Source organism: Bubalus bubalis, chromosome 9 (assembly GCF_019923935.1).
Source record: "Bubalus bubalis isolate 160015118507 breed Murrah chromosome 9, NDDB_SH_1, whole genome shotgun sequence".
NCBI classification, from domain to species: domain Eukaryota; kingdom Metazoa; phylum Chordata; class Mammalia; order Artiodactyla; family Bovidae; genus Bubalus; species Bubalus bubalis.
Genome location: NC_059165.1, coordinates 101,349,089 through 101,493,267, shown reverse-complemented (window position 1 = coordinate 101,493,267; position 144,179 = coordinate 101,349,089). Strand labels below are relative to the sequence as shown.

The 144,179-nt window shown below is 39.1% G+C and overlaps 5 protein-coding genes, 2 long non-coding RNA genes and 1 pseudogene across 8 annotated transcripts; 6 read left to right on the top strand and 2 right to left on the bottom strand.

The window, feature by feature from the left end:
* Window positions 1-3,552: 3,552 nt before the first annotated feature.
* Window positions 3,553-4,527, top strand: LOC123464582 (olfactory receptor 7A10-like). The gene has a single exon (XM_045161895.1). The coding sequence runs from the start codon at window positions 3,580-3,582 to the stop codon at window positions 4,525-4,527; it is 948 nt and encodes a 315-aa protein (XP_045017830.1). The 5' UTR covers window positions 3,553-3,579.
* Window positions 4,528-12,323: 7,796 nt separating this feature from the next.
* LOC123464574 lies at window positions 12,324-15,118 on the bottom strand. Its single transcript, XR_006639606.1, has 3 exons — window positions 15,045-15,118; window positions 13,587-13,697; window positions 12,324-12,373 (listed from the first exon to the last, which is right to left on the bottom strand). It is a non-coding gene; the product is annotated as an uncharacterized LOC123464574 (long non-coding RNA).
* A 33,029-nt stretch (window positions 15,119-48,147) lies between these two features.
* LOC123466190 (olfactory receptor 7A17-like) lies at window positions 48,148-50,804 on the top strand. The gene has a single exon (XM_045166744.1). It carries the CDS (start codon window positions 49,674-49,676, stop codon window positions 50,703-50,705), a length of 1,032 nt encoding a protein of 343 aa, XP_045022679.1. The 5' UTR covers window positions 48,148-49,673; the 3' UTR covers window positions 50,706-50,804.
* Window positions 50,805-61,414: 10,610 nt separating this feature from the next.
* Window positions 61,415-62,563, top strand: LOC102412016 (annotated as a pseudogene).
* Window positions 62,564-68,783: 6,220 nt separating this feature from the next.
* LOC123464581 (olfactory receptor 7A10-like) lies at window positions 68,784-69,758 on the top strand. The gene has a single exon (XM_045161894.1). It carries the CDS (start codon window positions 68,811-68,813, stop codon window positions 69,756-69,758), a length of 948 nt encoding a protein of 315 aa, XP_045017829.1. The 5' UTR covers window positions 68,784-68,810.
* Window positions 69,759-77,538: 7,780 nt separating this feature from the next.
* On the bottom strand, window positions 77,539-92,421 carry LOC123464573. Of its 2 annotated transcripts, none has more exons than XR_006639605.1 (3): window positions 92,375-92,421; window positions 78,802-78,912; window positions 77,539-77,588 (listed from the first exon to the last, which is right to left on the bottom strand). It is a non-coding gene; the product is annotated as an uncharacterized LOC123464573 (long non-coding RNA). The 2 variants fall into 2 exon arrangements; XR_006639604.1 differs by lacking the exon at window positions 92,375-92,421 and adding an exon at window positions 80,254-80,393.
* A 22,982-nt stretch (window positions 92,422-115,403) lies between these two features.
* LOC102411023 (olfactory receptor 7A17-like) lies at window positions 115,404-127,130 on the top strand. Its single transcript, XM_025294164.3, has 3 exons — window positions 115,404-115,857; window positions 116,143-116,328; window positions 126,907-127,130. The coding sequence occupies exons 1-3, from the start codon at window positions 115,404-115,406 to the stop codon at window positions 127,128-127,130; spliced, it is 864 nt and encodes a 287-aa protein (XP_025149949.3).
* A 2,132-nt stretch (window positions 127,131-129,262) lies between these two features.
* On the top strand, window positions 129,263-130,210 carry LOC102410689 (olfactory receptor 7A5-like). The gene has a single exon (XM_006073520.4). It carries the CDS (start codon window positions 129,263-129,265, stop codon window positions 130,208-130,210), a length of 948 nt encoding a protein of 315 aa, XP_006073582.4.
* Window positions 130,211-144,179: the final 13,969 nt, after the last annotated feature.

The following is a 144,179-nucleotide window of genomic DNA, read 5'->3' as shown; positions in this document are numbered from 1 at the left end:
GTGGGAACAGGCATGTACAGTTGATGTGTGCCCAGTGGCTTTACCGGAAGAGCTAGATCTGGTGTTATCACAATTCATGACTTTCTTTGGGGTGTGCTGTTTGCAACCATCTTTCTAGGAGGTATGGAGGGCTTGGGCTTGAGTCATGTATGAGATATGGTTTCCTCTTTGTTTAGGGCCAGAAGGAAATGGCATCCCACTCCAGTACTCTTGCCTGGAAAATTCCATTGGGTCACAAAGACTCAGATGTGTCTGAGCACAGCACACACACACGTACACACATATAATACACTAAGATAGTTTATGGTGCATATCAACATATAAATATCTCTCTTTATATATGTGCAAACATTAGTAATGAGGGATTAAACAATAGCTCTTAACTGTTGATATAATGGGAAACTTCTAATTGACTTGGAGAAACTATCATGCAACCAAAGAGTATATTAACTGTGGTTTTATTCTAAAGTAGCAAAGTCATCCCCATTTTGAAGAGGAGAATAGTAATGTTTTAGAGATTTCAGTGGTTCTTTCCCTGCCCCAAACCAAAGCATTAAAGACCCAAGGGACCTGGTTAAGACAAACCTGAATGTTACAATGTAAAGAAAATCTTGTGCTCAGGGACATATTGACATGCTGGGGACCTTAGGGTTTTGGATGCAAGAGAATTAAGAAGAAAGAGTAATAAAAAATGAATTCACCTAACTTATAATGCAGTGCCTTAGGAACAGAAAATCAGCAGGGGGAAAAAAAATCCAGAAAGGTGTCCCCATAGGAAATCATGTAGTTACAGATTGGAGTAACTGGAGGAAACACACCTAATGAGCTGACACAGGAAGCTGCAAATATCTCCTTTGCTGCAGTCGCTCAGCCTCTGCCACTTTTGTCGGGAAGGACCTGGTTCTTGCTTTTGAAGTTCTGCATCTGTCTGGCAACCAATGCCTGATTTAGTCACTTTCAGTTTTTTTATTTTGTGGCAAAGTTTCTGTCTGCCTCAGTAATCATTTAGGGAGGAATTTTGACTTCTACAGGGAAAGCCTTCTCTCTCAATCTGTAGGCAGGTGAGTCTGAGAATGCCACAGACCTTGCAGGAGAGTGTCAGTGATGATGGAAGCCCAGAATGTGGACCTGAGGTCACCTGAGCACCAATCTTGCATAGCCCAGAGGCCAGAGGTCATTGTGGTTGTTTTCTGGTTTTCCTAATATTAATGTACTTATTTATGGTCTAAAAATAAAGTGAACATTGCACTTGAAAATGCAAGTGTCAATCTTGACAATTAAATGGTTATAGTAGAAGCTCAGAAGGAATGATGCTAGTGGTTTAGTTGCTAAGTTGCTCCAACTCTTGTGTCCCCATGTACAGTAACCCACCCAGCTCCTCTGTCCATGGGATTTCTCAGGCAAGAATGCTGGAGTGAGTTGCTATTTCCTTCTCCAGGGGATCTTCTAGACCCAGGGATGGAACCTATGTGTCCCACATTGACAAGCAGGTTCTTTACTTTCTGAGCCACCAAGAAAATCCCTTTAGAAGGAATAGAGGCATAAAATGCTTCCAGTAAAAGTAGAAAATAAGTATAAGGATCTTATTTATGAACAAGAGGAAACAAATAGGAGGAAGTCCTTAAGAAAAAGAAATCTGCTTTATATGCTGCATATAAAACATATCCAACTTCTGTTGTATTTCATCTATATCTGATATTGAATTGGTAGCTTATATTCCAATTTTTTCTTTTCCTCTTGGGATATTCAAACTGTAAGATGTTCCATGTCATACATATATCATTTTTTTTATGTTCTTGGACAAAAGATATTTTTCTTTATTATGTTTCCAGACATCAAGAAGATGTCACTGGAGTTGGAATGTTGATGGAAAAAGGAAACCTGGTTTATTGCATTGTCTCAGGGGTCATTGAGTATATTGGATATTATGTTCCCTAATGACTATATATCTATTTCATTTCTCTCTATTTTCTTCACTCTCAAACATTTTATTTTTTTTTAATTTTATTTTATTTTTAAACTTTACATAACTGTATTAGTTTTGCCAAATATCAGAATGAATCCGCCACAGGTATTTCACTAAATACCAAGCAGAAAGTGACTATACCAAAAATGAACCCCACATTTATTGTTCCATGAGAAGTTTATAAACTGGAATTTCACAATAAAAATTACATATTCTTTTGGAGAATAATTACTTGACCTTACCAGCTGAGCTGTAACTACTCACAGCCTAAAAAGGGTGAATCTGGGTGACCAATGTATGATGGTGACACAACATAGAACATGTTGTGTGTGTGTGTGTGTGTGTGTGTGTGTGTGTGTATGCGTGTGTGTGTGTGTGTGTGTGTCTTTGTCTTGAAAGGGAGAACAGTTCTTAACATTAGAGGCACCTGAACCCATATGCTAAATGACTTATATACACTGATCAGAGCAACAGATTGAACCAAGAAGCAAATTGGATATAATTCATAGGATGGTTTTATAGCTAAATTGATAATGTGTAAGGAACCACATGGAAGGAGGGATTCTCTATGGACTGAAGGTTCAGCTGTAGAGGGAAGCCACCTTGTTCCTCAGCATGCCTGACACTATCTCTAATCACTCCCCCTCCTGCTTATCCCTCTGCCCCACTGGTTTCCGTGTTTGCTATTGAACATGTGGAACAAGCATCTTCCTTAGGTCTTTAGCAGTGGCAGGTCCCTCTTCCAGGCACACAATTCTGACATCACACTATCTCCTTGTCTCTCTTTCTTTAAGAATCTGTTCTAATACAGTTATGTAAAGTTTAAAAATAAAATAAAATTAATTAATTAGAAAAAAAAAAAAAGAAAAAAAAAAAAAGAATCTGTTCAAACATCACCTAGTTTGTTGGACTTTCCTGAATGCTCAGGACAAAATAACACCTCCTACCACTTTCTTTTATACCTGGCTTTGTTTCGTCATAGCATCTATCACATTCTGACATATTCTATCATATTTTATTAGCATAATCTCATTCACCATTCTTGGATTGCTAGAGGTTTGCTTTTCAGCATTTTCTATGTCTTGTCTCCATGTTCTTGGAACATGGTTAGCACTAAATATGTATTTCTCTAAAGAATGACAGAACATCACATTAAAACTCTAGAATATATGACCTCTTAGCAAATGTGATGAGAATGGGACAAAAATTTCTAGTCAGAAATGAAATGAAGTATAGCTTCAAGGGGCTTCTGCAGTGACTCAGTGGTTTAGAATCTGCCTGCAATGCAGTACCCATTCATGAGATGCAGGATCAATCCCTGTGTTGGAAATAACTACTGGAGGAGGACATGGCAACCCACACCAGAATTCTTTCTTGGGAAATCCCATAGACAGTGGAGGCTGGTGTGCTATGGTCCTTGAGGTTGCACAGAGTTGGACACAATTGAAGAGGCTCAACATACACACATACTCTAAAAGAGAACTTATCTGCAAATAAAATATTAACATCAACTTCTTGAGGGCTAAATAGAAATTGCAGTATTTCAGTTATGTGAATTAGTATGAGTAAAAATTGTCATTATTTTCCTTTTTCCTGGTAGTCACCTGCACGCCATGGAACCAAGTAACATTACACAAATTTCACGATTTCTTCTTCTGGGACTTTCAAAGGAAGCAGAAATACAGTCCTTCATATTTGGGCTTTTTCTCTCCATGTACCTGATCACTGTGTTTGGAAACCTGCTCATCATCTTGGCTGTCAGCTTAGACTCCCACCTCCACACTCCCATGTACTTCTTCCTCTCCAACCTGTCCTTTGTAGACATCTGCTTCACCTCCACCACCATCCCAAAGATGCTGTGGAACATCCAGACACAGAGCCAAGTAATCACCTATGAAGGCTGTATCACCCAGATGTACTTTTACATTCTCTTTGCAGAATTAGATGACATTCTCCTGACAGTGATGGCCTATGATCGGTATGTGGCCATCTGCCACCCTCTGCACTACATGGTCATCATGAGCCCCCGGCTCTGTGGACTGCTGGTTCTCATATCCTGGGTGCTGATTGCCTTGCATTCCTTGCTACACAGCTTAATGGCACTGCAATTGTCCTTCAATCCAGATGTACAAATCCCCCACTTTTTCTGTGAACTCAGTCAGGTAGTACAACTTGCAAGTTCTGACAACTTTCTTAATAACATAGTGATGTATTTTTCAGCTTTCCTGATGGGTGGTGGTCCTTTTGCTGGTATCCTTTACTCTTACTCTAAAATAGTTTCCTGCATGGGTAAAATCACATCAGCTCAAGGGAAATACAAAGCATTTTCCACCTGTGTGTCCCACCTCTTGGTTGTCTCTCTGTTTTATTTTACAGCCTTAGGAGTTTACCTTAGCTCTGCTGCTACCCACACCTCACATTCAAGTACAATTGCCTCGGTGATGTACACTGTGGTCACACCCCTGCTGAACCCCTTCATCTATAGTCTGAGAAATCAAGATATAAAAGGGGCCCTAAAGAGATTCCACTTTATGCCAAGTTTAAAACACCAAATACTCTAGTCCCCTGGATTGCATAACTTGAAGCCTCACAACCAGAAATTGTGATTCTTTGATCATTATGGAATAAAATTTTCTCCTATTTGTTTCTTGGGATTTCCATTTTTCTTTTCATTTTTGGATTCAGCATCTTAATGCAATTTTAGGAACTCTCCTTATTAAGTTTTTTCCTTAGTCTTATGCATAAACAGTTTTTATATTTTCCTACTTGAAAATTTTCCTACCTTTCAGTCAAAACATTTGGAGGTTCTATTATTTGATGGGATATTATAGATTTATTAACAATAATTACTTATTAAATGACACATGCCATCCCAAGCAATATTTCTCCTATTTCCCTGAAGTAATAGTTTCTAGTTGCATTAATCATTTAAAAATACACTTAACAACCAAGAGAATTTATATTATTTTTATTACAACTGGTTGTATAAGTGATATAGAAAAATAACTGTCAGGTTACAGGAGGATTTCTGACTATGAAAAGTTAGAACCCTTAACTCTCTTGTTCAAGTGTCAACTTGTGTGTGTCTCTCTCTATATATAGATACATGTATAAATGTGTGTGTATACACACACACACACACACATATATATATATATATAGTCTTTTTGCCCAAAAGATCTTTTAGGTGGCATATTGTGTGTGTGTGTGTGTGTGTGTGTGTGTAGAGTATTATATAGGGTACAGTAGTACTCTACATTTATTTCAAGCCCAGGATGTCTGGAAGAAAGCATAAAAGCAGTGGTGATATTGCTGGTACAGCTAAAAAGCACCAAGTAATAATGATGGAAACAAAAATAACTGAGACAGTGGAGCGAGGTGAAAAGAAGGAATTGGAGAACCAGCAAAACTAATAAGAGAGGCAAGAGGAAAAAGATGTAAGTGAAGAACAGGAGAGATCCAGAACACAGGAAATAGCCAGGGAATTTCTTTATTTGAGAGGGCACTTGATGAGAAGAGTCAACTCATTGGAAAAGATCCTGATGATGGGAAAGATTGAGGGCAGGAGAAGGGGCGACAGATGATGAGATGGTTGGATGGCATCACTGACTCAACAGACATGAGTCTGAGCAAACTGGGAGATGGTGATGGATGGGAAAACCTGGTGTGCTGCAATCCATGGGGTCTCACAGAATTGGACATGGCTGAGCAACTGAACAACAACAAATGAGTTTTTGAGGCATAGGACCTGATTGCAGAGTGGCACACGAAGGTTGCAGCAGCTGTTCAAAATGCAAACCAGTGCTGCTGTGTCATCTCTGATAGGAGAAAAAGCTACATCAAGACATCAGTAGATTGTTTTTTCAAGTGTTTAGTAACTCACTCATGTCCAACTCTTTGTGACCACATGCACTGTAGCCACCAGGCTCCACTGTCCATGGAAATCTCCAGGCAAGAATACTGGAATGGGTCGCCAAGCCCTCCTCCAGGGGATCTTCCCAACCCAGGGATCGAACCCAGGTTTCCTGCATTGCAGGTGGATTTTTTTTTTTTAACCATCTGAGCCACCAGGGAAGGCAGAGAATACTGGAATGGGTAGCCTATCCTGTCTCCTGGGGAACTTCCTGACTCAGGAACTGAACCAGGGTCTCTTGCATTGCAGGTGTATTATTTACCAACTAAGCTACCAGAGTATCCCAGGAGCTACTGGGAAGTTTTTTCAAGAGGGTAGATCAAATAAATCCAGCAAAGAACCAGAACCTGTGCCATTAACATCAGGCATGAGTGAAATTTCAGCTTCCATCTTCTACTGTTAATGACCCTTCATCTCTGCCTTCTCCCATCTCCTCTCCCTCCTCCATTCAATAATTTTGTCTCTTTACTCAATGCCAACCTCTATGTGCCAGCTGCTGTACTCTACCACTGTACTTTTCAAGGCACTGTAAAATTAAGAAGGTTTTCTTTATGTTTTGTACTTATTTTTTTTGTGTTATTTGTGTGATGGCTTTGGTTTAATCGCTCAGTCATGTTCAACTCTTTGTTCTCTCCATGGGATTTCCCAGGCAAGAATACTGGAATGGGTTGCCATTTCACCAGGGAAAGTGATTATAGTGCTATGTAACTGATGGTGCTAGTTGGGTACCTAGGCCACCTTTGTTGGACTTATGAACAAATTGGACTAAAGAATACACTCTTGGAAAGGAACTCATTTATATCGAGGAGACGTGCTGTATTATATTCCTGTTTCCCCTTGAAATTTTAGAGTACTTCCCACTCACGCATCTTTCCATAGCTCTAAATTGAGTATCTCATTTTTTTTTACTAAAGTTAGCCATAATAATAAAAGAATTAATGAATGTACATTTGAATATCATCCATTATAAATCCTCATTATAATCAGAGCTCTCTTCCATTATTATGATCAAAGGGCAACTGACAAGAAAGGTTGAATTCTTACCCAGTCTGTAATTCCAGGCTTACCTATTTTTCTCCACAAGTATTTATTTTATTACAATTTTCCCTGGTTTCCTGTAAAGTAACCTCAATAGGATCACATTTTAATACAGTTTTTTGAAGTTACTTGAAAAATAGAATAAGCATGAATGCTGTCTCAAATATTGATGCAAGTACCCAAAGCAAGAAGTAGCAGATTTTTACAATTGCCTTCACATTTGCTTATTTTGATTGTTGTATCATTAAGCTCTCAGTGGCTTTCTGTGTTTTGCAAAAGCTTTCAAGTATAATTAGGTCACATTTGTTTATTTTTGCTTTCATTTCCTTTGCTTTGGTAGACTGACCCAAAAAATATTGCTATTATTTAGCTCAAAGACTGTTCTACTACGGTATCTCCTATGATTTTTATGGTTTCCAGTCACATTTAATTCTTTAATCCATTTTTGTTTATTTTTGCATATGGTGTGAGAAATATTTTAATTTAATTTTCTATACATAGCTGTCCAGTTTTACTAGCACCACTTGTGAAAGACTCTTTTTTGTTTCTTATTATTATTCTTACTTTCTCTGTCGTGGGTTAGTCGGCCATAAGTGTGTGGTTTATTTCTTGGCTCTCTATTCTGCTCCATTGTGTCTGTTCCATGCCATTTTGATGACTGTAGCTTTGCAGTATAGTCTGAAGTTTAGGAGAATGATAAGCCCAGCTTTGTTGTCATGGCAGGGGTGGGGGGTTGTTTGGTTGGTTGGTTGATTTTCTTTCACAATTGCTTTGGCTATTCAGGCTCTTTTGTGGTTCCATATGAATTTTAGGCATGTATATGTGTTAGTCCCTCAGTTGTGTCCATCTCTTTGAGACCCCATGTACCGTAGCCTGCCAGGGCTCCTCTATCTAGACATGGATACTGGAGTGGGTAGCCATCCCCTTCTCCAGAGGATCTTCCTGACCTAGGGGTTGATGAATCTGCAATACAGCCTGCAATCACCATTGCAGGCTGATTCTTTACCATCTGAGCCACCAGGGAAGCCCTGAATTTTAGGAATATTAATTCTATTTCTGTGGGAAATGTTGTAAGTATTTTGAAGTATTAGCAGTGAATATTGGAAGTAGAGAGATTAGACATCCTTGTCTTTTTCCTAAATTTATATGAAGTGCTTTCAACTTGTCACTGTAGAATATGACATCGGAAGGGGGAACACATGTATACCTGTGGTGGATTCATTTTGATATTTGGCAAAACTAATACAATTATGTGAAGTTTAAAAAAAACTGGCATAATGTCTTCAAAAAAAAAAAAGAATATGACGTTGGTTGTGTTTATGTCATAAATGCCATTATTATTTTTGAGATATGTTCCCTCTATACCCACTTTGATGAGGATTGTTATATCATGAATAGATGTTGAACTTTATCACATGTTTTAATTTCTGCAACTACTTTTTAAAAACTTTTACTATGCTATAATTGATTTACATTGCTGGGTTAGTTTCAGGAGTTCAGAGAAGTGAAACTGTAATAAATATAGGTATATCTGCTCTTTTTAGCTTCTTTTCCCATGTAAGCCATTACAGAATATTGAATAGAGTTCCCTGTCCTGTACAATAGGTCCTTATTAGTTATCTATTTTAAACTCAGTGTGTGTATGTGTCACGTGTAGATTATTTTTGATGTGTTTGTGGGCAAGGTGGACTCCACATCCTCTCACTCTGCCATCTTAGTCTCCTCCTTCAAGATTTCATCATTTTTGTATAACTGTGTAGCATTACATTTTATATCCATATATGCCTTCTTCATTATCCATTTATTCATTGATAGGCACTTAGGTTGTTTCCATATTTGGCTATTGAAAATAATGTTGTGATGGACTTAGGGTTGCATATATCTTTTCAATTTGTGTTTTTGTATTTTTAGGATAAATTCTCAAATTGGAATAGCTGGATCATAAGGTAATTTTATGCTTAATTTTTTGAGCAGTCTCCCTACTCTTTTACGTGATAGCTGCACCAATTTACATTCCTATCAAGATTATGCGTATAAATGGACAATTAATTTACAGTATAGAAGTAAACCACTCCAGTATTCTTGCCTGGGAAATCCCATGAACAGAGGAATGTGGCAGGCTACAGTCCAAGGGGTTGCAAAGAGTCAGAAATGACATAACAACTAAACAACAATAATACCTTTTAATTTATTAAATAACTTTTAATTTGTCTTGATTTTAAAATTAAAAAAATATTTTATATATTTGAAAATATCAATTTTATTTGAAAATACCAATTCTAACTTTTTCAGATGTATATTATTTGGTGTGATTCATGAGTCCTTATATAAAAAAAATTAAAATTGATCACACTTCTGGAAAGAATGCATACACTTCCTTTCAAAAGTTCAGGTGAAGACAATTTGGTGTGCAGAAATTGTAAAACTATATACTCTGTTTCCTAAACACAGAGTATGAGCAGGAAACTGTTCCTATCTGACCAGACCAGTGTCCCTCAGGGAAATCAGTTATTAGAGGTGGTAGTTACAAAAGAGAATCATGCTAATGAGCAGACATAAAGATCCATAAATATTTCCTGTGCTGCAGTCCCTCTGCCTGTGCAGCCTTGGACTAGATTGGGGCATGGTTGATGCTTGCAGAGTCAAAACTGTAGTTGGGGGACCAATGCTTAACTCCATCCCACTGTCTTATCTGTAGACAGATATCTCCATCATCAACCATCCAAGAGGAGTTGGGACATCTATGTTGAGACTTTTCTCTCAGAAACTCTACCCAGGTGAGTCCAGGATCCCAGTAAATACTGCAAGATATGGTCAAAGGGGATGGCAGCCAAGAACATTCACCTGAGTTCATATGAGAACCAATTCAGACTAAACAAGAGCCATGAACACTGAGTTTTTTTTTGTTGTCTTGACTGATAAATTAATGTATTATTTCATGATGCTGAGCTTGACAATGCAAGGGTCAATGTTGACCATTAAATGATGGACAGAGAAGCCCAGTTAGAAGAGGGAGTGGGATGTGCAAAGTGCTTTCAGTCAAAGTAGAACCTAAGTCCAAGTACGTTTGTCGTTAACTGAAGTAGAGTATTAGTGTATTAGCTGTGGAGGGATGTACAGTGATGTAGCACGTTTTTCTAGCAGAAGCATATTTAACTATGATGAATAAGATCCAGACCTAGAATGCTGGCAAACATTTCCCCTGCAACAGTCCTTGATGAGGCATACATTTCAGTGTCTCCATCCTCTTAAATTTCAAAAAAAAAAAAAAAAAAAACAACACTATATCAAAATTGTATGCCAAAGAGCTTACCCTGCAATTATTTCATTTTGTATAATATTAAATATAGGTGTAGAATCATTCAGTTCAGTTCAGTTGCTCAGTCGTGTCCATGAGACCACATGGACTGCAGCATGCCAGTCTTCCCTGTCCATCACCAACTCCTGGAGCTTGCTCAGACTCATGTCCATCAAGTTGGTGATGCCATCCAACCATCTCATCTTCTGTCATTCCCTTCTCCTGCCTCAGTCTTTCCCAGCATAGTGGTCTTTTCCAGTGAGTCAGCTCTTTGCAGGTGGCCAAAGTAGTGGAGCTCCAGCTTCAGCATCAGTCTTTCCAATGAATATTCACAACTGATTTCCTTTAGGATCGCCTGTTTGATCTGATAGAATCGTTAGCCCATTACTGCCACCTTTAAAAACTGACCAGTCAAGTTCTTTGCTTTTGTATAGGAAATTAAGGATATTTTTGCTCCTTTTTTTTTTAATTATTACATGCTTTCAAACTAGGAAATGGATTTTTATGATCAAGATTGCTGTTTGCCCTTTGATATGTCATAATGTATACAATTATTTGTGCAGAATTTCTGAGAATTAAAATTTTGTGTGGTAAAATCTGTGTCATCTCTCATGCTCTCTCCAATATTTTTTTAACTGAAGGAATTGAGCCATCACTCAAATATCCTTCACTTGCCTATCCTTGCCTTAAACAAAAATGAAAAGGAATGTTCTTCATACGTGGTGCAAATACATCACACTTTTGCATATTTTGAACTACTTCCACATCTCTTATTCCTCATGGTCCTTTCATTCTAAATCTATTATAAAAGTTGTGTCATGTTCAGCCTCCATTTGAAAACTTCTCTTCTTTACATTTGAATAAATGTCATCCTTATCTTCCACATGCATATCGGAATCCATATGTTTCTAACTAAGAGGAAATTTTAACTCAGACAGTGCTTCCATCTCATATTATAACAACTTGCTGTCATATTATCTCTTTCAATGTCTTTGTTATAAAAAATTGAATTAGTGACATAAGTTATAACTATCATAACATTTTCTTTAGAATTTGGTTTTGGATTTTCCATCAATTGTCTCACATATGGCTTTATTAGTACTGAATTTCACAAATTGAAGAAGGTAAAAAACATGGATGAAGAACCCCTTGTGACCTGAATTTTCAACAGCAGGAGGGAGAACACCTCATTCCCCAACATCCTCTGACACCATCTCTCCTCACTATCCCTCCTGCTTATATCCCTCACCAGACTGGCTTCCTTTTCTGGACTGGAACATCTTAAACAAACACCTTCCTCAGGACCTTCAAATTAGCTGCTGCCTTGCCAAGATGCACTGCCCCAGGTATGTTCATGGCCCTAGTTCTTTTATCCTTAATGTCTCTTTTCAAATATCACCTTGTTCTCAGCCCTTACCTAAATATACATGAAAAATCATACTCCCTTTTGACTTTCTACATCAGACCTCTTTTTTTTTTCCTTCATACCACTTGCCACCATCTGACACGCTATATAATTTTTGTTGGCTTATATTCTGTCACCAAAATGGGATCTTAGGAGCTTTTGTTTTCAGCACCCTGCATTCCCTGCAATGACAATATTGAGACTTTGTCACTATTCAATTTATATTTTTAAGATGCATGAAAAATTTTTTCATTAAAACATGAATACAAGACATCTTGTTGAAAACACTGGTAGTTACACAGGTTTGCTAAGTAGAGATGACTCAAGTGGTTCCCCAAAGTGCACAAAATCTAGTGTGCACAAAGTGCACAAAAAAAGTGAGCAAAATTTTGAAGTTAATATCTTTATGGCAAAATATACAAGACAGCAATTCAACCATGTGAGTATTGCCCATTTGTGTGAAAATTAGTCATGTTCCTTTGACCCTTACCTGGTAGTCACCTTCACCAAATGGAACCAAAAAACCTAACAAGGGTTCCCGAATTTCAGCTTCTGGGATTTTCAGAGGAACCAGAACTGCAGCCTCTCATATTTGGGCTTTTCATCTCCATGTACTTGATCACTGTGTTTGGAAACCTGCTCATCATCCTGGCCATCAACTCACACTCTCAACTCCACACCCCCATGTACTTCTTCCTCTCCAACCTGTCGCTTGTAGACATCTGCTTCACCTCCACCACCATCCGAAAGATGCTGTGGAATATCGAGACACAGAACAAAGTTATAACATTTGAAGGCTGCATCACCCAGGTACATTTTTTCACACGTTTTGTAGTACTAGACATTTTACTGCTGACCGCGATGGCCTATGATTGCTTCATGGCCACCTGTCACCCCCTATACTATACGGTTATCATGAACCCCCAGCTCTGTGAACTGCTGGTGCTGGTGTCCTGGATCATCAGTGTCCCACATTCCTTGTTATAAAGCTTAATGGTGTTGCATCTGGCTTTCTGCAGTCTTAGAAACCCCCCACTTTTTCTGTGAACTCAGTCAGATGATTTAACTTGCCTGTTCTGACGCCTTTCTCAATAATATGGTGATGTATTCTGTAGCTCTACTGCTGGCTGGTGGTCCTCTCACTGGTATCTTTTACACTTGTTCTAAGATAGTTTCCTCCATACAAGGAATGTCATCAGCTCAGGGGAAGTATAAAGCATTTTCCACCTGTGCATCTCACCTCTAAGTTGTCTCCTTATTTTATTGTATGAGTTGAGGAGTGTGCCTTAGCTCTGCTGTTACCCACAGCTCACACTCAAGTGCAAGAGGCTCGGTGATGTACACTGTGGTCACACCAATGCTGAACCACTTCATCCACAGCCTGAGAAATAGAGAATTAAAGAGGGGTCTGAAAATACTCTTTGAAAAGGTGACTGTAAAATGCCCTATTGTTCTAGGGCCCATGATAGCAGAGCTCAAAGCCTGAGGTCAATGCTGTCAGTCTTTGATCAAATTATGGAAGTAGAGCATTGCCTTTCTATTTTCTTTGGCATTTCTATTTTGATTTTGACTTTATACAATTTATGTATTTTGTGATATTTCTGATATCCTTGATTTTTCCCTTTTTCATTTTCCTACTCTCACAATTACATTTCCAATCTTGGAGGTGAAATATTTGAAAATACACACATTTATTTCAGGAGTCTACATGGATCACTTAATAATTATTTCCTGTAAAATAAAATAGGCCATACTGAGTATTTTTCATTTTGTTTGACTAAAAGAGATAGTCATGAGATGTACCATTTCCATAAGTTTGGAAAATACTTCCTGGCAAGAAAATCTGAGACCACAGTTTCTCACTTTTGTGAAAATCTTTCTTTACATATCACTACCTTAATGCTGTTTTTGGTAATTCAAACTTAACATACTGCTTGTTGTCACTAGTCAAGGGTATTTCACTCACTAGGCTGTTGGTCTTCTGTACACCCTTGTGTCCACTTGGTCTACCACAGTCATTAGCAATTAGTCATTGACAATAAAATACATCTCCAAGTGGAATCTATTCTGAAGTCACCTATAAAGAAATAAATAGATATAGTATGCCTTTAGAGTGGACTTTCCAGGTGATACTAGTTATAAAGAACCCACATGCCAATGCAGGAGATGAGATGGGGGTTTGATTCCTGGGTCTGGAAGATCCTCTGGAGAAGTAAATGGCAACACACTCCAATATTCTTACCCGGAAAATCCCATGGACAGAGGAGCCTGGTGGGTAGGTCCATAGGGTCACAAAGAGTAGGACATGATAGAGGAACTAAACACACAAGGCCCTAGAGTAGGGTTAAACCTAAGTATGGTGAGATAAAACATTAAATCTATCAGAAAGACGTGTTTTTCAGGCAGTTCATATACTCATAAACATGTGAACACATAAACATGTGTTCATTTATAAGGTATATTTATTGAACTGAAGGACTGTAGGCATGTTTTGGTTTTTATTAAATTATTTTCTTGTGTCTGTATGAAATTTCCACTGCCTCCAAAAAATATGATTCCTTCCATTCCTCAAAATGAAATATCTTCCACTCCTCAGAATTTTCTCAAAACCACTAAAAGGTAGAGAGTGAAAAATATTAATATCAACCATTATATATCATCCTCATAATTAAAGGATGAGTCCCTGGGAAGCTTGGAATCCTGTTGTGCAAACACATATATTCTTCCACCCTCTCCACATGACCTCAAAAGGATACCAATGAAGTCACTGTTTCATTTATTATTTCATATTTTATATAAAATAAAGTTGAAGAGCAAAGTAGTTATGACAGTTATCTTCATGTATAAAAACAAATGCTTCAAACAAGCAGGACGAGACTATTACAATTACCTTCAATTCAATTCGATTTTATTATTTTATCAGTTAGTTGTTGTGAAACTTAGCAGGACCTTGTGGGGTCTTCCTAGAGACCTAACTGAGTGTGTGTGTGTGTGTGTGTGTGTGTGTGTACACAAACATGGATCTTCTTTGAAAAATAGCATTTCAGACTTTTCAGAAGTATATTATTTGGTGTGATACATGGGTCCTTGTAAAAAAAAAAAATAGAACTGATCATACATCTGGAGTGAATGCTTACACTTTTCATTCAAAAGCTCAGGTGAAGACAATTTGGAGTGGAGAAAATGTAAAACTACGTGCATGATTACAAAATATATGAACACAGCCTTGCTTACTCAAAAATGGCCACAGTACAGTACTTGCACCATGAACACCATCCAGGAACCTCTTGACTCACCAGGCAAGACCAGGCAAGACCTGCTGATCAGAAACTACATACGAACTAGTATCTGGGTGACTGGTATGCACAGTGATGAGGGGAAAGTCCTGGTCTAGAATAGGTTTACTTATTTTCTCACTGTTGACCTTTTGTAGCAGGATCATTCTTTGAGCTGGGTGTTGGCCTGGGCATTGTAGATGTTTAGCAGCATCCCTTCAACAGGACCAAATATCACGTCTGGCAAAGGCATTTCTGAGAACTGCTGGGCCAGAGTTTGAAAACCGGAAACAAACTGAGAGAGTTCCAAAGAAAAGTCCCTTGCCTTATTCAGATTATAATGTTCAGATTGCTAATTTCCATGAGCCCATTTCTGCAATGAGAATGGAGTTTGGAATAGTATCAGCTCCTAGAATGGAGTTTTGTTATAGCTTCTGCTTGCTGGTCTCTTCAGTGTCTGATTTCCGCCCTGATACAAAGAGGGTGGTGGTGGACATTTATTTATTTATTTATTTATTTATTTATTTTTAATAACAGAGGGAACCACCTTGGAAGTGACAGGCAATAGATTAAAACCCTGTCGTTAGTACCGACTACATAGGAAGGGGCCTATAGGTCTTGAGAAATATAAGGCTGACCAAGGAACTAGCTGAAAATGAGCTGACCCCACAATACCCACAACACCACCAGAGAAAGCCCTAGATATATTTTTACTATTTTTATGATCATTCTTTCTTTCTTTTTTTAATTTTTTTTAAAATTTTAAGTCCTCTATTAATCCTTTAATTTTCACTTTTATAACTTACTATTACTGTGCAAAAAAAAAAAAAAAAACCCTATTTTTTTTAAAGCAAACTTCATATATATATATATATATTTTATAATTTTTGTGACCTTGTTTTTTTTTTCCCCTTCATTTCTTTAACATTGTATTTCAGAAATTCCAAACTCTACTCTAGATTTTGAATTTATGCTTTTTGGTATTTGTTATCAATTTTATACCTATATTTTCTTTATACTTTTGGTGACTTTTTTTTTTCTCTTTCATTTTCTTCTTCTTATCTTTAATATTGTATTTCTGAAATTCCAAACTCTTCTCTAGATTTTTAATTTTTGACTTTTGGTATTTGTTATCAATTTATGAAAAGGCAAAATGATAGGATACTGAAAGAGAAACTCCCCATGTCGATAGGTGCCCAATATGCTACTGGAGATCAGTGGAGAAATAACTCCAGAAAGAATGAAGGGATGGAGCCAAAGCAAAAAGGATACACAGCTGCGGATGTGACTGGTGATAGAAGCAAGGTCCGATGCTGTAAAGAGCAATATTGCATAGGAACCTGGAATGTCAGGTCCATGAATCAAAGCAAACTGGAAGTGGTCAAACAAGAGATGACAAGAGTGAATGTCAACATTCTAGGAATCAGCGAACTGAAATGGACTGGAATGGGTGAATTTAACTCAGATGACCATTATATCTACTACTGCTGGCAGGAATCCCTCAGAAGAAATGGAGTAGCCATCATGGTCAACAAAAGAGTCTGAAATGCAGTACGTGGATGCAATCTCAAAAATGACAGAATGATCTCTGTTCATTTCCAAGGCAAACCATTCAATATCACAGTAGTCCAAGTCTATGCCCCAACGAGTAACACTGAAGAAGCTGAAGTTGAACGGTTCTATGAAGACCTACAAGACCTTTTAGAACACCCCGAAAGATGTCCTTTTCATTATAGGGGACTGGAATGCAAAAGTAAGAAGTCAAGAAACACCTGGAGTGACAGGTAAATTTAGCCTTGGAATACAGAATGAAGCAGGGCAAAGACTAATAGAGTTTTGCCAAGAAAATGCACTGATCATAACAAACACCCTCTTCCAACAACACAAGAGAAGACTCTGTACATGGACATCACCAGATGGTCAACACTGAAATCAGATTGATTATATTCTTTGCAGCCAAAGATGGAGAAGCTCTATACAGTCAGCAAAAACAAGACCAGGAGCTGACTGTGGCTCAGACCATGAACTCCTGATTCCAAACTTAAATTGAAATTGAAGAAAGTAGGGAAAACCACTAGACCATTCAGGTATGACCTAAATCAAATCCCTTATGATTATACAGTGGAAGTGAGAAATAGATTTAAGGGCCTAGATCTGATTGATAGAGTGCCTGATAAACTATGGAATGAGGTTTGTGACATTGTACAGGAGACAGGGATCAAGATCATCCCCATGGAAAAGAAATGCAAAAAAGCAAAATGTCTGTCTGGGGAGGCATTACAAATAGCTGTGAAAAGAAGAGAGGCCAAAAGAAAAGGAGAAAAGGAAAGACATAAATATCTGAATGCAGAGTTCTAAAGAATAGAAAGAAGAGATAAGAAAGCCTTCCTCAGGGATCAATGCGAAGAAATAAAGGAAAACAACAGAATGGGAAAGACTAGGAATCTCTTCAAGAAGTCAGAGATACCAAAGGAACATTTCATGCAATGATGGGTTCGATAAAGGACAGAAATGGTATGGACCTAACAGAAGCAGAAGATATTAAGAAGAGATGGCAAGAATACACAGAAGAACTGTACAAAAAAGACCTTCACGACCCATATCATCACAAAGGTGGGATCACTGACCTAGAGCCAGACATCCTGGAATGTGAAGTCAAGTGGGCCTTAGAAAGCATCACTATGAACAAAGCTAGTGGAGGTGATGGAATTCCAGTTGAGCTAATCCAAATTCTGAAACATGATGCTGTGAAAGTGCTGCACTCAGTATGCCAGCAAATTTGAAAAACTCAGCAGTGGCCACAAGACTGCAAAAGGTCAGTTTTCATTCAAATCCCAAAGAAAGGCAATGCCAAAGAATGCTCAAACTACCGCACAATTGCACTCATCTCACACACTAGTAAAGTAATGCTCAAAATTCTCCAAGCCAGGCTTCAGCAATATGTGAACCCTGAACGTCCTGATTTTCAAACTGGTTTTAGAAAAGGCAGAGGAACCAGAGATCAAATTGCCAACAACTGCTGGATCATGGAAAAAGCAAGAGAGTTCCAAAAAAGCATCTATTTCTGCTTTATTGACTATGCCAAAGCCTTTGACTGTGTGGATCACAATAAACTGTGGAAAATTCTTCAAGAGATGGGAATACCAGACCACCTGACCTGCCTATAGAGAAATTTGTATGCAGGTCAGGAAGCAACTGTTAGAACTGGACATGGAACCACAGACTGGTTCCAAATAGGAAAATGAGTACGTCAAGGCTGTATATTGTCACCCTGTTTATTTAACTTATATGCAGAGTACATCATGAGAAATGCTGGACTGGAAGAAAAACAAGCCAGAATCAAGATTGCCAGGAGAAATATCAATAACCTCAGATATGCAGATGGCACCACCCTTATGGCAGAAAGTGAAGAGGAACTAAAAAGCCTCTTGATGACAGCGAAAGAGGAGAGTGAAAAAGTTGTCTTAAAGTTCAACATTCAGAAAACGATCATGGGATCCAGTCCCATCACTTCATGGGAAATAGATGGGGAAACAGTGGAAACAGTGTCAGACTTTATTTTTCTGGGCTCCAAAATCACTACAGATGGTGAATGCAGCCATGAAATTAAAAGACGCTTACTCCTTGGAAAGAAAGTTTTGACCAACCTAGATAGCATATTCAAAAGCAGAGACATTACTTTGCCAACAAAGGTCCGTCTAGTCAAGGCTATGGTTTTTCCTGTGGTCGTGTATGGATGTCAGAGTTGGACTGTGAAGAAGGCTGAGTACCAAAGAATTGATGCTTTTGAACTGTGGTGTTGAAGAAGACTCTTGAGAGTCCCTTGGACTACAAGGAGATCCAACCAGTCAATTCTGAAGGAGATCAGCCCTGGGTGTTCTTTGGAAGGCATGATGCTAAAGCTGAAACTCCAGTACTTTGGCCACCTCATGCGAAAAGTTGACTCATTGGAAAAGACTCTGATGCTGGGAAAGATTGGGGGTAGGAGGAGAAGGGGACGACAGAGGATGAGATGGCTGGATGGCATCACTGACTCGATGGACGTGAGTCTGAGTGAACTCTGGGAGTTGGTGATGGACAAGGAGGCCTGGTGTGCTGCGATTCATGGGGTCGCAAAGAGTCGGACACACCTGAGTGACTGATCTGTTCTGATTTTCTTTATAATCTTTGTGACTTTGTGTTTTTTTTTTCTTTCTTTCTTTTTCTCTCTTTATTTGCCTTCTTCTTTTCTTTAACATTGTATTTTTGAAATTCCAAACTCTACTCTAGATTTTTAATTTTTGCTTTTACCTATCTGTTACAAATTTTTTACCTTTAAGAATCCAATCTTCAGTACCCATTTTTTACTTGGGAGCGAGATTACTGGCTTGACTGCTCTCTCCCGCTTTGGACTCTCCTTTCTCCACCAGGTCGCCTGTGTCTCCTCCCTAACCCCTCTCTACTCTACCCAACTCTGTGAATTTCTGTGTGTTCCAGATGGTGGAGAACACTTAGGGAACTGATTACTGGCTGGATCTGTCTCTCTCCTTTTCATCACCCCCCCCTTTATCCTCCTGGCCACCTCTGTCTCTTTCCTCACTCTTCTCTTCTCTGTATAACTCCATGAACATCTCTGAGTGGTCCAGTTGTGAGTGCACATAAGGAAGTGATTACTGGCTAGCCCGCTCTCTCCTCTATTGATTCCACCTCATCTCATTCGGGTCACATCTAACTCCCTCCTCCCTCTTCTCTTCTCCATGTAACACTGTGAACCTCTCTGGGTGACCCTCACGGTGGAGAAACTTTTCATCTTTAACCTAGATGTTTTATCAATGATGCTGTATAGAAGGATAAGTTTTGAGACTACTGTAAAAATAAGTCCAATAACTGGAAACAGGAGGCTTAAGTTCAAACTCTGACTCCAGGGAACTCCTGACTCCAGGGAACATTAATTGACAGGAGCTTATCAAATGCCTCCATACCTACACTGAAACCAAGCACCACACAAGAGCCAACAAGTTCCAGGGAAAGATATACCAAGCAAATTCTCCAGCAACACAGGCACACAGCTGTGAGCTCCAATATACAGACTGCCCAAAGTTACTACAAAACAATAGATATCTCATAACTCATTACTGGACACTTCATTACACTCCAGAGAGAAGAAATCCAGCTCCACCCAGCAGAACACCGACACAAGCTTCCCTAACTAAGAAACCTTGACAAGCCACCTGTACAAACTGACACACAGTGAGGAAACTCCACAATAAAGAGAACTTCACAAACTGCCAGATTACAGAAAGGACACCCCAAACTCAGCAATATAAACAAGATGAAGAGACAGAGGAATACCCAGCAGGTAAAGGAACAGGAAAAATGTCCACCAAACCAAACAAAGAGGAAGAGATAGGGAATCTCCCTGATAAAGAATTCCAAATAATGATAGTGAAATTGATCCAAAATCTTGAAATCAAAATGGAATCACAGATAAATAGCCTGGTAACAAGGATTGAGAAGATGCAAGAAAGGTTAACAAGGACCTAGAAGAAATAAAAAAGGGTCAATATATAATGAATAATGCAATAAATGAGATAAAAACACTCTGGAGGCAACAAATAGTAGAATAACAGAGGCAGATGATAGGATTAGTGAAGTAGAAGATGGAATGGTTGAAATAAATGAATCAGAGAGGAAAAAAGAAAAACAAATTAAACGAAATGAGGACAACCCCAGAGACCTCCAGGACAGTATTAAACGCTCCAATATTCGAATCATAGGGGTCCCAGAAGAAGAAGACAAAAAGAAAGACCATGAGAAAATACTTGAAGAGATAATAGTTGAAAACTTCCCTAAAATGGAGAAGGAAATAATTACTCAAGTCCAAAAAAGCCAGAGAGTCCCAAACAGGATAAACCCAAGGCAAAACACCCAAAGACACATATTAATCAAATTAACAAAGATCAAACACAATGAACAAATATTAAAAGCAGCAAGGGAAAAACAACAAATAACACACAAGTGTATTCTCGTAAGGATAATAGCTGATATTTCAATAGAAACTCTTCAAGCCAGGAGGGAATGGCAAGACATTTTTAAAGTAATGAAAGAAAATAACCTACAGCCCAGATTATTGTACCCAGCAAGGATCTCATTTAAATATGTAGGAGAAATCAAAAGCTTTACAGACAAGCAAAAGCTGAGAGAATTCAGCACCACCAAACCAGCTCTCTAACAAATACTAAAGGATATTCTCTAGACAGGAAACACAAAAACGGTGTATAAATTCGAACCCAAAACAATAAAGTAAATGGCAAGGGGATCCTACTTACCAATAATTACCTTAAACGTAAATGGGTTGAATGTCCCAACCAAAGACAAAGACTGGCTGAATGGTTGCAAAAACAACACCCCTACATATGTTGTCTACAAGAGACCCACCTCAAACCAGGGGACACATACAGACTGAAAGTGAAGGGCTGGAAAAAGTTATTCCATGCAAAGAGAGACCAAAAAAAAAAAAAAAAAGCAGAGGTAGCAATACTCATATCAGATAACATAGACTTTAAAACAAAGGCTGTGAAAAGAGACAAAGAAGGTCACTACATAATGATCAAAAGATCAATCCAAGAAGAAGATATAACAATTATAAATATATATGCACCCAACATAGGAGCACCGCAATATGTAAGAAAAATGCTAACAAGTATAAAAGGGGAAATTAATAAAAACACAATAATAGTGGGAGACTTTATACCCCACTCACACCTATGGATAGATCAACTAAGCAGAAAATTAACAAGGAAACACAAACTTTAAACGATACAATAGACCAGTTAGACATAATTGATATCTATAGGACATTTCATCCCAAAACAATGAATTTCACCTTTTGCTCAAGTGCACACGGAACCTTCTCCAGGATTGATCACATCGTGGAGGATAAATCTAGCCTTGGTAAATTCAAAAAAAATTGAAATCTTTCCAAGCATCTTCTCTGACCACAATGCAGTAAGATTAGAACTCAATTACAGGAGAAAAAATTTAAAAATTCCAACATATGGAGGCTGAACAACATGCTGCTGAATAACCAACAAATCACAGAAGAAATAAAAAAAGAAATCAAAATTTGCATAGAAATGAATGAAAATGAAAACACAACAACTTAAAATCTGTGGGACACTGTAAAAGCAGTCATAAGGGGAAAGTTCATAGCAATACAACCATACCTCAAGAAATAAGAAAAAAAGTCAAATAAATAACCTAATTCTACACCTTAAGCAACTAGAAAAGGAAGAAATGAAGAACCCCAGGGTTAGTAGAAGGAAAGAAATCTTAAAAATTAGGGCAGAAATAAATGTAAAAGAAAGAAAAGAAACCATAGCAAAAATCAACAAAGCCAAAAGCTGGTTCTTTGAAAGGATAAATAAAATTGACAAACCATTAGCCAGACTCATCAAGAAACAAAGCGAGAAAAATCAAATCAATAAAATTAGAAATGAAAATGGAGAGATCACAACAGACAACAGAGAAATACAAAGGATCATAAGAGACTACTACCAGCAATTATATGCCAATAAAATGGACAACGTGGAAGAAATGGACAAATTCTTAGAAAAGTACAACTTTCCAAAACTGAACCAGGAAGAAATAGAAAATCTTAACAGACCCATCACAAGCACGGAAATTGAAACTGTAATCAGAAATTTTCCAGCAAACAAAAGCCCAAGTCCAGACGGCTTCACAGCTGAATTCTACCAAAATTTTAGAGAAGAACTAACACCTATCCTGCTCAAACTCTTCCAGAAAATTGCAGAGGAAGGTAAACTTCCAAACTCATTCTATGAGGCCACCATCACCCTAATACCAAAACCTGACAAAGATACCACAAAAAAAGAAAACTACAGGCCAATATCACTGATGAACATAGATGCAAAAATCCTTAATAAATTCTAGCAATCATAATGCAACAACACATTAAAAAGATCATACACCATGACCAAATGGGCTTTATCCCAGGGATGCAAGGATTCTTCAATATCTGCAAATCAATCAATGTAATACACCACATTAACAAATTGAAAAATAAAAGTCATATGATTATCTCAATAGATGCAGAGAAAGCCTTTGACAAAATTCAACATCCATTTATGATAAAAAGTCTGCAGAAAGCATAAATAGAAGAAACATACCTCAACATAATAAAAGCTATATATGACTACCCCACAGCAAACATTATCCTCAATGGTGAAAAATTGAAAGCATTTCCTCTAAAGTCAGGAATAAGACAAGGGTGTCCAATTTCACCATTACTATTCAACATAGTTTTGGAAGTTTTGGTCACAGCAATCAGAGCAGAAAAAGAAATCAAAGGAATCCACATTGGAAAAGAAGAAGTAAAACTCTCACTGTTTGCAGATGACATGATCCTCTACATAGAAAACCCTAAAGACTCCACCAGAAAATTACTAGAACTAATCAATGACTATAGTAAAGTTGCAGGATATAAAATCAACACACAGAAATCTCTTGCATTCCTATACACTAATAATGAGAAAATAGAAAGAGAAATTAAGGAAACAATTCCATTCACCATTGCAACGAAAAGAATAAAATATTTAGGAATATATCTACCTAAAGAAACTAAAGACCTATTCACAGAAAACTATAAAACACTGGTGAAAGAAATCAAAGAGGACACTAATAGATGGAGAAATATACCATGTTCATGGATTGGAAGAATCAATATAGTGAAAATGAGTATACTACCCAAAGCAATTTATAGATTCAATGCAATCCCTATTAAGCTACCAACGGTATTGTTCACAGAGCTAGAACAAATAATTTCACAATTTGTATGGAAATACAAAAAAACTCAAATAGCCAAAGCAATCTTGAGAAAGAAAAATGGAACTGGAGGAACCAACCTGGCTGACTTCAGGCTCAACTACAAAGCCACAGTCATCAAGACAGTATGGTACTGGCACAAAGACAGAAATATAAATCAATGGAACAAAATAAAAAGCCCAGAGATAAATCCATGCACATATGGACACCTTATCTTTGACAAAGGAGGCAAAAATATACAATGGATTAGAGACAATCTCTTCAACAAGTTGTGCTGGGAAAACTGGTCAACCACTTGTAAAAGAATAAAACTAGAACACTTTCTAACACCGTACACAAAAATAAACTCAAAATGGATTAAAGATCTAAACATAAGACCAGAAACTATAAAACTCCTAGAGGAGAACATAGGCAAAACACTCTCTGACATACCTCACAGCAGGATCCTCTTTGACCCACCTCCCAGAGTAATGGAAATAAAAGCAAAAATAAACAAATGAGACCTAATTAAACTTAAAAGCTTCTGCACAACAAAGGAAACTATAAGCAAGGTGAAAAGACAGCCTTCAGAATGGGAGAAAATAATAGCAAATGAAGAAACTGACAAACAACTAATCTCAAAAATATACAAGCAACTCCTACAGCTCAATTCCAGAAAAATAAATGACCCAATCAAAAAATGGGCCAAAGAACTAAATAGACATTTCTCCAAAGAAGACATACAGATGGCTAACAAACACATGAAAAGATGCTCAACATCACTCTTTATCAGAGAAATGCAAATCAAAGCCACTATGAGGTACCATTTCACACCAGTCAGAATGGCTGCGATCCAAATTTCTACAAGCAATAAATGCTGGCGAGGGTGTAGAGAAAAGGATACCCTCTTACACTGTGTGGGAATGAAACTAGTACAGCCACTATGGAGAACAGTGTGGAGATTCCTTAAAAAAACTGGAAATAGAACTGCCTTATGATCCAGCAATCCCACTGCTGGGCATACACACCGAGGAAACCAGAATTGAAAGAGACACGTGTACCCCAATGTTCATCGCAGCACTGTTTATAATAGCCAGGCCATGGAAGCAACCTAGATGGCCATCAGCAGATGAATGGATAAGAAAGCTGTGGTACATTTACACAATGGAGTATTACTCAGCCATTAAAAGAATACATTATAATCAGTTCTAATGAGGTGGATGAAACTGGAACCTATTATACAGAGTGAAGTAAGCCAGAAAGAAAACACCAATACAGTATACTAAAGCATATATGTGGAATTTAGAATGATGGTAACAATAATCCTTTATGCTGCTGCTGCTGCTAAGTTGCTTCAGTCGTGTCCGACTCTGTGCGACCCCATAGACGGCAGCCCACCAGGCTTCCCCATCCCTGAGATTCCCCAGGCAAGAACACTGGGGTGGGTTGCCATTTCCTTTTCCAATGCATGAAAGTGAAAAGTGAAAATGAAGTCACTCAGTCGTGTCTGACTCCTAACGACCCCCATGGACTGCAGCCTACCAGGCTCTTCCGTCCGTGGGATTTTCCAGGCAAAAGTACTGGAGTGGGGTGCCATTATACAAGATAGCAAAAGAGACACTTATGTATAGAACAGTCTTTTGGACTCTGTGAGAGAGGGAGAGGGTGGGATGATTTGGGAGAATGGCATTGAAACATGTATAATATCATATATGAATCGAGTCACCAGTCCAGGTTCGATGCACGATACTGGATGCTTGGGACTGGTGCACTGGGAGGACCCAGAGGGATGGTGTGGGGAGGGAGGAGGGAGGAGGGTTCAGGATGGGGAGCACATGTATACCTGTGGCGGATTCATTTTGATGTTTGGCAAAACTAATACAATTATGTAAAGTTTAAAAATAAAATAAAATTAAAAAAAAAAAGAACCTATGAAGCAGGATACTTAGTAAATCTTACAAAATATAAAACATTCACTACAGTTATTGCTCTACAGAATGTCTGTGTATATAAGGTATATATCTCTACATATACTTGTGTGCTATGGTAATAAAATAATGGATAAATTCTCAAAAAATAGAATAATAAAAATGATAATAGTAAAATAAATCTACGAATTTTTCTGGAGATGTTGAGGGCAGTGTGGGGTCAGTTCAGTTTCAGATAGTTCCTTGTTCCAGCTTATACTTCTCAAGATATATAGGCCCCTTCCAATGTAGTTAATGCTAACTACAGGGTTTTAATCTGTTGCACCTGTCACTTCCAAAGCAGTTCCCTCTTGTTTGTTTATTTTGGCTTCCTCTGTTTGCAAGTCTCTTCAGTGTCTAATTTCCACCTTGACACAAGGGGGTGAAGGTGGCCATTTATTTAGGCTCACTTGTTCAACTGTGCTGTGCAGAGGAGGAACACTGCAAAGAAATTATCACTGGTGTGTGTGGGGAGTGCTCACAGTGTCTGGGCCACACTGGGTTTCCCCCTGCTCACAGTGTGTATGTTTTCCCAGTCTACACTGCTCGGGCTCCAGGTTGTTCTTCAGGGGAACTGTCTAAAGTGAGCCCTGGGTTGTATGCACTTCCCAGCTCTTAGCTGCTCAGGTTCAGGTTCTTGGGTACTCTACAAAGGCACAGATTCCGTTGGGCCTGCGTTTTGTGCCCTTCCCAGGTCTGAGCAGCTCAAGTGATCGGGTGCTTAGCAAAGGCACTCTCCCCAGGTGGGTGGTGTGTCTTATCACCTCCCTGGTCTCAGCTGCTCAGTTTCCCGGGTGCACCAAGAGAGCACTGTCTCAGGTGTGCTGTGTGTCTCTTCTGGGAAGCTGATCTCTGACTGTGATCCTCCTGGTGGACGTCAACCACCCAGGATCCCAGGAAGACTTGGTTAGCAACTGGGAGCCTGCTCACAGTTTGGTGGAGGATGCTATCTCTGGGGCCGAGATTGCCCCTCACCTTCCGGCTCTGGCTCTCACTCACCTGCCTCTTGGCCACCAGCAGGGGGAGGGGCTGGTCCACAGCTGTCTAGCTCTCCTCTGGTATTCACTCAGTCCTTTGTTCTTTGAGCGGACCAAGTTGTGCCTTAGAGCTTTTCCCGGGGAAGTTTTTTTTTTTTTTTTTTTTTCCTCTCTCTCTCTCTCTCTTTTTTTTTTTTCTCTCAGGCTATCCCACAGTTTGGACTGCTATCTCACGTTAGCTCTCTCAGCTTGTCCTCAAGACATTCAGGCCCGGTCCTTACCCTAAGCATGCAGCCCGTGCCTCCCTGTTCAGCTCCCGCTCACTGCTGGTGGACATGAGTGTCTGGGCTACTTCTTCTCTGGGAATTGCGGTTAGGCGTGTAATGTGTGTGTGTGTGTGTGTGTGTGCGTGCGTGTGTGTGTGTATGTGTGTGTGTGTGTTTTCTTCATGGTTATGTTGTGCTCTGAGATTCCAAAACTCCCCACAAACCCACTGGTGAAAGGGTTTCCTGGTGTTTGGAAACTTCTCCTTCATGACTCCCTCCCTGATATGGATCTCCGTCCCTAACTCTTTTGTCTCTCTTTTATCTTTTATATTTTGTCCTACCTCCTTTCGAAGAGAATGGGCTTCCTTTCTGGGTGCCTGTTGTCTTCCACCAGTGTTCAGACATTGCTTTGTGGAACTTGTTCAGCTTTCAAATGAACTTTTGATGAATTTGTGGGGGAGATAGTGATCTCTCCATCCTATTCCTTTGCCATCTTAGTACCGCACGCCCCCATTTAAAAAATATATATAAAAGTAAAATTACATTTTATAAAGCTAAAAGAATGTAGGTCTGACTTTCAGGTGCCTGTTACAGAAAGCAATTAGAAATCTTGTGGGAAGTGGACCCCGAAAAAAAGTTTTATGCATGGTTAGGACTAAGTTTAAAATAAATGTAATGAGGTTTACCTAAATGAGTTTAAAGTAAGCTAGTGCAAAACTTGAATTCGGCCTTTTTCTCTGTTAAGAGGACATACTTTCTTCAGATGTTGAACTGCTTTTAACAATAGATTTAAGTTTATTTACCTCTTAATTGATCTGTTCTATATTTACCTTTGAAATCTTTTGTTACCTTTGGCTAAATAAATAATTATTATTTCAGAGTGACTTATATAATCCTACCTGACTGTTATAAACCCTTTTGATATTTATCGACAAAATTGCCTAAATAACTTGACTTCTAGCTGACTTTGGGATGCTTCAGAGCACCCCTGAGACAACCCAAAGAGCGATTAAGCTACCTGGGTTCACGGGACATGTTAAATTACATGAGAAATACTGTTGAATGGGTGATAAGTCTATTCAGGTTATACTGTATGGTTGATGTTACTAATATAGATATACTAAATTTACCTGAAATTCATATAGATTTGATATGCCTGATAAAATATGGTCAATTATAGTTCTAGTTATCATATTGAAGTATTGTGACCATGTTTCTTTGTCAGTTGCAACAGAATCAGTTTTCAAGCATGCCATCTATGGTTTTATTCTCATGCCTTTAGAAGAATACTGCTAGTTCTTCAAGATTTATGAAAAAGGCTTTCTAAGGTTAAGGAAATAAACAAATTTTGTTATTAATAATAAGCTGGTACTAGATTGGAATTTGGTCTTCTATCTGTTTAGAGAACAAAGTTTTCTTAGAATGCAGCTTTTGATAAACGATTATGAATTTCTTTGCCTTTAAGTGATTTCTATTTATTTTTTTAATCTTTTTATTACTTTACTAAAGTAAATAAACATTATTTAAGATTATGGTACATGTAGACATAGCTCATTCTGCTTCTACAAAAAATAACTCCTCACAGTAAGACATTTGCTATCTTGATATCCTTAAAACATGGCAATAGTTTTAGTCTGCTCCTAAATCAGGAAATTAAAATCAAAGAGCCAGGGCCATGGGAAAGTTCTTGACTTAAGTTCTTGCTTGTGACCTTACTAATAACTGCTAGCTATATTATTTTCTATGTATCTTGCTTCAGAAGATTATTTCTTATGTTACCAAATATGTGACTAAGCCTATGATGAAATGCTGATATGCAGTTCCACATGAGATCAATAATTGTAATAATGTAACTCTAGATATGGGAAGAAGCATCAAGAGGAAATATTTTCCTGGGCCAAGAGGCTAGTAAGACAGGTATGGTCCAGAGACTTTTGCTGCTTGCAAGACCTGGTCTAGTAACAGCACATTGAGTGGCCTGTCAAAGGAATCTTCGGTAGACCTGGGAATGAGCCTTCCCAGCACTGTGGGACGTAATGCCCATGACATGCCCCCAAACCATGGTCATATATGTGCCTATGAAGGGGCCATGCTGACAGGATGTTGGCCCATGCCAGCTGCCTCTAAAAGGATTAAATCATGACCACTACAAAATGCTGACCTTTAACATCCCCTTGAAAGGAGTTCAGGATGGAGACAAAAAGTAAGGCACTCTGTGCTCTGGGAAAAGCCCAGAAAACAGGCCTTCAGATAGTCAGATGTTTTCAGGTAAAGATTTTGGTGAGTTCAAATTCTTGCATCTTCTCATACCTAGAGAAACACTAATGTCACAAACCAATGTCTGGACCTGGTTCTCATGGCTAGCCCCACAGCAGCTTTCCTACTACTATTAATCTTTGGGTAATATATCTTTAATTTTCTTGTTAAGTTTGTTTCTCCAAGTAGTAGTACAAGAATATCCCCCAGGGAACACCCAGACAATGCTGGAACAAGCTACCTTATCATTCTGTGGAGTGTCATCTCCCTCAATCAATGCATCCTGGGGTCCTTAGGCTATTCTCCCTTTGTGATCTTCTATGGGAGACCACCCCCAGTGATAGAAAAGCTAAAGGGAGACACCAACAACTAGCTGACCAGGAGATTTCCCAGCACTTCCAGGCCTTGGGAAAAGTCTTCCACCATATCCCCAATAAACCTTGGAAAGGACACTCATTCCTTTGGGCAATTGTGTTCCTCCCTATTAGCCAGGAGATGAGGTATGGGTTAAAGATTAGGACAAAAAAAAAAAAAAAAAAAACACACTTCAGCCTTCATCCAGATTGGACAGGCCCTCATACAGTCATCCTGGCAACCCCTACTGATGTTAAAGTTATAGGTGTCATCCTTTGGATCCACCACACCAGAGTCAAGAAGGCAGCTACTTCCTGTCACGTGGATATCTCGAAAGCAGTTCAGGACCCCCAAAACCCCTCAAGGTCCGGTTACAAAGACAACCACCTTCACCCACAAAGGTTGCTGAACCCTGCTCTAGTCACTCTGGAAGCTGACTAGTCAATGCACGATGGAAGCTTGAGGATACAGCAATCAAAATATTGATTTTCATTGTCAACCCTGGCCTCTATCCCTAATCAGTATTATTGTTGTGCTCTTTGTTACAGGACCAACTAGACTCCTTGGCTGAGGTGGTTTTACAGAATAGGAAACGGCTAGACCTACTGACAGCTAAAATGGGAGGACTCTGCCTCTTCTAAAATGAAGAATGCTGCTCTTATGTAAACCAATCAGGAACAGTAAGGGACATGGTCAAACAACTAAGGGAATGAATCATGAACAGGGGAGAAGAACTAGCAAATTCCTGGGGTAATTGGAACGATATCTGGAGCTGGGCATTGTGGCTTCTCCCTTTAACCAATCCTCTCTTCATGTTCTTTGTGACACTCTTGTTTGGCCCTTATATCCTCAATGCTATTAGCCAGTTCATAATCTCTCGAATTAAATCCATAAATTTACAAATGGTAATATCTCAATATAGCCCCCTAAACAATGGAGTGCTCTGAATGACCTACCAAAACATGAGATGATGTTTTCTGCAATGAGTGATAGAGCATCAAGAAGGAGGAATGAAGAGGAAAAGTTAAAATTTTACATAACCTCCTGCTCCTTCTGCCTCTGTAACTCAGCTTGCTACTTGCAAAGTCTAGATTACAGGGGTCTCAGAAAGTGGGGACTCACAATACTAGGAACTGAAGCTTATCTCACTCACCCTTGTCCTGCTCTTTGCAATCGCCCAGCCCCTCCGAACCCACAAAGCCACTTAACGATGCCTGTTCATATATAAAAACTCTGTAACCCTTTGTTCGGTGCTTAGAGCCTGAAGTGTTAACTCCTCTAGTCCCGCTGGCTTAATAAACCTGAGTTCTCCAACTTTCTGAGTGTGGTGCTTAGTTTCTCGAGTACTGGTCTCTGCAACACTCAAACTCATGTCCATCAAGTCAGTGATGCCATTCAACCATCTCGTCCTCTGTTGTCCCCTTCTCCTCCCTCCTTCAATCTTTCCCGGCATCATGGTCCTTTTCAAGGACTCAATTCTTCACATCAGGTGGCCAAAAGATTGGAGTTTCAGCTTCAGCATCAGTCCTTCCAATGATTATTCTGGATTGATTTCCTTTAGGATGGACTGGTTGGATCTCCTTACAGTCCAAGGGACTCTCGGGAGTCTTCTCCAACACCACAGTTCAAAAGCATCAATTCTTTGGCACTTGGCTTTCTGTATAGTTCAACTCTCATATCCATACATGACTACTGGAAAAAGCATAGCTTTGACTAGACAGACCTTTGTTGGCAAAGGAAAAAGCAGAGACATTACTTTGGCATATTATATACAGATAAAGTTTATTTCATTTTACTGAGTGAATAAGCATGAGTTCTGTTACCTTTTTGAAGAAGAAAAACTGCTTCGGCGACTAAATCCAATGACAGAATTTCATAAGAATATGAAATCTCAGTTTAACACTTTTTGTTCATTATTCCTTTTGTACATCACTATCATAAATTTTCTTCCCCTAAATGTAGACTTTAACATATCGTGTGTTTCATAGCAATGCATTCCATTTTATTCCCTATAGGATCTCCTTCTTTATTTAGCTCAGTGTGCATACTGGTTACCAGTGCATTCTCAGTTGCTCAGTAGAGTCTGACTCTTTGCCATCCCATGGACTGTAGCCCACCAGACTCCTCTGTCTGTGGGATTTTTCAGGCAATAATACTTGAGGGGGTTACCATTTTCTACTCCAAGGGATCTTCTCGACCTAGGGATCCAACCCACAGTTTCTGCATCTCCTGCATTGCAGAGCGATTCTTTACCTGCTGAGTCATCATTATCAGGGTCACTAGAAAAACTGATCATCAATGCATGTCTCCAATGGTAGTCTAGGTGAAACACCAATTTCAATAAAAAGTTTGATGTAGTAATGTCTAGACTCTAAGATGACCCTAACTAAAATGAAGCACATATTTATACCAGATTTTAATTATGCAAATTATTTTTTCCTGCATATGTAAGATCGGTGTCCATATATAAAGGGGTTTATCATTGGTGTGAAGGATTGTTTGGTGTAATTGTATTTTATATTGATTTATCTTTCTTCTTCTACTTAAAAACTTACATTGTTAGCTACAAATATGATTCCTTCCATTTTCTAAATGAAATATCTTCCCAATTCTAAATTTTATCATAACCACTAAAAGATGTTGAATAAGCAATATAAATATCACGTATATATATATATATATATATGTTTATTTCCAAAGTCCAGCTCACTAGGGAGCTTAAATTCCTTCTGGTCCTGTGATTCACAGTCACAGATTTTTGAACAAACAGACATTTCCTTTTAACCTGGTATGATTACTTGGAACACATGTATGCCAGTTGTGGACTCATGTCAATGTATGGCAGAACCACTACAATATTGTAAAGTAATTGGCCTCCAATTAAAATAAATAAATTTATATTTAAAAAAAAAACCTCAATTGAATCACTTTTTAGTACAGTTATATGAAATAGATTTGAGTAACTGAGAAATTATTCAGTTCAGTTCAGTTGCTCAGTCGTGTCCGACTCTTTGCAACCCCATGAATTGTAGCACGCCAGGCCTCCCTGTCCATCACCAACTCCCAGAGTTCACTCAAACTCATGTCCATCGGGTCGGTGACACCATCCAGCCAACTCATCCTCTGTCGTCCCCTTCTTCTCCTGCCTCCAATCCCTCTCAGCATCAGAGTCTTTTCCAGTGAGTCAGCTCTTTGTGAGTAATTATTTATGGTATTCAAATACCAGAACAAATACCTAAAATGAGAAGCCATGCATTATTATAATTTCACTCAGTTCTATTCACTTGGATTACTTTATCAGTTTGTTGCTGCATAACAAGTTGTCCTAAAAGCAAATGGTTTAACATAATGTCTTTACTGTCCTTTAGGAATACACTTTGGGGATTTGATCTGAGTTCTGATAACCTCTTCTTCATGTGTCTACTGTCATTTGTCTGGCTCTATTTTGTGTTTTAAAGTCTTCTCCATGATGATGTGTGCAGTTATAGTGCTCTTCTGTTTTGAGCCATTTTACGCCATTTTTTTCTTTTTGTATACATAGGTTAGTCTTTAGTTTACAAGAAAAAAACTGAAATGATATTTCAGTATCAAATGGTATCAAATGTTAATTTCTTTATTTTAATTTCACTATTCCTATATCCATATATAACACATTGCTTTCTTCCTTGTTTAAAGAGATGTCTCCCAGTTTTATTCATGACTCAACCACATGGATTTTCCTTATTACCCTGAACCATATAAAACCAGAAGTTTTAAACTCTCATGCCTTGAGAGTAATTATATACAATAAACTGCCAGTTTTTAAAGTATCCTATTTGCTGAATTTGAAAAAATTGGCTGTACATACTACCTGGTTCATTTTTTAATGTTCAAAAATGCACAACAAATTTTAATTTCTTTGAAAAGTTATTGTTAATAATGTAATTGACCTGAGTCTCAGGTTTCCTTACTTCATAAGAAAAGTTGAGATGACAAATCCAAACTTCACGTGGATGCTGTGAAGAATGAATGAAATGTATAGAAACACTTTGCTGAGTCCTTTCTTTTAGAAAAGTCATTTCTGTTAGAAATATCGTTGGCTTTTCCAACTTAAGTTCAAGGTTAGATGTATATGTATGTGTATATGTGCCTGCATCTGTATACACCTTTCTCTGAAATAAATACACTCACACTTATATAGTCTCACTTGGAATCCCATCCCAAGTTGAAAATAAACTTGAGAGGAAGTTAGAGGGATGGAAGTGAAAAGAACAGATGCTTGAAATAACAGAAAATAGAAAGAATTTAGAAATTTTGGCAGAAAGCTTTTAAGCAGAATGTGTGCCCTTAATATTAATAATGATTTACGTTTCTCATTTTAAATTCTCAAGGACCTCACAGTTAGAACCATATTTACGTTTAGGCAATGAGAAATTCTCACTAGCAGCTAATGAGTTGGAATACCTCAAAAAGGACTTAATCGTCTCCTTCTGTTTAAGGTAGGATTTCACCGCAAAATACCTTTAGATAAGGGAAGCTTACCGATTGAATCAAAAGGTTTAAACTCAGCTCCAAGAACAATATCTGATTGGACACATATCTGTATTAGATTCCCCCGCAAGAGACACAGGTTCCATCCCTGGTTTGGGAACACTCCTTGGAGGAGGGCATGACAACTTACTCCAGTATTCTTGCCTGGAGAATCACCATGGACAGAGGAACCTGGAGGGCTATAGTACCTGGGGTCACAAAGAGTCAGACACCACTGAAGTGACTTAGCACGCATGTATGCTCTTGTAACAAATTACCACACTAGTGGCTTAAAACAAATACCTGTCTTAAAGTTCTATAACAAATTACCATGCTAGTGGCTTAAAACATATATGTATCTTAAAACTCTTCAAAAGTCGGAAATCTCACTGAGCTAAAATTATGATGTCTGCAGGACTGAGATCTTCCTGAACACTCCAGAGGACAATGTGTTTCGTTTGCTGTTTTACTTTTAGTGGCCACCAGCATTGCTTGGCTCGTGGTCTTTCCTCCATCTTCAAACCCAGGTGCAGAGCATTTAAAAATATCTATCTGACTCTAATTCTTCTTCCTTTCTCTTCCACATTTAGAGGATCACTGTGATTACATTATTCCAAGCTGAATATCCATGCTAATCTGATATCAAGATCAATTATTATCCACTTTATTCCATTTGCTAATATAATCTCAGGCTTCTCTGGTATCTCAGCTGGTAAAGAATCTGCCTGCAATATAGGAGATCCTGGTTCAATTCCTGGGTTGGGAAGATCCCCTGGAGAAGGGATAGGCTACCCACTCGAGTGTCTTCCTTGCCACCTAGATAGGATATTCAAAAGGTCTTGAGAATGGGGTGTGGTTATCTTTTGAGTATCTTATTCTGCCTACTAAAGTGTCTTTTCTCGGATATATATCATTTGATGTCACTCAAAAGTGCTTTTTAAAAAGATTACTTTAACTGGAGGATAATTATCATACAGTATTTTTGATGGTTTTGTGCCATATATCAGCATGAATCGGCCATAGGTACACATGTGTCCCGCCCATCCTGAACCCATCTCCCTTCCCACTCTATCCTTCTGGGTTGTCCCAGAGCACTGGCTTTGGGTGCCCTGCTTCATGAATGGATCTTGTACTGGTCATCTGTTTTATATACGGTAAGCTACATATTTCAATGCTATTCTCTCAAAACATCCCACCCTTGACTTCTCCCATTAAAAAAATCAAACAGAATTTACCTCTGCTCACAAAGTGAGTGAGATGTTCAAAATTACATACATGGAAGATTCTTGATGAAGACCTAAAACTGTTTATATCTGAATCTAACAGAATCATTTTCTTGCTATCCAGAGAACAACCCACAGCATCAAGAACACGTAGGACATTGTCAGAAATACAGAGTCCCTGGTACTTTGAATCAGACCTGCTGAATCATAATCTGCATTTGAATTATAGTCCTTGGTACTTTTTAAGAATAGTCAACTTAAGAAAGTGCTAGACTAGAATAAGTTTAATTCCTTTTCACTGATTGTATTTGAGGCAGTGAAAGGAGATAAGCCCAGGGATTACTTTGGAAGGAATGATGCTAAAGCTGAAACTCCAGTACTTTGGCCACCTCATGCGAAGAGTTGACTCATTGGAAAAGACTCTGATGCTGGGAGGGATTGGGGGCAGGAGGAGAAGGGGACGACAGAGGATGAGATGGCTGGATGGCATCACCGACTCGATGGACGTGAGTTTGAGTGAACTCCGGGAGCTGGTGATGGACAGGGAGGCCTGGCGTGCTGCACTTCATGGGGTCGCAAAGAGTCGGACACGACCGAGCGACTGAACTGAACTGAACTGAATTATTTGTATTGATGCTGTCCTATGCATTACATGCGTAGGATCCCTTTAAACACTGAAAAGCATGACCAGCTGCAAAGTCATCTCTGATTGAGAATCACTGCCATAGAACTTGTGAACTAATAGTGTTCTGATAATCAAGCCTCCCAATCAAGACTTTCTTGGTTTATACTTTTGAGCAGAACATTAAACCCCCCTGTGTCTCATGTCTGTAATGGAAAAGGAAGTACATAAGACTACATCACAGAATGAACTTGTATAAAAATTAAATTGGACAGTCCCTATAACGTGCTAAGTTTGGTTATGGTGTTTGTGCTGTGCTGTGTTTAGTTGCTCGGTCATGTCTGACTCTTTGTGACCCCATGGACTGTAGTCTGTCAGGCTCTTCTATCCGTGGTGACTCTCTAGGCAAGTTTATACTGGAGTGGGTTGCCATGCCCTCTTCCAGGGGATCTTCCCAACTGAGGGATCAAACCCAGGTCTCACACATTGAAGGCAGATTCTTTACTGTCTAAGCAACTACGTGTATAAAAATATCTACATTTGCAGAATTTAATAACAGAAACATTTTCCTGCTACCTAGACAAGGATATGCAGTGTTAAGAACATGTAGGATCTTGTTAGAAATGCACAGTCGCTGGTACTTTGAATCAGACCTGCTGAATCATAGTTTTCATTTCAACTATAGTTCTTGGTAATTTTTCAGAACAGTCAATTTTGAGAAATTCTGGACTAGGATAAATTGTATACCTTTTCACTGATGGTATTTGAGGCAGTATAGTTATAAGTATTGGGTACTGTCCTAGGCATTACATGTGTAGGACTCCTTTAGACCCTGAAAAATATCATCTGCTGCAAAGTCATCTTTGATTGCAAATCACTGCCATCACTTTTATGAAATAAAAGCATTCTGACAATCAAGACACCCAGTCCAGACTCCATTCCTTTCTTGGTCACACCTTGGAGCAGAGCATTAAACCCCTCTGTGTCTCATTTCTATAATGCAGAATGAAGTCATGATATACAAGAAGACTACATCACAGCATGAACTTCCATAAAAATTAAAGCAGACAATTCATATAATGTGCTATGAGACTATAGTGCATAAAATATCTATATTTGTCTCATAATTAAAAACATAATGATGTACTAAAGGACAGCTCTTAACTTCTGATATAAGCATAAAAATCCTAACTGAGTTGGCAATAATGTCAGGGAGCCAAGGAGTGTAGTGCCTAAGGTTTTATATGAAAGGACAAAGTTGTCACACTCATAAAATATTTTTTAGAATTATCAGGAATTATGTGTTCACCACTAGTGAAAACTTGAAAGATCTGAGGGACTTAGTTAAGTGAGAATTCTTAACCTTAGACTTTGAGGAAATTTTAGCTCAGGCTGGGATAAGTTGCTGGGGTGGTTTAGACCTCTGGACACAGGAGAAATAAGGAGAAGGAGCAATAAAAACAGAATTCACCTGCCTTGTAAACTGATCTCTAAGGAACAAAGAATGAACTGGAAAATTTTCCTTTCTGTCCAGACCACTGTCCCCCAGGGAAATCAGGTACAGAGTATGGGTGTTACGGCAGAAAGATGCTTAATGAGAAGCCAGGTGAGCTATAAAATCTCTCTGCTGTGGTCCCCTCAGCCTGAGAAGTGTTGGATGCTACAGGACATGTTTCCTTTGAAAACTTGAGTTTGGCTGGAAAATCAGTCCTGTACTCCCTTCAGCTGTCTTGTGTGGACAGTGCTTCAGTCTCTATTATCAACCCTCCAGGAGGCATTTGAACTTCCACACAAAGACCTTTCTTTCAGTTCCCATCTAGGTGAGTCTGAGAGCCCAAAGCCACTGTGGGAGAGAAATACAATGCAAACCTTGAACATTTATCTGAGGTCACCTGTGATTCAAACCAGTCTAGCTCAGATACCAGAGATTAGTGTGGTAGTTTGCTATCCTGATTATTGTGTGTGCATGCTCGTTCATTCAGTCATGTTAGACTCTTTGCAACTCCATGGACTGTAGCCTGCTAGGCTCCTCTGTCCTTGGAATTTTTCGGGCAAGAATACTGGAGTGGGTTGCCATTTCCACCTTCAGGGGATCTTCCCAACCCAGAGATTGAACCTGAGTCTCTTGTATCTCCTGCATTGGCAGTTGATCTTTTTTCACTAGCACCACTCATGAAACCCTACTTCATAAAAAAAAAAAAAAAAAGTATTTACTTAGGACTAAAAGAGAAGTAAGGGCTTCACAGATGGTGCTAGTGGTAAAGAATCTGCTTGGCAATGCAGGAGACATAAGAAACATGGCTTTGATCCCTGCGTCAGGAAGATTCCCTGGAGGAGGGCATGGCAACCCACTTCAGGATTCTTGCCTGGAGAATCCCATGGACAGAGGAGCCTGGTGGGCTACAGTCCACAGGCTTGCAAAGAGTCGGACACTACTGAGTGACTGAGCAGGCCTGCAAAAGAGAAGCAAAGATTGACCTCAGTAAGGTAAGCTCAGTGTTGCCAATTAAATGATAAAAATGGAAGTCCAAGTAGAAGAGAGAATGGGAGGCATAAAGTGTTTCCAGTAAAATTTGAACATAAACCTAATGACAATATGAAGTAACAAGAGTAGAGAAATAAGTTATTAGATGTGGACAGATGTACGTGAAGTAAGGATTTTTTATAAGATGGGTCATATTTGACTGTTCCCATATTAATGAGTAAGATCTGAACAAAGGGCTTCATGAAAATATATCCCTGCAAACATATGTATGCAATGGCTGATTCATGTTGGTGTAGGGCAGAAACCAATACAATATTGTAAAGTAATCATCCTCCAATTAAAAACAAATCAATTAAAAAAAGATTCTTGACAGATAGAAACCTTCTCTTTTTTGTAATGTTCAGTCACTCAGTCTTGTCTGCCTCTTTGTAACCCCATGGACTGTAACCTGCTGTCTCCTCTGTCCATGAGATTCTCCAGGCAAGAATACTGGAATGGGTTCCCATTTCCTCCTCCATGGGATCATTCCTACCCAGGGATCAAATCCACATTTCCTGTGTCTCCTGCATTGCAGGCAGATTCTTTACTCACTGGGCAATCGAGAAAGACCTTTGCTGAAAAGTTTTATATACATTCTCATATAGAAAGAGCTGGAAATGAGTGAGCACACACAAACACACATATACACATATATATTTATCTCTGTGTTACACATTTACTCTGTTGATCAAAAATTGTCTGTGAGAACCCTTTGTAACTTTGCTCACATTATTCAAAATGAATTAGAGGCTTTATTTTCTTTCCACAAAATGCTTGCCATTTAGTTATTTTATGTATATATAGATGTATTTGTGAGAATGCTTGGAAATTTATGTGGTCAGTCATATGGTGTTCTCTCCATTGCTTTTTATATTTTTTATTGAATGAATTGAGCTGTCACTGTAATATTCTTCGCTTGACAATACTTGCTTTAAAAACATGCCAGTGATTCTTTTCCTGCATGTTTTTTAGTGCTAATTAATCACTTATTATGGGCTTCCTAGGTGACACTAGTGGTAAAGAACCCACCTGCCAGTGCAGCAGACATAAGAGAAATAGCTGGATCCCTGGGTCTGGAAGATGCCCTGGAGGAGGGCATGGCAACCCACTCCAGTATTCATGCCTGGAGAATCCCATGGAAAGAGGAGCCTGGTGGGCTGTGGTCCATAGGGTTTCTTTGGCAATTTAACATTGAATTAGTGATCAATGTTGGTATCATTAAATTATTACTGTTCAGGTCTTTATGAAACTTAGTTATAGATATTAATTCAATCTTGTTACATTTGGTTATTTTAAAACCACTACCACTTAAGCTAGCTTTATTCTCAGTAACATTGTCCCACATCTGCTTGGTTTCTTTTAAACTTTTCTTTCTATATTAGGTACAAACCCCTATTCATACACTTTTCTACAAATGTATGAATAGAATCCCATGCACATCACAGATACTCTTGATTCAGTGCCGTCTTTTTTCCCCCTACCTTTCCTTTACTGGTCAATAATGCCCCAGGGATTTTCTTCCAGTCAACCAATATCCAATGCAATATAGGTTCATTATTTCAATAGCTGTTTAGTATTTCATAAGGAGCTGTGCTACTCACACTGAAGACTGTCTTTCCTAATCTTTCTCTTCAAGTTGTTATTATATCATTCCTACAAAAATATTTGAGATTGTTAAGTTTAAACTGTGTTTCTAAGCAAGAGCAACTCTGTTTCCCTGGGAACACTGAACAATGCTTGTAGAAATATCTGTCTGTTACTCTGGGAACAGAGGGTGGAGGCCAGGGATGCTCTAGGCATCCTGCAAGTCACAGGATAGACTCCACCCCAGAGAGCAACCTGTCTGAGAATGTCAACAGTGTTGAGACTGAGAAGCCTCCAGGTAAAGAACTTCTGTACTTTTAATATCTGTGCCGTTGTTCGGATGGTTTTCCCAACAGTTTAACAGCTTAAATTTCTGTCTGCAAATACAGATAGTGCACCTGTGCTCCCTGTTTCAAAGCACCACTGTAAACTGTGTGACAACTCTGTAAGTATTTCCCCAGATGGATGGTTGTGAGAAAGTGTTCTTTCCTTAACTGTTATTGAGATTGATAAAAAATTAATACCTTGAATTGTCATTTTGATGTGTTGATTTTATTATTATATGCCCACATAATATAAACCTCTTATTCTACCACTACCAGCTTTTGAAATGATTTTTAAGAATTGTTGTTTCTCAGTTGACCTTTTTGGGACTGTTTTGCCATAAAAATGCTTTTTCATTTTAGTTAGTAAAATACGTCATCTTATGCTGGATTTCTTCCTTTAAGGCAGTTCAGCACACTTATGGATTTTAGTGTGTAGTTTTCTAGATATTCACCTAGAATCCATGGGATTCTGGAATGGCTTGCATTCCCTCCTCCAGGGGATCTTCCTGACCCAGGAATTGAACTTGTCTCTCTTATGCGTCCTGCATTGGCAGGCAGGTTCTTTACCACTAGAGCCACCTGGAAAGCCCCTGTTTCTATATAAGTGCACATATATTCACATATCTTTCTGAAAGTACAATAGTGACCATAGAAGTTGAAGTCTCTTTTTTGCATTGTCATGGTGAAGTAATAGTACAATGAACATCTATTATAATATAAATTCTTCAGGCATGAATCCTATGAAAAAATTTATTCAGGACAAAAGGATGGATTGACATGGTATCTGTAGAATTTACAGAGTATAGTGTGAAAAGCCTTTTGCATGTTGAACAAAGACCAGAATAGCATTGGGGTATGCTCATCAGATTTATTTTAAATATATGATAGTACTTAAACTCCAAGAATAACAAATACATGATGCCCCATAAGGAAACTGGGAAAGAGCTTGCCTCATTCCCTATAGAACAGTAAAAAATTGGTCAAAGAAATGGAAAAGTTTTTGGGAAAATGTCTTCTATTGTTTTATATAAAACATGTTTAGCTTTTGTTGTTTTTCTTTGGATATTCATTTTTGTTGGCTTATTTATTTTGCCCATTTTTCTTTTGGGGTAGTCAACTATTTCAGGTTTATTTCATTATAAAAGTATAACTGTTTCTGTCAAGGAAAACATGTATTTTTCTTTTTGAAAATTATTTTTCCTGGGAGTCAAGTATAGATAACTGGAATTGGAATGTTGTGAAACAAAGTAAGCTCTAATTCATCACATAGTCTCAGGGACCATTCAGTTCAGTTCAGTTCAGTCGCTCAGTCGTATCCGACTTTTTGTGACCCCATGAACTGCAGTACGCTACACCTCCCTGTACATCACCAACTCCCGGAGTTCACTCAGACTCATGCCCATCGAGTCGGTGAGGCCATCCAGCCATCTCATCCTCTGTCATCCCCTTCTCCTCTTGTCCCTAATCCCTCCCAGCATCAGAGTCTTTTCCAATGAGTCAACTCTTCGCATGAGGTGGTCAACGTACTGGACCATTGCTAAGTCACTCTGTGCGACCCCATAGACGGCAGCCCACCAGGCTCCCCCGTCCCTGGGATTCTCCAGGCAAGAACACTGGAGTGGGTTGCCATTTCCTTCTCCAGTGCATGCAAGTGAAAAGTGAAAGTGAAGTTGCTCAGTCGTGTCTGACTTTTAGCGACCCCATAGACTGCAGCCCACCAGGTTCCATGGGATTTTCCAGGCAAGAGTACTGGATTGGGGTGTGATTTAGAGCTTATTAAATCTTTTACCCTCTAACGTCTATTTCATTTCCCTCTCTTCTCTCTCTCCCCTGCCTCTCTTTCACACACACACACATACGTTTTATATTTCTCTAAATATAAAGCTGAAAGTGATCATAAACACGAACCCCAAGTTTATTGGTCTCTGGGCAAGCTATGAACTGGAATTTCTGGGTACCATTTATACATTCTGTAGGAGAAAGATGATCTGACATGATCAGCTTGAGTTATAATGGTATATGGTGTGAGCAGGGTGGTTCTGGGTGAGAAATCCATAGTATGAACATCGGCCAGGAAGACGTGGTGTGAGCATGTGTGTGTGAGTGTGTGTGTCTGTGAGTGTGTGCTTATGCCTTGAGAATAGTTCTTTTTAAAGTGGAGGCACATGGACTCATCTATTAAGGTGCCTTATCACAGAGCCCAGATCTCAGTCAGCAGAAGGTACTAAGGATGAGAGATTTTTTAATTCACAGGATGCTTTTGCACTAAATTCATAAAGTGCAAGGAACAGCCATTTTCATTAGGTCCTTTGTAGTGACCATTCCCTCAGGCACATTTTTCTCTTGATATCATACTAGATCTTTCTCTCCCTTTCTTGAGCTATCTGTTCAATTATCACCTTGATTGCTGGCCTTACCTGAACACTCAATACATGTAAATACCTCCTACTGCTCTGACTCTGCGACCCCATAGATGGCAGCCCACCAGGCTCCCCCATCCCTGGAATCTCCAGGCAAGAACACTGGAGTGGGTTGCCATTTCCTTCTCCAATGCATGAAAGTGAAAAGTGAAAGTGAAGTCATTCAGTCGTGTCTGACCCTCACTGACCCCACAGACTGAAGTCTTCCAGGCTCCTCCTTCCATGGGATTTTCCAGGCAAGAGTACTGAAGTGGAGTGGCATTGACTTCTCCATACCTCTTTTGTATCTAGTTTTGTTTTCTTCATAGCAACTCTTATTACTTTACATATTATACTATATTTGCATATCATCTTTTGCCATCACTGGATTGTGAAAACTTCCAGCTTTCAGCACCATATATATGTTACTTTTTTTGTTTGGGGAGACTTGCCAGGTGGCTCAGTGATAGAGAATCTGTCTGGCAATGAAGGAGAGGCATTTCATCCCCTGGGTTGAGAAGATCACCTGGAGAAGGAAATAGCAACCCATTCCAGTATTCTTGCCTGGCAAATCCCATGGACAGAGGAGCCTGGAAGGCTACATAGAGTCTGGGGATCTCAAAAGTGTCAGATCCAGCTTAACAACTAAACAAGATGTGTTTTGAACATGGTTGACCCTCAATATATATTCTTCAAATGTATGAACATATTTATCATTCAGTTCAGTCGCTCAGTCGTGTCTGACTCTTTGCAACCCCATGAATTGCAGCACACCAGGCCTCCCTGTCCATCACCAACTCCTGGAGTTCACTCAAACTCACATCCATCGAGTCAGTGATGTCATCCAGCCATCTCATCCTCTCTTGTCCCCTTCTCCTCCTGCCCCCAATCCCTCCCAGCATCAGAGTACTTTCAAATGTGTCAACTCTTCGCATGAGGTGGCCAAAGTAATGGAGTTTCAGCCTTAGCATCATTCCTTCCAAAGAACACCCAGGACTGATGTCCTTTCAAATGCACTGGTTGGCTCTCTTTGCAGTCCAAGGGACTCTCAAGAGTCTTCTCCAACATCACAGTTCAATAGCATAAATTCTTCAGCACTCACATTTCTTCACATCCAACTCTCACATCCATACACGACCACTGGAAAAACCACAGCCTTGACTAGACGGACCTTTGTTGGCAAAGTAATGTCTCTGCTTTTCAATATGCTATCTAGGTTGGTCATAACTTTCCTTCCAAGCAGTAAGTGTCTTTTAATTTCATGGCTGCAATCACCATCTGCAGTGATTTTGGAGCCCCAAAAAATAAAGTCTGACACTGTTTCCACTATTTCCCCATCTATTTCCCATGAAGTGATTGGACCAGATGCCATGATCATAGTTTTCTGAATATTGAGCTTTAAGCCAACATTTTCACTCTCCTCTCTCACTTTCATCAAGAGGCTTTTTAGTTCCTCCTCAATTTCTGCCATAAGGGTGGTGTCATCTGCATACCTGAGGTTACTGATATTTCTCCCAACAATCTTGATTCCAGCTTGTGCTTCTTCCAGCTCAGCATTTCACATGATGCAGACTGCATATTAGTTAAATAAGCAGGGTTACAATATACGGCCTTGATGTACTCCTTTTCCTATTTGGAACCAGTTTGTTGATCCATGTCCAGTTTTAACTGTTGCTTCCTGCCCTGCATATAGGTTTCTCAAGAGGCATGTCAGGTGGTCTGGTATTCCCATCTCTTTCAGAATTTTCCACAATTTATTGTGATTCACACAGTCAAAGGCTTTGGCATAGTCAATAAAACAGAAATAGATTCTGGAACTCTCTTGCTTTTTTGATGATCCAGAAGATTGTGATGGCTGGATGGCATCACTGACTCAATGGATGTGAGTTTGAGTGAACTCTGGTAGTTGGTGATGGACAGGGAGGCCTGGCGTGCTGCAATTCTTAGGGTCATAAAGACTTGGACATGACTGAGCGACTGAACTAAACTGAAGTGAGCAGATGTTGGCAATTTGATCTCTGGTTCCCCTGCCTTTTCTAAAACCAGCTTGGATATTTGGAAGTTCATGGTTCAGGTATTGCTGAAGCCTGGCCTGGAGAATTTTGAGCATTACTTTACTAGCGTGTGAGATGAGTGCAATTATGCGGAAGTTTGAGCATTCTTTTATATTGCCTTTCTTTGGGATTGGAATGAAAACTGACCTTTTCTAGCCCTATGGCCACTGCTGAGTTTTCCAAATTTGCTGGCATATTGAGTGTAGCACTTTCACAGCATCATCTTTCAGGATTTGAAATAGCTCAACTGGAATTCAATCAACTCCACTAGCTTTGTTCATAGTGACGCTTTCTAAGGCTCACTTGACTTCACATTCCAGGACGTCTGGCTCTAGGTGAGTGATCACACCATCATCATTATCTGGGTCATGAAGATATTTTTTGTACAGTTCTTCTGTGTATTATTGCCACCTCTTCTTAATATCTTCTGCTTCTGTTAGGTCCATACAATTTCTGTCCTTTTTTGAGCCCATCTTTGCATGAAATGTTCCCTTGGTATCTCTAATTTTCTTGAAGAGATCTTTAGTCCTTCCCATTCTGTTGTTTTCCTCTATTTCTTTGCATTGATCGCTGAGGAAGGCTTTCTTATCTCTCCTCGCTATTCTTTGGAACTCTGCATTCAGATGCTTATATCTTTCCTTTTATCCTTTGCTTTTTGCTTCTTTTCTTTTCACAGCTATTTGTAAGGCCTCCCCAGACAGCCATTTTGCTTTTTTGCATTTATTTTCCATGGGGATGGTCTTGATCCCTGTCTCCTGTACAATGTCATGAACCTCCATCCATAGTTCATCAGGCACTCTATAAGATCTCGTCCCTTAAATCTATTTCTCACTTCCACTGTATAATCAAAAGGGATTTGATTTAGGTCATACCTGAATGGTCTAGTGGTTTTTCCTACTTTCTTCAATTTAAGTCTGAATTTGGCAATAAGGAGTTCATGGTCTGAGCCACAGTCAGCTCCTGGTCTTGTTTTTGCTGACTGTATAGAGCATCTTCATCTCTGGCTGTAAAGAATATAATCAATCTGATTTCCGCATTGACCATCTGGTGATGTCCCTGTGTAAAGTCTTCTCTTGTGTTGTTCCATGAGGATGTTTGCTATGACCAGTGCATTCTCTTGGCTAAATTCTATTAGCCTTTACCTTGCTTCATTCCATATTCCAAGGCCAAATTTGCCTGTTACTCCAGGTGTTTCTTGATTTCCTACTTTTGCATTCTAGTCCCCTATAATGAAAAGGACGTCTTTTTTGGGTGTTAGTTCTAAAAGGTCTTGGAGGTCTTCATAAAAACGTTCAACTTCAGCTTCTTCCGCATTACTGGTTGGGGCATAGACTTGGATTACTGTCATATTGAATGGTTTGCCTTGGAAACGAACAGAGATCATTCTGTCGTTTTTAAGATTGCATCCAAGTACTGCATTTCGGACTCTTTTGTTGACCATGATGGCTACTCCATTTCTTCTAAGGGATTCCTGCCCACAAGTGGGTATAATGGTCATCTAAGTTAAATTCACCCATTCCAGTCCGTTTTAGTTTGCTGATTCCTAGAATGTTGACGTTCACTCTTGCCATCTCTTGTTTGACCACTTCCAATTTGCCTTGATTCATGGACCTGACATTCCAGGTTCCTATGCAATATTGCTCTTTACAGCATCAGACCTTGCTTCTATCACCAGTCACATCCACAGCTGTGTATTGTTTTTGCTTTGGCTCCATCCCTTCATTCTTTCTGGAGTTATTTCTCCATTGATCTCCAGTAGCATATTGGGAACCTACTGACCTGGGGAGTTCCTCTTTCAGTATCCTATCATTTTGCCTTTTCATACTGTTCATGGGGTTCTCAAGGCAAGAATACTGAAGTGGTTTGCCATTCCCTTCTCCAATGGACCACATTCCGTCAGACCTCTCCACCATGACCTGTCCGTCTTGGGTGGCCCCACATGGGATGGCTTAGTTTCATTGAGTTAGACATGGCTGTGGTCTGTGTGATTAGATTGACTAGTTTTCTGTGATTGTGGTTTTTATTTATTTTTTTTTTAATTTTATTTTTTAACTTTACAATATTGAATTGGTTTTGCCATATGTCAAAATGAATCTGCCACAGGTATACACATGTTCCCCATCCTGAACCCTCCTCCCTCCTCCCTTCCTGTACCATCCGTCTGGGTCTTCCCAGTGCACCAGCCCAAAGCATTCAGTATCGTGCATTGAACCTGGATGGCGACTCATTTCATATATGATATTATACATGTTTCAATGCCATTCCCCAAAATCATCCCACCCTCTCCCTCTCCCACAGAGTCCAAAAGACTGTTCTATACATACATTTCTGTTTGCCTGCATGCATGTTAAGTGGCTTCAGTTGTATCTGATCTTTGTGACCATATGGACTGTAGCACACCAGGCTCCTCTGTTCATGGGATTCTCCAGGCAAGAATACTGGAGTGGCTTTCATTCCCTCCTCCAGGGGATCTTCCTGACCCAGGAATTGAACCTGCCTCTCTTATGCCTCCTGCCTTGGTAGACAGGTATTTTTTTTTTTTTACCACTAGTGCCACCTGGAAAGGCCTTGTTTCCATATAAGTACACATATATTCACATATCTTTCTGAAAGTACAATAGTAATTAGCCTCCATTAAAATAAATAAATTTATATTAAAAAAAGAAAAGCAATAGGTGTATACCTGTGGCGGATTCATTTTGATATTTGGCAAAACTAATACAATTATGTAAAGTTTAAAAATAAAATAAAAATAAAATAAAATGTATATATAAAAAAAACAATAATAGGAATGAAAAGAGAAAAACAACTACAGATATGTACAGATTGTGATAATAAAAGGATATTATGGAAAAAAAAATAGTGACCATGGCAGTTGAAGTCTCTGATGATTAGGATTTTGCATTGTCATGGTAAAGTAATAATACAATGAACATCTAATATAATATAATATAACATCTTCAGGCATGAATCCTATGAAAAAATTTATTCAGGACAAAAGGATGGATTGACATGGTGTCAGAGTATAGTTTGAAAAGCCTTTTGCATGTTGAACAAAGACCAAAATAGCATTGGGGTATGCTCATCAGATTTATTTTAAAAATATGACAGTGCTTAAACTCCAAGAATAACAAACACACGATGCCCCATAAGAAAACTGGGAAAGAGCTTCCCTCATTCCCTATAGAACAGTAAAAAATTGGTCAAAGAAATGGAAAAGATTTTGGGAATCTTTCTTCTATTGCTTTATATAAAACACGTTTAGCTTTTGTTGTTTTCCTTTGGATAGTCATTTTTGTTGGTGGCTCAGATGGTAAAGCATCTGCCCACGATGAGGGAGACCTGGGTCAAGAAGATCCCCTGGAGAAGGAAATGGCAACCCACTCCAGTATTCTTGCCTGGAAAATTCCGTGGATGGAGGAGTCTTGTGGGCTACAGTCCATGGGGGTAGCAAAGAGTCGGACACGACTGAGAGACTTCACTTCACTTTATTTACTTTGCCTGTTTTTCTTTTGGGGTAGTCAAATATTTCAAGTTTCATTCATTATAAAAGTATAACTGTTCTGTCAAGGTAAACATGTATTTTTCTTTTTGAAAATTATTTTTCCTGGTCATCAAGTAGAGATAACTGGAATTGAAAAGTTGCCAAACAAAGGAAGGTTTAATTCATCATGTAGTCTCAGGGACTATTAGAGCTTGTTAAATCTTTTACCCACTAATGTCTATTTCATTTCCCTCTCTTCTCTCTCCCTCCGCCTCTCTTTCACACATGCACATACTTTTTATATTTCTTTAAATACAAAGCTGAAAGTGATCATAAAAATTAACCCCAAGTTTATTGGTCCATGGGCAGTCTGTGAACTGGAATTTCTGGGTACCAATTATACATTCTGCAGGAGAAAGATGATCTGACATGGTCAGCTTGAGTTATAATGGTATATGGTGTAAGAAGGGTGGTTCTGGGTGAGAAATGTGTGGTAGGAACATATCGCAGGAGGACATGGTGTGAGAGTGTGTGTGAGCTTGTGCCTTGAGAGCAGTTCTTAAAGCAGAGGCACTTGGACTCGTATGTTAAGGTGCCCTATATCACGGACCCCAAACCTCAGTCAGCAGAAGGTACTAAGGATGGGAGATGCTATAATTCACAGGATGCTTTTGCAACTAAATTCATAAAGTACAAAGAACAAGCATTTTCCTTAGGCCTTTTGTAGTGGCCATTCCTTCGCCAGGCACATATTTCTCTTGATATCATACTACATCCTTCCCTACCTTTCTTGAGCTCTCTGTTCAACTCTCACCTTGTTTGCTGGCCTTACCTGAACACTCAGGACATGAAAATACCTCCTACTACTCTCTTTTATATCTAGCTTTGTTTTCTTCACACCAACTGTTATTACTTGACAAATTATATTTATACATCATCTTTCACCATCACTGGATTGGACACTTTTGTTTTTCAGCACCATCTATTGGTTTCCTGTATTTGTTTGGAGGGACTTGACAGGTGGCTCAGTGGTAGAGAATCTATCTGGCAATGCAGGAAAGGCGGGTTCAATCCCTGGGTAGAGAAGATCACCCGGAGAAGGAAATGGCAACCCATTTCAGTATTCTTGCCTGGAAAATCCCATGGACAGAGGTGCTTGGCAGGCTACATACAGTCCGGGGAGTCTCAAAAGTGCCAGATCCGGATTAGCGACTAAACAATATGTGCTTTTGAACATGGTTGACACTAAATATACATTCTTCAAATGTATGAAAGTATTTCTCATTAAAACTGTAGAATGCATGATTTTCTTTGGGAATATGCTGAGAAGGGGTCAAAAATGCCCAGGTAGAGATGAAATAGAACTTTTCTAAACACAAGATATTAAAATTAATTTATTGAGAGCAAAATAGAAATTGCACTATGTGAGTAATGCCAATTTGTGTGAAAATTACTCATGTTATTTTCGTTTTTCCTCGTAGTCACCTCCACCACATGGAACCAGGTAACAATACACAATTTTCTGAATTTTTTCTTCTGGGATTCTCAGAAGATCCAAAATTGCAGCCCCTTATCTATGGGCTTTTCCTCTCCATGTACCTGATCACTGTGTTTGGAAACCTGCTCATCATCCTGGTCACCATCTCTGACTCCCACCTTCACACCCCCATGTACTTCTTCCTCTGCAACTTGTCCTTTGTAGACATCTGCTTCACCTCCACCACTATGCCTAAGATGCTGCAGAATATCGAGAACAAGAGCAAAGTCATAACATATGAAGGCTGCATCGTCCAGGTGTATTTTTACATATTCTTTGCAGGAGTAGATGACTTCCTCCTGACAGTGATGGCCTACGACCGCTTTGTGGCCATATGCCAGCCCCTGCACTACACAATCATCATGAACCCTCGGCTCTGTGGACTGCTGGTATTGGTGTCCTGGATGATGAGTGCTATGTATTCCTTGTTACAAACTTTAATGGCCTTGCAGTTGACCTTCTGTACAGAGGTGGAAATTCCCCACATTTTTTGTGAACTCAATCAGATGGTCCAACTTGCCTGTTCTAACACCTTTCTTAATGACATGGTGATGTATTTGGCATCAGTGCTACTAGCTGGTGGGCCGTTTGCTGGTATCCTTTACTCTTACTCTAAGATAGTCTCTGCCATACGAAGAATCTCATCGACTCAGGGAAAGTTTAAAGCATTTTCCACTTGTGCATCTCATCTCTCAGTTGTCTTTTTATTTTATTGTATGAGCCTAGGAGTGTACCTTAGCTCTGCTGCTACACACAGCTCACACTCAAGTGCAATAGCCTCCGTGATGTACACTGTGGTCACACCCATGCTGAACCCCTTCATCTACAGTCTGAGGAACAATGACATAAAGAGGGCTCTGAAGAGAGTCTATGGAATAGTAGCTATAAAAAGGCCAATTGTCCTGGGGCAGATGAAGTGCCCTTGACTGCATTTCTCAAAGCCTGAGAATCATTAATTGTGACACTTTCCTCAGTGTGGAATAAAAATTGCTCCTTCTACTTATTTCCTTGGATATCCATTTTTATAAAAATTCAACTTTTCTAATGTTAAGTTTAAAAATAAAATAAAATTAAAAAAAAAAAATTCAACTTTTCTAAACAATCTTGGTTACTCACTTCATTAAAGATTCTTTTCATTCAATCATTTAGGTATTTTTTTTTTAAGTTGTGCTTTTTCCTACTTCAAAATTTTCCAAACTTTGAATATAAAATATTTGGACATTTCTATTTTTTATGGAGTGACACGAGGAATAATACTTTCTTAAATGACAAATGTCATCCTGAGTAATTTTTGCCTTGCTCTGGAAAAAAAATGTCATGAGATATATTACTAATGTAAAAAAGTATACAAGTGAAAACCAAGGCAATTTATATAATTTAATAAAAGGGTTGACTGAATCAGAGGGTGTGGAGCTATGGATAAGGAGGGTTGATTGCAATGTTACAGGCAGATTTTCAATTGCACAAGGTGCCATTGCTCCAAACTCTGCATTATTCAAGGGTAAATCTTTCTATATGTATAGCGTGTGTATATATCTCATGATCAAAGATGACTCACTAGAGAGCTTGACTGCCTATCCAGTCATGTGGTTCAGTTCACAATTTGTGCAAACATGTTTGCCAATATCCTGCTTACCTGGGAGGAAACTGCAATGGAATAACTTTTTAATATAATTTTCTGTAATACAATTAAAAAGCAGTAGTGAATGCTATCTTTAAATATCAGAATCAATGCATAGTATGAGATTATTGAAGTTGATCTCAGTTCTATACCATTTTTAATTTTATTCAGTTACTTTTTGCTGCATAACCATTCATCCTAACAGTAACTGCTCTAATATGATGTTTTTATTATCAAATGAGATTTAATATTAAAGAGTTGTTCTGATCTCTGCTGGATTTCTCATGAGTCTATGTTTCTCATCAATTCTATATCTTGGAACTCTAAAGCTCATCCATAAGGTTGTATGGAGCCAGGTAGCAATTATTTTTTTCATTAATATATGATAGTCTACTCCATTTTTTGTGTAATTTAATCTTATGCTTATGTATGTGTCCTCAGTGGTGTCTGATCTTTGTGACCCCAGGAACTGTAGCTCATCAGGCTCCTCTGTCCATGGGATTCTCCAGGCAAGAATACTGGAGTGGGTTGCCATTTACCCTTCTGGGGATTTTTGTGATCCTGGGATCGAACCTACATCTCCTGCATCTCCTGCATTGGCAGGTGGATTCTTAACCACTGAGCCCCCTGGGAAGCCCCAATTTTAACCTTATAGCTTGTGCGGAAAAGTTTATCATCGGTGACATCAGTATTACGGTGGCAGAAGACACTCCCTTTGTTTCTCCCCTCAATCTACAACTTGTAGATAACATCATTTATAAATAAAGTTTTTTTTTTTTCTACCCAACACATCGGGACACCAGAGATACACACAGTTGTACATCTGAAGGTGAGCGGATTTTTCACATGGAGGAAGTGGAGCCAGGGGAACAGCAGAGGCAGTGATGCTGATCCCAGCCCATGGCTGAGGCAGCTAAGCTCACAGCCCCAGAGCACCTGGGAGTCCCACTGGAGGTGGTGCCCGTAACCCTGGCCTCCAGGATGCAGTGGCACATGCAGCCCCAGGGAACCAGATATCAGTGGGGGTGGGGGGGGCTCAAGCAAGGTCACCCTGCATGTGGTAAGAGCAACTACCACTCTGGGAACCCCCAGCAAAGATGCCAGCCACATCAGGGACACTGACAACACCAGGTCACCAGTGATGCTGGCGGCACAAACATTGATGGGAAGGACAATGACAATGCCTCTGGAAGAGGCCATGAAATGCAAAAAATGTAGTTCCTCAAATATAGCCAGGAGCAGCTCATGTGAAACAAGCCAAAAACTTGTGCCACAAAGTCACTTAATTAATGCATATATATGAAATTTAGAAAGATGGTAACGATAACCCTGTATGAGAGACAGCAAAAGAGACACAGATGTATAGAACAGTCTTTTGGACTCTGTGGGAGAGGGAGAGGGTGGGATGATTTGGGATAATGGCTTTGAAATATGTATAATATCATATATGAAATGAAAAAGTAAATAAATAAATAAATGAACTACCCCCCCCCCAAAAAAAAAATGAAAATGCAGAAGGACCTCTGTTAGCAATCTGTTGAATTGTTAGAATCAAAGTATACAAGGCTTTACCTATAAAAGAAAACTGCTCCTTCAAATGCACGGACAGAGGAGCAAACCACTGAGCACCATGAAAAACCACGGTAACATGGAATCACAAAGAGAAAACGACAGTTTTCCATGAACTAATTCAACGTCATGTAAGATTGTGATCAAGCAAGTGGAGAATTCAAGATAGTGTCATGAAGAAGCTCAACAAGCTAGAAGAAAACTCACAAAGACACATCAGTTAGCTGAGAAATAAAAATAATGAACATAAGGAACAGTTTCTAAAATAATGAAAGCTCTCAAACATAAGTAAACAGAAATTCTGGTGCTGAAGAACTCAGTAATTGAGATGAAGGATGAATTGCAAAGCACTGGAAGTGGAGGGAGTAGAGAGATAGTGAGTTCAAAGGTAGAATGATTCAGGTAGATGTGAGGACAGAACTAAGAATTTTTTTTTAATGAAGATATTCTCTGAGAAACTTCTGACTCTACTAGAACAGGTAAGAAGGATACTGGGTATCTCAAAAGCAGAAGAGAGGGAGAAAGGATCAGAGAGATTATGTACAGAAATAATAGCTGAGAATTTTCCAAGTGTGGGGAAGGAACCAAATGCACACATCCACAGAGGTATAATAGGACACATAAATGTTTCAATGCAAAAGACCTTCTCCAACACACACGTATAAAACTGAAAAGTCAATGAACGAAAAGACTTCCCTGGTGGTGCAGTAAGCAAGAATCTGCCTGCCAAGGTGGGAACAGGTACTGGGGGTGATGCCTTGTCTGGAAAGATTCCACATGCCACAAAGTAACTAAGCCAGGGCACCACAACTACTGAGCCTGTACTGTAGAGCCTGTGCTCTGCAGCAAGAGAGGTCACCACAGTGAAGAGTAGCGTCCCCACCTCTGCAACAGGAGAAAGCCCCCGCAAAGCAAGGAAGACTTGGTGCAGTCAGAAATACAGCAAATAAATAAAGAAAATTTTTTTAAAAGTCAGTGAAAGAATGCTGTTTTTATATACTAATATCTATCTATCTATCTCTCTCTTTATATATATGGCAATCAACAAAGACCTAGGGAATTAAATACAGGGAAATAAACTCAATATCTTGTAATAATCTATACTGGAAAAAGAATCTAAAAAAGAATATATATGTATGTGTATATATATATGTGTATATATATATATATATATATATATATATATAATTTTGCTGTATACCTGGAACTAATATGACATTGTAAATCAACTACATTTCAATAAAAGTTATTAAAAAGAAAGAATATTAAAGGTATCTAGAAAAAAATTGAGCACCCTGCAAAAATACCCAAATTGGGTTATCAACAAATTTCCTAGCACAGACTCCACAGTCCAAGAGAGAATGGAATATCATTCTCAAACTATTGTGATATAAAAACCAGTAGCCAAGAACCCTCCATCCAGCAAAGATATCCTTTGGATATGAAGAAGAAATAAAGGTTCTACCAGATAAAGAAAAGCTGAGGGAGTTCAGCACCCAGAACTGTCATATAAGCAAAGTTGAAGTGTTCTCTTCTACTTGAAATGAGAAGGCAAAAGTACCCAAAAAATCAACTTGATAGGCAGAAACAGAAAACTTAAACTATATATGAGACTGCTGCTGCTGCTGCTGCTAAGTTGCTTCAGTCCTGTCCGACTCTGTGCGACCCCAGAGACGGCAGCCCACTAGGCTCCCCCGTCCCTGGCATTCTCCAGGCAAGAACAATGGAGTGGGTTGCCATTTCCTTCTCCAGTGCATGAAAGTGAAAAGTGAAAGGGAAGTTGCTCAGTCGTGTCTGACTCTAGCGACCCCATGGACTACAGCCTACCAGGCTCCTCCATCCATGAGATTTTCCAGGCAAAAGTACTGGAGTGGAGTGTCATTGCCTTCTCCGATATATCAGACTAAGTCAACTCAATTAAACTAAATAAATAAACAACCATATTAAAATTGGGTAGAGGACCCTCAATCAACATTTTCTCCCAAGGAAGATATACAAACGGCCAACAGGCACATGAAAAGAGGCTTAACATCATTAGTCTTCAGGGAAACAGAAACCAAAACCGCAGTGAGGTACACCTTCCACAGTAAGAATGGCTATTATCAAAGAGAAAAAATCAACAAGTTGATGAGGGCCACATGAGAACAGGAAATGATACACGAATTTCAACATTTCTTCTTCTGCAGTTATCAGAGAAACCAGAACTGCAGCACTTTATATTTGCACATTTTCTCTCCATGTACCAGATCACTGTGCTTAGAAACCTGTTTATTATCCTGGGCACCATCTCTGACTCCCACCTCCACATACCCATGTAATTCTTCTTTTCCAGTCTGTTCTTTTAAGATATGTTTCACATCCACCACCATCCCAAAGAAGGCAAAGCCGTAACGTATAGATATATTTTTACCTACTCTTTGTAGATTTGGGCAGCATTGTACTGACTACAAAGACCTATGACCACTTCATGGCCATCTGTCAAACTCTGCACTATCATGTCACCATGAACACCACCCCACCCACACACACTTTGTGGGTTGCTGGTTCTTTTGTTTGGTTCATGAGTGCCATGCATTCTTTGTTACAAAGATTAACAGTGTTGCAACTGTCCTTCTGTATCTTCTTGGAATTCTGTACTTTTCCTGTAAAAGCAAATAAGAGGTCCAACTAGTCAATTGTGACACCTTTCTTAATGACATGATTATGTAATTTGAAACTGTTATATTCCAGGTTGGTAGTGGACTGGTTCCAAATTGGGAAAGGAGTACGTCAAAGCTGTATATTGTCCCTCTGCTTATTTAACTTATATGCACAGTACATCATGAGAAATGCTGGGTTGGATGAAGCACGAGCTGGAATCAAGATTGCCAGGAGAAATAGAAATAACCTCAGATATGCAGGTGACACCACCCTTATGGCAGAAAGTGAAGAGAAACTAAAGAGCCTCTTGATGAAAGTAAAAGAGGAGAGTCAAAAAGCATTCTTAAAACTCAATATTCAAAAAACTAAGATCATGGCATCTGGTCCCATCACTTCAAGGGAAAGAGATGGGGAAACAATAAACAGTGAGAGACTTTATTTTCTCAGGCTCCAAAATCACTGCAGATGGTGACTGCAGTCACAAAATTAAAAGACACTTGCTCTTTGGAAGAAAAGCTTTGACAAACCTCGACAGTGTATTAAAAAGCAGGGACCTTGCTGAAGAAAGTCCATCTAGTTAAAGCTATGGTTTTTCAAGTAGTCGTATATGGATGTGAGAGTTGGAAAACCAAGAAGTCTGTGCATCAAAGAACTGATACTTCTGAAGTGTGGTGTTGGAGAAGACTTTTGAGAGTCCCTTGGACTGCAAGGAGATCAAATGAGTCAATCCTAAAGGAAACCAATCCTGAATATTCACTGGAAGTACTGATGCTGAAGCTCAAGCTCCAATATTTTGGCCACCTGATAAGAAGAGCTGACTTGTTAAAAAGACCCTGATGCTGGGAAAGATTGAAGGCAAGAGGAGAAGGGGACAACAGAGGATGAGATGGTTGGATGGCATCACCGACTAGATGGACATGAGTTTGAGCAAGCTCCAGGATATGATTAGGGGTAGGGAAGCCTGGCATGCTGCAGTCCTTGCAGTCACTAAGAATCAGATACAACTGAGTGACTGAACAACAAATGTCTTACCTGGGATCCTTTAAAAGCTCTAAGATAGTTTCCTCTCTATCTGGAATACCATCAGCTTGGGGGAAGTACAAAGTGCTTTCCACCTGAGCATCTCACCTCTCACTTGTATCCTTGTCTTATTAGATGGGCTTTGAGTGTACCTACCTGTGGCTACTCATGCCTTTCTGCTTAGAGTCAAATGCAATCACCTTGGTGATGAACACTGTGATCACACCTATTCTGAGCCCCTTCATCTATAGTCTAAGGTATGAAGACATACACAGGGCTCTGAAAAGATTATTTGGAATGGCAAGTATCAAAGTACCACCAGCGGTAGTGTTAAAGAAGTTCCCTTCTTTTCAGGGTGTAAAGAACTTGAACTGGATTCTGATATTCTGGCTTAAATGATCAGAAACACAGTCTGTGGACCACTAGAGACCTGAGGAATCTGAATAAGCATTTGAACCACAGACCTTTGTAATTTGTATGAAAAAAGTGTATGAACAGTGAATTTATAGATATTCTTGTCTGGAATAGGATTTCTCTCATTCTTATGTTGCCTTGGACAGGAGAATTATTTGTATTGGGTGCTGTTCTGTGGTTTATAGGAGATAAGTAGCATCCCTTCAGATATTGCCAAATATCTCCAGTGTCAAAATCATGTCTGGTTGAGAATCACTGGGACAGAGTTCCAGAACTAAGAGACCTCAATCCAGACTCCAGCCCTTACTTGGTTTGTACTTTTAAGTAGAACATTAAAGCCTTCTGGTTTCAATCTGACAACAGAGTATGGAGTTCATAAAAGTGTCATCTCAAAAAACACAATATTTAAAAAATTAAATTTGACAATCACTATACCATGCTAAGATAGTTTAATGGCCATGTATTAGTCACTCAGTTGTGTCTAACTACTTGTGACCACATGAAATGTAGCCTACCAGGCTCTTCCATCCATGGGATACTCCAGGGAAGAATACTGGAGTGGGTTGCTATTTCCTCCTCCAAGGAATCTTCCCAACCCAGGGATCAAACCTGCGTCTCTCACATTTCCTGCTTTGGCAGGCATATTCTTTACCACTGAGCTACCTGGGAAGCCTGGTTTATGGTCGTATTAATATCATATCAGGCTTCTCTGATAACTCAGTAAAAAATCTGCCTGCAATACAGGAGACTCTGGTTCAATTCCTGTGTCCGGAAGATCCATTGGATAAGGGATAGGCTACCCACTCCAGTATTCCTGGGCTTCCCTTGTGGCTCAGCTGGTAAATAATCTGCCCACAATGCGGGAGACCTGTGTTTGATCCCTGGGTTGTGAAGATTCCCTGGGGAAGGGAATGGCTACCCAATTCACGACTCTTGCCTGCAGAATTTCATAGACTGTATGGTCCATGTGGGACAAAGAGTCAGACACGACAGCAATTTTCACTTATCATATCAACATATAAATATTTTTCTTATAGTTATAAACACTTTATAATGAGATACTAAAGGGCAGCTGTTGATTTCTGATATATCTGAGAAACTTGTAATTGGCTTGGAAAAACTAGCAAATGAATCCAGGCAGTATAATACACACAATTTTATACTGAAGGAGCAATGTTATCCACAGTTCTGTAGAGGGAAATAGTTTTAAAGATTTCCGTAGTTTTTTGTTGTTGTTGTTATTGTTTTCCTCTACCACAAATCAAAGCTTTGGAGGCCCAAGGGACCTCGTCAAGACAAATCCTCAGTGTTATAGTTTAAAAAAGAATTAGATCTCAGGGTGTGATGAGGTTCTGGGAGCCTTAGTGCTTTGAAAGCAGGAGAATTAAAGGGGAAGGAATGACAAAAACTGAATCACCCAACTTATAATGCAATCACCTAGTAACAGAGAATCAACAGAAAAATAATTGCATTATGTCCAGCCCAGGGTCCCCAAGGGAAATCATGTACTTGGAGGCTGGAGTAACAAAAGGAAAATATGCCCAAATAGCTGACCTGTGTGCATGCTTGCTAAGTCCCTTCAGTCCTGTCCAACTCTTTGAGACCCCATGGACTGTAGCCCTCTAGGCAACTCTGTCCATGGGATTCTCTAGGCAAGAACACTGGAGTGGATTGCCATGCAGTCCTCCAGGGGATTTTCCTGACCCAGGGATCAAGCCCCCATCTCCTGCGACTCCTGCATTGCAGGTGGATTCTTTATCACTGAGCCTCCAGAGAAGCCCTGTGAGCTGACACAAGAAGCTGTAAATATCTCCTCTGCTGCAGCCCCTCAGCCTGTGCCACTTTGGTTGATGAGGACCTAGTCCTTAATTTAGATTTCTGAATCTGTCTGGGAGCCAATGCTTGATTTTATCCCTTCCTGTTGTCTTGTTTCGGTACAAAACTTCGGTCTGCATCGTTAATCATTTAGAAAGGAACTTGGACTTCTACAGGGAAAGCCTTCTCTCTCAATCTGCAGGAAGGTGAGAGCTCCACACACATTTCAGGAGAGGGTCAGAGAGGACGGAAGCCAGGAGCATGTACCCGAGGTCACCTGAGGACCAACCTAGCATAGTCCAGAGGCCAGAGGTCACTGTGGTTATTATCTGGCTTTCCTGATATTAGTGTATCTATTTAGGTGTAAAAATAAAGTGAAGCCTTCACTCATCAGTGTTGACAAATGGTAATAAAGGAAGTTCAGTTAGAAGGAATGGTGGTGGTGGTTTAGCTGCTAAGTTGTATCTGATCCTTTTGCAACACCATTGACTGTAGCCCACCCGTCTCCTCTGTCCACAGAATTTCCCTGGCCAGAATCCTGGAGTGGGTTGCAATTTCCTTCTCCAGGGAATCTTCCTGACCAAGGGATTGAAACTTGGCCTCCTGGATTGCAGGCGGATTTTTTACTAATGAGCCACCAAGGAAGCCCCATTAGAAGGAATGGGAGGCATAAAAAGCTTCCAGTAAAAGTAGACAATAAGTCTAATAATCTTATTTATGAAGTGAAGTAAGCAAATAGGAAAACTCCTCAAGAAAAAAGAAGTATTCTGCTTCTTCATGTAAAATATATCCAACTTTTGTTGTATTTCATTTATTTCTGATTTTGAATTGGTAGCTTATGTTCAATTGGCTTATTCTCTTGGGATAATTAAACTGTAAGATATACCATGTCTTGCATATATCCCTGTTTATGTCCTTGGAAAAATATATTTTTACTTTTTTTGGGGGGGGGTTGTAATACTTAATTTATTACTTGAAGGAGAATGCTTGCAAAACCAATACAATATTGTAAAGTAAATAATAATGATAATTTTAAAAAAATAAAAGAGGGAAGAGTAGAGTATATTTCTTTATTATTATTTTTTGGGCATCAAGGAGATGCCACTGGAATTGGAATATTGATGAAACAAGGAAACTTTTCTTTGATGCATTATCTCAGGGGTTATTTGAGTTTATTGGATATTTTCCCTCTTAATTTTCCTATGTCCATTTCATTTCTTTTTTTCTTTCTCTCTCATGCTTTTCATTCTTCTCTAAATACTGAGAAGAAATTGGCCTTACCAACGTTGATCCCCAAATTTGTTGTTCTATAGGAAGCTTACAAACTGGAATTTGGGGGTTGGATGTGTAGAGAGATAGGAGGGAGGTTCTGAGGGGAGGGGATATATGTATGCCTATGGCTGATTCATGTTGAGGTTTGACAGAAAACAGCAAAATTCTATAAAGCTATTATCCTTAATTAAAAAACACATAGATTTAAAAATCTTGGAATTTCTGAGTAAAAGTGATATATTCTTTTGGAGAATAATAATTTGATCTGACAAGCTCGATGTGTTAACCATTCATTGCCTAATGAGGGTGGATCTGGGTGACCAGTTTATGATAGTAACACAAGCCAGAAATATCGTGTGTGTGTGTGTGTGTGTGTTTGCCTGTGCCTTGTGAAGAGAAACCAGTTCTTAAAGCAGAGGCATCTGTACTCATATGTTAAGATGACTTATAATACAGAGGTCAGAAGTTGGTCAATAGATGGAACTAAGTAGGGAAACTGACATAATTCACAGGATGATTTTAAACTAAATTCATAAAGTGCAAGGAACCACATGGAAGGAGGGATTCTCTATGTGCTGAAGGTTCAGCTGTAGCAGGGAGGCCACCTTGCTCTTCAGCATCCTTGACCCCATCTCTGATCACTCCTCCTCCTACTTATCCCTTCGCCCCACTGGCTTCATTGTTTGCGCTTGAACATGTGGAACAAGCATCTTTTTCAGATTCTTAGCAGTGGCAGCTCCCTCTGCCAGGCACACACTTCTTCTGACATCACAAAGACTTCTCTCTCTCTTCAGGAATCTTCAAACATCACCTAGTTTGAAGCTCTTCCCTGAACACTCAGGACAAAATTAACACCTTCTACCACTCTCTCCGTTATACCTGCTTTTTTTTTTTTTTTCAGAGCATCTGTGATATTCTGAGATATTCTATCATGTTTTATTTGAATATCCTCATTTTCCATCCTTGAATTGGGAGAGGTTTATTTTTCATCACTTGCTACTGGGTCAGCACTAAATATGTATTTCTCAAATAAATGAATAAATACCTCATTAGAACTCTAGAATATATGAGCTCTTTGCCAATGTGATGAGAATGGGACAAAAAATCTTCGTCAGGGATGAAATGGAGCATACTTTGGAAGAGAACTTTTCTATAAATAAGGTATTAAGTTCAATTACTTCAGGGCTAAATAGAAATTGCAGAATTTCAGCTATGTGAATTATACCAGTTTGTGTGCAAAGAAGTCATGTTGTTTTCCTTTTTCTTGGTAGTCATTTCCACCCCATGGAATCAGAGAATAATACGTGAATTTCAGAATTTCTTCTTCTGGGACTTTCAGAAGAACAAGAACTGCAGCCTCTCATATGTGGGCTCTTCCTCTCCATGTACCTAATCACTGTGTTTGGAAATCTGCTCATCATCCTGGCCGTCAGCTCAGACTCCCACCTCCACACCCCCATGTACTTCTTCCTCTCCAACGTGTCTTTTGTAGACATCTGCTTCACGTCCACCACCATCCCAAAGATGCTGTCGAACATCCAGACAGAGAGAAAAGGTATCACCTATGAAGGCTGCATCACCCAGATGTATTTTTACATGCTGTTTGCAGGATTAGATGACATTCTCCTGACAGCGATGGCCTATGTTCGGTATGTGGCCATCTGCCACCCCCTGCACTATATGGTCATCATGAGCCCCCGGCTCTGTGGACTGCTGGTTCTGATATCCTGGGTGCAGATTGTTTTGTATTCCTTGCTATACAGCTTAATGGTGTTGCAATTGTCCTTCTGTCCAGTTGTACAAATCCCCCACTTTTTCTGTGAACTCAGACAGGTGGTAAGACTCGCTAGTTCTGACAACTTTCTTAATAACATAGTGATTTTTTTTTCAGCTGTCCTGATTAGTGCTGGTCCTTTTGCTGGCATCCTTTACTCATATTCTAAAATAGTTTCTTGCATATGTAAAATCACATCAGCTCAGGGGAAGTATAAGGCATTTTCCACCTGTGTGTCCCACCACCTCTCAGTTGTCTTCCTAGTTTATTTTACAACCTTAAGAGTTTACCTTAGCTCTGCTGCTTCCCACATCCCACATTCAAGTACAGTCACCTCGGTGATGTACACTGTGGTCACACCCATGATGAATCCTTTCATCTACAGTCTGAAAAACCGAGATATAAAAGAGGGTCTAAAGAGATTGTATTTGATGCCAAGTATAAAAGACCAATTATACTACTGCTCTGGATTACATAACTCAAAGTATCAAAACCAGAAATTGTTCTTTATTCATTGTGAAATAAAATTTGCTCCTTGCACTCATTTCCTAGGATTTCCATTTCTTTCCTTTTTTGAATTCAGTATCTTTATAGAATTTTAGGAATCTCTCTTTTTAAGCTTTATTCTCAGTCTATATAGAGACAATTTTTATATTTTCCTACCCACCATTTTCCAACCTTTGAATCAATAATATTTGGAAATTCCATTTCTTTGATGGAATATCATAGAATTATGAAGAATTTATTAGGAGTAATATCTTTTGATGAGAACATTTAGTCTGTTGTTGTTCAGTTACCCAGTTGTGCCCACCTCTCTGTGACCCCACGGATTGCAGCATGGCAGGCCCGCCTGTCCCTCACCCATTCCCAGAGCTTGCCGAAGTTCATGTTCATTGCATTGGTGATGCCGTCCAGCCATCTCATCCTCTCATGTCCTCTTCTCCTTCTGTCCTTGATCTTTCCCAGCAGCAGAACTTTTCCAATGAGTCATCTATTTGCATCAGATGACCAAAATACTGAAACTTCAGCCTCAGCATCAGGCCTTTCAGTGAATATTCAGGGTTGATTTCAGTGAATATTCAGGGTTGATCTCCCTTAAGACTGACTGGTTTCATCTCCTTGCTGTCCAAGGGACTATCAGGAGTCTTCTCAAGCAGCGTAGTTCAAAAGCATCAATTATTCCACATACTGCCTTCTTTATGGTCCAGTTCTCACAACCGTATGTGACCACTGGGAAGACCATAGCTTTGACTATAAGGACCTTTGTTGGCAGAGTAATAATGTTTCTGCTTTTCAACACACTGTCTAGGTTTGCCATCTGTTTTCTGCCAAGAAGCAATCATCTGATTCCATGGCTGCAGTCACCGTCCATAGTGATTTCGGAGCCCAAGAAGAGGAAATCTATTACTGCTTCCACCTTTCCCCCTTCTATTTGCCATGCAGTAATGGGGCCAGATGCTATTATCTTAGTTTTAATATTTAGTCCTAAGTCAGCTCTTCAGGAGATCATTTAATTTACTGGCAGTTAAAGAGGTTTTTTGGTGGGTATTACTTATTTCCAATTTGTTAACTTGTTTTCTGTAGTGTCATTCTTTTTCTTTTTTCTTTGTGTTCCTTATGATTTGATGATTTATTTAGTGATATGCTTGTGTTCTTTTCCCTCTAGATTTTATCTTGTATAGAGTTTTTGATGTATGATATACAAAGGGTCTTCATATGATGATATACAATGATGTCTACTTTTAAAAACAAGTTGCCTTTAAAGTTCATACACATATTAATAGCACTACATTTTCACTCCATGCCCCACATTTTGTGCCTTTGAAGTCACATTTGATACCTCCCTATTTATGCCTTTAATTCTTATTGTAGATAAGAATTAATTTAGATAAGATATAATTTAGATAAGAATTATTTTAGAATTATTTTGTCTATTAAGTTTTGATACTAGCTTAAGTGATTTGATTCTCAGCCTTTCTATACATTTGCCTTTACAAGCAGGATTTTCTCTTTCTTATAGTTTCTTCCCACTTGTTATGCCTTTTTCTTTCCTTCTTTGAGAAGGTCCTATAATATTCCATGTAGAGTATGTTTAGAATTGATAAATTCTATTAGTCTTTGATTGGCTGAAAAGTTCCTTATCTCTCCTTCAATTCTGAATATTAATCTTTCTGAGTAGAATGCCCTAGTTTGCACGTTTTTCCCTCTCAACAGCAAAAGAGACACGGATGTATGTATAGAACAGTCTTTTGGACTCTGTGGGTGAGGGCGAGGGTGGGATATTTGGGAGAATGGCATTGAAACATGTATAATATCATAAGTGAAACCAATCGCCAGTCCAGGTTCGATGCATGATACAGGATGCTCAGGGCTGGTGCACTGGGATGACCCAGAGGGATGGTATGGGGAGGGAGGTGGGAGTGGGGTTCAGGATGGGGAACACGTGTATACCCGTGGCAGATTCACGTTGATGTATGGCAAAACCAATACAATATCGTAAAGTAATTAGCCTCCAATGAAAATACATACATTTATATTAAAAAAAGAAAAAAATATATATATAATGCCTCCCCATTATATCATACAAAGTTTCTGCAAAAAAAAAAAAAAAAAAAGAAAAAAAAAGAAATCAGCTGATAGACTTATGTGCTTCCATCTTACATGACACTGTTTTATTTTTGCTGGCTTTAGAAAACTGTATCTTTAACTTTGTGGTTTTAATTGCTGTGTCTCAGTGCAGGTTTTATTGCTGTCATTTTGGGGAACTCTTCTTGCTTCTGGTACTTGAATTTGCTTTTTTACTCAGGTTTGGGAACTTTTCACACATAAGTTTATCAGATATGTTTTGACTACATTTTTATCTGTCTTTTCCTTCCTGAGCACTGCAATTGTGGTAGTGTTGGTGTTCTTAATATAGTCAAACATCTCTCAAATTATTCTCATTTTTTTTTCTAACTGAATCGTTTCCATAATTCTATATTTCAGTTAGCTTATGCATTCTTCTGTATCACCTGGATAACTATTAATTACTTCTAGTTGTTCATTTCATTTAATGTAATGTTCAGTTCAAGCTAGTTTTATAGTTGATTATAAAATTATAACTGATTCAACAGTCATTTTTACACAAAATTAAATATTTTATGGTCTTCCACTTATTAACAAAATGCACAGGGTGAATACTGGAAATAAAACTTCTTTTGGAAGATTTCTTGAATCATTTTAGCTTGAGAAAATGGAATTTTATATCTTGACTAATGCATTGATTCCAAATCTGGTAAACTGTTTGTTTCTCTTTCTTTAGCTGTTTTTTAGGCATGATATCTTGTTGTTTAAGTTGGGACAAATTCCTCTGTATTTTCATTTTACTTACCTTTGTTTTCTGAAACTATTTGCCACAATTAACTCTCGCTGTCTTAGAGTGGTGTCTTTCTGTGGGAACAGGCATGTACAGTTGATGTGTGCCCAGTGGCTTTACCGGAAGAGCTAGATCTGGTGTTATCACAATTCATGACTTTCTTTGGGGCGTGCTGTTTGCAACCATCTTTCTAGGAGGTATGGAGGGCTTGGGCTTGAGTCATGTATGAGATATGGTTTCCTCTTTGTTTAGGGCCAGAAGGAAATGGCATCCCACTCCAGTACTCTTGCCTGGAAAATTCCATTGGGTCACAAAGACTCAGATGTGTCTGAGCACAGCACACACACATGCACACACATATAATACGCTAAGATAGTTTATGGTGCATATCAACATATAAATATCTCTCTTTATATATGTGCAAACATTAGTAATGAGGGATTAAACGATAGCTCTTAACTGTTGATATAATGGGAAACTTCTAATTGACTTGGAGAAACTATCATGCAACCAAAGAGTATATTAACTGTGGTTTTATTCTAAAGTAGCAAAGTCATCCCCATTTTGAAGAGGAGAATAGTAATGTTTTAGAGATTTCAGTGGTTCTTTCCCTGCCCCAAACCAAAGCATTAAAGACCCAAGGGACCTAGTTAAGACAAACCTGAATGTTACAATGTAAAGAAAATCTTGTGCTCAGGGACATATTGACATGCTGGAGACCTTAGGGTTTTGGATGCAAGAGAATTAAGAAGAAAGAGTAATAAAAAATGAATTCACCTAACTTATAATGCAGTGCCTTAGGAACAGAAAATCAGCAGGGGGAAAAAAAATCCAGAAAGGTGTCCCCATAGGAAATCATGTAGTTACAGATTGGAGTAACTGGAGGAAACACACCTAATGAGCTGACACAGGAAGCTGCAAATATCTCCTCTGCTGCAGTCACTCAGCCTCTGCCACTTTTGTTGGGAAGGACCTGGTTCTTGCTTTTGAAGTTCTGCATCTGTCTGGCAACCAATGCTTGATTTAGTCACTTTCAGTTTTTTTATTTTGTGGCAAAGTTTCTGTCTGCCTCAGTAATCATTTAGGGAGGAATTTTGACTTCTACAGGGAAAGCCTTCTCTCTCAATCTGTAGGCAGGTGAGTCTGAGAATGCCACAGACCTTGCAGGAGAGTGTCAGTGATGATGGAAGCCCAGAATGTGGACCTGAGGTCACCTGAGCACCAATCTTGCATAGCCCAGAGGCCAGAGGTCATTGTGGTTGTTTTCTGGTTTTCCTAATATTAATGTACTTATTTATGGTCTAAAAATAAAGTGAACATTGCACTTGAAAATGCAAGTGTCAATCTTGACAATTAAATGGTTATAGTAGAAGCTCAGAAGGAATGATGCTAGTGGTTTAGTTGCTAAGTTGCTCCAACTCTTGTGTCCCCATGTACTGTAACCCACCCGGCTCCTCTGTCCATGGGATTTCTCAGGCAAGAATGCTGGAGTGAGTTGCTATTTCCTTCTCCAGGGGATCTTCTAGACCCAGGGATGGAACCTATGTGTCCCACATTGACAAGCAGGTTCTTTACTTTCTGAGCCACCAAGAAAATCCCTTTAGAAGGAATAGGAGGCATAAAATGCTTCCAGTAAAAGTAGAAAATAAGTATAAGGATCTTATTTATGAACAAGAGGAAACAAATAGGAGGAAGTCCTTAAGAAAAAGAAATCTGCTTTATATGCTGCATATAAAACATATCCAACTTCTGTTGTATTTCATCTATATCTGATATTGAATTGGTAGCTTATATTCCAATTTTTTCTTTTCCTCTTGAGATATTCAAACTGTAAGATGTTCCATGTCATACATATATCATTTTTTTTTATGTTCTTGGACAAAAGATATTTTTCTTTATTATGTTTCCAGACATCAAGAAGATGTCACTGGAGTTGGAATGTTGATGGAAAAAGGAAACCTGGTTTATTGCATTGTCTCAGGGGTCATTGAGTATATTGGATATTATGTTCCCTAATGACTATATATCTATTTCATTTCTCTCTGTTTTCTTCACTCTCAAACATTTTATTTTTTTTAATTTTATTTTATTTTTAAACTTTACATAACTGTATTAGTTTTGCCAAATATCAAAATGAATCCGCCACAGGTATTTCACTAAATACCAGGCAGAAAGTGACTATACCAAAAATGAACCCCACATTTATTGTTCCATGAGAAGTTTATAAACTGGAATTTCACAATAAAAATTACATATTCTTTTGGAGAATAATTACTTGACCTTACCAGCTGAGCTGTAACTACTCACAGCCTAAAAAGGGTGAATCTGGGTGACCAATGTATGATGGTGACACAACATAGAACATGTTGTGTGTGTGTTTGTGTGTGTATGTGTGTGTGTGTGTGTGTCTTTGTCTTGAAAGGGAGAACAGTTCTTAACATTAGAGGCACCTGAACCCATATGCTAAATGACTTATATACACTGATCAGAGCAACAGATTGAACCAAGAAGCGAATTGGATATAATTCATAGGATGGTTTTATAGCTAAATTGATAATGTGTAAGGAACCACATGGAAGGAGGGATTCTCTATGGACTGAAGGTTCAGCTGTAGAGGGAAGCCACCTTGTTCCTCAGCATGCCTGACACTATCTCTAATCACTCCCCCTCCTGCTTATCCCTCTGCCCCACTGGTTTCCGTGTTTGCTATTGAACATGTGGAACAAGCATCTTCCTTAGGTCTTTAGCAGTGGCAGGTCCCTCTTCCAGGCACACAATTCTGACATCACACTATCTCCTTGTCTCTCTTTCTTTAAGAATCTGTTCAAACATCACCTAGTTTGTTGGACTTTCCTGAATGCTCAGGACAAAATAACACCTCCTACCACTTTCTTTTATACCTGGCTTTGTTTCGTCATAGCATCTATCACATTCTGACATATTCTATCATATTTTATTAGCATAATCTCATTCACCATTCTTGGATTGCTAGAGGTTTGCTTTTCAGCATTTTCTATGTCTTGTCTCCATGTTCTTGGAACATGGTTAGCACTAAATATGTATTTCTCTAAAGAATGACAGAACATCACATTAAAACTCTAGAATATATGACCTCTTAGCAAATGTGATGAGAATGGGACAAAAATTTCTAGTCAGAAATGAAATGAAGTATAGCTTCAAGGGGCTTCTGCAGTGACTCAGTGGTTTAGAATCTGCCTGCAATGCAGTACCCATTCATGAGATGCAGGATCAATCCCTGTGTTGGAAATAACTACTGGAGGAGGACATGGCAACCCACACCAGAATTCTTTCTTGGGAAATCCCATAGACAGTGGAGGTTGGTGTGCTATGGTCCTTGAGGTTGCACAGAGTCGGACACAATTGAAGAGGCTCAACATACACACATACTCTAAAAGAGAACTTATCTGCAGATAAAATATTAGCATCAACTTCTTGAGGGCTAAATAGAAATTGCAGTATTTCAGTTATGTGAATTAGTATGAGTAAAAATTGTCATTATTTTCCTTTTTCCTGGTAGTCACCTGCACGCCATGGAACCAAGTAACATTACACAAATTTCACGATTTCTTCTTCTGGGACTTTCAAAGCAAGCAGAAATACAGTCCTTCATATTTGGGCTTTTTCTCTCCATGTACCTGATCACTGTGTTTGGAAACCTGCTCATCATCTTGGCTGTCAGCTTAGACTCCCACCTCCACACTCCCATGTACTTCTTCCTCTCCAACCTGTCCTTTGTAGACATGTGCTTCACCTCCACCACCATCCCAAAGATGCTGTGGAACATCCAGACACAGAGCCAAGTAATCACCTATGAAGGCTGTATCACCCAGATGTACTTTTACATTCTCTTTGCAGAATTAGATGACATTCTCCTGACAGTGATGGCCTATGATCGGTATGTGGCCATCTGCCACCCTCTGCACTACATGGTCATCATGAGCCCCCGGCTCTGTGGACTGCTGGTTCTCATATCCTGGGTGCTGATTGCCTTGCATTCCTTGCTACACAGCTTAATGGCACTGCAATTGTCCTTCAATCCAGATGTACAAATCCCCCACTTTTTCTGTGAACTCAGTCAGGTAGTACAACTTGCAAGTTCTGACAACTTTCTTAATAACATAGTGATGTATTTTTCAGCTTTCCTGATGGGTGGTGGTCCTTTTGCTGGTATCCTTTACTCTTACTCTAAAATAGTTTCCTGCGTGGGTAAAATCACATCAGCTCAAGGGAAATACAAAGCATTTTCCACCTGTGTGTCCCACCTCTTGGTTGTCTCTCTGTTTTACTTTACAGCCTTAGGAGTTTACCTTAGCTCTGCTGCTACCCACACCTCACATTCAAGTACAATTGCCTCGGTGATGTACACTGTGGTCACACCCCTGCTGAACCCCTTCATCTATAGTCTGAGAAATCAAGATATAAAAGGGGCCCTAAAGAGATTCCACTTTATGCCAAGTTTAAAACACCAAATACTCTAGTCCCCTGGATTGCATAACTTGAAGCCTCACAACCAGAAATTGTGATTCTTTGATCATTATGGAATAAAATTTTCTCCTATTTGTTTCCTGGGATTTCCATTTTTCTTTTCATTTTTGGATTCAGCATCTTTATGCAATTTTAGGAACTCTCCTTATTAAGTTTTTTCCTTAGTCTTATGCATAAGCAGTTTTTATATTTTCCTACTTGAAAATTTTCCTACCTTTCAGTCAAAACATTTGGAGGTTCTATTATTTGATGGGATATTATAGATTTATTAACAATAATTACTTATTAAATGACACATGCCATCCCAAGCAATATTTCTCCTATTTCCCTGAAGTAATAGTTTCGAGTTGCATTAATCATTTAAAAATACACTTAACAACCAAGAGAATTTATATTATTTTTATTACAACTGGTTGTATAAGTGATATAGAAAAATAACTGTCAGGTTACAGGAGGATTTCTGACTATGAAAAGTTAGAACCCTTAACTCTCTTGTTCAAGTGTCAACTTGTGTGTGTCTCTCTCTATATATAGATACATGTATAAATGTGTGTGTATACACGCACACACACACACACACATATATATATATATAGTCTTTTTGCCCAAAAGATCTTTTAGGTGGCATATTGTGTGTGTGTGTGTGTGTGTGTGTGTGTGTGTGTAGAGTATTATATAGGGTACAGTAGTACTCTACATTTATTTCAAGCCCAGGATGTCTGGAAGAAAGCATAAAAGCAGTGGTGATATTGCTGGTACAGCTAAAAAGCACCAAGTAATAATGATGGAAACAAAAATAACTGAGACAGTGGAGCGAGGTGAAAAGAAGGAATTGGAGGACCAGCAAAACTAATAAGAGAGGCAAGAGGAAAAAGATGTAAGTGAAGAACAGGAGAGATCCAGAACACAGGAAATAGCCAGGGAATTTCTGTATTTGAGAGGGCACTTGATGAGAAGAGTCAACTCATTGGAAAAGATCCTGATGATGGGAAAGATTGAGGGCAGGAGAAGGGGCGACAGATGATGAGATGGTTGGATGGTATCACTGACTCAATAGACATGAGTCTGAGCAAACTGGGAGATGGTGATGGATGGGAAAACCTGGTGTGCTGCAATCCATGGGGTCTCACAGAATTGGACATGGCTGAGCAACTGAACAACAACAAATGAGTTTTTGAGGCATAGGACCTGATTGCAGAGTGGCACACGAAGGTTGCAGCAGCTGTTCAAAATGCAATCCAGTGCTTCTGTGTCATCTCTGATAGGAGAAAAAGCTACATCAAGACATCAGTAGATTGTTTTTTCAAGTGTTTAGTAACTCACTCATGTCCAACTCTTTGTGACCACATGCACTGTAGCCACCAGGCTCCACTGTCCATGGAAATCTCCAGGCAAGAATACTGGAATGGGTCGCCAAGCCCTCCTCCAGGGGATCTTCCCAACCCAGGGATCAAACCCAGGTTTCCTGCATTGCAGGTGGATTTTTTTTTTAACCATCTGAGCCATCAAGGAAGGCAGAGAATACTGGAATGGGTAGCCTATCCTGTCTCCTGGGGAACTTCCTGACTCAGGAACTGAACCAGGGTCTCTTGCATTGCAGGTGTATTATTTACCAACTAAGCTACCAGAGTATCCCAGGAGCTACTGGGAAGTTTTTTCAAGAGGGTAGATCAAATGAATCCAGCAAGGAACCAGAACCTGTGCCATTAACATCAGGCATGAGTGAAATTTCATCTTCCATCTACTACTGTTAGTGATCCTTCATCTCTGCCTTCTCCCATCTCCTCTCCCTCCTCCATTCAATAATTTTGTCTGTTCACTCAATGCCAACCTCTATGTGCCAGCTGCTGTACTCTACCACTGTACTTTTCAAGGCACTGTAAAATTAAGAAGGTTTTCTTTATGTTTTGTACTTATTTTTTGTGTGTTATTTGTGTGATGGCTTTGGTTTAATCGCTCAGTCATGTTCAACTCTTTGTTCTCTCCATGGGATTTCCCAGGCAAGAATACTGGAATGGGTTGCCATTTCACCAGGGAAAGTGATTATAGTACTATGTAACTGATGGTGCTAGTTGGGTACCTAGGCCACCTTTGTTGGACTTATGAACAAATTGGACTGAAGAATACACTCTTGGAAAGGAACTCATTTATATCGAGGAGACGTGCTGTATTATATTCCTGTTTCCCCTTGAAATTTTACAGTACTTCCCACTCACGCATCTTTCCATAGCTCTAAATTAAGTATCTCATTTTTTTTACTAAAGTTAGCCATAATAATAAAAGAATCAATGAATGTACATTTGAATATCATCCATTATAAATCCTCGTTATAATCAGAGCTCTCTTCCATTATTATGATCAAAGGGCAACTGACAAGAAAGGTTGAATTCTTACCCAGTCTGTAATTCCAGGCTTACCTATTTTTCTCCACAAGTATTTATTTTATTACAATTTTCCCTGGTTTCCTGTAAAGTAACCTCAATAGGATCACATTTTAATACAGTTTTTTGAAGTTACTTGAAAAATAGAATAAGCATGAATGCTGTCTCAAATATTGATGCAAGTACCCAAAGTAAGAAGTAGCAGATTTTTACAATTGCCTTCACATTTGCTTATTTTGATTGTTGTATCATTAAGCTCTCAGTGGCTTTCTGTGCTTTGCAAAAGCTTTCAAGTATAATTAGGTCACATTTGTTTATTTTTGCTTTCATTTCCTTTGCTTTGGTAGACTGATCCAAAAAATATTGCTATTATTTAGCTCAAAGACTGTTCTACCACGGTATCTCCTATGATTTTTATGGTTTCCAGTCACATTTAATTCTTTAATCCATTTTTGTTTATTTTTGCATATGTGTGACAAATATTTTAATTTAATTCTCTATACATAGCTGTCCAGTTTTACTAGCACCACTTGTGAAAGACTCTTTTTTGTTTCTTATTATTATTCTTACTTTCTCTGTCATGGGTTAGTCGGCCATAAGTGTGTGGTTTATTTCTTGGCTCTCTATTCTGCTCCATTGTGTCTGTTCCATGCCATTTTGATGACTGTAGCTTTGCAGTATAGTCTGAAGTTTAGGAGAATGATAAGCCCAGCTTTGTTGTCATGGCAGGGGTGGGGCGTTGTTTGGTTTGTTGGTTGATTTTCTTTCACAATTGCTTTGGCTATTCAGGCTCTTTTGTGGTTCCATATGAATTTTACGCATGTATATGTGTTAGTCCGTCAGTTGTGTCCATCTCTTTGCGACCCCATGTACCGTAGCCTGCCAGGGCTCCTCTATCTAGACATGGATACTGGAGTGGGTAGCCATCCCCTTCTCCAGAGGATCTTCCTGACCTAGGGGTTGATGAATCTGCAATACCAGCCTGCAATCACCATTGCAGGCTGATTCTTTACCATCTAAGCCACCAGGGAAGCCCTGAATTTTAGGAATATTAATTCTATTTCTGTGGGAAATGTTGTAAGTATTTTGAAGTATTAGCAGTGAATATTGGAAGTAGAGAGATTAGACATCCTTGTCTTTTTCCTATATTTATATGAAGTGCTTTCAACTTGTCACTGTAGAATATGATGTCGGGAGGGGGAACACATGTATACCTGTGGTGGATTCATTTTGATATTTGGCAAAACTAATACAATTATGTGAAGTTTAAAAAAAAAACTGGCATAATGTCTTCAAAAAAAAAAGAATATGATGTTGGTTGTGTTTATGTCATGAATGCCATTATTATTTTTGAGATATGTTCCCTCTATACCCACTTTGATGAGGATTGTTATATCATGAATAGATGTTGAACTTTATCACATGTTTTAATTTCTGCAACTACTTTTTAAAAACTTTTACTATGCTATAATTGATTTACATTGCTGGGTTAGTTTCAGGAGTTCAGAGAAGTGAAACTGTAATAAATATAGGTATATCTGCTCTTTTTAGCTTCTTTTCCCATGTAAGCCATTCCAGAATATTGAATAGAGTTCCCTGTCCTGTACAATAGGTCCTTATTAGTTATCTATTTTAAACTCAGTGTGTGTATGTGTCACGTGTAGATTATTTTTGATGTGTTTGTGGGCAAGGTGGACTCCACATCCTCTCACTCTGCCATCTTAGTCTCCTCCTTCAAGATTTCATCATTTTTGTATAACTGTGTAGCATTACATTTTATATCCATATATGCCTTCTTCATTATCCATTTATTCATTGATAGGCACTTAGGTTGTTTCCATATTTGGCTATTGAAAATAATGTTGTGATGGACTTAGGGTTGCATATATCTTTTCAATTTGTGTTTTTGTATTTTTAGGATAAATACTCAAATTGGAATAGCTGGATCATAAGGTAATTTTATGCTTAATTTTTTGAGCAGTCTCCCTACTCTTTTACGTGATAGCTGCACCGATTTACATTCCTATCAAGATTATGGGTATAAATGGACAATTAATTTACAATATAGAAGTAAACCACTCCAGTATTCTTGCCTGGGAAATCCCATGAACAGAGGAATGTGGCAGGCTACAGTCCAAGGGGTTGCAAAGAGTCAGAAATGACATAACAACTAAACAACAATAATACCTTTTAATTTATTAAATAACTTTTTTTTTTTAATTTGTCTTGATTTTAAAATTAAAAAAATATTTTATATATTTGAAAATATCAATTTTATTTGAAAATACCAATTCTAACTTTTTCAGATGTATATTATTTGGTGTGATTCATGAGTCCTTACATAAAAAAAAAATTAAAATTGATCACACTTCTGGAAAGAATGCATACACTTTCTTTCAAAAGTTCAGGTGAAGACAATTTGGTGTGCAGAAATTGTAAAACTATATACTCTGTTTCCTAAACACAGAGTATGAGCAGGAAACTGTTCCTATCTGACCAGACCAGTGTCCCTCAGGGAAATCAGTTATTAGAGGTGGTAGTTACAAAAGAGAATCATGCTAATGAGCAGACATAAAGATCCATAAATATTTCCTGTGCTGCAGTCCCTCTGCCTGTGCAGCCTTGGACTAGATTGGGGCATGGTTGATGCTTGCAGAGTCAAAACTGTAGTTGGGGGACCAATGCTTAACTCCATCCCATTGTCTTATCTGTAGACAGATATCTCCATCATCAACCATCCAAGAGGAGTTGGGACATCTATGTTGAGACTTTTCTCTCAGAAACTCTACCCAGGTGAGTCCAGGATCCCAGTAAATACTGCAAGATATGGTCAAGGGGAATGGCAGCCAAGAACATTCACCTGAGTTCATATGAGAGCCAATTCAGACTAAACAAGAGCCATGAACACTGAGTTTTTTTTGTTGTCTTGACTGATAAATTAATGTATTATTTCATGATGCTGAGCTTGACAATGCAAGGGTCAATGTTGACCATGAAATGATGGACAGAAAAGCCCAGTTAGAAGAGGGAGTGGGATGTGCAAAGTGCTTTCAGTCAAAGTAGAACCTAAGTCCAAGTACGTTTGTCATTAACTGAAGTAGAATATTAGTGTATTAGCTGTGGAGGGATGTACAGTGACGTAGCACGTTTTTCTAGCAGAAGCATATTTAACTATGATGAATAAGATCCAGACCTAGAATGCTGGCAAACATTTCCCCTGCAATAGTCCTTGATGAGGCATACATTTCAGTGTCTCCATCCTCTTAAATTTCAAAAAAAAAAAAAAAAACGATATCAAAACTGTATGCCAAAGAGCTTACCCTGCAATTATTTCATTATGTATAATATTAAATATAGGTGTAGAATCATTCAGTTCAGTTCAGTTGCTCAGTCGTGTCCATGCGACCACATGGACTGCAGCATGCCAGTCTTCCCTGTCCATCACCAACTCCTGGAGCTTGCTCAGACTCATGTCCATCAAGTTGGTGATGCCATCCAACCATCTCATCTTCTGTCATTCCCTTCTCCTGCCTCAGTCTTTCCCAGCATAGCAGTCTTTTCCAGTGAGTCAGCTCTTTGCAGGTGGCCAAAGTAGTGGAGCTCCAGCTTCAGCATCAGTCTTTCCAATGAATATTCACAACTGATTTCCTTTAGGATCAACTGTTTGATCTGATAGAATCATTAGCCCATTACTGCCACCTTTAAAAACTGACCAGTCAAGTTCTTTGCTTTTGTATAGGAAATTCAGGATATTTTTGCTCCTTTTTTTTTTTTTAATTATTACATGCTTTCAAACTAGGAAATGGATTTTTATGATCAAGATTGCTGTTTGCCCTTTGATATGTCATAATGTATACAATTATTTGTGCAGAATTTCTGAGAATTAAAATTTTGTGTGGTAAAATCTGTGTCATCTCTCATGCTCTCTCCAATATTTTTTTAACTGAAGGAATTGAGCCATCACTCAAATATCCTTCACTTGCATATCCTTGCCTTAAACAAAAATTAAAAGGAATGTTCTTCATACGTGGTGCAAATACATCACACTTTTGCATATTTTGAACTACTTCCACATCTCTTATTCCTCATGGTCCTTTCATTCTAAATCTATTCTAAAAGTTGTGTCATGTTCAGCCTCCATTTGAAAACTTCTCTTCTTTACATTTGAATAAATGTCATCCTTATCTTCCACATGCATATTGGAATCCATATGTTTCTAACTAAGAGGAAATTTTAACTCAGACAGTGCTTCCATCTCATATTATAACAACTTGCTGTCATATTATCTCTTTCAATGTCTTTGTTATAAAAAATTGAATTAGTGACATAAGTTATAACTATCATAACATTTTCTTTAGAATTTGGTTTTGGATTTTCCATCAATTGTCTCACATATGGCTTTATTAGTACTGAATTTCACAAATTGAAGAAGGTAAAAAACATGGATGAAGAACCCCTTGTGACCTGAATTTTCAACAGAAGGAGGGAGAACACCTCATTCCCCAACATCCTCTGACACCATCTCTCCTCACTATCCCTCCTGCTTATATCCCTCACCAGACTGGCTTCCTTTTCTGGACTGGAACATCTTAAACAAACACCTTCCTCAGGACCTTCAAATTAGCTGCTGCCTTGCCAAGATGCACTGCCCCAGGTATGTTCATGGCCCTAGTTCTTTTATCCTTAAGGTCTCTTTTCAAATATCACCTTGTTCTCAGCCCTTACCTAAATATACATGAAAAATCATACTCCCTTTTGACTTTCTACATCAGACCTCTTTTTTTTTTTCCTTCATACCACTGGCCACCATCTGACACGGTATATAATTTTTTTTGGCTTATATTCTGTCACCAAAATGGGATCTTAGGAGCTTTTGTTTTCAGCACCCTGCATTCCCTGCAATGACAATATTGAGACTTTGTCACTATTCAATTTATATTTTTAAGATGCATGAAAATTTTTTTCATTAAAACATGAATACAAGACATCTTGTTGAAAACACTGGTAGTTACACAAGTTTGCTAAGTAGAGATGACTCAAGTGGTTCCCCAAAGTGCACAAAATCTATGAGCAAAATTTTGAAGTTAATATCTTTATGGCAAAATATACAAGACAGCAATTCAACCATGTGAGTATTGCCCATTTGTGTGAAAATTAGTCATGTTACTTTGCCCCTTTCCTGGTAGTCACCTTCACCAAATGGAACCAAAAAACCTAACAAGGGTTCCCGAATTTCAGCTTCTGGGATTTTCAGAGGAACCAGAACTGCAGCCTCTCATATTTGGGCTTTTCATCTCCATGTACTTGATCACTGTGTTTGGAAACCTGCTCATCATCCTGGCCATTAGCTCACACTCTCAACTCCACACCCCCATGTACTTCTTCCTCTCCAACCTGTCGCTTGTAGACATCTGCTTCACCTCCACCACCATCCGAAAGATGCTGTGGAATATCGAGACACAGAACAAAGTTATAACATTTGAAGGCTGCATCACCCAGGTACATTTTTTCACACGTTTTGTAGTACTAGACATTTTACTGCTGACCGCAATGGCCTATGATTGCTTCATGGCCACCTGTCACCCCCTATACTATACGGTCATCATGAACCCCCAGCTCTGTGAACTGCTGGTGCTGGTGTCCTGGATCATCAGTGTCCCACATTCCTTGTTATAAAGCTTAATGGTGTTGCATCTGGCTTTCTGCAGTCTTAGAAACCCCCCACTTTTTCTGTGAACTCAGTCAGATGATTCAACTTGCCTGTTCTGACGCCTTTCTCAATAATATGGTGATGTATTCTGTAGCTCTACTGCTGGCTGGTGGTCCTCTCACTGGTATCTTTTACACTTGTTCTAAGATAGTTTCCTCCATACAAGGAATGTCATCAGCTCAGGGGAAGTATAAAGCATTTTCCACCTGTGCATCTCACCTCTAAGTTGTCTCCTTATTTTATTGTATGAGTTGAGGAGTGTGCCTTAGCTCTGCTGTTACCCACAGCTCACACTCAAGTGCAAGAGGCTCGGTGATGTACCCTGTGGTCACACCAATGCTGAACCACTTCATCTACAGCCTGAGAAATAGAGAATTAAAGAGGGGTCTGAAAATACTCTTTGAAAAGGTGACTGTAAAATGCCCTATTGTTCTAGGGCCCATGAAAGCAGAGCACAAACCCTGAGGTCAATGCTGTCAGTCTTTGATCAAATTATGGAAGTAGAGCATTGCCTTTCTATTTTCTTTGGCATTTCTATTTTGATTTTGACTTTATACAATTTATGTATTTTGTGATATTTCTGATATCCTTGATTTTTCCCTTTTTCATTTTCCTACTCTCGCAATTACATTTCCAATCTTGGAGGTGAAATATTTGAAAATACACACATTTATTTCAGGAGTCTACATGGATCACTTAATAATTATTTCCTGTAAAATAAAATAGGCCATACTGAGTATTTTTCATTTTGTTTGACTAAAAGAGATAGTCATGAGATGTACCATTTCCATAAGTTTGGAAAATACTTCCTGGCAAGAAAATCTGAGACCACAGTTTCTCACTTTTGTGAAAATATTTCTTTACATATCACTACGTTAATGCTGTTTTTGGTAATTCAAACTTAACATACTGCTTGTTGTCACTAGTCAAGGGTATTTTACTCACTAGGCTGTTGGTCTTCTGTACACCCTTGTGTCCACTTGGTCTACCACAGTCATTAGCAATTAGTCATTGACAATAAAATACATCTCCAAGTGGAATCTATTCTGAAGTCACCTATAAAGAAATAAATAGATATAGTATGGCTTTAGAGTGGACTTTCCAGGTGATACTAGTTATAAAGAACCCACATGCCAATGCAGGAGATGAGATGGGGGTTTGATTCCTGGGTCTGGAAGATCCTCTGGAGAAGTAAATGGCAACACACTCCAATATTCTTACCCGGAAAATCCCATGGACAGAGGAGCCTGGTGGGTAGGTCCATAGGGTCACAAAGAGTAGGACATGATAGAGGAACTAAACACACAAGGCCCTAGAGTAGGGTTAAACCTAAGTATGGTGAGATAAAACATTAAATCTATCAGAAAGACGTGTTTTTCAGGCAGTTCATATACTCATAAACATGTGAACACATAAACATGTGTTCATTTATAAGGTATATTCATTGAACTGAAGGACTGTAGGCATGTTTTGGGTTTTATTAAATTATTTTCTTGTGTCTGTATGAAATTTCCACTGCCTCCAAAAAATATGATTCCTTCCATTCCTCAAAATGAAATATCTTCCACTCCTCAGAATTTTCTCAAAACCACTAAAAGGTAGAGAATGAAAAATATTAATATCAACCATTATATATCATCCTCATAATTAAAGGATGAGTCCCTGGAAAGCTTGGAATCCTGTTGTGCAAACACATATATTCTTCCACCCTCTCCACATGACCTCAAAAGGATACCAATGAAGTCACTGTTTCATTTATTATTTCATATTTTATATAAAATAAAGTTGAAGAGCAAAGTAGTTATGACGGTTATCTTCATGTATAAAAACAAATGCTTCAAACAAGCAGGATAAGACTATTACAATTACCTTCAATTCAATTCAATTTTATTATTTTATCAGTTAGTTGTTGTGAAACTTAGCAGGACCTTGTGGGGTCTTCCTAGAGACCTAACTGAGTGTGTGTGTGTGTGTGTGTGTGTACACAAACATGGATCTTCTTTGAAAAATAGCATTTCAGACTTTTCAGAAGTATATTATTTGGTGTGATACATGGGTCCTTGTAAAAAAAAAAAATAGAACTGATCATACATCTGGAGTGAATGCTTACACTTTTCATTCAAAAGCTCAGGTGAAGACAATTTGGAGTGGAGAAAATCTAAAACTACATGCATGATTACAAAATATATGAACACAGCCTTGCTTACTCAAAAATGGCCACAGTACAGTACTTGCACCATGAACACCATCCAGGAACCTCTTGACTCACCAGGCAAGACCAGGCAAGACCTGCTGATCAGAAACTACATACGAACTAGTATCTGGGTGACTGGTATGCACAGTGATGAGGGGAAAGTCCTGGTCTAGAATAGGTTTACTTATTTTCTCACTGTTGACCTTTTGTAGCAGGATCATTCTTTGAGCTGGGTGTTGGCCTGGGCATTGTAGATGTTTAGCAGCATCCCTTCAACATGACCAAATATCACATCTGGCAAAGGCATTTCTGAGAACTGCTGGGCCAGAGTTTGAAAACCGGAAACAACCTGAGAGAGTTCCAAAGAAAAGTCCCTTGCCTTATTCAGATTATAATGTTCAGATCGCTAATTTCCATGAGCCCATTTCTGCAATGAGAATGGAGTTTGGAATAGTATCAGCTCCTAGAATGGAGTTTTGTTATAGCTTCTGTTTGCTGGTCTCTTCAGTGTCTGATTTCCACCCTGATACAAAGAGGGTGGTGGTGGACATTTATTTATTTATTTTTAATAACAGAGGGAACCGCCTTGGAAGCGACAGGCAATAGATTAAAACCCTGTCGTTAGTACCGACTACATAGGAAGGGGCCTATAGGTCTTGAGAAATATAAGGCTGACCAAGGAACTAGCTGAAAATGAGCTGACCCCACAATACCCACAACACCACCAGAGAAAGCCCTAGATATATTTTTACTATTTTTATGATCATTCTTTCTTTCTTTTTTTAATTTTTTTTTAAATTTTAAGTCCTCTATTAATCCTTTAATTTTCACTTTTATAACTTACTATTACTTTGCAAAAAAAAAACCCTATTTTTTTTAAAGCAAACTTCATATATATATATATTTTATAATTTTTGTGACCTTGTTTTTTTTTCCCCTTCATTTCTTTAACCTTGTATTTCAGAAATTCCAAACTCTACTCTAGATTTTGAATTTATGCTTTTTGGTATTTGTTATCAATTTTATACCTATATTTTCTTTATACTTTTGGTGACTTTTTTTTTTTCTCTTTCATTTTCTTCTTCTTATCTTTAACATTGTATTTCTGAAATTCCAAACTCTTCTCTAGATTTTTAACTTTTGACTTTTGGTATTTGTTATCAATTTATGAAAAGGCAAAATGATAGGATACTGAAAGAGAAACTCCCCATGTCGATAGGTGCCCAATATGCTACTGGAGATCAGTGGAGAAATAACTCCAGAAAGAATGAAGGGATGGAGCCAAAGCAAAAAGGATACACAGCTGCGGATGTGACTGGTGATAGAAGCAAGGTCCGATGCTGTAAAGAGCAATATTGCATAGGAACCTGGAATGTCAGGTCCATGAATCAAAGCAAACTGGAAGTGGTCAAACAAGAGATGACAAGAGTGAATGTCGACATTCTAGGAATCAGCGAACTGAAATGGACTGGAATGGGTGAATTTAACTCAGATGACCATTATATCTACTACTGCAGGCAGGAATCCCTCAGAAGAAATGGAGTAGCCATCATGGTCAACAAAAGAGTCTGAAATGCAGTACTTGGATGCAATCTCAAAAATGACAGAATGATCTCTGTTCATTTCCAAGGCAAACCATTCAATATCACAGTAGTCCAAGTCTATGCCCCAACGAGTAACACTGAAGAAGCTGAAGTTGAACGGTTCTATGAAGACCTACAAGACCTTTTATAACTAACACCCCAAAAGATGTCCTTTTCATTATAGGGGACTGGAATGCAAAAGTAAGAAGTCAAGAAACACCTGGAGTGACAGGTAAATTTAGCCTTGGAATACGGAATGAAGCAGGGCAAAGACTAATAGAGTTTTGCCAAGAAAATGCACTGATCATAACAAACACCCTCTTCCAACAACACAAGAGAAGACTCTGTACATGGACATCACCAGATGGTCAACACCGAAATCAGATTGATTATATTCTTTGCAGCCAAAGATGGAGAAGCTCTATACAGTCAGCAAAAACAAGACCAGGAGCTGACTGTGGCTCAGACCATGAACTCTTGATTCCAAACTTAAATTGAAATTGAAGAAAGTAGGGAAAACCACTAAACCATTCCGGTATGACCTAAACCAAATCCCTTATGATTATACAGTGGAAGTGAGAAATAGATTTAAGGGCCTAGATCTGATTGATAGAGTGCCTGATAAACTATGGAATGAGGTTTGTGACATTGTACAGGAGACAGGGATCAAGATCATCCCCATGGAAAAGAAATGCAAAAAAGCAAAATGGCTGTCTGGGGAGGCATTACAAATAGCTGTGAAAGGAAGAGAGCCCAAAAGAAAAGGAGAAAAGGAAAGACATAAATATCTGAATGCAGAGTTCTAAAGAATAGAAAGAAGAGATAAGAAAGCCTTCCTCAGGGATCAATGCGAAGAAATAAAGGAAAACAACAGAATGGGAAAGACTAGGAATCTCTTCAAGAAGTCAGAGATACCAAAGGAACATTTCATGCAATGATGGGTTCGATAAAGGACAGAAATGGTATGGACCTAACAGAAGCAGAGGATATTAAGAAGAGATGGCAAGAATACACAGAAGAACTGTACAAAAAAGATCTTCACGACCCATATCATCACAATGGTGGGATCACTGACCTAGAGCCAGACATCCTGGAATGTGAAGTCAAGTAGGCCTTAGAAAGCATCACTATGAACAAAGCTAGTGGAGGTGATGGAATTCCAGTTGAGCTAATCCAAATTCTGAAACATGATGCTGTGAAAGTGCTGCACTCAGTACGCCAGCAAATTTGAAAAACTCAGCAGTGGCCACAAGACTGCAAAAGGTCAGTTTTCATTCCAATCCCAAAGAAAGGCAATGCCAAAGAATGCTCAAACTACCGCACAATTGCACTCATCTCACACACTAGTAAAGTAATGCTCAAAATTCTCCAAGCCAGGCTTCAGCAATATGTGAACCCTGAACGTCCTGATGTTCAAACTGGTTTTAGAAAAGGCAGAGGAACCAGAGATCAAATAGCCAACATCTGCTGGATCATGGAAAAAGCAAGAGAGTTCCAAAAAAACATCTATTTCTGCTTTATTGACTATGCCAAAGCCTTTGACTGTGTGGATCACAAGAAACTGTGGAAAATTCTTCAAGAGATGGGAATACCAGACCACCTGACCTGCCTCTTGAGAAATTTGTATGCAGGTCAGGAAGCAACTGTTAGAACTGGACATGGAACAACAGACTGGTTCAAAATAGGAAAATGAGTACGTCAAAGCTGTATATTGTCACCCTGTTTATTTAACTTATATGCAGTGTACATCGTGAGAAATGCTGGACTGGAAGAAAAACAAGCCAGAATCAAGATTGCCAGGAGAAATATCAATAACCTCAGATATGCAGATGGCACCACTCTTATGGCAGAAAGTGAAGAGGAACTAAAAAGCCTCTTGATGACAGCGAAAGAGGAGAGTGAAAAAGTTGTCTTAAAGCTCAAACATTCAGAAAACGATCATGGGATCCAGTCCCATCACTTCATGGGAAATAGATGGGGAAACAGTGCAAACAGTGTCAGACTTTATTTTTCTGGGCTCCAAAATCACTACAGATGGTGAATGCAGCCATGAAATTAAAAGACGCTTACTCCTTGGAAAGAAAGTTTTGACCAACCTAGATAGCATATTCAAAAGCAGAGACATTACTTTGCCAACAAAGATCCATCTAGTCAAGGCTATGGTTTTTCCTGTGGTCGTGTATGGATGTCAGAGTTGGACTGTGAAGAAGGCTGAGTACCAAAGAATTGATGCTTTTGAACTGTGGTGTTGAAGAAGACTCTTGAGAGTCCCCTGGACTGCAAGGAGATCCAACCAGTCAATTCTGAAGGAGATCAGCCCTAGGTGTTCTTTGGAAGGAATGATGCTAAAGCTGAAACTCCAGTACTTTGGTCACCTCATGCGAAAAGTTGACTCATTGGAAAAGACTCTGATGCTGGGAGGGATTGGGGGCAGGAGGAGAAGGGGACGACAGAGGATGAGATGGCTGGATGGCATCACTGACTCGATGGACGTGAGTCTGAGTGAACTCTGGGAGTTGGTGATGGACAAGGAGGCCTGGTGTGCTGCGATTCATGGGGTCGCAAAGAGTCGGACACACCTGAGTGACTGATCTCTTCTGATTTTCTTTATAATCTTTGTGACTTTGTTTTTTTTTCTTTCTTTCTTTTCTCTCTTTATTTGCCTTCTTCTTTTCTTTAACATTGTATTTTTGAAATTCCAAACTCTACTCTAGATTTTTAATTTTTGCTTTTACCTATCTGTTACAAATTTTTTACCTTTAAGAATCCAATCTTCAGTACCCATTTTTTACTTGGGAGCGAGATTACTGGCTTGACTGCTCTCTCCCGCTTTGGACTCTCCTTTCTCCACCAGGTCGCCTGTGTCTCCTCCCTAACCCCTCTCTACTCTACCCAACTCTGTGAATTTCTGTGTGTTCCAGATGGTGGAGAACACTTAGGGAACTGATTACTGGCTGGATCTGTCTCTCTCCTTTTCATCCCCCCCCTTTTATCCTCCTGGCCACCTCTGTCTCTTTCCTCACTCTTCTCTTCTCTGTATAACTCCATGAACATCACTGAGTGGTCCAGTTGTGAGTGCACATAAGGAAGTGATTACTGGCTAGCCCGCTCTCTCCTCTATTGATTCCACCTCATCTCATTCGGGTCACATCTAACTCCCTCCTCCCTCTTCTCTTCTCCATGTAACACTGTGAACCTCTCTGGGTGACCCTCATGGTGGAGAAACTTTTCATCTTTAACCTAGATGTTTTATCAATGATGCTGTATAGAAGGATAAGTTTTGAGACTACTGTAAAAATAAGTCCAATAACTGGAAACAGGAGGCTTAAGTTCAAACTCTGACTCCAGGGAACTCCTGACTCCAGGGAACATTAATTGACAGGAGCTTATCAAATGCCTCCATACCTACACTGAAACCAAGCACCACACAAGAGCCAACAAGTTCCAGGGAATTATATACCAAGCAAATTCTCCAGCAACACAGGAACACAGCTGTGAGCTCCAATATACAGACTGCCCAAAGTTACTACAAAACAATAGATATCTCATAACTCATTACTGGACACTTCATTACACTCCAGAGAGAAGAAATCCAGCTCCACCCAGCAGAACACCGACACAAGCTTCCCTAACTAAGAAACCTTGACAAGCCACCTGTACAAACTGACACACAGTGAGGAAACTCCACAATAAAGAGAACTTCACAAACTGCCAGATTACAGAAAGGACACCCCAAACTCAGCAATATAAACAAGATGAAGAGACAGAGGAATACCCAGCAGGTAAAGGAACAGGAAAAATGCCCACCAAACCAAACAAAGAGGAAGAGATAGGGAGTCTCCCTGATAAAGAATTCCGAATAATGATAGTGAAATTGATCCAAAATCTTGAAATCAAAATGGAATCACAGATAAATAGCCTGGTAACAAGGATTGAGAAGATGCAAGAAAGGTTTAACAAGGACCTAGAAGAAATAAAAAAGGGTCAATATATAATGAATAATGCAATAAATGAGATAAAAACACTCTGGAGGCAACAAATAGTAGAATAACAGAGGCAGAAGATAGGATTAGTGAAGTAGAAGATGGAATGGTTGAAATAAATGAATCAGAGAGGAAAAAAGAAAAACAAATTAAACGAAATGAGGACAACCCCAGAGACCTCCAGGACAATATTAAACGCTGCAATATTCGAATCATAGGGGTCCCAGAAGAAGAAGACAAAAAGAAAGACCATGAGAAAATACTTGAAGAGATAATAGTTGAAAACTTCCCTAAAATGGGGAAGGAAATAATTACTCAAGTCCAAGAAAGCCAGAGAGTCCCAAACAGGATAAACCCAAGGCAAAACACCCAAAGACACATATTAATCAAATTAACAAAGATCAAACACAATGAACAAATATTAAAAGCAGCAAGAGAAAAACAACAAATAACACACAAGTGTATTCTCGTAAGGATAATAGCTGATATTTCAATAGAAACTCTTCAAGCCAGGAGGGAATGGCAAGACATTTTTAAAGTAATGAAAGAAAATAACCTACAGCCCAGATTATTGTACCCAGCAAGGATCTCATTTAAATATGTAGGAGAAATCAAAAGCTTTACAGACAAGCAAAAGCTGAGAGAATTCAGCACCACCAAACCAGCTCTCCAACAAATACTAAAGGATATTCTCTAGACAGGAAACACAAAAATGGTGTATAAATTCGAACCCAAAACAATAAAGTAAATGGCAACGGGATCCTACTTACCAATAATTATCTTAAATGTAAATAGGTTGAATGTCCCAGCCAAAAGACAAAGACTGGCTGAATGGATGCAAAAACAACACCCCTACATATGTTGTCTACAAGAGACCCACCTCAAACCAGGGGACACATACAGACTGAAAGTGAAGGGCTGGAAAAGTTATTCCATGCAAAGAGAGACCAAAAAAAAAAAAAAAAAGCAGAGGTAGCAATACTCATATCAGATAACATAGACTTTAAAACAAAGGCTGTGAAAAGAGACAAAGAAGGTCACTAAATAATGATCAAAAGATCAATCCAAGAAGAAGATATAACAATTATAAATATATATGCACCCAACATAGGAGCACCGCAATATGTAAGACAAATGCTAACAAGTATAAAAGGGGAAATTAACAAAAACACAATAATAGTGGGAGACTTTATACCCCACTCACACCTATGGATAGATCAACTAAGCAGAAAATTAACAAGGAAACACAAACTTTAAACGATACAATAGACCAGTTAGACATAATTGATATCTATAGGACATTTCATCCCAAAACAATGAATTTCACCTTTTTCTCAAGTGCACACGGAACCTTCTCCAGGATTGATCACATCGTGGAGGATAAATCTAGCCTTGGTAAATTCAAAAAAATTGAAATCATTCCAAGCATCTTCTCTGACCACAATGCAGTAAGATTAGAACTCAATTACAGGAGAAAAACTATTAAAAATGCCAACATATGGAGGCTGAACAACACGCTGCTGAATAACCAACAAATCACAGAAGAAATAAAAAGAGAAATCAAAATTTGCATAGAAATGAATGAAAATGAAAACACAACAACTTAAAATCTGTGGAACACTGTAAAAGCAGTCATAAGGGGAAAGTTCATAGCAATACAACCATACCTCAAGAAATAAGAAAAAAAGTCAAATAAATAACCTAATTCTACACCTTAAGCAACTAGAAAAGGAAGAAATGAAGAACCCCAGGGTTAGTAGAAGGAAAGAAATCTTAAAAATTAGGGCAGAAATAAATGTAAAAGAAAGAAAAGAAACCATAGCAAAAATCAACAAAGCCAAAAGCTGGTTCTTTGAAAGGATAAATAAAATTGACAAACCATTAGCCAGACTCATCAAGAAACAAAGCGAGAAAAATCAAATCAATAAAATTAGAAATGAAAATGGAGTGATCACAACAGACAAGACAGAAATACAAAGGATCATAAGAGACTACTACCAGCAATTATATGCCAATAAAATGGACAACGTGGAAGAAATGGACAAATTCTTAGAAAAGTACAACTTTCCAAAACTGAACCAGGAAGAAATAGAAAATCTTAACAGACCCATCACAAGCACGGAAATTGAAACTGTAATCAGAAATTTTCCAGCAAACAAAAGCCCAAGTCCAGACGGCTTCACAGCTGAATTCTACCAAAATTTAGAGAAGAGCTAACACCTATCCTGCTCAAACTCTTCCAGAAAATTGCAGAGGAAGGTAAACTTCCAAACTCATTCTATGAGGCCACCATCACCCTAATACCAAAACCTGACAAAGATGCCACAAAAAAAGAAAACTACAGGCCAATATCACTGATGAACATAGATGCAAAAATCCTTAATAAATTCTAGCAATCATAATGCAACAACACATTAAAAAGATCATACACCATGATCAAATGGGCTTTATCCCAGGGATGCAAGGATTCTTCAATATCTGCAAATCAATCAATGTAATACACCACATTAACAAATTGAAAAATAAAAACCATATGATTATCTCAATAGATGCAGAGAAAGCCTTTGACAAAATTCAACATCCATTTATGATAAAAAGTCTGCAGAAAGCATAAATAGAAGAAACATACCTCAACATAATAAATGCTATATATGACTACCCCACAGCAAACATTATCCTCAATGGTGAAAAATTGAAAGTATTTCCTCTAAAGTCAGGAACAAGACAAGGGTGCCCACTTTCACCATTACTATTCAACATAGTTTTGGAAGTTTTGGTCACAGCAATCAGAGCAGAAAAAGAAATCAAAGGAATCCACATTGGAAAAGAAGAGTAAAACTCTCACTGTTTGCAGATGACATGATCCTCTACATAGAAAACCCTAAAGACTCCACCAGAAAATTACTAGAACTAATCAATGACTATAGTAAAGTTGCAGGATATAAAATCAACACACAGAAATCTCTTGCATTCCTATACACTAATAATGAGAAAATAGAAAGAGAAATTAAGCAAACAATTCCATTCACCATTGCAACGGAAAGAATAAAATACTTAGGAATACATCTACCTAAAGAAACTAAAGACCTATTCACAGAAAACTATAAAACACTGGTGAAAGAAATCAAAGAGGACACTAATAGACGGAGAAATTTACCATGTTCATGGATTGGAAGAATAAATATAGTGAAAATGAGTATACTACCCAAAGCAATTTATAGATTCAATGCAATCCCTATCAAGCTACCAACGGTATTCTTCACAGAGCTAGAACAAATAATTTCACAATTTGTATGGAAATACAAAAAAACTCAAATAGCCAAAGCAATCTTGAGAAAGAAAAATGGAACTGGAGGAACCAACCTGGCTGACTTCAGGCTCAACTACAAAGCCACAGTCATCAAGACAGTATGGTACTGGCACAAAGACAGATATATGAATCAATGGAACAAAATAAAAAGCCCAGAGATAAATCCATGCACATATGGACACCTTATCTTTGACAAAGGAGGCAAGAATATACAATGGATTAGAGACAATCTCTTCAACAAGTTGTGCTGGGAAAACTGGTCAACCACTTGTAAAAGAATGAAACTAGAACACTTTCTAACACCATACACAAAAATAAACTCAAAATGGATTAAAGATCTAAACATAAGACCAGAAACTATAAAACTCCTAGAGGAGAACATAGGCAAAACACTCTCTGACATACCTCACAGCAGGATCCTCTTTGACCCACCTCCCAGAGTAATGGAAATAAAAGCAAAAATAAACAAATGAGACCTAATTAAACTTAAAAGCTTCTGCACAACAAAGGAAACTATAAGCAAGCTGAAAAGACAGCCTTCAAAATGGGAGAAAATAATAGCAAATGAAGAAACTGACAAACAACTAATCTCAAAAATATACAAGCAACTCCTACAGCTCAACTCCAGAAAAATAAATGACCCAATCAAAAAATGGGCCAAAGAACTAAATAGACATTTCTCCAAAGAAGACATACAGATGGCTAACAAACATGAAAAGATGCTCAACATCACTCTTTATCAGAGAAATGCAAATCAAAACCACTATGAGGTACCATTTCACACCAGTCAGAATGGCTGCGATCGAAATTTCTACAAGCAATAAATGCTGGAGAGGATGTAGAGAAAAGGATACCCTCTTACACTGTTGATGGGAATGAAATTAGTACAGGCACTACGGAGAACAGTGTGGAGATTTCTTAAAAAAACTGGAAATAGAACTGCCTTATAATCCAGCAATCCCACTGCTGGGCATACACACTGAGGAAACCAGAAAGGAAAGAGACACGTGTACCCCAATGTTCATCGCAGCACTGTTTATAATAGCCAGGACATGAAAGCAACCTAGATGGCCATCAGCAGATGAATGGATAAGAAAGCTGCGGTACATTTACACAATGGAGTATTACTCAGCCATTAAAAGAATACATTATAATCAGTTCTAATGAGGTGGATGAAACTGGAACCTATTATACTGAGTGAAGTAAGCCAGAAAGAAAAACACCAATACAGTATACTAAAGCATATATGTGGAATTTAGAATGATGGTAACAATAATCCTTTATGCTGCTGCTGCTGCTAAGTCGTTTCAGTCGTGTCCAACTCTGTGCGACCCCATAGACGGCAGCCCACCAGGCTTCCCCATCCCTGGGGTTCTCCAGGCAAGAACACTGGAGTGGGTTGCCATTTCCTTTTCCAATGCATGAAAGTGAAAAGTGAAAATGAAGTCGCTCAGTTGTGTCCGACTCCTAACGACCCCATGGACTGCAGCCTACCAGGCTCTTCCATCCGTGGGATTTTCCAGGCAAAAGTACTGGAGTGGGGTGCCATTATACAAGACAGCAAAAGAGACACTTATGTATAGAACAGTCTTTTGGACTCTGTGGGAGAGGGAGATGGTGGGATGATTTGGGAGAATGGCATTGAAACATGTATAATATCATATATGAATCGAGTCGCCAGTCCAGGTTCGATGCACGATACTGGATGCTTGGGACTGGTGCACTGGGACGACCCAGAGGGATGGTATGGGGAGGGAGGAGGCAGGAGGGTTCAGGATGGGGAACACATGTATACCTGTGGCGGATTCATTTTGATGTTTGGCAAAACTAATACAATTATGTAAAGTTTAAAAATAAAATAAAATTAAAAAAAAAAAGAACCTATGAAGCAGGATACTAAGTAAATCTTACAAAATATAAAACATTCACTACAGTTATTGCTCTACAGAATGTCTGTGTATGTAAGGTATATATCTCTACATATACTTGTGTGCTATGGTAATAAAATAATGGATAAATTCTCAAAAAATAGAATAATAAAAATGATAATAGTAAAATAAATCTACGAATTTTTCTGGAGATTTTTAGGGCAGTGTGGGGTCAGTTCAGTTTCAGATAGTTCCTTGTTCCAGCTTATACTTCTCAAGATATATAGGCCCCTTCCAATGTAGTTAATGCTAACTACAGGGTTTTAATCTGTTGCACCTGTCACTTCCAAAGCAGTTCCCTCTTCTTTGTTTATTTTGGCTTCCTCTGTTTGCAAGTCTCTTCAGTGTCTAATTTCCACCTTGACACAAGGGGGTGAAGGTGGCCATTTATTTAGGCTCTCTTGTTCAACTGTGCTGTGCAGAGGAGGAACACTGCAAAGAAATTATCACTGGTGTGTGTGGGGAGTGCTCACAGTGTCTGGGCCACACTGGGTTTCCCCCTGCTCACAGTGTGTGTGTTTTCCCAGTCTACACTGCTCGGGCTCCAGGTTGTTCAGGGGAACTGTCTAAAGTGAGCCCTGGTTTGTATGCACTTCCCAGCTCTTAGCTGCTCAGGTTCAGGTTCTTGGGTACTCTACAAAGGCACAGATTCCGTTGGGCCTGCGTTTTGTGCCCTTCCCAGGTCTGAGCAGCTCAAGTGATCGGGTGCTTAGCAAAGGCACTCTCCCCGGGTGGGTGGAGTGTCTTATCACCTCCCTGGTCTCAGCCGCTCAGTTTCCCGGGTGCACCAAGAGAGCACTGTCTCAGGTGTGCTGTGTGTCTCTTCTGGGAAGCTGATCTCTGACTGTGATCCTCTTGGTGGACGTCAACCACCCAGGATCCCAGGAAGACTTGGTTAGCAACTGGGAGCCTGCTCACAGTTTGGTGGAGGATGCTATCTCTGGGGCCGAGATTGCCCCTCACCTTCCGGCTCTGGCTCTCACTCACCTGCCTCTTGGCCACCAGCAAGGGGAGGGGCTGGTCCACAGCTGTCGAGCTCTCCTCTGGTATTCACTCAGTTCTTTGTTCTTTGAGCAGACCAAGTTGTGCCTCAGAGCTTTTCCCGGGAAAGTTTTTTTTTGTTTTTTTGTTTTTTTTCTCTCAGGCTATCCCACAGTTTGGGCTGCTATCTCACGTTAGCTCTCTCAGCTTGTCCTCAAGACATTCAGGCCCGGTCCTTACCCTAAGCATGCAGCCCGTGCCTCCCTGTTCAGCTCCCGCTCACTGCTGGTGGACATGAGTGTCTGGGCTACTTCTTCTCTGGGAATTGCGGTTAGGCGTGTAATGTGTGTATGTGTGTGTGTGTGTGTGTGTTTTCTTCATGGTTATGTTGTGCTCTGAGATTCCAAAACTCCCCACAAACCCACTGGTGAGAGGGTTTCCTGGTGTTTGGAAACTTCTCCTTCATGACTCCCTCCCTGATATGGATCTCCGTCCCTAACTCTTTTGTCTCTCTTTTTATCTTTTATATTTTGTCCTACCTCCTTTCGAAGAGAATGGGCTGCCTTTCTGGGTGCCTGTTGTCTTCCACCAGTGTTCAGACATTGCTTTGTGGAATTTGTTCAGCTTTCAAATGAACTTTTGATGAATTTGTGGGGGAGATAGTGATCTCTCCATCCTATTCCTTTGCCATCTTAGTACCGCACCCCCCCCATTTAAAAAAATATATAAAAGTAAAATTACATTTTATAAAGCTAAAAGAATGTAGGTCTGACTTTCAGGTGCCTGTTACAGAAAGCAATTAGAAATCTTGTGTGAAGTGGACCCCCAAAAAAAGTTTTATGCATGGTTAGGACTAAGTTTAAAATAAATTTAATGAACTTTACCTAAATGAGTTTAAAGTAAGCTAGTGCAAAACTTGAATTCGGCCTTTTTCTCTGTTAAGAGGACATACTTTCTTCAGATGTTGAACTGCTTTTAATAATAGATTTAAGTTTATTTACCTGTTAATTGATCTGTTCTATATTTACCTTTGAAATCTTTTGTTACCTTTGGCTAAATAAATAATTATTATTTCAGAGTGACTTATATAATACTACCTGACTGTTATAAACCCTTTTTATATTTATCGACAAAATTGCCTAAATAACTTGACTTCTAGCTGACTTTGGGATGCTTCAGAGCGCCCCTGAGACAACCCAAAGAGCGATTAAGCTACCTGGGTTCACGGAACATGTTAAATTACATGAGAAATACTGTTGAAGGTGTGATGTCTATTCAGGTTATACTGTATGGTTGATGTTACTAATATAGATATACTAAAATTACATGAAATTCATATAGATTTGATATGCCTGATAAAATATGGTCAATTATAATTCTAGTTATCATATTGAAGTATTGTGACCATGTTTCTTTGTCAGTTGCAACAGAATCAGTTTTCAAGCATGCCTTCTATGGTTTTATTCTCATGCCTTTAGAAGAATACTGCTAGTTCTTCAAGATTTATGAAAAAGGCTTTCTAAGGTTAAGGAGATAAACAAATTTTGTTATTAATAATAAGGTGGTACTAGATTGGAATTTGGTCTTCTATCTGTTTAGAGAACAAAGTTTTCTTAGAATACAGCTTTTGATAAACGATTATGAATTTCTTTGCCTTTAAGTGATTTCTATTTATTTTTTTAATCTTTTTGTTACTTTACTAAAGTAAATAAACATTATTTAAGATTATGGTACATGTAGACATAGCTCATTCTGCTTCTACAAAAAATAACTCCTCACAGTAAGACATTTGCTATCTTGATATCCTTAAAACATGGCAATAGTTTTAGTCTGCTCCTAAATCAGGAAATTAAAATCGAAGAGCCAGGGCCATGGGAAAGTTCTTGACTTAAGTTCTTGCTTGTGACCTTACTAATAACTGCTAGCTATATTATTTTCTATGTATCTTGCTTCAGAAGATTATTTCTTATGTTACCAAATATGTGACTAAGCCTATGATGAAATGCTGATATGCAGTTCCACATGAGATCAATAATTGTAATAATGTAACTCTAGATATGGGAAGAAGCATCAAGAGGAAATATTTTCATGGGCCAAGAGGCTAGTAAGACAGGTATGGTCCAGAGACTTTTGCTGCTTGCAAGACCTGGTCTAGTAACAGCACATTGAGTGGCCTGTCAAAGGAATCTTCGGTAGACCTGGGAATGAGCCTTCCCAGCACTGTGGGACGTAATGCCCATGACATGCCCCCAAGCCATGGTCATATATGTGCCTATGAAGGGGCCATGCTGACTGGATGTTGGCCCATGCCAGCTGCCTCTAAAAGGATTAAATCATGACCACTACAAAATGCTGACCTTTAACATCCCCTTGAAAGGAGTTCAGGATGGAGACAAAAAGTAAGGCACTCTGTGCTCTGGGAAAAACCCAGAAAACAGGCCTTCAGATAGTCAGATGTTTTCAGGTAAAGATTTTGGTGAGTTCAAATTCTTGCATCTTCTCATACCTAGAGAAACACTAATGTCACAAACCAATGTCTGGACCTGGTTCTCATGGCTAGCCCCACAGCAGCTTTCCTACTACTATTAATCTTTGGGTAATATATCTTTAATTTTCTTGTTAAGTTTGTTTCTCCAAGTAGTAGTACAAGAATATCCCCCAGGGAACACCCAGACAATGCTGGAACAAGCTACCTTATCATTCTGTGGACTGTCATCTCCCTCAATCAATGCATCCTGGGGTCCTTAGGCTATTCTCCCTTTGTGATCTTATATGGGAGACCACCCCCAGTGATAGAAAAGCTAAAGGGAGACACCAACAACTAGCTGACCAGGAGATTTCCCAACACCTCCAGGCCTTGGGAAAAGTCTTCCACCATATCCCCAATAAACCTTGGAAAGGACACTCATTCCTTTGGCCAATTGTGTTCATCCCTATTAGCCAGGAGATGAGGTATGGGTTAAAAATTAGGACAAAAAAAAAAAAAAAAAAAAAAAACCTTCAGCCTTCATCCAGATTGGACACCCTCATACAGTCATCCTGGCAACCCCTACTAATATTACAGTTATAGGTGTCATCCTTTGGATCCACCACACCAGTCAAGAAGGCGTCTACTTCCTGTCACGTGGATAACTCGAAAGCAGTTCAGGACCCCCAAAACCCCCTCAAGGTCCGGTTACAAAGACAACCACCTTCACCCACAAAGGTTGCTGAACCCTGCTCTAGTCACTCTGGAAGCTGACTAGTCAATGCACGGTGGAAGCTTGAGGATACAGCAATCAAAATATTGATTTTCATTGTCAACCTTGGCCTCTATCCCTAATCAGTATTATTGTTGTGCTCTTTGTTACAGGACCAACTAGACTCCTTGGCTGAGGTGGTTTTACAGAATAGGAAATGGCTAGACCTACTGACAGCTAAAATGGGAGGACTCTGCCTCTTCTAAAATGAAGAATGCTGCTCTTATGTAAACCAATCAGGAACAGTAAGGGACATGGCCAAACAACTAAGGGAATGAATCATGAACAGGGGAGAAGAACTAGCAAATTCCTGGGGTAATTGGAACGATATCTGGAGCTGGGCATTGTGGCTTCTCCCTTTAACCAATCCTCTCTTCATGTTCTTTGTGACACTCTTGTTTGGCCCTTATATCCTCAAAGCTATTAGCCAGTTCATAATCTCTCGAATTAAATCCATAAATTTACAAATGGTAATAGCTCAATATAGCCCCCTAAACAATGGAGTGCTCTGAATGACCTACCAAAACATGAGATGATGTTTTCTGCAATGAGTGATAGAGCATCAAGAAGGAGGAATGAAGAGGAAAAGCTAAAATTTTACATAACCTCCTGCTCCTTCTGCCTCTGTAACTCTGCTTGCTACTTGCAAACTCTAGATTAAAGGGGTCTCAGAAAGTGGGGACTCACAATACTAGAAACTGGAGCTTATCTCACTCACCCTTGTCCTGCTGTTTGCAATGGCCCAGCCCCTCCGAACCCGCAAAGCCACTTAACGATGCCTGTTCATATATAAAAACTCTGTAACCCTTTGTTCGGTGCTTAGAGCCTGAAGTGTTAACTCCTCTAGTCCCGCTGGCTTAATAAACCTGAGTTCTCCAACTTTCTGAGTGTGGTGCTTAATTTCTCGAGTACTGGTCTCTGCAACACTCAAACTCATGTCCATCAAGACAGTGATGCCATCCAACCATCTCATCCTCTGTTGTCCCCTTCTCCTCCCTCCTTCAATCTTTCCTGGCATCATGGTCTTTTTCAAGGACTCAATTCTTCACATCAGGTGGCCAAAGGATTGGAGTTTCAGCTTCAGCATCAGTCCTTCCAATGATTATTCTGGATTGATTTCCTTTAGGATGGACTGGTTAGATCTCCTTGCAGTCCAAGGGACTCTCAGGAGTCTTCTCCAACACCACAGTTCAAAAGCATCAATTCTTTGGCACTTGGCTTTCTGTATAGTCCAACTCTCATATCCATACATGACTACTGGAAAAAGCATAGCTTTGACTAGACGGACCTTTGTTGGCAAAGGAAAAAGCAGAGACATTACTTTGGCATATTATATACAGATAAAGTTTATTTCATTTTACTGAGTGAATAATCATGAGTTCTGTTACCTTTTTGAAGAAGAAAAACTGCATCGGCGACTAAATCCAATGACAGAATTTCATAAGAATATGAAATCTCAGTTTAACACTTTTTGTTCATTATTCCTTTTGTACATCACTACCATAAATTATCTTCCCCTAAATTTAGACTTTAACATATCATGTGTTTCATACCAATGCATTCCATTTTATTCCTTATAGGATCTTCTTCTTTATTTAGCTCAGTGTGCATACTGGTTACCAGTGCATTCTCAGTTGCTCAGTAGAGTCTGACTCTTTGCCATCCCATGGACTGTAGCCCACCAGACTCCTCTGTCTGTGGGATTTTTCAGGCAATAATACTTGAGGGGGTTACCATTTTCTACTCCAAGGGATCTTCTCGACCTAGGGATCCAACCCACATTTTCTGCATCTCCTGCATTGCAGAGCGATTCTTTACCTGCTGAGTCATCATTACCAGGGTCACTAGAAAAACTGATCATCAATGCATGTCTCCAATGGTAGTCTAGCTGAAACACCAATTTCAATAAAAAGTTTGATGTAGTAATGTCTAGACTCTAAGATGACCCTAACTAAAATGAAGCACATATTTATACCAGATTTTAATTATGCAAATTATTTTTCCTGCGTATGTAAGATCGGTGTCCATATATAAAGGGGTTTATCATTGGTGTGAAGGATTGTTTGCTGTAATTGAATTTTATATTGATTTATCTTTCTTCTTCTACTTAAAAACTTACATTGTTAGCTACATATATGATTCCTTCCATTTTCTAAATGAAATATCTTCCCAATTCTAAATTTTATCATAACCACTAAAAGATGTTGAATAAGCAATATAAATATCACGTATATATATATGTTTATTTCCAAAGTCCAGCTCACTAGGTAGCTTAAATTCCTTCTGGTCCTGTGATTCACAGTCACAGATTTTTGAACAAACAGACATTTCCTTTTAACCTGGTATGATTACTTGGAACACATGTATGCCAGTTGTGGACTCATGTCAATGTATGGCAAAACCACTACAATATTGTAAAGTAATTGGCCTCCAATTAAAATAAATAAATTTATATTTAAAAAAAAACCTCAATTGAATCACTTTTTAGTACAGTTATATGAAATAGATTTGAGTAACTGAGAAATTATTCAGTTCAGTTCAGTCGCTCAGTCGTGTCCAACTCTTTGCAACCCCATGAATTGCAGCACGCCAGGCCTCCCTGTCCATCACCAACTCCCAGAGTTCACTCAAACTCATGTCCATCGGGTCGGTGACACCATCCAGCCAACTCATCCTCTGTTGTCCCCTTCTTCTCCTGCCTCCAATCCCTCTCAGCATCAGAGTCTTTTCCAGTGAGTCAGCTCTTTGTGAGTAATTATTAATGGTATTCAAATATCAGAACAAATACCTAAAATGAGAAGTCATGCATTATTATAATTTCACTCAGTTCTACTCACTTAGATTATTTTGTCAGTTTGTTGCTGCATAACAAGTTGTTCTAAAAGCAAATGGTTTAACATAATGTCTTTACTGTCCTTTAGAAATACACTTTGGGGATTTGATCTGAGTTCTGATAACCTCTTCTTCATGTGTCTACTGTCATTTGTCCGGCTCTATTTTGTGTTTTAAAGTCTCCTCCATGATGATGTGTGCAGTTATAGTGCTCTTCTGTTTTGAGCCATTTTATGCCATTTTTTTCTTTTTGTATACATAGGTTAGTCTTTAGTTTACAAGAAAAAAAACTGAAATGATACTTCAGTATCAAATGGTATCAAATGTTAATTTCTTTATTTTAATTTCACTATTCCTATATCCATATATAACACATTGCTTTCTTCCTTGTTTAAAGAGATGTCTCCCAGTTTTATTCATGACTCAACCACATGGATTTCCCTTATTACCCTGAACCATGTAAAACCAGAAGTTTTAAACTCTCATGCCTTGAGAGTAATTATATACAATAAACTGCCAATTTTTAAAGTATCCTATTAGCTGAATTTGAAAAAAATTGGCTGTACATACTACCTGGTTCATTTTTTAATGTTCAAAAATGCACAACAAATTTTAATTTCCTTGAAAAGTTATTGTTAATAATGTAATTGACCTGAGTCTCAGGTTTCCTTACTTCATAAGAAAAGTTGAGATGACAAATCCAAACTTCACGTGGATGCTGTGAAGAATGAATGAAATGTATAGAAACACTTTGCTGAGTCCTTTCTTTTAGAAAAGTCGTTTCTGTTAGAAACATCGTTGGCTTTTCCAACTTAAGTTCAAGGTTAGATGTATATGTATGTATATATGTGCCTGCATCTGTATACACCTTTCTCTGAAATAAATACACTCACACTTACATAGTCTCACTTGTAATCCCATTTCAAGTTGAAAATAAACTTGAGAGGAAGTTAGAGGGATGGACGTGAAAAGAACAGATGCTTGAAATAACAGAAAATAGAAAGAATTTAGAAATTTTGGCAGAAAGCTTTTAAGCAGAATGTGTGCCCTTAATATTAATAATGATTTAAGTTTCTCATCTTAAATCCTCAAAGACCTCACAGTTAGAACCATATTTACTTTTAGGCAATGAGAAATTCTCTCTAGCAGTTAATGAGTTGGAATACCTCAAAAAGGACTCAATCGTCTCCTTCTGTTTAAGGTAGGATTTCACCACAAAATACCTTTAGATAAGGGAAGCTCACTGATTGAATCAAAAGGTTTAAACTCAGCTCCAAGAACAATATCTGATTGTACACATATCTGTATTAGATTCCCCCGCAAGAGACACAGGTTCCATCCCTGGTTTGGGAACACTCCTTGGAGGAGGGCATGACAACTTACTCCAGTATTCTTGCCTGGAGAATCACCATGGACAGAGGAACCTGGAGGGCTACAGTACCTGGGGTCGCAAAGAGTCAGACACCACTGAAGTGACTTAGCACGCATGTATGCTCTTGTAACAAATTACCACACTAGTGGCTTAAAACAAATACCTGTCTTAAAGTTCTATAACAAATTACCATGCTAGTGGCTTAAAACATATATGTATCTTAAAACTCTTCAAAAGTCGGAAATCTCACTGAGCTAAAATTATGATGTCTGCAGGACTGAGATCTTCCTGAACACTCCAGAGGACAATGTGTTTCGTTTGCTGTTTTACTTTTAGTGGCCACCAGCATTGCTTGGCTCGTGGTCTTTCCTCCATCTTCAAACCCAGGTGCAGAGCATTTAAAAATATCTATCTGACTCTAATTCTTCTTCCTTTCTCTTCCACATTTAGAGGATCACTGTGATTACATTATTCCAAGCTGAATATCCATGTTAATCTGATATCAAGATCAATGATTATCCACTTTATTCCATTTGCTAATATAATCTCAGGCTTCTCTGGTATCTCAGCTGGTAAAGAATCTGCCTGCAATATAGGAGATCCTGGTTCAATTCCTGGGTTGGGAAGATCCCCTGGAGATGGGATAGGCTACCCAATCGAGTGTCTTCCTTGCCACCTAGATAGGATATTCAAAAGGTCTTGAGAATGGGGTGTGGTTATCTTTTGAGTATCTTATTCTGCCTACTAAAGTGTCTTTTCTCAGATATATATCATTTGATGTCACTCAAAAGTGCTTTTTAAAAAGATTACTTTAACTGGAGGATAATTATCATACAGTATTTTTGATGGTTTTGTGCCATATATCAGCATGAATTGGCCATAGGTGTGCATGTGTCCCGCCCATCCTGAACCCCTCTCCCACCTCCCTTCCCACTCTATCCTTCTGGGTTGTCCCAGAGCACTGGCTTTGGGTGCCCTGCTTCATGAATTGATCTTGCACTGGTCATCTGTTTTACATATGGTAAGCTACATATTTCAATGCTATTCTCTCAAAACATCCCACCCTTGACTTCTCCCATTAAAAAAATCAAACAGAATTTACCACTGCTCACAAAGTGAGTGAGATGTTCAAAATTACATACATGGAAGATTCTTGATGAAGACCTAAAACTGTTTATATCTGAATCTAACAGAATCATTTTCTTGCTACCCAGAGAACGCCCCGCAGCATCAAGAACATGTAGGACATTGTCAGAAATACAGAGTCCCTGGTACCTTGAATCAGACCTGCTGAATCATAATCTGCATTTGAATCATAGTCCTTGGTACTTTTTAAGAATAGTCAACTTAGGAAAGTGCTAGACTAGAATAAGTTTAATTCCTTTTCACTGATTGTATTTGAGGCAGTGAAAGGAGATAAGCCCTGGGATTACTTTGGAAGGAATGATGCTAAAGCTGAAACTCCAGTACTTTGGCCACCTCATGCTAAGAGTTGACTCATTGGAAAAGACTCTGATTCTGGGAGCGATTGGGGGCAGGAGGAGAAGGGGACGACAGAGGATGAGATGGCTGGATGGCATCACCGACTCGATGGACGTGAGTTTGAGTGAACTCCGGGAGCTGGTGATGGACAGGGAGGCCTGGCGTGCTGCAATTCATGGGGTCGCAAAGAGTCGGACACGACCGAGTGACTGAACTGAACTGAACTGAATTATTTGTATTGGATGCTGTCCTATGCATTACATGTGTAGGATCCCTTTAAACACTGAAAAGCATGACCAGCTGCAAAGTCATCTCTGATTGAGAATCACTGCCATAGAACTTGTGAACTAATAGTGTTCTGATAATCAAGCCTCCCAATCAAGACTTTCTTGGTTTATACTTTGAGCAGAACATTAAACCCCCCTGTGTCTCATGTGTGTAATGGAAAAGGAAGTACATAAGACTACATCACAGAATGAACTTGTATAAAAATTAAATTGGACAGTCCCTATAACATGCTAAGTTTGGTTATGGTGTTTGTGCTCTGCTGTGTTTAGTTGCTCAGTCATGTCTGACTCTTTGTGACCCCATGGACTGTAGTCTGTCAGGCTCCTCTATCCGTGGTGACTCTCTAGGCAAGTTTATACTGGAGTGGGTTGCCATGCCCTCTTCCAGGGGATCTTCCCAACTGAGGGATCAAACCCAGGTCTCACACATTGAAGGCAGATTCTTTACTGTCTAAGCAACTACGTGTATAAAAATATCTAAATTTGCAGAATTTAATAACAGAAACATTTTCCTGCTACCTAGACAAGGATATGCAGTGTTAAGAACATGTAGGATCTTGTTAGAAATGCACAGTCACTGGTACTTTGAATCAGACCTGCTGAATCATAGTTTTCATTTCAACTATAGTTCTTGGTAATTTTTCAGAACAGTCAATTTTGAGAAATTCTGGACTAGGATAAATTGTATACCTTTTCACTGATGGTATTTGAGGCAGTATAGTTATAAGTATTGGGTACTGTCCTAGGCATTACATGTGTAGGATTCCTTTAGACCCTGAAAAATATCATCTGCTGCAAAGTCATCTTTGATTGCAAAGCACTGCCATCACTTTTATGAAATAAAAGCATTCTGACAATCAAGACACCCAGTCCAGACTCCATCCCTTTCTTGGTCACACCTTGGAGCAGAGCATTAAACCCCTCTGTGTCTCATTTCTATAATGCAGAATGAAGTCATGATATACAAGAAGACTACATCACAGCATGAACTTCCATAAAAATTAAAGCAGACAATTCATATAATGTGCTATGAGACTATAGTGCATAAAATATCTATATTTGTCTCATAATTAAAAACATAATGATGTACTAAAGGACAGCTCTTAACTTCTGATATAAGCATAAAAATCCTAACTGAGTTGGCAATAATATCAGGGAGCCAAGGAGTGTAGTGCCTAAGGTTTTATATGAAAGGACAAAGTTGTCACACTCATAAAATATTTTTTAGAATTATCAGGAATTATGTGTTCACCACTAGTGAAAACTTGAAAGATCTGAGGGACTTAGTTAAGTGAGAATTCTTAACCTTAGACTTTGAGGAAACTTTAGCTCAGACTGGGATAAGTTGCTGGGGTGGTTTAGACCTCTGGACACAGGAGAAATAAGGAGAAGGAGCAATAAAAACAGAATTCACCTGCCTTGTAAACTGATCTCTAAGGAACAAAGAATGAACTGGAAAATTTTCCTTTTTGTCCAGACCACTGTCCCCCAGGGAAATCAGGTACAGAGTATGGGTGTTACGGCAGAAAGATGCTTAATGAGAAGCCAGGTGAGCTATAAAATCTCTCTGCTGTGGTCCCCTCAGCCTGAGAAGTGTTGGATGCTACAGGACATGTTTCCTTTGAAAACTTGAGTTTGGCTGGAAAATCAGTCCTGTACTCCCTTCAGCTGTCTTGTGTGGACAGTGCTTCAGTCTCTATTATCAACCCTCCAGGAGGCATTTGAACTTCCACACAAAGACCTTTCTTTCAGTTCCCATCTAGGTGAGTCTGAGAGCCCAAAGCCACTGTGGGAGAGAAATACAATGCAAACCTTGAACATTTATCTGAGGTCACCTGTGATTCAAATCAGTCTAGCTCAGATACCAGAGATTAGTGTGGTAGTTTGCTATCCTGATTATTGTGTGTGCATGCTCGTTCATTCAGTCATGTTAGACTCTTTGCAACTCCATGGACTGTAGCCTGCTAGGCTCCTCTGTCCTTGGAATTTTTCAGGCAAGAATACTGGAGTGGGTTGCCATTTCCCCCTTCAGGGGATCTTCCCAACCCAGAGATTGAACCTGAGTCTCTTGTATCTCCTGCATTGGCAGTTGATCTATTTTCACTAGCACCACTCACGAAACCCTACTTCATTAAAAAAAAAAAAAAAGTATTTACTTAGGACTAAAAGAGGAGCAAGGGCTTCACAGATGGTGCTAGTGGTAAAGAATCTGCTTGGCGATGCAGGAGACATAAGAAACATGGCTTTGATCCCTGCATCAGGAAGATTCCCTGGAGGAGGGCATGGCAACCCACTTCAGGATTCTTGCCTGGAGAATCCCATGGACAGAGGAGCCTGGTGGGCTACAGTCCACAGGCTTGCAATGAGTCAGACACTACTGAGTGACTGAGCAGGCCTGCAAAAGAGAAGCAAAGATTGACGTCAGTAAGGTAATGCTCGGTGTTGCCAATTAAATGATAAAAATGGAAGTCCAAGTAGAAGAGAGAATGGGAGGCATAAAGTGTTTCCAGTAAAATTTGAACATAAACCTAATGACAATATGAAGTAACAAGAGTAGAGAAATAAGTTATTAGATGTGGACAGATGTACGTGAAGTAAGGATTTTTTATAAGATGGGTCATATTTGACTGTTCCCATATTAATGAGTAAGATCTGAACAAAGGGCTTCATGAAAATATATCCCTGCAAACATATGTATGCAATGGCTGATTCATGTTGGTGTAGGGCAGAAACCAATACAATATTGTAAAGTAATCATCCTCCAATTAAAAACAAATCAATTAAAAAAAGATTCTTGACAGATAGAAACCTTCTCTTTTTTGTAATGTTCAGTCACTCAGTCTTGTCTGCCTCTTTGTAACCCCATGGACTGTAACCTGCTGTCTCCTCTGTCCATGAGATTCTCCAGGCAAGAATACTGGAATGGGTTCCCATTTCCTCCTCCATGGGATCATTCCTACCCAGGGATCAAATCCACATTTCCTGTGTCTCCTGCATTGCAGGCAGATTCTTTACTCACTGGGCAATCGAGAAAGACCTTTGCTGAAAAGTTTTATATACATTCTCATATAGAAAGAGTTGGAAATGAGTGAGCACACACAAACACACATATACACATATATATTTATCTCTGTGCTACACATTTACTCTGTTGATCAAAAATTGTCTGTGAGAAGCCTTTGTAACTTTGCTCACATTATTCAAAATGAATTAGAGGCTTTATTTTCTTTCCACAAAATGCTTGCCATTTAGTTATTTTATGTATATATAGATGTATTTGTGAGAATGCTTGGAAATTTATGTGGTCAGTCATATGGTGTTCTCTCCATTGCTTTTTATATTTTTTATTGAATGAATTGAGCTGTCACTGTAATATTCTTCTCTTGACAATACTTGCTTTAAAAACATGCCAGTGATTGTTTTCCTGCATATTTTTTAGTGCTAATTAATCACTTATTATGGGCTTCCTAGGTGACACTAGTGGTAAAGAACCCACCTGCCAGTGCAGCAGACATAAGAGAAATAGCTGGTTCCCTGGGTCTGGAAGATGCCCTGGAGGAGGGCATGGCAACCCACTCCAGTATTCATGCCTGGAGAATCCCATGGAAAGAGGAGCCTGGTGGGCTGTGGTCCATAGGGTTTCTTTGGCAATTTAACATTGAATTAGTGGCCAATGTTGGTATCATTAAATTATTACTGTTCAGGTCTTTATGAAACTTAGTTATAGATATTAATTCAATCTTGTTACATTTGGTTATTTTAAAACCACTACCACTTAAGCTAGCTTTATTCTCAGTAACATTGTCCCACATCTGCTTGGTTTCTTTTAAACTTTTCTTTCTATATTAGGTACAAACACCTATTCATACACTTTTCTACAAATGTATGAATAGAATTCTATGCACATCACAAATACTCTTGATTCAGTGCCGTCTTTTTTCCCCCTACCTTTCCTTTACTGGTCAATAATGCCCCAGGGATTTTCTTCCAATCAACCAATATCCAATTCAATATAGGTTCATTATTTCAATAGCTGTTTAGTATTTCATAAGGAGCTGTGCTACTCACACTGAAGACTGTCTTTCCTAATCTTTCTCTTCAAGTTGTTATTATATCATTCCTACAAAAATATTTGAAATTGTTATGTTTAAACTGTGTTTCTAAGCAAGAAAAACTCTGTTTCCCTGGGAACACTGAACAATGCTTGTAGAAATATCTGTCTGTTACTCTGGGAGCAGTGGGTAGAGGTCAGGGATGCTCTAGGCATCCTGCAAGACACAGGACAGACCCCACCACAGAGAACAACCTGTCTGAGAATGTCAACAGTGTTGAGACTGAGAAGCCTCCAGGTAAAGAACTTCTGTACTTTTAATATCTGTGCCGTTGTTCGGATGGTTTTCCCAACAGTTTAACAGCTTAAATTTCTGTCTGCAAATACAGATAGTGCACCTGTGCTCCCTGTTTCAAAGCACCACTGTAAACTGTGTGACAACTCTGTAAGTATTTCCCCAGATGGATGGTTGTGAGAAAGTGTTCTTTCCTTAACTGTTATTGAGATTGATAAAAAATTAATACCTTGAATTGTCATTTTGATGTGTTGATTTTATTATTATATGCCCACATAATATAAACCTCTTATTCTACCACTACCAGCTTTTGAAATGATTTTTAAGAATTGTTGTTTCTCAGTTGACCTTTTGGGGACTGTTTTGCCATAAAAATGCTTTTTCATTTTAGTTAGTAAAATACGTCATCTTATGCTGGATTTCTTCCTTTAAGGCACTTCGGCACACTTATGGATTTTAGTGTGTAGTTTTCTAGATATTCACCTAGAATCCGTAGGATTCTCCAGGCAAGAATACTGTAGTGCCTTGCATTCCCTCCTCTAGGGGATCTTCCTGACCCAGGAACTGAACCTACCTCTCTTATGCCTCCTGCATTGCTAGGCAGGTTCTTTACCACTAGAGCCACCTGGAAAGCCCCTGTTTCTATATAAGTGCACAAATATTCACATATCTTTCTGAAAGCACAATAGTGACCATAGAAGTTGAAGTCTCTGTTTTGCATTGTCATGCTGAAGTAATAGTATAATGAACATCTATTATAATATAACATCTTCAGGCATGAATCCTATGAAAAAATTTATTCAGGACAAAAGGACGGATTGACATGGTGTCTGTAGAATTTGCAGAGTATAGTGCGAAAAGCCTTTTGCATGTTGAACAAAGACCAGAATAGCATTGGGGTATGCTCATCAGATTTATTTTAAATATATGATAGTGCTTAAACTCCAAGAATAACAAACACATGACGCCCCATAAGGAAACTGGGAAAGAGCTTGCCTCATTCCCTATAGAACAGTAAAAAATTGGTCAAAGAAATGGAAAAGATTTTGGGAAAATATCTTCTATTGCTTTATATAAAACATGTTTAGCTTTTGTTGTTTTTCTTTGGATATTCATTTTTGTTGGTTTATTTACTTTGCCCATTTTTCTTTTGGGGTAATCAAATATTTCAGGTTTCTTTTTTTTTAAATTTTATTTTATTTTTAAACTTTACATAATTGTATTAGTTTTGCCAAATATCAGAATGAATCCGCCACAGGTATACATATGTTCCCCATCCTGAACCCTCCTCCCTCCTCCCTCCCCATTCCATCCCTCTGGGTCGTCCCAGTGCACCAGTCCCAAGCATCCAGTATCATGCATCGAACCTGGACTGGCAACTCGTTTCATACATGATATTTTACATGTTTCAGTGCCATTCTCCCAAATCTTCCCACCCTCTCCCTCTCTCTCAGAGTCTATAAGACTGTTTTATACATCAGTGTCTCTTTTGCTGTCTCGTACACAGGTTTCTTTCATTATAAAACTATAACTGTTTCTGTCAAGGAAAACATGTATTTTTCTTTTTGAAAATTATTTTTCCTGGGCGTCAAGTATAGATAACTGGAATTGGAATGTTGTGAAACAAAGGAAGCTTTAATTCATCACATAGTCTCAGGGACCATTCAGTTCAGTTCAGTTCAGTCGCTCAGTCGTGTCCGACTCTTTGTGACCCCATGAACTGCAGCATGCCATACCTCCCTGCCCATCACCAACTCCCAGAGTTCACTCAAACTCATGCCCATCGAGTTGGTGATGCCATCCAGCCATCTCATCCTCTGTCGTCCCCTTCTCCTCTTGCCCCTAATCCCTCCCAACATCAGAGTTTTTTCCAATGAGTCAACTCTTCGCATGAGGTGGTCAACGTACTGGACCATTGCTAAGTCACTCTGTGCGGCCTCATAGACAGCAGCCCACCAGGCTCCCCCATCTCTGGGATTCTCCAGGCAAGAACACTGGAGTGGGTTGCCATTTCCTTCTCCAGTTCATGCAAGTGAAAAGTGAAAGTGAAGCTGCTCAGTTGTGTCTGGCTTTTAGCAACCCCATGGACTACAGCCCACCAGGCTCCATGGGATTTTCCAGGCAAGAGTACTGGATTCAGGTGCCATTTAGAGCTTATTAAATCTTTTACTCTCTAATGTCTATTTAATTTCCCTCTCTTCTCTCTCTCCCAGCATCTCTTTCACACACACATACTTTTTATATTTCTTTAAATATAAAGCTGAAAGTGATCATAAAAACAAACCCCAAGTTTATCGGTCTCTAAGCAAGCTATGAACAGGAATTTCTGGATACCATTTATACATTCTGTAGGAGAAAGATGATCTGACATGATCAGCTTGAGTTATAATGGTATATAGTGTGAGCAGGGTGGTTCTGGGTGAGAAATCCGTAGTAGGAACATAGGCCAGGAGGATGTGATGTGAGCGTGTGTGTGTGTGTTTGTGAGTATGTGCTTGTGCCTTGAGAACATTTATTTTTATTTTTTATTTTTTTTAAATTTTATTTTATTTTTAAACTTTACATAATTGTATTAGTTTTGCCAAATATCAAAATGAATCCGCCACAGGTATACGTGTGTTCCCCATCCTGAACCCTCCTCCCTCCTCCCTCCCCATTCCATCCCTCTGGGTCGTCCCAGTGCACCAGCCCCAAGCATCCAGTATCGTGCATCGAACATTTCTTTTTAAAGTGGAGGCACTTGGACTCATCTATTAAGGGGCCTTATGACAGAGCCCAGACCTCAGTCAGCAGAAGGTAATAAGGATGGGAGATTTTTTAATTCACAGGATGCTTTTGCAACTAAATTCATAAAGTGCAAGGAACAGCCATTTTCATTAGGTCCTTTGTAGTGACCATTCCCTCAGGCACATATTTCTCATGATATCATACTAGATCTTTATCTCCCTTTCTTGAGCTATCTGTTCAATTATCACCTTGATTGTTGGCCTTACCTGAACACTCAATACATGAAAATACCTCCTCCTGCTGCTGCTGCTGCTAAGTCACTTCAGTAGTGTCCGACTCTGCGACCCCATAGATGGCAGCCCACCAGGCTCCCCCATCCCTGGGATTCTCCAGGCAAGAACACTGGAGTGGGTTGCCATTTCCTTCTCCAATGCATGAAAATAAAAAGCGAAAGTGAAGTCATTCAGTCGTGTCCGACCCTCAGAGACCCCATGGACTGAAGCCTTCCAGGCTCCTCCTTCCATGGGATTTTCCAGGCAAGAGTACTGAAGTGGGGTGGCATTGCCTTCTCTGTACCTCCTACTACTCTCTTTTGTATCAAGTTCTGTTTTCTTCATAGCAACTCTTATTACTTGACATATTATATTATAATTGCACATCATCTTTTGCCATCACTGGATTGTGAAAACTTCCAGCTTTCAGCACCATATATGTTACCTGTATTTGTTTGGGGAGACTTGCCAGGTGGCTCAGTGATAGAGAATCTATCTGGCAATGAAGGAGAGGCGTTTCAACCCCTGGGTTGAGAAGATCACCTGGAGAAGGAAATGTCAACCCATTACAGTATTCTTGCCTGGCAAATCCCATGGACATAGGAGCCTGGCAGGCTACATAGAGTCTGGGGGCCTCAAAAGTGCCAGATCCAGCTTAACAGCAAAACAAGATGTGTTTTGAACATGGTTGACCCTCAATATATATTCTTCAAATGTATGAACACATTTATAATTCAGTTCAGTCACTCAGTTGTGTCCTATCTTTGCGACCCCATGAATTGCAGCATACCAGGCCTCCCTGTTCATCATCAACTCCTGAAGTTCACTCAAACTCATGTCCATAGAGTCGATGATGCCATCCAGCTATCTCATCCTCTGTCGTCCCCTTCTCCTCCTGCCCCCAATCACTCCCAGCATCAGAGTACTTTCCAATGAGTCAACTCTTTGCATGAGGTGGCCAAAGTACTGGAGTTTCAACTTTAGCATCATTCCTTCCAAAGAACACCCAGGACTGATCTCCTTTCGAATGCACTGGTTGGCTCTGCTTGCAGTCCAAGGGACTCTCAAGAGTCTTCTCCAACATTACAGTTCAAAAGCATAAATTCTTCAGCACTCATATTTCTTCACAGTCCAACTCTCACATCCATATATGACCACTGGAAAAACCATAGCCTTGACTAGATGGACCTTTGTTGGCAAAGTAATGTCTCTGCTTTTGAATATGCTCTCTAGGTTGCTCACAACTTTCCTTCCAAGGAGTAAGTGTATTTTAATTTCATGGCTGCAATCCCCATCTGCAGTGATTTTGGAGCCCCCAACAATAAAGTCTGACACTGTTTCCACTGTTTCCCCATCTATCTGCCATGAAGTGATGGGACCAGATGCCATGATCTTAGTTTTCTGAATGTTGAGCTTTTAAGCCAACTCTTTCACTCTCCACTTTCACTTTCATCAAGAGGCTTTTTAGTTCTTCCTCAATTTCTGCCATAAGGGTGGTGTCATCTGCATATCTGAGGTTATTGATATTTCTCCTGGCAATCTTGATTCCAGCTTGTGCTTCTTCCAGCTTAGCGTTTCTCATGCTGTAATCTGCATATTCGTTAAATAAGCAGAGTTACAATATACAGCCTTGATGTACTCCTTTTCCTATTTGGAACCAGTCTGTTGTTCCATGTCCAGTTTTAACTGTTGCTTCCTGCCCTGCATATAAGTTTCTCAAGAGGCATGTCAGGTGGTCTGGTATTCCCATCTCTTTCAGAATTTTCCACAGTTTATCGTGATTCACACAGTCAAAGGCTTTGGCATAGTCAATACAACAGAAATAGATTTTTTTTTGAAACTCTCTTGCTGTTTTGATGATCCACCAAATTGAGATGGCTGGATGGCATCACCGATTCCATGGACGTGAGTTTGAGTGGACTCCGGGAGTTGGTGATGGACAGGGAGGCCTGGCGTGCTGCAATTCTTAGGGTCATAAAGACTCGGACATGACTGAGCGACTGAACTGAACTGAAGTGAGCAGATGTTGACAATTTGATCTCTGGTTCCTCTGCCTTTTCTAAAACCAGCTTGGATATCTGGAAGTTCATGGTTCATGTATTGCTGAAGCCTGGCCTGGAGAATTTTGAGCATTACTTTACTAGCGTGTGAGATGAGTGCAATTATGCGGAAGTTTGAGCATCCTTTTATATTGCCTTTCTTTGGGATTGGAATGAAAACTGACCTTTTCTAGTCCTGTGGCCACTGCTGAGTTTTCCAAATTTGCTGGCATATTGAGTGCAGCACTTTCACAGCATCATCTTTCAGGATTTGAAATAGATAAACTGGAATTCCATCACCTCCACTAGCTTTGTAGCTTTGTTCATAGTGATGCTTTCTAAGGCTCACTTGACTTCACATTCCAGGACATCTGGCTCTAGGTGAGTGATCACACCATTGTCATTATCTGGGTCATGAAGATATTTTTTTTGTACAGTTCTTCTGTGTATTATTGCAACCTCTTCTTAATATCTTCTGCTTCTGTTAGGTCCATACCATTTCTGTCCTTTTTTGAGCCCATCTTTGCATGAAATGTTCCCTTCATATCTCTATTTTTCTTGAAGAGATCTTTACGCTTTCCCATTCTGTTGTTTTCCTCTATTTCTTTGCATTGATCGCTGAGGAAGGCTTTCTTATCTCTCCTCGCTATTCTTTGGAACTCTTCATTCAGGTGCTTATATCTTTCCTTTTCTCCTTTGCTTTTTGCTTCTCTTCTTTTCACAGCTATTTGTAAGGCCTCCCCAGACAGACATTTTGCTTTTTTGCATTTCTTTACCGTGGAGATGGTCTTGATCCCTGTCTCCTGTACAATGTCACGAACCTCCATCCATAGTTTATCAGGCACTCTATCTTTCAGAAATCGTCCCTTAAATCTATTTCTCACTTCCCACGGTATAGTCATAAGGGATTTGATTTAGGTCATACCTGAATGGTCTAGTGGTTTTTCCTACTTTCTTCAATTTAAGTCTGAATTTGGCAATAAGGAGTTCATGATCTGATCCACAGTCAGATCCTGGTCTTGTTTTTGCTGACTGTATAGAGCTTCTCTATCTCTGGCTGCAAATAATATAATCAATCTGATTTCAGTATTGACCATCTGGTGATGTCCCTGTGTAAAGTCTTCTCTTGTGTTGTTCTAAGAGGATGTTTGCTATGACCAGTGCATTCTCTTGGCTAAACTCTATTAGCCTTTGCCTTGCTTCATTCCGTATTCCAAGGCCAAATTTGCCTGTTACTCCAGGGGTTTCTTAACTTCCTACTTTTGCATCCAGTTCCCTATAATGAAAAGGACGTCTTTTTTGGGTGTTAGTTCTAAAAGGTCTTGGAGGTCTTCATAAAACCGTTCAACTTCAGCTTCTTCAGTGTTACTGGTTGGGGCATAGACTTGGATTACTGTCATATTGAATGGTTTGCCTTGGAAGCGAACAGAAATCATTCTGTCGTTTTTGAGATTGCATCCAAGTACTGCATTTCGGACTCTTTTGTTGACCATGATGGCTACTCCATTTCTTCTAAGGGATTCCTGCCTGTGGTAGTGGGTATAATGGTCATCGGAGTTAAATTCACCCATTCCGGTCCATTTTACTTTGCTGATTCCTAGAAGGTCGACGTTCAGTCTTGCCATCTCCTGTTTGACCACTTCCAATTTGTCTTGATTCATGAACCTAACATTCCATGTTCCTATGCAATATTGCTCTTTACAGCATCGGACCTTGCGTCTATCACCAGTCACATCCACAGCTAGGTATTGTTTTTGCTTTGGCTCCATCCCTTCATTCTTTCTGGAGTTATTTCTCCAGGGATCTCCAGGAGCATATTGGGCCCCTACTGACCTGGGGAGTTCCTCTTTCAGTATCCTATCATTTTGCATTTTCATACTGTTCATGTGGTTCTCAAGGTAAGAATACTGAAGTGGTTTGCCACTCCCTTCTCCAGTGGACCACATTCTGTCAGACCTCTCCACCATGACCTGTCCGTCTTGGGTGGCCCCACATGGCATGGCTTAGTTTCATTGAGTTAGACATGGCTGTGGTCTGTGTGATTAGATTGACTAGTTTTCTGTGATTGTGGTTTTTATTTATTTATTTAATTTTATTTTTAACTCTACAATATTGTATTGGTTTTGCCATATATCAACATGAATCCACCACAGATATACACGTGTTCCCCATCCTGAACCCTCCTCCCCCTTCCCTCCGCCCTCCCCGTACCATCCCTCTGGGTCGTCCCAGTGCACCAACCCCAAGCATCCAGTATCATGCATTGAACCTGGACTGGCGACTCATTTCATATATGATATTATACATGTTTCAATGCCATTCTCCCAAATCATCCCACCCTCTCCCTCTTCCACAGAGTCCAAAAGACTTCTATACATACGTTTCTGTTTGCCTGCATGCATGTTAAGTGGCTTCAGTTGTTTCTGACTCTTTGTGACCGTATGGACTGTAGCCCACCAGGCTCCTCTGTTCATGGTATTCTCCAGGCAAGAATACTGGAGAATACTGGAGTGGCTTGCATTCCCTCCTCCAGGGGATCTTCCTGACCCAGGAATTGAACTTGCCTCTCTTATGCCTCCTGCATTGGCAGACAGTTTTTGTTTTGTTTTGTTTTTGTTTGTTTGTTTTTACCACTAGCGCCACCGGGAAAGGTCTTGTTTCTATATAAGTGCACATATATTCACATATCTTTCTGAAAGTACAATAGTAATTAGCCTCCAATTAAAATAAATAAATTTATCTTAAAAAAAGAAAAGCTATAGGTCAACAATAATAGGAATGAAAAGAGAAGAACAACTACAGATATGTACAGATTGTGATAATAAAAGGATACTATGGAAAAAAATAGTGACCAAAGCAGTTGAAGTCTCTGATGATTAGGATTTTGCATTGTCATGGTAAAGTAATAGTACAATGAACATCTAATATAATATAATATAATATTATATGACATCTTCAGGCATGAATCCTATGAAAAAATTTATTCAGGACAAAAGAATGGATTGACATGGTGTCAGAGTACAGTTTGAAAAGCCTTTTGCATGTTGAACAAAGACCAGAATAGCATTGGGGTATGCTCATCAGATTTATTTTAAATATATGACAGTGCTTAAACTCCAAGAATAACAAACACACGATGCCCCATAAGAAAACTGGGAAAGAGCTTGCCTCATTCCCTATAGAACAGTAAAAAATTGGTCAAAGAAATGGAAAATATTTTGGGAAAATGTCTTCTATTGCTTTATATACAACACGTTTAGCTTTTGTTGTTTTTCTTTGGATACTTATTTTTGTTGGTGGCTCAGATGGTAAAGTGTCTGCCTGTGATGAGGGAGACCTGGGTTTTATCCCTGAATCAAGAAGATCCCCTGGAGAAGGAAATGGCAACCCACTCCAGTATTATTGCCTGGAAAATTCCATGAATGGAGGAGCCTGGTGGGCTACAGTCCATGGGGTAGCAAAGAGTTGGACACGACTGAGAGACTTCACTTCACTTTATTTACTTTGCCCATTTTTCTATTGGGGTAGTCAAATATTTCAAGTTTCATTCATTATAAAAGTATAACTGTTCTGTCAAGATAAACATGTATTTTTCTTTTTGAAAATTATTTTTCCTGGGCATCAAGTAGAGATAACTAGAATTGGAATGTTGCCAAACAAAGGAAGGTTTAATTCATCATGTAGTCTCAGGGACTATTAGAGCTTGTTAAATCTTTTACCCCCTAATGTCTATTTCATTTCCCTCTCTTCTCTCTCCCTCCGCCTCTCTTTCACACATGCACATACTTTTTATATTTCTTTAAATACAAAGCTGAAAGTGATCATAAAAATTAACCCCAAGTTTATTGGCCTATGGGCAGTCTGTGAACTGGAATTTCTGGGTACCATTTATACATTCTGTAGGATAAAGATGATCTGACATGGTCAGCTTGAGTTATAATGGTATATGGTGTGAGGAGGGTGGTTCTGGGTGAGAAATGTGTGGTAGGAACATATCCCAGGAGGACATGGTGTGAGAGTGTGTGTGAGCTTGTGCCTTGAGAGCAGTTCTTAAAGCATAGGCACTTGGACTCATATAATAAGGTGCCCTATATCACGGACCCCAGACCTCAGTCAGCAGAAGGTACTAAGGATGAGAGATGCTTTAATTCACAGGATGCTTTTGCAACTAAATTCATAAAGTGCAAAGAACAAGCATTTTCCTTAGGTCTTTTGTAGTGGCCATTCCCTCGCCAGGCACATATTTCTCTTGATATCATACTACATCCTTCTCTCCCTTTCTTGAGCTCTCTGTTCAACTCTCACCTTGTTTGCTGGCCTTACCTGAACACTCAGTACATGGAAATACCTCCTACTACTCTCTTTTATATCTAGCTTTGTTTTCTTCATACCAACTGTTATTACTTGACATATTATATTTACACATCATCTTTCACCACCACTGGATTGTGAACACTTTTGTTTTTCAGCACCGTATATTTGTTTGGAGGGACTGGACAGGTGGCTCAGTGGTAGAGAATCTATCTGGCAATGCAGGAGAGGCGGGTTCAAACCCTGGATTGAGAAGATCACTCGGAGAAGGAAATGGCTACCCATTGCAGTATTCTTGCCTGGGAAATCCCATGGACAGAGGTGCTTTGCAGGCTACATACAGTCCGGGGAGTCTCAAAAGTGCCAGATCCGGATTAGCGACTAAACAATATGTGCTTTGAACATGGTTGACACTCAATATATATTCTTCAACTGTATGAAAGTATTTCTCATTACAACTGTAGAATGCATGATTTCTTTGGGAATATGCTGAGAAGAGGTAAAAAATTCCCAGGTAGAGATGAAATAGAACTTTTCTAAACACAAGATACTAAAATGAATTTATTGAGAGAAAAATAGAAATTACATTATGTGAGTTATCCCAATTTGTGTGAAAATTACTCATCTTATTTTCGTTTTTCCTGGTAGTCACTTCCACCACATGGAACCAGGTAACAATACACAATTTTCTGAATTTTTTCTTCTGGGATTCTCAGAAGATCCAAAATTGCAGCCCCTCATCTATGGGCTTTTCCTCTTCATATATCTGATCGCTGTGTTTGGAAACCTGCTCATCATCCTGGTCACCATCTCTGACTCCCACCTTCACACTCCCATGTACTTCTTCCTCTCCAATTTGTCCTTTGTAGACATCTGCCTCACCTCCACCACCATCCCAAAGATGCTGCACAATATTGAGAACCAAAGCAAAGTTATAACCTATGAAGGCTGCATCGTCCAGGTGTATTTTTACATATTCCTTGCAGGAGTAGATGACTTCCTCCTGACAGTGATGGCCTATGACCGCTTTGTGGCCATATGCCAGCCCCTGCACTACACAATCATCATGAACCCTCGGCTCTGTGGACTGCTGGTATTGGTGCCCTGGATGGTGAGTGCTGTGCATTCCTTGTTACAAAGTTTAATGGCTTTGCAGCTGACCTTCTGTACAAAGGTGGAAATTCCCCAATTTTTTTGTGAACTTAATCAGATGCTCCAACTTGCCTGTTCTAACACCTTTCTTAATGACATGGTGATGTATTTGGCATCAGTGCTACTAGCTGGTGGGCCGCTTGCTGGTATCCTTTACTCTTACTCTAAGATAGTCTCTTCCATACGAAGAATCTTATCGACTCAGGGAAAGTTTAAAGCATTTTCCACTTGTGCATCTCATCTCTCAGTTGTCTTATTATTTTATTCTACAAGTCTTGGAGTGTACCTTAGCTCTGCTGCTACACACAGCTCACACTCAAGTGCAACAGCCTCCGTGATGTTCACTGTGGTCACACCCATGCTGAACCCATTCATCTACAGTCTGAGGAACAAAGACATAAAGAGAGCTCTGAAGAGAGTCTATGGAATAGTAGGTATAAAAATACCAATTGTCCTGGGGCAGATGAAGTGCCCTTGACTGCATTGCTCAGAGCCTGTGAATCCGTAATTGTGAGACTTTCCTCAGTGTGGAATAAAATTTGCTCCTTCTACTTAATTCCTTGGATATCCATTTCTATAAAAATTCAACTTTTCCATACAATATCAGTTACTCGCTTTATTAAAATTTCTTTTCACATTATCATTTAGGTGTGTTTTTTTAAAGTTGTGCTTCTTTCTACTTAAAAATTTTCCAAACTTTAGATATGAGATATTTGGGCATTTCTATTTTTTATGGAGTGACATGAGGAATAATACTTTCTTAAATGACAAATGTCATCCTGAGTAATTTTTGCCTTGCTTTCTGGAAAAAAAAATTCGTGAGATATATTACTCATATGAAAAAGTGTACAAGTGAAATCCAGGGCAATTTATATAATTTTATAAAAGGGTTGACTGACTCAGAGGGTGTGGAGCTACGGATAAGGAAAGTTGATTGCAATGTTACAGGCAGATTTTCAACTGCACAAGGTGTCATTGCTTCCAAATTCTGTATTATTCAAGGGTCAAATCTTTCTATATGTATAGTATGTGTATATACCTCATGATCAAAGATGACTCACTAGAGAGCTTGACTGCCTCTCCAGTCATGTGGTTCAGGTCACAATAAGTGCAAACATGTTTGCCAATATCCCGCTTACCTGGGAGGAAACTGCAATGGAATAAACTTTTTAATATAATTATCTGTAATACAATTAAAAAACAGAGTAGTGAATGCAATCTTTAAAGATCAGAATAAATTCATAGAGTGAGATTATTGGAGTTGATCTCAGTTCTATACCGTTTTTTATTTTATTCAGTTACTTGTTGCTGCATAACCACTTATCCTAACAGTAACTGTTCTAATATGATGTCTTTATTATCAAATGAGATTTAATATTAAGGAGGTGTTCTGATCTCTGCTGGATTTCTCATGAGTCTATGTTCTCAGTAATTCTATATGTTGGAACTCTAAAGCTCATCCATGAGGTTGTATGGAGCCATGTACCAATTATTTCTTCACTAATATATGATAGTCTACTCCATTTATTTGTGTATTTTAATCTTATGCTTATGCATGTGTCCTCTGTGGTGTCTGATCTTTGTGAACCCATGGACTGTAGCTCACCAGGCTCCTCTGTCCATGGGATTCTCCAGGCAAGAATACTGGAGTGGGTTGCCATTTCCGCCTTCTGTGGATTTTCTTGACCCTGGAATCGAACCTGCATCTCCTGCATCTGCTGCATTGGCAGGTGAATTCTTAACCACTGTGCCACCTGGGAAGGGAGAAGGCAAGGGCACCCCATTCCAGTACTCTTGCCTGGAAAATTCCATGGGCGGAGGAGCCTTGTAAGCTGCAGTCCATGGGGTCGCGAAAGAGTCAGACACAACTGAGCGACTTCACTTTCACTTTTCACTTTCATGCCTTGGAGAAGGAAATGGCAACCCACTCCAGTGTTCTTGCCTGGAGAATCTCAGGGACAGGGGAGCCTGGTGGTCTGCCATCTATGGGGTCGCACAGAGTCAGACACAACTGAAGCTACTTAGCAGCAGCAGCAGCACCTGGGAAACCACAATTTTAACCTTATAGCTTGTAGGGAAAAGCCTATCATTGGTGACATCAGTATTATGGTGGCAGAAGACACTCTCTTTGTTGCTCCCCTCAATCTACAACTTAGATAACATCATGCATAACTAAAGATTTTTTTTTCCCTATCCAACATGTTGGGACACCAGAGATACACACAGTTGTACAACTGAAGGTGAGTGGATTTTTCACATGCAGGAGGTGGAGCCAGGGGAACAGCAGAGTTGGTGATGCTGATCCCACCCCATGGCTGAGGCAGCTGGGCCTGCAGCCTCAGAGCACCTGGGAGTCCCACTTGGGGTGGTGCATGTAACCCTGGCCTCCTGGATGCAGCAGCACCTGCAGCCCCAGGGAACCAGGCATCGGTGGGGGTGGGGGCACAAGCAAGGTCACCCTGCATGTGGCAAGAGCACCTAACACTCTGGGATCCCCCAATAAAGATGCCAGCCACATCAGGGACACTGACAACACCAGGTCACCAGTGATGCTGGAGGCACAAACATTGATGGCAAGGACAACGACAATGCCTCTGGAAGAGGCCATGAAATGCAAAAAATGTAGTTCCTCAAATATAGCCAGGAGCAGCTCATGTGAAAGAAAGCAAAATCTTGTGCCACAAAGCCACTTAATTGAAAAACACAGAAGGACCTCTGTTAGCAATCTGTTGAATTGTTAGAATCAAAGTATACAAGGAATTACCTACATAAGAACACTGTTTGCTCCTTCAAATGAATGGACAGAGGAGCAACCCACTGGGCATCATGAAAAACCACAGTAACATGGAATCACAAAAAGAAAATAACAGTTCTCCATGAACTAATTTAACATCCTGTAAGACTGTGATCGATGATGAAAGTGAAAGAGGAGAGTCAAAAAGTTGGCTTAAAGCTCAACATTCAGAAAACTGAAGATCATGGCATCTGGTCCCATCACTTCATGGGAAATAGATGGGGAAACAGTGTGTTACTTTATTTTGGGGGGCTCCAAAATCACTGCAGATGGTGACTGCAGCCATGAAATTAAAAGACACTTACTCCTTGGAAGGAAAGCTATGACCAATCTAGATAGCATATTCAAAAGCAAAGATATTACTTTGCCAACAAAGGTCCATCTAGTCAAGGCTATGGTTTTTCCAGTGGTCACGTATGGATGTGAGAGTTGGACTGTGAAGAAAGCTGAGCGCCGAAGAATTGATGCTTTTGAACTGTGGTGTTGGAGAAGACTCTTGAGAGTCCCTTGGTCTTCAAGGAGATCCAACCAGTCCGTTCTAAAGCAGATCAGCCCTAGGTGTTATTTGGAAGGAATGATGCTAAAGCTGAAACTCCAGTACTTTGGCCACCTCATGCAAAGAGTTGACTCATTGGAAAAGACTCTGATGCTGGGAGGGATTGGGGGCAGGAGGAAAAGGGGATGACAGAGGATGGGATAGCTGTATGGCATCACTGACTCGATGGATGTGAGTTTGAATGAACTTCGGGAGTTGGTGATGGACAGGGAGGCCTAGCGTGCTGCAATCATGGGGTTGCAAATATTTGGACACAACTGAGTGAGTGAACTGAACTGGACTGAATTGAAAATTGTGATCAAGCAAGTGGAGAATTCAAGATAGTGTCATGAAGAAGCTCAACAAGCTACAAGAAAACTCACAAAGACACATCAGTTAGCTGAGGAATAAAAATAATGAACATAAAGAACAGTTTCCAAAATGATGAAAGCTCTTAAAAATAAGTAACCAGAAATTCTGGAGCTAAAGAACTCAGTAAATGAGATGAAGGATGAATTGCAAAGCACTGGAAGTGGAGACCATATGGTGTAGAGAGATAGTGAGTTAAAAGGTAGAATGATTCAGGTAGATGTGAGGACAGAACTAATTATATATATATATATATATATATATTTTTTTATACATTAAAATATATATATATTTTAATTAATATATTATCTGAGAAACTTCTGACTCTACTAGAACAGGTAAGAAGGATACTGGGTGTCTCAAAAGCAGAAGTGAGGGAGAAAGGAACAGAGAGATTATGTATAGAAATAATAGCTGAGAATTTTCCAAGTCTGGGGCAAGATCCGAAAGCACACATCTACAGAGGAATAATAGAACACATAAATGTTTCAATGCAAAAAACCTTCTCCAACACACACGTATTAAAACTGTGAAAAGTCAATGAACGAAAAGACTTCCCTGGTGGTGCAGTAAACAAGAATCTGCCTGCCAAGGCGGGAATAGGCACTGGGGGTGATGCCTGCTCTGGAAAGATTTCACACGCCACAAAGTCATTAAGAAGGGGCACCACAACTACTGAGCCTGTACTGTACAGCCTGTGCTCTGCAGCAAGAGAGGTCACCACGGTGAAGAGTAGTGCCCCCCGACCTCCACAACGAGAGAAAACCCCCGCAAAGCAAGGAAGACTCGGTGCAGTCAGAAATACAGCAAATAAATAAAGAAAAATTTTTTTAAAAGTCAGTGATAGAATGCTGTTTTTATATACTAATATCTCTCCTTCTATATATATATATATATATATATATATATGACAATCAACAAGGACCTAGGGGGTTAAATACAGGGAAATAAACTCAATATCTTATAATAATCTATACTGGAAAAAGAATCTAAAAAAGTGATGGAATTCCAGTTGAGCTATTCCAAATCCTGAAAGATGATGCTGTGAAAGTGCTGCACTCAATATGCCAGCAAATTTGGAAAACTCAGCAGTGGCCACAGGACTGGAAAAGGTCAGTTTTCATTCCAATCCCATAGAAAAGCAATGCCAAAGAATGCTCAAACTACCGCACAATTGCACTCATCTCACACGCTAGTAAAGTAATGCTCAAAATTCTCCAAGCCAGGCTTCAGCAATATGTGAACCGTGAACGTCCTGATGTTCAAGTTGGTTTTAGAAAAGGCAGAGGAACCAGAGATCAAATTGCCAACATCCGCTGGATCATGGAAAAAGCAAGAGAGTTCCAGAAAAACATCTATTTCTGCTTTATTGACTATGCCAAAGCCTTTGACTATGTGGATCACAGTAAACTGTGGAAAATTCTGAAAGAGATGGGAATACCAGACCACCTGATCTGCCTCTTGAGAAATTTGTATGCAGGTCAGGAAGCAACAGTTAGAACTGGACATGGAACAACAGACTGGTTCCAAATACGAAAAGGAGTTCGTCAAGGCTGTATATTGTCACCCTGTTTATTTAACTTATATGCAGAGTACTTCATGAGAAACGCTGGACTAGAAGAAACACAAGCTGGAATCAAGATTGCGGGGAGAAATATCAATAACCTCAGATATGCAGATGACACCACCCTTATGGCAGAAAGTGAAGAGGAACTCAAAAGCCTCTTGATGAAAGTGAAAGTGGAGAGTCAAAAAGTTGGCTTGAAGCTCAACATTCAGAAAATGAAGATCATGGCATCCAGTCCCACCATTTCATGGGAAATAGATGGCTAAACAGTGGAAATAGTGTCAGACTTTATTTTTCTGGGCTCCAAAATCACTACAGATGGTGACTGCAGCCATGAAATTAAAAGACACTTACTCCTTGGAAGGAAAGTTATGAGCAACCTAGATAGCATATTCAAAAGCAGAGACATTACTTTGCCAACAAAGGTCCGGCTAGTCAAGGCTATGGTTTTTCCAGTGGTCATGTATGGATGTGAGAGTTGGACTGTGAAGAAGGCTGAGTGCCAAAGAATTGATGCTTTTAAACTGTGGTGTTGGAGAAGACTCTTGAGAGTCCCTTGGACTGCAAGGAGATCCAACCAGTCCATTCTGAAGGAAATCAGCCCTGGGATTTCTTTGAAGGAATGATGCTGAAGCTGAATCTCCAGTACTTTGGCCACCTCATGCGAAGAGTTGACTCATTGGAAAAGACTCTGATGCTGAGAGTGATTGGGGGCAGGAGGAGAAGCGGACAACAGAGGATGAGATGGCTGGATGGCATCACTGACTTGATGGACGTGAGTCTGAGTGAACTCGGGAGTTGGTGATGCATAGGGAGGCCTGGTGTGCTGCGATTCATGGGGTCACACAGAGTCGGACACGACTGAGCGACTGATCTGATATGATCTGATATATATATATATATATATATATATATATATATATAAGTTACTTCAGTTGTGTCCAACTCTGTGTGACCCCAGAGATGACAGCCCACCTGGCTCCCCCGTCCCTGGGATTCTCCAGACAGGAACACTGGATTGGGCTGCCATTTCCTTCTCCAATACATGAAAGTGAAAAGTGAAAGTGAAGTCACTTAGTCGCATCCCACTCTTTGCGACTCCATGGACTGTAGCCTACCACGCTCCTGCGTCCATGGGATTTCCCAGGCAAGAGTACTGGAGTTGGGTGCCATTGCCTTCTCTGATATATATAATTTTCTCTATACCTGGAACTAATATGACATTGTAAATCAATTGCATTTCAATAAAAGGTATTAAAAAGAAAGAATATTAAAGGTATCCAGAAAAAAAGTGAGCACCCTGCAAAGATACCTGCATTGGGTTATCAACAAATTTCTTAGCACAGAATCCATAGTCCAAGAGAGAATGGAATATCATTCTCAAACTATTGTGATATAAAAACTGCTAGCCAAGAATCCTCCATCCAGCAAAGGTATCCTTCAGATATGAAGAAGAAATAAAGGCTCTCCCAAATAAAGAAAAGGTGAGGGAGTTCAACACCCAGAACCATCATATAAGCAAAGTTGAAGTGCTCTCTTCTACTTCAAATGAGAAGGCAAAAGTACCAAAAAAAAAAAAAAAATCAAGTTGATAAGCAAAAACAGAAAACTTAAACTATATATCAGACTAAGTCAACTTAATTAAAAAAAATAAATAAACAACCATATTAAAAATGGGTAGAGGACCCTCAATAGACATTTTCCCCCAAGGAAGATATACAAATGGCCAACAGACACATGAAAAGAGGCTTAACATCATTAATCTTCAAAGAAACAGAGACCAAAATTGCAATGAGGTACACTTTCCACAGTAAGAATGGCTATTATCAAAGAAACAAAAAGCAACAAGTTGATGAGGACCACATAAGACCAGGAAATGATACATGAATTTCAAAATTTCTTCTTCTGCAATTATCAGAGAAACCAGAACTGCAGCACTTTATATTTGCACATTTTCTCTCCATGTACCAGATCACTGTGCTTAGAAACCTGCTTATTATCCTAGCCACCATCTCTGACTTCACACACCCATGTAATTTTTCTTTTCCAATCTGTTCCTTTAAGGTATATTTCACATTCATCACCATCCCAAAGAAGGCAAAGCCATAACCTATGAATATACTTTTACCTACTCTTTGTAGATTTAGGCAGCATTGTACTGACCACAAAGACCTATGACCACTTCATGGCCATCTTTCAAACTCTTCACTATCCTGTCACCATGAACACCACCACCCCCTGCCCCACCCCACCCCCCAGCACACACACTTGTGGATTGCTGGTTCTGGGGTTTGGTACATGAATGCCCTACATTCTTTGTTACAAAGATTAACAGTGTTGCAACTTTCCTTCTGTACCTTCTTGGAATTCTGTACTTTTCCTGTAAAAGCAAATAAGAGATCCAAATAGTCAATTGTGACACCTTTCTTAATGACATGATGATGTAATTTGAAACTGTTATATTTCAGGTTGGTAATGGACTGGTTCCAAACTGGGAAAGGAGTATGTCAAGGCTGTATATTGTCACTCTTCTTATTTAACTTATATGCAGAGAAATGCTGTGTTGGATGAAGCACAAGCTGGAATCAAGATTGCCAGGAGAAATAGTAATAACCTTAGATATGCAGATGACACCACCCTTATGGCAGAAAGTGAAGAGGAACTAGAGCCTCTTGATGAAAGTAAAAGAGGAGAGTCAAAAAGCATTCTTAAAACTCAACATTCAAAAAACTAAGATCATGGCATCTGGTTCCATCACTTCAAGGGAAAGAGATGGGGAAACAACAGAAACAGTGAGAGTCTTCATTTTCTTAGGTTCCAAAATCACTGCAGATGGTGACTGCAGTCATGAAATTAAAAGACACTTGCTCTTTGGAAGAAAAGCTCTGACAAACCTCGACAGTGTATTAAAAAGCAGGGACCTTGCCAAAGAAAGTCCATCTAGTTAAAGCTATGGTTTTTCCAGTAGTCATGTGTGAATGTGAGAGTTGGAACACCAAGAAGTCTGTGCATCAAAGAATTGATACTCCTGAACTGTGGTGTTGGAGAAGACTCTTGAGAGTCGCTTGGACTGCAAGGAGATCAAATGAGTCAATCCTAAAGGAAACCAATCCTGAATATTTACTGGAAGTACTGATGCTGAAGTTCAAGCTCCAATATTTTGGCCACCTGATGAGAAGAGCTGACTTGTTAAAAAAAGACCCTGATCCTGGGAAAGATTGAAGGCAAGAGGAGAAGGGGACAACAGAGGATGAGATGGCTGGATGGCATCACCGACTAGATGGACATGAGTTTGAGCAAGCTCCAGGATATGGTGAGGGACAGGGAACCCTGGCATGCTGCAATCCATGCTGTCACAAAGAGTCAGATACAACTGAGTGACTGAACAACAAATTTCTTACCTGGGGTCCTTTACTCTAAGATAGTTTCCTCTCTATCTGGAATACCATCAGCTTGGGGGAAGTGCCAAGTGCTTTCCACCTGTGCATCTCACTTCTCACTTATATCCTTGTTTCATTGCATGGGCTTTGGGTATACCTCAGCCCTGTGGCTACTCATGCCCTTCTGCTTAGAGTCAAGTGCAATCACCTCGGTGATGTACACTGTGATCACACCTATCCTGAGCCCCTTCATCTATAGTCTAAGGTACAAAGACATACACAGGGCTCTGAAAGATTATTAGGAGTGGCAAGTATCAAAGTACCACCAGTGGTAGTGTTAAAGATGTTCCCTTCTTTTCAGGGTGTAAAGAATTTGAACTGGAATCTGATATTGCAGCTCAAATGATCAGAAACACAGCCCGTGGATGACTAGAGACCTGAGGAATCCGAATAAACATTTGAACCGCAGACCTTGGTGATTTGTATGAACAAATTGTATGAACAGTGAATTATAGATATTCTTGTCTGGAATAGGATTTCTCTCATTCTTATGCTGCCTTGGACAGGAGAATTATTTGTATTGGGTGCTGTTCTGTGGTTTATATGAGATTAGTAGCATTCCTTCAGATATTTCCAAGTATCTCCAGTGTCAAAATCATGTCTGGTTGAGAATCACTGGGACAGAGTTCCAGAACTAAGAGACCTCAATCCAGACTCCTGCCCTTACTTGGGTTGTACTTTTAAGTAGAATATTAAATCCTTCTGAGTTCCAATCTGACAACAGAGAATGGAGTTCAAAAAAGTGCTACCTCAGAAACACACTATTTAAAAAATTAAATTTGATAATCACTATAACATGCTAAGATAGTTTAATGGTCATGTGTTAGTCACTCAGTTGTGTCCAACTGCTTATGACCCCATGAACTGTAGCCTGCCAGGCTCTTCCATCCATGGGATACTCAAGGGAAGAATACTGGAGTGGGTTGCTATTTCCTCCTCCAGGGAATCTTCCCAACCCAAGGATCAAACCTGCATCTCTCACATCTCCTGCATTTGCAGGCATATTCTTAACCACTGAGCTACCTGGGAAGCCTGGTTTATGGTCGTATTAATATAATATTGGGCTTCTCTGATAATTCAGTAAAGAATCTGCCTGCAACACAGGAGACCCTGGTTCAATTCCTGTGTCAGGAAGATCCATTGCATAAGGCATAGGCTACCCACTCCAGTATTCCTGGGCTTCCCTTCTGGCTCAGCCGGTAAATAATCTGCCTGCAATGTGGGAGACCTGTGTTTGATCCCTAGGTTGGGAAGATCCCCTGGAGAAGGGAATGGTTACCCACTCCAGGATTCTTGCCTGGAGAATTTCATGGACTGTATAGTCCATGTGGGGCAAAGGGTCAGACACGACTGAGTGATTTTCACTTATCATATCAACATATAAATATTTTTCTTATAGTTATAAACATTTTATAATGAGAAACTAAAGGGAAGCTGTTGACTTCTGATATAACTGAGAAACTTGTAATTGGCTTGGAAAAACTAGTATGAATCCAGGGAGAATAATACCCACACTTTTATATTGAAGGAGCAAAGTTATCCCCAGTTCTGAAGAGGGAAATAGTAGTTTTATAGATTTCCATCGTTTTTTTTTTTTTGTTTTTGTTTTTGTTTTTTTCTCTCTCTACCACAGATCAAAGCTTTGGAGACCATAGGGTCCTCGTCAAGACAAATCTTCAGTGTTATAGTTTAAAAAGAATTAGATCTCAGGGATGTGATGAGGTTCTGGGAGCCTTAGTGCTTTGAAATCAGAAGAATTAATGGGGAAGGAATGATAAAAACTGAATCACCCAACCTATAATGCAATCACCTAGTAACAGAGAATCAAGAGAAAAATAATTGCATTATGTCCAGCCCAATGTCCCCAAGGGGAATCATGTACTTTGAGGCTGGAGTAACAAAAGGAAAATATTCCCAATTAGCTGACATGTATGCATGCTTGCTAAGTCCCTTCAGTCCTGTCCAACTCTTTGAGACCCCATGGACTATAGCCCTCTAGGCAACTCTGTCCATGGGATTCTCCAGGCAAGAACACTGGAGTGGGTTGCCATGCAGTCCTCCAGGGGATTTTCCTGACCCAGGGATCAAGCCCCCATCTCCTGCGACTCCTGCACTGCAGGTGGATTCTTCATCACTGAGCCACCAGAGAAGCCCTGTGAGCTGACACAAGAAGCTGGAAATTTCTCCTTTGCTGCAGCCCCTGAGCCTGTGCCGCTTTGGTTGCTGAGGACCTAGTCCTTAATTTAGATTCCTGAATCTGTCTGGGAGCCAGTGCTTGATTTTATCCCTTCCTGTTGTCTTGTTTAGGTACAAAAATTTGGTCTGCATCAATAATTCAGAAAGGAACTTGGACTTCTACAGGGAAAGCCTTCTCTCTCAATCTGCAGGCAGGTGAGAGCTCCATAATTCACACATTTCAGGAGAAGGTCAGAGAGGATGGAATCCAGGAACATGTACCTGATGTCACTGAGGACCAATCTAGCATAGTCCAGAGGCCAGAGGTCACTGCAGTTATTTTCCAGCTTTCCTAATACTAGTGTATCTATTTAGGTCAAAAAATAAAGTGAAGCCTTCACTCGTCAATGTTGACAAATGGTAATAGAGGAAGTTCAGTTAGAAGGAATGGTGGTGGTGGTTTACTTGCTAAGTTGCATCTGATCCTTTTGCGACCACATGGACTGTAGCCCACCTGGCTCCTCTGTCCATGGAATTTCTCATGCTAAAATACTGGAGTGGGTTGCAATTTCCTTCTCTAGGGATCTTCCTGACCAAGGGACTGAACCTTGGCCTCCTGGATTGCAGGCGGATTTTTTACTTAAGAGCCACCAAGGCAGCCCCATGAGAAGGAATGGGAGGCATAAAAGGCTTCCAGTAAAAGTAGACAATAAGTCTAATAATCTTATTTATGAACTGAAGTAAACAAATAGGAAAACTCCTCAGGAAAAAGAAGTATTCTGCTTCTTCATATAAAATATATCCAACTGTTGTTGTATTTCATTTATTTTTTATTTTGAATTGGTAGTTTATGTTCCATTTGCTTATTCTCTTGAGATATTTAAACTGTAAGATATATCACATCATGAATATATCCCTGTTTATGTCCTTGGAAAAATATATTCTTCTTTATTATTATTTCTTGGGCATCAAGGTGATACCACTGGAATTGGAATATTGATGAAGCAAGGAAACATTTCTTTGTTGCATCGTCTCAGGGGTCATTTGAGTTTATTAGATATTTTCCCTCTTAATTTGCCTATGTCCATTTCATTTCTCTTTTTATTTCTCTCTCATGCTTTTCACTCTTCTCTAAATATCGAGAAGAAATGGGCCGTACCAACAATTTATTGTTCTATAGGAAGTTTATAAACTGGAATTTGGGGGTTGGATGTGTAGGGAGATAGGAGGAAGTTTCAGAAGGTAGGGGATATATGTATGCCTATGGCTGATTCATGTTGAGGTTTGACAGAAAACAACAAAATTCTGTAAAGCTATTATGCTTCAATTAAAAAACACATAAATTTTTTAAAATCCTGGAACTTCTGGGTAAAAGTTATACATTCTTTTGGAGAATAATAATTTGATCTGATAAGCTATAAATTTTATTTTATTTTTTAACTTTACAATATTGTATTGGTTTTGCCATGTGTTAACCATTCATGGCCTAATGAGGGTGGATCTGGGTGACCAGTTTATGATAGTAACACAAGCCAGAAACATCGTGTGTGTGTGTGTGTGTGTGTGTGTGTGTGTGTGTGTGTGTTTGCCTGTGCCTTGTGAAGAGAGACCAGTGCTTAAAGCAGAGGCATCTGTACTCATATGTTAAGATGACTTATAATACAGAGGTCAGAAGTTGGTCAATAGATGGAACTAAGTAGGGAAACTGACATAATTCACAGGATGGTTTCAAACTACATTCATAAAGTGCAAGGAAACACATGGAAGGAGGGATTCTCTATGTGCTGAAGGTTCAGCTGTAGCAGGGAGGCCACCTTTTTCCTCAGCATCCTGACAACATCTCTAATCACTCCCCGTCCTACTTATTCCTTCGCCCCACTGGCTTCCTTGTTTGCACTTGAACATGTGGAACAAGCATCTTTGTCAGGTTCTTAGCAGTGGCAGCTCCCTTTGCCAGGCACACACTTCTTCTGACATCACAAAGGCTTCTTCTCTCTCTTCAGGAATCTTCAAACATCACCTAGTTTGAAGCTCTTCCCTGAACGATCAGGACAAAATAACACCTCCTACCACTCTCTCCTTTATACCTGGTTTTGGTTTCTTCAGAGCATCTGTGATATTCTGACATATTCTATCCTGTTTTATTTGAATATCCTCATTCACCATCCTTGGTTGGGAGAGATTTATTTTTCATCACTTTCTACTGGGTCAGCACTAAATATGTATTTCTCAAATAAATGAAGAAATACCTCATTAGAACTCTAGAATATATGAGCTCTTTGCCAATGTGATGAGAATGGGACCAAAAATCTTTGTCAGAGATGAAATGGAGTATACTTTGGAAGAGAACTTTTCTATAAATAAGGTATTAAGTTCAATTACTTGAGGGCTAAATAGAAATTGCAGTATTTCAGCTATGTGAATTATGCCAGTTTGTGTGCAAACTAGTCATGTTGTTTTTCTTTTTCCTGGTAGTCACCTCCACCCCATGAAACCAGGGAATAGTACACGAATTTCAGAATTTCTTCTTCTGGGACTTTCAGAAGAACAAGAACTGCAGCCTCTCATATGTGGGCTCTTCCTCTCCATGTACCTAATCACTGTGTTTGGAAACCTGCTCATCATTCTGGCCATCAGCTCAGACTACCACCTCCACACCCCCATGTATTTCTTCCTCTCCAACCTGTCCTTTGTAGACCTCTGTTTCACCTCCACCACCATCCCTAAGATGCTGTGGAATATCCAGAACAAGAACAAAGGTATCACCTATGAAGGCTGCATCACCCAGATGTATTTTTACATACTCTTTGCAGGATTAGATGACATTCTCCTAAGTGTGATGGCCTATGATCGGTATGTGGCCATCTGCCACCCCCTGCACTACATGGTCATCATGAGCCCTCGGCTCTGTGGACTGCTGATTCTGATATCCTGGGTGCTGATTGCCTTGTATTCCTTGCTACACAGCGTAATGGTGCTGCGATTGTCCTTCTGTCCTGTTGTGCAAATCCCCCACTTTTTCTGTGAACTCAGTCAGGTGGTACAACTTGCCAGTTCTGACAACTTTCTTAATAACATAGTGATGTATTTTTCAGCTGTCCTGATGGGTGCTGGTCCTTTTGCTGGTATCCTTTACTCATATTCTAAAATAGTTTCCTGCATATGTAAACTCACATCAGCTCAGGGGAAGTATAAAGCATTTTCCACCTGTGTGTCCCACCTCTCAGTTGTCTTCCTATTTTATTTTACAGCCTTAGGAGTGTTCCTTAGCTCTGCTGGTACCCACACCTCACATTCAAGTACAGTCGCCTCGGTGATGTACACTGTGGTCACACCCATGCTGAACCCTTTCATCTACAGTCTGAGAAACCGAGATATAAAAGAGGGTCTAAAGAGATTGTATTTCATGCCATGTATAAAAGACCAATTACTCTAGTGCTCTGGATTGCATAACTCAAAGTATCAAACCAGAACTTTTTCTTTGATCAATGTGAAATAAAAATTTCTTCTTCCACTTATTTTTTGGGATTTCCATTTTTTTTCTTTGAATTCAGTATCTTCATACAATATTAGGAACTCTCTTGTTAAGCTTTATTCTCAGTCTTTTTTTAAACTATGTAAATGGTTTTTATTCTTTAATAGAAATTTATATATTTTAACTGGAGGTTAATTGCTTTAGAATATTGTACTGGTTTTGCCATAAATCAACATGAATCCACCACAGGTATACAAGTGTTCCCCATCCTGATCCTTCCCCACCTCACTCCCGTACCATCCCTCTGGGTCATCCCAGTGCACTAGCCCCAAGCATCCAGTATCATGCATCGAACCTGGACTGGCGATTCATTTCATATATGATATTATACATGTTTCAATGCCATTCTCCCTAATCATCCCACCATCTCCCTCTCCCACAGACTCCAAAAGACTATTCATACATCTGCCTCTCTTTTTCTGTCTCGCATACCGGGTTATCGTTACCATCTTTTAAAATTCCATATATTTGTGTTAGTATACTGTATTGGTGTTTTACTTTCTGTTCACTCTGTATAATAGGCTCCAGTTTCATCCACCTAGTTAGAACTGATTCAAATGTATTATTTTTAATGGCTGAGTAATACTTCATTGTGTATATGTACCACAGCTTTCTTATCCATTCATCTGTTGATGGACATCTAGGTTGAATCCATGTCCTGGCTATTATAAACAGTGCTGTGATGAACACTGGGGTACACGTGTATCTTTCAGTTCTGGTTTCCTCGGTGTGTAGGCCCCGCAGTGGGATTGCTGGGTTATAAGGCAGTTCTATTTCCAGTTTTTTAAGGAATCTCCACACTGTTCTCCACAGTGGATGTACTAGTTGTATTCCCACCAACAGTGTAAGAGTGTCCCTTTTATCCACACCCTCTCCAGCATTTATTGCTTGTAGACTTTTGGATCACAGCCATTCTGACTGGCGTGAAATGGTACCTCATAGTGGTTTTGATTTGCATTTCTCTGATAATGAGTGATGTTGAGCATCTTTTCATATGTTTGTTAGCCATTTGTATGTCTTCTTTGGAGAAATGTCTATTTAGTTCTTTGGCCCATTTTTTTGATTGGGTCATTTTTTTCTGGAATTGAGCTGTAGGAGTTGCTTGTATATTTTTGAGATTAGTTGTTTGTCACTTGCTTCATTTGCTATTATTTTCTCCCATTCTGAAGGCTGTCTTTTCACCTTACTAATAGTTTCCTTAGTTGTGCAGAAGCTTTTAAATTTAATTAGGTCCCATTCGTTTATTTTTGCTTTTATTTCCAATATTATGGGAGGTGGGTCATAGAGGATTCTGCTGTGATTTACGTCAGAGAGTATTTTTCCTATGGTCTCCTCTATGAGTTTTATAGTTTCTGGCCTTACGTTGAGATCTTTAATGCATTTTGAGTTCATTTTTGTGTGTGGTGTTAGAAAGTGTTCTAGGTTCATTCTTTTACAAGTGGTTGACCAGTTTTCCCATCACCAATTGTTAAAGAGCTTGTCTTTAATCCATTGTATATTCTTGCCTCCTTTGTCAAAGATAAGGTGTCCATAGGTTTGTGGATTTATCTCTGGGCTTTCTATTTTGTTCCATTGAACTATATTTTTGTCTTTGTGCCAGTACCATATTGTCTTGATGACAGTGGCTTTGTATTAGAGCCTGAAGTCAGGCAGGTTGATTCCTCCAGTTCCATTCTTCTTTGTCAAGATTGCTTTGGCTATTCAAGGTTTTTTTGTATTTCTATACAAATTGTGAAATTATTTGTTCTAGCTCTGAGAAATACCATTGATAGGTTGATAGGGATTGCATTGAATCTATAGATTGCTTTGGGTAGTATGCTCAATTTCACTATATTGATTCTTCCAATCCATGAACATGGTATGTTTCTCCATCTATTAGTGTCCTCTTTGATTTCTTTCACCAGTGTTTTATAGTTTTCTATATATATAGGTCTTTAGTTTCTTTAGGTAGATATTTTCCTAAGTATTTTATTCCTTTCGTTGCAATGGTGGATGGAGTTGTTTCCTTAATTTCTCTTTCTATTTTCTCATTACTAGTGTATAGGAATGCAAGGGATTTCTGTGTTTTGATTTTATATCCTGCAACTTTAAGGTATTCATTGATTAGCTGTAGTAATTTTCTGGTGGAGTCTTTAGGGTTTTCTATGTAGAGGATCATGTCATCTGCAAACAGTGAGTTTTACTTCTTCTTTTCCAATTTGGATTCCTTTTATTTCTTTTTCTGCTCTGATTGCTGTAGCAAAAACTTCCAAAACTATGTTGAAGAGTAGTGGTGAGAGTGGGCACCCTTGTCTTGTTCCTGACTTTAGGGGAAATGCTTTCAACTTTTCACCATTGAGGATAATGTTTGCTGTGGGTTTGTCATATATAGCTTTTATTATGTTGAGGTATGTTCTTTCTATTCCTGCTTTCTGGAGAGTTTTTATCATAAATGCATGTTGAATTTTGTCAAAGTCTTTCACTGCATGTATTTTTTTAATTTTTAAATTATTATTATTTTTTTTTACTTTACAATATTGTACTGGTTTTGCCATACATCAACATGCATCTGCCATGGGTATACACTTGTTCCCCATCCTGAGCACCCCTCCTACTTCCCTCCCCATACCATCCCTCTGGGTCATCTCAGTGCACCAGCCCCAAGCTTCCTGTATCCTGCATTGAACCTGGACTGGCGATTCGTTTCTTATATGATATTATACACGTTTTAATGCCATTCTCCCAAATCATCCCCCCACTCCGTCTCCCATAGAGTCCAAAAGACTGTTCTATACATCTGTGTCTCTTTTGCTGTCTCTCATACAGGGTTGACTCTGCATCTATTAAGATAATCATATGGCTTTTATTTTTCAATTTGTTGATGTGGTGTATTAAATTGATTGATTTGTGGATATTGAAGAATCCTTGCACCCCTTGAGTAAAGTCCACTTGGTCATGGTGTATGATCTTTTTAATATGTTGTTGGATTCTGATTGCTAGAATTTTGTTAAGGATTTTTGCATCTATGTTCATCAGTGATATTGGCCTGTAGTTTCCTTTTGTTGTGGCATCTTTGTCAGGTTTTGGTATTAGTGTGATGGTGGCCTCATAGAAAGAATTTGGAAGTTTGCCTTCCTCTGCAATTTTCTGGAAGAGTTTTAGTAGGATAGGTGCTAGCTTTTCTCTAAATTTTTGGTCGAATTCAGCTGTGAAGCCATCTGGACCTGGGCTTTTGTTTGCTCGTCGATTTCTGATTACAGTTTCAATTTCTGTGCTTATGATAGGTCTGTTATGATTTTATATTTCTTCCTGGTTCAGTTTTGGAAAGTTGTACTTTTTAAAGAATGTGTCCATTTCTTCCACGTTGTCCATTTTATTGGCATATAATTGCTGATAGTTGTCTCTTATGATCCTTGCATTTCTGTGTTGTCTGTTGTGATCTCTCCATTTTCATTCCTAATTTTATTGATTTGGTTTTTCTCCCTTTGTTTATTCATGAGTCTGGCTAATGGTTTGTCAATTTTATTTATCCTTTCAAAGAACTAGCTTTTGGCTTTGTTGATTTTTGCTATGGTCTCTTTTGTTTCTTTTGCATTTATTTCTGCCCTAATTTTTAAGATTTATTTCCTTCTACTAACCCTGGGGTTCTTCATTTCTTCCTTTTCTAGTTGCTTTAGGTGTAGAGTTAGGTTATTTATTTGACTTTTTTCTTGTTTCTTGAGGTATGCCTGTATTGCTATGAACTTTCCCCTTATGACTGCTTTTAAAGTGTCCCATAGGTTTTGGGTTGTTGTGTTTTCATTTTCATTCATTTCTATGCATATTTTGATTTCCTTTTTTATTTCTTCTGTGATTTGTTGGTTATTCAGCAGCGTGTTGTTCAGCCTCCATATGTGGGAATTTTTAATAGTTTTTCTCCTGTAATTGAGATCTAATCTTACTGCATTGTGGTCAGAAAAGATGATTGGAATGATTTCATTTTTTTTTTTTTTAATTTACCAAGGCTAAATTTATGGCCCAGGATGTTGTCTATCCTGGAGAAGGTTCTGTGTGCACTTGAGAAAAAGGTGAAATTCATTGTTTGGGGCTGAAATGTCCTATAGATATCAAATAGGTCTAACTTGTCTATTGTATCATTTAAAGTTTGTGTTTCTTTGTTAATTTTCTGTTTAGTTGATCTATCCATAAGTGTGAGTGGGATATTAAAGTCTCCCACTATTATTGTGTTATTGTTAATTTCCCCTTTCTTTTCTTCTTCTTCTTCTTTGTTTTTTTTTTTTTGTTAATAGGTAACAGGTTTAATAAGCAAGTCTTTCCATGGTAGCTCAGATGGTAAAGTATCTGCCTACAATGCAGGAGACCCAGGTTCGATCACTGGGTCAGTAAGATTCCTTGGAGAAGGAAACGGCAACCAACTGCAATATTCATGCCTGGAAAATCCCATGGATTTGGGGAGCCTGGTGGGCTACAATCCATGAGGTCACAAAGAGTCGGACACGATGAGCGACTTCACTTTCACTTCACTTAATAAGCAAAGGAACTTACTTTCGAGGCTTGTGTTGAGCAGCTGCATAATGAGCAGATCTTCACTCCAGTCCACCAGAACCTTTTTCTCTTTGGACTGTGCTGGGTCTTTGTTGCTTGTGCGGGCTTTTCTCTAGTTGCAATGAGCAGGGGCTATTCACTAGCTGTGGTGCATGGGCTTCTTGTAGCGGTGGCTTCTCTTGTTGCAGAGCACAGGCTCTAGAGCACACCGATTTCAGTAGTTGTGGCTCATGGGCTCATTAGTTGCAGTTCTCAAGATCTAGTGCACAGGCTCAATAGTCGTGACACATGGGCTTAATTGTTCCACGACATGTAGGATCTTCCTGGATCAGGGATCAAACCTGTCTCCTGCATTGGCAGGAGATTCTTTACCACTGAGCCACCAGGGAAGACCCTCCAGAATATTTTAAGATTACATAGAAACCTTAACTGAGTTCAGTCACATAACAACTTTCATACTTGTTAGCATTTGTCTTACATATTGTGGTGCTTCTATGTTGGGTGCATATATATTTATAATCTTCGTGGATTGATCCTTTGATCATTATGTAGTGTCCTTCTTTGTCTCTCTTCACAGCCTTTGTTTTAAAGTCTATTTTATCTGATATGAGTATTGCTACTCCTGCTTTCTTTTGATCTCTATTTGCATTGAATATCTTTTTCCAGCCCTTCACTTTCAGTCTGTATGTGTTCCCTGTTTTGAGGTGGGTCTCTTGTAGACAACATATATAGGGGTCTTGTTTTTGTATCCATTCAGCCAGTCTTTGTCTTTTGCTTGGGGCATTCAACCCATTTACGTTTAAGGTAATTACTGATAAGTATGGTCCCATTGCCATTTACTTTATTGTTTTGGGTTCAAGTCTATACACCGTTTTTGTGTTTCCAGCCTAGAGAATATCCTTTAGCAGAGCTGGTTTGGTGGTGTTGAATTCTCTCAACTTTTGCTTGTCTGTAAAGCTTTTGATTTCTCCTTCATATTTGAAAGAGATCCTTGCTGGGTACAGTAATCTGGGCTGTAGGTTATTTTCTTTTAACACCTTAAGTATGTCTTGCAGTTCCCTCCTGGCATGAAGAGTTTCTATTGAAAGATCAGTTGTTATCCTTATGGGAATCCCCTTGTGTGTTACTTCTTGTTTTTCCCTTGCTGCCTTTAATATTTGTTCTTTGTATTTGATCTTTGTTAATTTAATTAAAATGTGTTCTGGGGCGTTTTGCCTTGGGTTTATGCTGTTTGGGACTCTGGGTTTCTTGGTCTTGGGTGATTATTTCCTTCCCCATTTTATTTTATTTTATTTTTAATTTAATTTTATTTTTAAACTTTACAATATTGTATTAGCTTTGCCAAACATCAAAATGAATCTGCTACAGGTATACCCATGCTCCCCATCCTGAACCCTCCTCCCTCCTCCCTCCCCATACCCTCCCTCTGGGTCGTCCCAGTGTACCTGCCCCAAGCATCCAGTATTGTGCATCGAACCTGGACTGGCGACTCGTTTCATACATGATATTATACATGTTTCATGCCATTCTTCCAAATCTCCCCACGCTCTCCCTCTCCCACAGAGTCCATAAGACTGATCTGTACATCAGTGTCTGTCTTGCTATCTCGTACACAGGGTTATTGTTACCATCTTTCTAAATTCCATCTATATGCGTTAGTATACTGTATTGGTGTTTTTCTTTCTGGCTTACTTCACTCAGTATAATAGGTTCCAGTTTCATCCACCTCATTAGAACTGATTCAAATGTATTCTTTTTAATGGCTGAGTAATACACCATTGTGTATATGTACCACAGCTTTCTTATCCATTCATCTGTTGATGGACATCTAGGTTGCTTCCATGTCCTGGCTATTATAAACAGTGCTGCGATGAATATTGGGGTACACATGTCTCTTTCCCTTCTGGTTTCCTCAGTGTGTATGTCCAGCAGTGGGATTGCTGGATCATAGGCAGTTCTATTTCCAGTTTTTCAAGAAATCTCCACACTGTTCTCCATAGTGGCTGTACTAGTTTGCATTCCCACCAACAGTGTAAGAGGGTTCCCTTTTCTCCACACCCTCTCCAGCATTTATTGCTTGTAGACTTTTGGATCACAGCCATTCTGACCGGCGTGACATGGTACCTCATAGTGGTTTTGATTTGCATTTCTCTGATAATGAGTGATGCTGAGCATCTTTTCATGTGTTTGTTAGCCATCTGTATGTCTTCGTTGGAGAAATGTTTATTTAGTTCTTTGACCCATCTTTTGATTGGGTCATTTATTTTTCTGGAGTTGAGCTGTAGGAGTTGCTTGTATATTTTTGAGATTAGTTGTTTGTCACTTGCTTCATTTGCTATTATTTTCTCCCATTCTGAAGGCTGTCTTTTCACCTTGCTAATAGTTTCCTTTGTTGTGCAGAAGCTTTTAAGTTTAATTAGATCCCATTTTTTTTTTATTTTTGCTTTTATTTCCAATATTCTTGGAGGTGGGTCATAGAGGATCCTGCTGTGATGTATGTCGGAGAGTGTTTTGCCTATGTTCTCCTCTAGGAGATTTATAGTTTCTGGTCTTACATTGAGATCTTTAACCCATTTTGAGTTTATTTTTGTGTATGGTGTTAGAAAGTGCTCTACTTTCATCCTTTTACAAGTGGTTGACCAGTTTTCCAGGCACCACTTGTTAAAGAGATTGTCTTTAATCCATTGTATATTCTTGCCTCCTTCGTCAAAGATAAGGTGTCCATATGTGCGTGGATTTATCTCTGGGCTTTCTATTTTGTTCCATTGATCAATATTTCTGTCTTTGTGCCAGTACCATACTGTCTTGATAATTGTGACTTTGTAATAGAGCCTGAAGTCAGGCAAGTTGATTCCTCCAGTTCCCTTCTTCTTTCTCAAGATAGCTTTGGCTATTCGAGGTTTTTTGTATTTCCATACAAATTGTGAAATTATTTGTTCTAGCTCAGTGAAGAATACCATTGGTACCTTGATGGGGATTGCATTGAATCTATAAATTGCTTTGGATATTATGCTCATTTTCACTATATTGATTCTTCCAATCCATGAACATGGTATATTTCTCCATCTGTTAGTGTCCTCTTTGATTTCTTTCACCAGTGTTTTATAGTTTTCTATATATAGGTCTTTAGTTTCTTTAGGTAGATATATTCCTAAGTTTTTTATTCTTTCCGTTGCAATGGTGAAGGGAATTGTTGCATTAATTTCTCTTTCTGTTTTCTCATTATTAAAGTATAGGAATGCAAGGGATTTCTGTGCATTGATTTTATATCCTGAAACTTTACTATAATCATTGATTAGTTGTAGTAATTTTCTGGTGGAGTCTTTAGGGTTTTCTATGTAGAGGATCATGTCATCTGCAAATAGTGAGAGTTTTACTTCTTCTTTTCCAATTTGGATTCCTTTTATTTCTTTTTCTGCTCTGATTGCTGTGGCCAAACTTCCAAAACTATGTTGAATAGTAATGGTGAAAGTGGGCACCATTGTCTTGTTCCTGACTCTAGAGGAAATGCTTTCAATTTTTCACCATTGAGGATAATGTTTGCCGTGGGTTTGTCATATATAGCTTTTATTATGTTGAGGTATGTTCCTTCTATTCCTGCTTTCTGGAGAGTTTTTATCATAAATGGATGTTGAATTCTGTCAAAGGCTTTCTCTGCATCTATTGAGATAATCATATGGTCTTTATTTTTCAATTGGGATCCCTTTCAATTGTTAATCTGGTATATTACATTGATTGATTTGCAGATATTGAAGAATCCTTGCCTCCCTGGGATAACGCCCACTTGGTCATGGTGTATGATCTTTTTAATGTGTTGTTGTATTCTGATTGCTAGAATTTTGTTAAGGATTTTTGCATCTATGTTCATTAGTGATATTGGCCTGTAGTTTTCTTTTTTTGTGGGATATTTGTCAGGTTTTGGTATTAGGGTGATGGTGGCCTCATAGAATGAGTTTGGAAGTTTACCTTCCTCTGCAATTTTCTGGAAGAGTTTGAGCAGGATAGGTGTTAGCTCTTCTCTAAATTTTGGTAGAAATCAGCTGTGAAGCCGTCTGTACCTGGGCTTTTGTTTGCTGGAAGATTTTTTTTACAGTTTCAGTTTCCGTGAATGTGATGGGTCTTGTGATGGGTCTGTTAAGATTTTCTATTTCTTCCTGGTCGAGTTTTGGAAAGTTGTACGTTTCTAAGAATTTGTCCATTTCTTCCACGTTGTCCATTTTATTGGCATATAATTGTTGATAGTAGTCTCTTCTTGTCCTTTGTATTTCTGTGTTGTCTGTTGTGATCTCTCCATTTTCATTCCTAATTTTATTGATTTGGTTTTTCTCCCTTTGTTTATTCATGAGTCTGGCTAATGGTTTGTCAATTTTATTTATCCTTTCAAAGAACCAGCTTTTGGCTTTGTGATTTTTGCTATGGTCTCTTTTGTTTCTTTTGCATTTATTTCTGCCCTAATTTTAAAGATTTCTTTCCTTCTACTAACTCTGGGGTTCTTCATTTCTTCCTTTTCTAGTTGCTTTAGATGTAGGGTTAGGTTATTTATTTTACTTTTTTCTTGTTTCTTGAGGTATGCCTGTATTGCTATGAACTTTCCCCTTAGCACTGCTTTTTTTTTTTATTATTATTCCTCATTATGCTTTATTTATATTCCAGAATTTTTTTTAATTTATTCACTCAATACATTTGCTTTACACCAGATGCTCTTCTAAGTGCTTTGTTAAAGAATTTAAGCTATCACTAATTTTTGTTGTTTTATTGAGATAGGATTGAAATATAATAATCACTGTTTTCTTAAAAAAAAAACAGCAGTTTTTCAAGTCAAAATATTAACACACTAATATGCATAGCAAAATATTTTGATGTAAAATCTGGTGTTTTCATTGTAAGAAAGCTTTTGGTAATGTATTTAACTTTTAAAATAGATGTGAGGTTATAAATATTAATATTAATGTCATAAGCTGCTTTTAAAGTGTCCCATAGGTTTTGGGTGGCTCTGTTTTCATTTTCATTAGTTTTTATGCAAATTTTGATTTCTTTTTGATGTGTTCTGTGATTTGTTAGTTATTCAGCAGCATGTTGTTTAGCCTGCATATGTTGGGATTTTTTTTTTTTAATTTTATTTTATTTTTAAACTTTACATAACTGTATTAGTTTTGCCAAATATCAAAATGAATCCGCCACAGGTATACATGTGTTCCCCACCCTGAACCCTTGTCCCTCCTGCCTCCTCATTCCATCCCTCTGGGTCCTCCCAGTGCACCAGCCCCAAGCATCCAGTATCCTGCATCGAACCTGGACTGGCAACTCGTTTCATACATGATATTTTACATGTTTCAATGCCATTCTCCCAAATCTTCCCACCCTCTCCCTCTCTCACAGAGTCCATAAGACTGTTCTATACATCAGTGTCTCTTTTGCTGTCTCGTATACAGGGTTATTGTTACCATCTTTCTAAATTCTATATATATGTGTTAGTATACTGTATTGGTGTTTTTCTTTCTGGCTTACTTCACTCTGTATAATAGGCTCCAGTTTCATCCACCTCATTAGAACTGATTCAAATGTATTCTTTTCAATGGCTGAGTAATACTCCATTGTCTATATGTACCACAGCTTTCTTATCCATTCATCTGCTGATGGCCATCTAGGTTGCTTCCATGTCCTGGCTATTATAACAGTGCTGCAATGAACATTGGGGTACACGTGTCTCTTTCCCTTCTGGTTTCCTCAGTGTGTATGCCCAGCAGTGGGATTGCTGGATCATAAGGCAGTTCTATTTCCAGTTTTTTAAGGAATCTCCACACTGTTCTCCATAGTGGCTGTACTAGTTTGCATTCCCACCAACAGTGTAAGAGGGTTCCCTTTTCTCCACACCCTCTCCAGCATTTATTACTTGTAGACTTTTGGATCGCAGCCATTCTGATTGGTGTGAAATGGTACCTCATAGTGGTTTTGATTTTCATTTCTCTGATAATGAGTGATGTTGAGCATCTTTTCATGTGTTTGTTAGCCATCTGTATGTCTTCTTTGGAGAAATGTTTATTTAGTTCTTTGGCCCATTTTTTGATTGGGTCATTTATTTTTCTGGAGTTAAGCTGTAGGAGTTGTTTGTATATTCTAGAGATTAGTTGTTTGTCAGTTGCTTCATTTGCTATTATTTTCTCCCATTCTGAAGGCTGTCTTTTCACCTTGCTAATAGTTTCCTTTGATGTGCAGGTATGTTGGGATTTTTAATAGTTTTTCTCCTGTAATTGAGATCTAATCTTACTGCATTGTGGTCAGAAAAGATGCTTGGATGAATTCTAATTTTTTTGAATTTACCAAGGCTAGATTTATGGCCCAGTATGTGATCAATCCTGAAGAAGGTTCCATGTGCGCTTGAGAAAAAGGTGAAATTCATTGTTTTGGGATGAAATGTCCTATAGATATCAATTACATCTAACTGGTCTATTGTATCATTTAAAGTTTGTTTTTCCTTGTTAATTTTCTGTTTAGTTGATCTATCCATAGGTGTGAGTGGGGTATTAAAGTCTCCCACTATTATTGTGTTATTGCTAATTTCTCCTTTCATACTTGTTAGCATTTGTCTTACATATTGTGGTGCTCCTATGTTGGGTGCATATATATTTATAATTGTTATATCTTCTTCTTGGATTGATCCTTTGATCATTATGTAGTGACCTTCTTTGTCTCTTTTCACAGCCTTTGTTTTAAAGTCTATTTTATCTGATATGAGTATTGTTACTCCTGCTTTCTTTTGGTCTCTATTTGCATGGAAAAACTTTTTCAAGCCCTTCACTTTCAGTCTGTATGTGTCCCCTGTTTTGAGGTGGGTCTCTTGTAGACAACATATGTAGGGGTCTTGTTTTTGTATCCATTCAGCCAGCCTTTGTCTTTTGGTTGGGGCATTCAACCCTTTTACATTTAAGGTAAGTACTGATAAGTATGATCCCGTTGCCATTTACTTTATTGTTTTGGGTTTGATTTTATACACCGTTTTAGTGTTTCCTGTCTAGAGAATATCCTTTAGTGTTTGTTGGATGCTAGTTTGATGGTGCTGAATTCTCTCAGCTTTTGCTTATCTGTAAAGCTTTTGATTTCTCCTTCATATTTGAATGAGATCCTTGCTGGATACAATAATCTGGGCTGTAGGTTATTCTCTTTCATCACTTTAAGTATGTCTTGCCATTCCCTCCTGGCTTGAAGAGTTTCTATGGAAAGATCAGCTGTTATCCTTATGGTAATTCCCTTGTGTGTTATTTGTTGTTTTTCCCTTGCTGCTTTTAATATTTATTCTTTGTGTTTGATCTTTGTTAATTTGATTAATATGTGTCTTGGGGTGTTTCGCCTTGGGTTTATCCTGTTTGGGACTTTCTGGGTTTCCTGGACTTGGGTGATTATTTCCTTCCCCATTTTAGTGAAGTTTTCAACAATTATCTCTTCAAGTATTTTCTCATGGTGTTTCTTTTTATCTTCTTCTTCTGGGACCCCTATGATTCGAATGTTGTAGCGTTTAATATTGTCCTGGAGGTCTCTGAGATTGTCCTCATTTCTTTTAATTTGTTTTTCTTTTATCCTCTCTGATTCATTTATTTCTACCATTCTATCTTCTAATTCACTAATCCTATCTCCTGCCTCTGTTATTCTACTATTTGTTGCCCCCAGAGTGTTTTTAATTTCACTTATTGCATTATTCTTTTTTTTTTTTTGACTCTCTTTTATTTCTTCTAGGTCCTTGTTAAACCTTTCTTGCATCTTCTCAATCCTTGCCTCCAGGCCATTTATCTGTGATTCCATTTTAATTTCAAGATTTTGGATAAATTTCACTATCATTATTTGGAATTCTTTATCAGGTAGATTCCCTATCTCTTCCTCTTATGTTTGGTTTGGTGGACATTTATCCTGTTCCTTTATCTGCTGGCTATTCCTCTGTCTCTTCATCTTGTTTAAATTGCTTAGTTTGGGGTGTCCTTTCTGTATTCTGGCAGTTTGTGGAGTTCTCTTTATTGTGGCATTTCCTTGCTCTGTGTGGGTTTGTACAGGTGGCTTGTCAAGGTTTCTTGGTTAGGGAAGCTTGTCTCGGTGTTCTGGTGGGTGGAGCTGTATTTCTTCTCTCTGGAGTGCAATGAAATGTCCACTAATGAGTTATGGGATGTCTATGGTTTTGGGGTGCCTTTGAGCTGCCTGTATCTTGGAGCTCAGGGCTGTGTTCCTTGTTGCTGGAGAATTTTCTTGGTATGTCTTGACCTGAAACTTGTTGGCCCTTGTGTGGTGCTTGATTTCAGTGCAGGTATGGAGGCTTTTGATGAGCTCCTGTCAATTAATGTTCCTTGGAGTCAGGAGCTCCCTGGAGTCAGGGTTTGGTCTTAAGCCTCCTGCTTCCAGTTATCGGTCTTATTTTTACAGTAGTTTCAGAGCTTCTCCTTCTATACAGCACCATTGATAAAACATCTACATTAAAGATGAAATGTTTCTCTACTATGAGGGTCACCCAGAGAGTTTCACAGCGTTATATGGAGGAGAGAAGAGGGAGGAGGGAGTTAGAGGTGACCTGAATGAGATGAGGTGGAATCAATAGAGGAGAGAGTGGGCTATCCAGTAATCTCTTCCTTATGTGCACTCCACAACTGGACTGCTCAGAGTTGTTCACGGAGTTATACAGAGAAGAGAAGAAGGAGGAAGGTGACAGAGGTGGCCAGAAGGATAAAAGGGGGGAATGAAAATGAGGGAGACAGATCCAGCCAGTAATCAGTTCCCTAAGTGTTCTCCACCATCTGGAACACACAGAAATTCACAGAGTTGGGTAGAGTAGAGAGGGGTTAGGGAGGAGACACAGGCAACCTGGTAGAGAAAAAGGAGAGTCCAAAGGGAGAGAGAGCAGTTAAGCCAGTAATCTCGCTCCCTAGTGAAAAATGGGTACTGAAGATTGGGTTCTTAAAGGTTCAAAATTGGTAACAAATACATAAAAGCAAAAATTAAAAATCTAGAGTAGAGTTTGGAATTTCAAAAATACGATGTTAAAGAAAAGAAGAAGGAAAAGAAAGAGAGAAAAAACGAACAAACAAAAACAAACAAGGTCGCGAAAATTATAAAGAAAATATAGGTACAAAATTGATAACTAATACCAAAAAGCAAAAGTTAAAAATCTAGAGTAGAGTTTGGAATTTCAAAAATACAATGTTAAAAAAGAAGAAGAAAAAGAAAGAGAGAGAGAGAGGAAAAAAAAAAAAAAACCAAACAAACAAGAACAAACAAAGTCGAATAAATTATAAAGAAAATACAGGTACAAAATTGATAACAAATACCAAAAAGCATAAATTAAAAATCTAGAGTAGAGTTTGTAATT

What these genes read in the sequence shown, in the direction of transcription:
- LOC123464582 (XM_045161895.1), top strand. Translation starts at nt 3,580, where the DNA reads ATGGAACCAAGTAACATTACACAAATTTCACGATTTCTTCTTCTGGGA.
- LOC123466190 (XM_045166744.1), top strand. Translation starts at nt 49,674, where the DNA reads ATGCCAATTTGTGTGAAAATTACTCATGTTATTTTCGTTTTTCCTCGT.
- LOC123464581 (XM_045161894.1), top strand. Translation starts at nt 68,811, where the DNA reads ATGGAACCAAGTAACATTACACAAATTTCACGATTTCTTCTTCTGGGA.
- LOC102411023 (XM_025294164.3), top strand. Translation starts at nt 115,404, where the DNA reads ATGGAACCAGGTAACAATACACAATTTTCTGAATTTTTTCTTCTGGGA. An exon ending in ATTGGTGCCCTGGATGGTGA is followed by an intron (nt 115,858 to 116,142) that starts GTGCTGTGCATT and finishes CTCATCTCTCAG; the next exon opens with TTGTCTTATTATTTTATTCT. An exon ending in GAGAGTCTATGGAATAGTAG is followed by an intron (nt 116,329 to 126,906) that starts GTATAAAAATAC and finishes TGTCTTGTTTAG; the next exon opens with GTACAAAAATTTGGTCTGCA.
- LOC102410689 (XM_006073520.4), top strand. Translation starts at nt 129,263, where the DNA reads ATGAAACCAGGGAATAGTACACGAATTTCAGAATTTCTTCTTCTGGGA.